The sequence below is a fragment of the Oncorhynchus mykiss genome, chromosome 16 (genome assembly GCF_057628025.1).
Source record: "Oncorhynchus mykiss isolate SJ-2025 chromosome 16, ASM5762802v1, whole genome shotgun sequence".
NCBI lineage: Eukaryota > Metazoa > Chordata > Actinopteri > Salmoniformes > Salmonidae > Oncorhynchus > Oncorhynchus mykiss.
The window spans coordinates 58,405,185-58,523,544 of NC_143037.1; the positions used below are offsets into that span (position 1 = coordinate 58,405,185).

The 118,360-nt window shown below is 42.6% G+C and overlaps 5 protein-coding genes across 7 annotated transcripts; 2 read left to right on the top strand and 3 right to left on the bottom strand.

Moving 5' to 3' along the window:
* Positions 1–8,921: 8,921 nt before the first annotated feature.
* Positions 8,922–31,318, bottom strand: LOC100170209 (G alpha s/olf-1 protein). 2 transcript variants are annotated; one of them, NM_001129988.2, is given in 12 exon segments: positions 10,243–10,838; positions 12,660–12,727; positions 13,020–13,150; positions 13,451–13,571; positions 13,853–13,911; positions 14,091–14,164; positions 14,359–14,413; positions 17,129–17,226; positions 22,285–22,404; positions 22,588–22,642; positions 29,049–29,121; positions 31,161–31,318. In NM_001129988.2, coding segments are annotated over 12 exon segments (1,140 nt in total). In that variant the 5' UTR covers positions 31,300–31,318; the 3' UTR covers positions 10,243–10,691.
* Positions 31,319–41,882: 10,564 nt separating this feature from the next.
* On the top strand, positions 41,883–78,599 carry LOC110491113 (piezo-type mechanosensitive ion channel component 2). The gene is made up of 52 exons (XM_090201617.1): positions 41,883–41,946; positions 43,220–43,315; positions 46,040–46,141; positions 46,365–46,410; positions 46,505–46,658; positions 46,911–47,142; positions 47,385–47,598; positions 47,888–48,059; positions 49,351–49,413; positions 49,543–49,587; positions 49,745–49,886; positions 50,304–50,485; positions 51,080–51,458; positions 51,661–51,842; positions 56,193–56,341; positions 56,738–56,905; positions 58,359–58,486; positions 58,663–58,835; positions 59,011–59,187; positions 59,400–59,552; positions 59,777–59,977; positions 60,121–60,325; positions 60,532–60,633; positions 63,486–63,651; positions 63,839–64,082; positions 65,345–65,441; positions 65,585–65,744; positions 65,876–65,965; positions 66,072–66,154; positions 66,461–66,526; positions 66,747–66,859; positions 66,942–67,062; positions 67,169–67,231; positions 67,336–67,502; positions 67,611–67,810; positions 68,030–68,191; positions 68,439–68,714; positions 68,868–69,126; positions 70,529–70,717; positions 70,807–71,008; positions 71,161–71,290; positions 71,484–71,631; positions 71,749–71,963; positions 72,070–72,228; positions 75,276–75,423; positions 75,692–75,880; positions 75,982–76,074; positions 76,172–76,341; positions 76,575–76,691; positions 76,915–76,994; positions 77,151–77,379; positions 77,930–78,599. The coding sequence occupies exons 1-52, from the start codon at positions 41,883–41,885 to the stop codon at positions 78,180–78,182; spliced, it is 8,118 nt and encodes a 2,705-aa protein (XP_090057743.1). The 3' UTR covers positions 78,183–78,599.
* Positions 78,600–79,908: 1,309 nt separating this feature from the next.
* Positions 79,909–82,932, bottom strand: LOC110492344 (ATP synthase F(1) complex subunit epsilon, mitochondrial). The gene is made up of 3 exons (XM_021566582.3): positions 82,801–82,932; positions 80,513–80,637; positions 79,909–80,100 (listed from the first exon to the last, which is right to left on the bottom strand). Coding segments are annotated over exons 1-3 (159 nt in total). The 5' UTR covers positions 82,833–82,932; the 3' UTR covers positions 79,909–80,098.
* A 2,622-nt stretch (positions 82,933–85,554) lies between these two features.
* On the top strand, positions 85,555–88,117 carry LOC110492345 (PRELI domain containing protein 3B). Its single transcript, XM_021566583.3, has 6 exons — positions 85,555–85,703; positions 86,635–86,803; positions 86,958–87,047; positions 87,150–87,220; positions 87,327–87,429; positions 87,525–88,117. The coding sequence occupies exons 1-6, from the start codon at positions 85,672–85,674 to the stop codon at positions 87,639–87,641; spliced, it is 582 nt and encodes a 193-aa protein (XP_021422258.1). The 5' UTR covers positions 85,555–85,671; the 3' UTR covers positions 87,642–88,117.
* A 4,404-nt stretch (positions 88,118–92,521) lies between these two features.
* LOC110492346 (bactericidal permeability-increasing protein) lies at positions 92,522–106,606 on the bottom strand. 2 transcript variants are annotated; one of them, XM_021566584.3, is made up of 17 exons: positions 106,459–106,606; positions 106,156–106,265; positions 105,951–106,062; positions 105,565–105,693; positions 104,972–105,127; positions 104,821–104,884; positions 104,642–104,702; positions 104,454–104,545; positions 104,113–104,289; positions 103,564–103,623; positions 102,258–102,425; positions 102,082–102,149; positions 101,954–101,996; positions 101,699–101,762; positions 101,407–101,483; positions 95,157–95,239; positions 92,522–93,133 (listed from the first exon to the last, which is right to left on the bottom strand). In XM_021566584.3, exons 2-17 carry the CDS (start codon positions 106,253–106,255, stop codon positions 93,091–93,093), a joined length of 1,497 nt encoding a protein of 498 aa, XP_021422259.2. In that variant the 5' UTR covers positions 106,256–106,265; positions 106,459–106,606; the 3' UTR covers positions 92,522–93,090. The 2 variants fall into 2 exon arrangements, with proteins under 2 accessions (XP_021422259.2, XP_090059625.1); XM_090203499.1 differs by lacking the exon at positions 92,522–93,133 and having other exon boundaries at positions 94,347–95,239; positions 106,459–106,602.
* Positions 106,607–118,360: the final 11,754 nt, after the last annotated feature.

Here is a 118,360-nt window from a genome sequence, read left to right on the forward strand (position 1 = left end):
TAACCTCCATACAAATCATCATACCACATTTTCAGATCAAGCATAAATTGGCTTTAATCCATACATAGATTAGGGTGACCACATGTCCCGGATTGTGCGGGACAGTCCCACATTTTATCCCTTTCTCCAACAAGGAAACAATCATGTCACGCATCATCTGGGACATGTGGTCACCCTAATCTAAACACCACTAATCTTGAAAAAAGGTTGATTTGTCCTGTATTTCAGTCAGACATTCTAACCTGTCTCTTGCAGTCACGCTGCGCTAATTAAAATATACAATATATATACAAATAATGTGGACACCCCTTCAAATTAGTCGATTAGACTATTTCAGCCATTCCCCTTGCTGATGTGCATAAAATCGATCACACAGCAATGCAATCTTTTTTTCATGGTTCGGGCTAGAACCCCTTAGCTCCAGTGAAGGGAAATCTTAAAGCTACAGCATAAAATTATATTCTAGACGATTCGATGCTTCCAACTTTGTGGCAACAGTTTGGGGAAGGCCCTTTCCTGTTTCAGCATGACAATGCCCTCTTGCACAAAGCGAGGTCCATAAAGAAATGGTTTGTCGAGATCGGTGTGTGCAGGCTCTGGCCTGCACAGAGCCTTGACCTCAACCCCATCGAACAATTTTGGGATGAGTCAGGTCTATTCCTCCAACATCAGTGCCCAACCTCACTAATTATCTTGTGGCTGAATGGAAGCAAGTCTCCGCAGCAAATGTTCCAACATCTAGTGGAAAGCCTTCCCAAAAGAGTGGAGGCTGTCATAGCACATAGAGAGGGGGGGACCAACTTCATTTTAATGGCTATGATTTTGGAATGCGATGTTTGACGAGCAGGTGTACACATACTTTTGGTAATGCAATGTATATAGCCTATTAAAAGGATGTGGTACTGGTGATGTTAAACACTTCTCCAATCGTTGTTTAGATCTAATATTATGCGCAGTGCAAGACCAGACGTTGGACAACGTCATATGCCTATCATCAACCAATCATATTTTTCCAATCCCTTTCAGGCTAAATTCCAAATAAACTCGGAGAGGACAGTTCGGACTACAAAAGTAAGTAAATAGAAGTATTAGACTGAAGGATAGTAGGTGATTTCGCCAAACTTATGAGGCTCTCCATGCACATTAGTGGCTCATGTATCATATTATTTGCTGCTACTTCATTCAATCCCGTTTTAACGGTCACTCTTCCTAACTGTTTTACATTCCTGGAGACCAGCCAGAAAGGTATCCTTTTGGGCAAGAAAAAATAATATGTTAGGTGTGCTTAAAGCCAATTTATGCTTGATCTGAAAATGTGGTCAGAGGCGCTGTATGGATGGTGTGATGCAATTTCGTGCCCTCTGGAGGCACGCAGAGGCCGAATTGAGCTCTGTACCGCATTGCGTGCCCATCTCAAATTTTGTAACATTGTGGAGGGCTCTGTATAGCTCCACATTGACATGATTGGTTGACAGTAGGTGAGGGCGGGAAGTCCTGCATAATCACAAAATCACTTCCTTGACAACTTCCTTCACAACAGCTCTAAGCTGCTTGGCAAAGCACAAAAAGTATGAATGCCCTGATGATATTTGAGTGCAGCTGCAATACAAATAAAAAACTATTTACAAATAAAATATAAGGTGACCCCCGAAAGCCAGATGGAGATGGGTAAATTAGACGTGCATTCAGTCTTTATATTACTGTAGCATGGCCTTGTGATAGATGCTGTTTTTTAGTCTCTCGGTCCCAGCTTTGATGCACCTGCACTGACCTCGCCTTCTGGATAATAGTGGGGTAAACAGGCTGTGGGTCGAGTGGTGGATGTCCTTGACTTTTTTGAGGGCCTTCCTGTGACATCAGGGCCTGTAGGTGTCCTGTAGGGCAGGCAGTGTGCCCCACGGTGATGAATTGGGCAGACCGCACCACCCTCTGGAGAGCCCAGGGGTTGCGGGCTGTGCAGTTACTGTAACAGGCAGTGATACAGCCGACAAGATGCCTTCAATTGCACATCTGTAAAAGTTTGTGAGGGTCTTAGGGACCAAGACTAAATTCTTCAGACTCCAGAGGTTGAAGAGGCGCTGTTGCACCTTCTTCAGCACACTGTCTGTGTGGGTGGACCATTTCAGATTGTTAGTGATGTGTACGCTGAGGAACTTGAAGCTGTTCACCTTCTCCACTGCGGTCCTGTCGATGTGGATAGGGGGGTACTCCCTCTGCTGTCTCCTGAAGTCCACGATCAGCTCCTTCGTTTTGTTGATGTTGAGGAAGAGGTTATTTTCCTGGCACCACTATTTTCTTGGTGCCAGGGCCCTCACCTCCTCCCTGTAGGCTGTCTCGTCATTGTTGGTAATCAGGCCTACTACTGTTGTGTTGGAGGCGTGCGTGGCCATGCAGTCATGGGTGAACAGGGAGTACAGGAGGGGGCTGAGCACGCACCCTTGTGGGGCCCCTGTGTTGAGGATTAGCGTAGTGGAGGTGTGCACTGCAGTGTGCAGTGCGATGACTTTTGCATCGTCTGTGGATCTATTGGGGCGGTATGCAAATTGAAGTGGGTCTAGGATGTCAGGTAAGGTGGAGGTGATATGATCCTTAACTAGCCTATCAAAGCACTTCATGATGACAGAAGTGAGTGCTACAGAGCGATAGTAATTTAGTTCAGTTACCTTTGCTTTCTTGGGTACAGGAACAATGGTGGACATCTTGAAACAAGTGGCGACAGCAAACTGGGATAGTGAGAGATTGAATATGTCCGTAAACACGCAGCTAGGGATGCCGTCTGGGCCGGCAGCCTTGCGAGGGTTAACTTCCTTCACAACAGCCCTGCTCTGCTCCACAAAGTGCAAGACGCATGAATGCACCTGACTTCTGCGGAGTCCCCATTGCAGTAAATGCTGTAAGGCCATTGCAGATGTTGGTTTGACCATGCAGAGCCTTTTTTGTCAACCCCATATTTTGCTCAGTCAGACATTTCCAAGTTTCCTAGTTCCTACTAGTACGTAAATGTGGCATACATTTGGAAATGAATAGCCACTTACTATAGTAATAGTAAGTAGTACTTTTTTACTTAACTTTTATTTAAGTTCAACATGGGCTCATTATGACAGAATGTTAAAAAAAATACACATCTCAAAAGGCACCGATTTGGTTGAACGACTAATGACTGAAAGGAACGACTCATTAAATGGGAGAAACAGTGATACAACATAGGCCTATAGAGCCCCACATTAGAGGTGTCATAATACCCATAACACCTAGCAGTCAAACAGGGAAATAATTCCAGTAGTTTCGCACCATTCATTTTTCGCATAGGGGTTTTTAGAAACTTTAAATAAGGGCTGTGTTTTGTGTAGGCTTACCCTGGTGTGATGTTTTGATAACCATGTAAATGTCTCTCGGACAAGGTGACTTATCAATATATTAGGCTTTATTTACACAAATTCACACAGATTCAAAAATGCTAATTGGCATCCTAGTAGACTACATATCCCTCCAAGCTCCTGCACGTCATCTCTAGCTGACACCTTTGCTAGCAGGTACATTTAAAGAAATGTATCCAATTTATGAATTACTACATTTAGCTAACATTAGATCATTAATCCAGAGACTCATACCTTTGCCTCGATTCGGGAGTCTCGTCCAGATCATCATGGCATTTGTAATTCTTGATAGCCACATTAGCAGCTAACTAACGTTTCATTTGTTGGCGTTAAATATATGCGAATATATTGATAAAAGTCAACTGGTCCGAGAGAGATTTACATGGTTATCAAAAAAGTCTACAAACCCTCATTTTAAGTGTTTCTAAAATCCCCTATAGGAAAAATGAATGCTGGAAAAACGGTTGGAACCATTCCATTTGACCGCTAGGTTTAATGGGTATTATGACTCATACTGTGGTTCTCTATCAGGATGACAGCAAATTATTTTAGCTCAAGTGAATCCTGGAAGTGATTTAAGTCATATCAGCTGATTGCAGGGGAGTTAATAGAAATATGCGATAACACTTCATTTTAAGGGGTCCTTACAAATATGCAACATACATTTTTTTATGTACAGTACACGACAATATAAGGATAGGTTTGGACTCATTACGTTGCATTGATAGTTGGCTACATTGTGTCCTAGTGCTTTGCTTTAGTTTTGAGTATCATCTGGGCATACTTGAAGTTTTGATAAGATGTATTCAAATCAAATTCTCCCATATACAGTGCATTCGGAAAGTATTCAGACCCCTTGACTTTTTCCACATGTTGTTACGTTACAGCCTTATTCTAAAATTGACTAAATTGTTTATTTCCCCTCATTAATCTAGACACAATACCCCATCACGACAAAGCAAAAACTGATTTTTCAAAATAAAAAAAATACAAAAATGAAATATTAAATTGACATACACTACCGGTCAAAGGTTTTAGAACATCTACTCATTCAAGGGTTTTCTTTATTTTTACTATTTTTACACTGTAGAATAATAGTGAAGACATCAAAACTATGAAATAACACACATGTAGTAACCAAAAAAGTGTTACACAATATGTTACACATATTTGAGATTCTTCAAATAGCCACCCTTTGCCTTGATGCACACTCTTGGCATTCTCTCAACCAGCTTCATGAGGTAGTCACCTGGAATGCATTTCAATTAACAGGTGTGCCTTGTTAAAAGTTAATTTGTGGAATTTCCTTCGTAAAGCGTTTGAGCCAATCAGTTGTGTTGTGACAAGGTTGGGGTGGTATACAGAAGATAGCCCTATTTGATAAAAGTCCATATTATGGCGAGAACAGCTCAAATAAGCAAAGAGAAACAACAGTCCATCATTACTTTAAGACATGAAGGTCAGACAATCTGGAATATTTCAAGAACTTTGAAAGTCTTCAAGTGCAGTCGCAAAAACCATCAAGCACCTTGATGAAACTGGCTCTCATTAGGACCGCCACAGGAATGGAAGACCCAGAGTTACCTCGGCTGCAGAGGATAAGTTCATTAGACTTACCAGCCTCAGAAATTGCAGCCCAAATAAATGCTTCACAGAGTTCAAGTAACAGACATTCCAACATCAACTGTTCAGAGGAGACAGTGTGAATCAGGCCTTAATGGTCAAATTGCAGCAAAGAAACCACTATTAAAGGACACCAATAATAAAAAGAGTCTTGCTTGGACCAAGAAACACGAGCAATGAACATTATTCGACCGGTGGAAATCTGTCCTTTGGTCTGATGTCCAAATTGGAGATTTTTGGTTCCAACCGTGAAACGCGGTGTGGGTGAACAGATGATCTCCGTATGTGTATTTCCCATCGTAAAGCATGGAGGAGGAGGTGTTAAGGTGTAGGGGTGCTTTGCTGGTGACACGGTCTGTGATTTATTTAGAATTCAAGACACACTTAACCAGCATGGCTACCACAGCATCCTGCAGCGATACGCCATCCCATCTGGTTTGGGGTTAGTGGGACTATCATTTGTTTTTCAACAGGACAATGACCCAACACACCTCTAGGCTGTGTAAGGGCTATTTCACCAAGAAGGAGAGTGATGGAATGCTGCATGACAAAGGCTTCCACAATCCCGCGACCTCAACCAAATTGAGATGGTTTGGGATGAGTCGGACCGCAGAGTGAAGGAAAAGCAGCCAACAAGTGCTCAGCATATTTGGGAACTCCTTCAAGACTGTTGGAAAAGCATGACGGGTGAAGCTGGTTGAGAGAATGCCAAGAGTGTGGAGGGCTGGATATTTGAAGAATCTCAATTATAAAATATATTTTTATTTGTTTAACACTTTTTTGGTTACTACATGATTCCATATGTGTTATGTCATAGTGTTGATGTCTTCACTATTATTTTACAATTTACTAGAAAATAGTACTATCTTGAAGCACCTTTGGCAGCGATTACAGTCTCGAGTCTTCTTGGATATGATGCTACAAGCTTGGCACACCTGTATTTGGGGAGTTTCTCCCATTCTTCTCTGCGGATCCTCTCAAGCTCAGTCAGGTTGGATGTGGAGCGTCGCTGGACATCTATTTTCAGGTCTCTCCAGGGATGTTTGATCGGGGTGAAGTCCCGGTTCTGGCTGGGCCACAAGGACATTCAGAGACTTGTCCCGAAGCCACACCGGTGTTGTCTTGGCTCTGTGCTTAGAGTCGTTGTCCTGTTGGAAGGTGAACCTTCGCCCCAGTCTAAGGTAAGCAGCCCCCCCCCTGCTCTAAGTACTCTGGAGCAGGTTTTCATCAAGGATCTCGCTGATCTCCGTTCATCTTTCCCTCGATCCTGACTAGTCTCCCAGTCCCTGCTGCTGAAAAACATCTCCACAGCATGATGCTGCCACCACCATGCTTCACCGTAGGGATTGTGCCAGGTTTCCTCCAGACATGACGCTTGGCATTCAGGCCAAAGAGTTCAATCTTTAAGTCATCAGAACAGCGAATCTTGTTTCTCATGGTCTGAGAGTCTTTAGGTGCCTTTTGGCAAACTCCAAGCAGGCTGCCTTTTACTGACATGTAGCTTCCCTCTGGCCACTCTACCATAAAGGTCTGATTGGTGGAGTACTGCAGAGATGGTTGTCCTTCTGGAAGGTTTTAGCATCTCCACAGAGGAACTCTGGAGCTCTGTCAGAGTGACCATCGGGTTCTTGGTCACCTCCTTGAACAAAAGCCCCCTCTCCCAATTTCTCAGTTTTGCCGGGCGGCCAGCTCTAGGAAGAGTCTTGGTGTTCCACACTTCTTCCATTTAAGAATGATGGAGGCCACTCTGTTCTTGGGAAACTTCAATGCAGCAGAAATGTTTTGGTACCCTTCCCCAGAACTGTGCCTCAACACAATCCTGTCTCGAAGCGCTACGGATAGTTCCTCAGGCAAATAAGGTATTTCTTTTTTTTCGCAAAAATGTCTAATAAACAGTTATCACTTTTTTCTTTATGGGTTATCGTGTGTGGATTGATGAGTAAAAAGTTAATTTAATCCATTTTAAAATAAGGCTGTAACCTAACATAATGTGGAAAAAGTCAAGGGGTCTGAATAATTTCCGTATGCACTGCAGTGTCTACTCTACATGGAAAAACCTGAATAGTTTTTTCCTTCCCTCCTGTGTTTTAAACGCAGCAGCAAATATTAGTCTTTTCAAAAGGGACCATCTCGGGACTAGTTGATGGAGTGTTTTCTCTCTTGACTTGGTTTCTACTGTCTGTATTTAAAATCCATGTCTTTGTGTAGCCTGATGGGCTTGGATTGTGGGCGTCTGGATGGAGAATTGAGCTGTGAACACTGCATAAAAACTGCAATGGCGCTTCAGACCATTACAACATGAAGGCTAACCACAATCATTGTATACAGTTTTAAACAAGTAAATCATTAAAATAGCAGAAAGCACAATTATTATAGATGGAAAAAGCACATATAGCATAATCATAATAATGAACTAAATGCATTTGCCTACTCTTATATTAATTGTAAGGAGAACTAAGCAAAGTACAGCCTTTGGGTGATTAGAATGGTCCCAGTCAGTGTTTTGCATTATTTCTGGGATGGAATTTGTATATGAGTGTGTGTGTGTGGGCCTGTAGCCACACAAACAGTATTTTATGGATGCTAGATTTCATTTTAATTAGTTTATCTAAAGTTTTATGGGTTTATTTCTGAAGATTGAATGTGTAATCCTTGAGCAATACCTCATAAGCCTGCTAACACAGCTGAGTTCTACAGGACCAAGGTTTTACCAAATCCCTGCATGACTAAACGTTGGACCCTCCCTCAACATATGGCCTGTTTATTTCCAGTCAGAATAACTCAGACAGAAAATATTATACTGATAATAATCCTTATTACTTAACAGATGTAATCTGGTTCAAATATGAATGTTTGCTAGAGCAACTTTAAATTATCATTCTTATGGATACAGGACTGTATTATTCTGACATAAATAGGGTTGTCAGCACCTAGTGGTGAAAAGTGGTAGAGCATTCAGCTGTATATGAGGAACAAGAACATGGGGGGAAAATGACATCATATCAATCAAACCTTAAATTGTGGAAGCCTCCATGTTCAATACCCACACAACAGTGACACATAAGCTATTCTGATGTCAAAGAGCATCACAGACTATGAACCCAGCCCTCACAGTCACCAGGAATAGCAAGCAATGACAATCATTCAGGCCGTAGATAACACAATTACAGTTCCTAGGGCAACCAACCTGTAGATCTGGCTCAATATCAATGAGAAGACTCTTTTCCATCAAGTTAAATAAGACACGTACGTTCTGCTCAGTTGTGTCATTGGCAGTTCTCTCCTCGCGTTCAGGGAGCATGGCACTGAACAGTGTAATCATATCAAGGGACATTCATGTTGGGCTGAAGAAACCCTGTTTCCAACAGCACTCCGCCCTTTTCATCACAATCCTGCCTCCCCTTTCCTCTTACTTCCTTTGACCCGTTGACTCATGCTTGAGTCTTTTGCATTCCCCTCCACATTCAAATACTGCAGTTCTTATTCTCATGTACTTCCCTAAGCTACACTCCTGACAAGAGAAAGACATTCAGCAACAACTGTCATGGTGTAGGTCAAGACCAAAATGCAAAGACAAATACCCTAAAGATCCACGCTCTAATAACACAAACCACAACTGTTTGTATGTGTACAAAAAAGCTATGTGGTGAAGTAGAATGCCAGTGTTTGGAAAACAACAGACTGAATTGAATACAGTCATGATGCATGTTATAGATTCAATCAAAAGTAGAATAGAACTGATGATAAAAGGTTAAAAGTAGTGAAGTAAGAGTATAGGGCACTGTATGAGGAGATGAAGAACTGTCTAAGGACGGTGGACATGACTCAAGACAGGGCTAAAGGCAGGTGAATGAGATGTGGTTTTATCTGGTGTATGTTTGTCCTTGCCGTTGTGATTGTGTGTAAGGACAGGCCTCTTGCTGTCTGCACCAAAACAACTTTATTTTGCAGAGCTCCTCTTCTGAAAGTAGAAACCCATGTTTGATGTACATAATACATGAAAACTAGGGCACTGAAGTGAAAATGTAATACTGTACAGTCTGCCTCTGTTGTGGAACACTAGGAAGGACCCCAAAACAATACCATTTCTTGATTGTTGTTTTCTTTAGCAAAATAAAATATTCATGTAGAAACAAGCAATGTTTTGCATTTGGATATTTTTCCATCACCCTTTACCTTAAAGCTAAAAATGGTAAATAAACACTCACCCTTCAAAATGTTGTTTGCAGAAGTCACTAATGAAACAAAACCTGAACAAAACCTAATTGAAAAGGATTTCAGTTCTAGCAATACGCACACTATATCAAGTGTACAATTTGTGTCTTTGATTCTAATAAAATACTTTTAAAAATCCATAAACATTTCATATATTTATCTTTCTTTTGGTATATGGATCCAAAAATAAGCATTTAAATCATAAAGGAGAGTTGGGGGAGAGAAATAAAAATCCAAATCTACGAATGGTTGTCCTCCTTCCCTGGAGAGATGGGGGAAACTGGCCCAGCTATACAGCGCAGTAGAACACCGACTTTAGCTCATTATACACGTACAGTCGTGATCAAGGCACAGGGATCTTCTATTTTTTCAATAAAGTTGTACAAAATAATACATTTTACAGTCTGTACAAGAATAGTAGTTCAGCAGTAAAGTAAAGACAGACATACAAATAGCCTTGGAAGGAGGGGGTGGAGGGGGGTTGACCACATGAGTAAAGAATAGAATCCCATATAATTATCTTCTTCCTCTTTTAGTTTTTTTTTAAATTTCAGGATTACTTTTTTCTTTAAAAATAAAACAAAGAGCATTGCCAGTAAAGTAACAGTGCAGGGTATGAGGTGAGGTTAAGAGAGTGGACAGGGAGGAGGGGTGATTAGAGAGAGGGGGGCACAATGGCACAAAAGTTTACACAGACAAAACAACTGGAGACAGAAACAGGGCTGATCGGACTTCTCTTCACTTATATGGTACTGTATATGTTTTTTGCACTCCGTTGAGTTCTGTGAACGTTGGCCTTTTTCCTCCCGCTGCTGTACAAACAAGGCAAAGTCATGTGACAATCCTGTGAGCGTCATGGTGTCCAAGCTCCACCAAATTTACATAGATATTCCCCTCCCCCCATGCCCTGCCCACCACGATGCTTCTCTGGTTTATTGTCAGTCATCAACGTTGCTCCTAGTAGGTATCTTGGCTGTGAAGTCATTGAAAGCACTGATCCAGTCAATCTGTGGCTGCAGACAGTAAGCAGCCAAGACTCTGAGCTCACCCAGTCCAGGACCATGTAGTCGAGTAAAAGTGTGTTATTTTTCAGAACAGCAAGCAGTTATCGGAGGGTAAATTTGAGAGCAAGTGTGTCTAAGTGTGTGTGTCTCAAAATATAAACTAATGGTGTGAAAAAGAGAGAGTTCGGTGTTATGTCAGCGTGTATACGCTTGTGTGTGTGGTGAAATGGGTTCGAGTCCTGAGCACAGTGCTAAAGTGCAGTGGAGTTCAGCTGATCTGGCTTGGATGTATTCTGTGTTTTGCAGTATTTCAATAGTCTTTCCAGGTTACTCTGTAGCTCATATCTAGTTTGACTTCAGGAGTCCCCAAGAGTACACCGAATCAGGAGCAGGTCGACAGGGGTGGGTTTCAGGGGGGGTCAGGGAGAGACCGGAGGTGGAGGTTCAGAGTCTTTGTTGCAGCCCCCTCCCATCACAAGAGCTCATACTGCCGAAGGTGCATCCTCTGAATGATGTCCCGACAGTCGTTGAAGACCCGGCGGATGTTTTCCGTGTCGACGGCGCAGGTAAAATGGGGGTAACAATAGTGCCTGCCGTCTCCGCTGGCTGTGCTGATCCTCTGAAGTCACACAGTGAAACACAAATACTACAACCATCAGGACATCATCCACTTGACTCAATAACAAATCTAACATGAAGACAATGCTAACATACAGTGCCTTGCGAAAGTATTCGGCCCCCTTGAACTTTGCGACCTTTTGCCACATTTCAGGCTTCAAACAAAAATATATAAAACTGTATTTTTTTGTGAAGAATCAACAACAAGTGGGACACAATCATGAAGTGGAACGACATTTATTGGATATTTCAAACTTTTTTAACTAATCAAAAACTGAAAAATTGGGTGTGCAAAATTATTCAGCCCCTTTACTTTCAGTGCAGCAAACTCTCTCCAGAAGTTCAGTGAGGATCTCTGAATGATCCAATGTTGACCTAAATGACCAATGATGATAAATACAATCCACCTATGTGTAATGAAGTCTCCGTATAAATGCACCTGCACTGTGATAGTCTCAGAGGTCCGTTAAAAGCGCAGAGAGCATCATGAAGAACAAGGAACACACCAGGCAGGTCCGAGATACTGTTGTGAAGAAGTTTAAAGCCGGATTTGCATACAAAAAGATTTCCCAAGCTTTAAACATCCCAAGGTGCACTGTGCAAGCGATAATATTGAAATGGAAGGAGTATCAGACCACTGCAAATCTACCAAGACCTGGCCGTCCCTCTAAACTTTCAGCTCATACAAGGAGAAGACTGATCAGAGATGCAGCCAAGAGGCCCATGATCACTCTGGATGAACTGCAGAGATCTACAGCTGAGGTGGGAGACTCTGTCCATAGGACAACAATCAGTCGTATATTGCACAAATCTGGCCTTTATGGAAGAGTGGCAAGAAGAAAGCCATTTCTTAAAGATATCCATAAAAAGTGTCGTTTAAAGTTTGCCACAAGCCACACCAAACATGTGGAAGAAGGTGAAACCAAAATGTAACTTTTTGGCAACAATGCAAGACGTTATGTTTGGCGTAAAAGCAACACAGCTCATCACCCTGAACACACCATCCCCACTGTCAAACATGGTGGTGGCAGCATCATGGTTTGGGCCTGTTTTTCTTCAGCAGGGACAGGGAAGATGGTTAAAATTGATGGGAAGATGGATGGAGCCAAATACAGGACCATTCTGGAAGAAAACCTGATGGAGTCTGCAAAAGACCTGAGACTGGGACGGAGATTTGTCTTCCAACAAGACAATGATCCAAAACATAAAGAAAAATCTACAATGGAATGGTTCAAAAATAAACATATCCAGGTGTTAGAATGGCCAAGTCAAAGTCCAGACCTGAATCCAATCGAGAATCTGTGGAAAGAACTGAAAACTGCTGTTCACAAATGCTCTCCATCCAACCTCACTGAGCTCGAGCTGTTTTGTAAGGAGGAATGGGAAAAAATTTCAGTCTCTCGATGTGCAAAACTGATAGAGACATACCCCAAGCGACTTACAGCTGTAATCGCAGCAAAAGGTGGCGCTACAAAGTATTAACTTAAGGGGGCTGAAGAATTTTGCACGCCCAATTTTTCAGTTTTTGATTTGTTAAAAAAGTTTGAAATATCCAATAAATGTCGTTCCACTTCATGATTGTGACCCACTTGTTGTTGATTCTTCACAAAAAATACAGTTTTATATCTTTATGTTTGAAGCCTGAAATGTGACAAAAGGTCGCAAAGTTCAAGGGGGCCGAATACTTTCGCAAGGCACTGTATCCAATACAAGCAAGTCATCTCATTTGGCATTTTTGGTTTTGATTGGATCCTATTTTGTAATCAATACCATAAGATTCTATATAACATTAGCAGGGGAAACATTGTATTTCTGCACTTACCAGGAACTCATCTCGTATGAAGTACTTTGCCCTCGTGACGCGTGGATCCTCCCCTGGTTCTGGTGTTGCTATAGAATAGTAAGTGACTGATGAGTGTTATGATTTGATTCTAGTACACCATCACACATTTTCACAATTTTCACAGTGTCACTAATCGCTATGATGATTACTTACCAGCCACAGGAAAGAACATTCAAGAGCCATCTACCGTGGTAAAAAGCAGAATCACTGTGTGTGCGCGTGTGTGTCGCCATGTGTGTGTGTGTATGTGTGCGCACCGTGTGTGTGTGTGTGTGTATATGTGTGTGCACCGTGTGTGTGTGTACAGTAAACATCCAGTCAAGTGTGACAACTTCTCACCATCATCCGGTGTGGTGTAGCGTGCAAACTCTGGGAAATACTCTTCAATTTTTGATTTCCCAGCCAACACCTTCTCTGCTAGCAGGTCCTGTTTATTGAGGAATAGGATGACAGAAATGGTCCGCAGCCACCTAAAAATAGAAACCCACACACAGAGAGGCTGGCTAAATACACTGGTAACAACAGGCTAAATACACTGGTAACAACAGGCTAAATACACTGGTAACAACAGGCTAAATACACTGGTAACAACAGGCTAAATACACTGGTAACAACAGGCTAAATACACTGGTAACAAGCAGTCAGTGGTCATTTACGGCTAGAAAATTGTACGATGAGAGTATTTCAATAAAACAGAAGAATATAATAAAACTCCATTGATTCCATAAATATTTGTGGGGAGGCGGTGTCATGGGTTGTGCTTGTGTCACCTGTTGTTCCAGATGTTCTTGAATAGATTCAGAGCCTCCTGCAAACGGTTGGTCTGATTGTCCTCCCGGATCACCATGTTGTAGCTGCTACTGGCCACCACGAAAATAATGGCTGTTACATCTGTGAGGAAGACAGAGGGAGGAGGGACTCAGACAACCTGGTTTTGTTAAGCGAAATCAATGACACAGTCAAAAGGCAATTAGCTTTAAGGCTAAGGCCGAAACACACAGTAAAGGCAGAAAAAGCAAAGGTGATAAAATACAGGAAACCTGTAGTGGAACAGGGCTACAGACTACGGAGGACCCGTCTAGAACCCCCCAAAAAGTATCAATGAGAATGAATTGTGTTTGTGAGTGATTCTCTATTGGGTTGGCCAGATAAAATGGCAACACAAATGTTACCGTTAAAGCACTGGATCCATTTCCGACGTTCATCCCTTTGACCACCAACGTCAAACATGCTGTGGAAGAGATGTCAGTGCGATAAATATACCACACGCTACGACCTTGTGGCGTAGTAATGAATCACATGTAAGTTGCACTGTATGGACTCATACACGTCTAAAGGGCTGAGTTGGAGGTTGATCTTCAGGTATAGTACTAATAACCAAATCGGAAGATAATCCTGGGTTATACTCACTGAAAATTGACTTTGTCCACCTGAAATCTGGTCTCAAAGATCCCAGAGGTGAGCACTCTGCATCTCAGTAGGTCCTGAGAGAAAGACGGGAGTCATTCATCTGGGTTATATTTCATCAATATTATGAAAGGAAGTTGGAGGACAGTAGGGATGTGTATCAAATGGAGGACGTTGGCCAAAAGTAGTGCACTATAGAGGGGATAGGGTGCCATTTGAGATGTATCCCTGGGCCTCTGATGATGGTGGCATTGAGACCACGGAAAGTCACCTGATCAGTGGGAGTGTAGTCACTCCGTTTCACAATGTCAATCTTGTCTAGAAAGCTGAGGAGAGAAAAAAAAAAGATTTAGAAGGATGGCCAGGACAGGACAAAATGGCTGAATTCAGTCAGTAGGGGCAGTGAAAAAGCATGATGGTGAGCTTGTCTTGGTTTGTGGACAGGTAGAGACCACTGAGCTCAATAGAATTATATACCCCTGTGTGTCGCCAACTGTTTTGTAGCAGGGAGGGACTGACCTGTGGTAAGCCATCGCTACTTCCTCTTTGGAGGACGACTTAGTTTCTTACTAAGTCAGTGTCAGCTAACTAAATGAGCAGCCAGTTAGTAACATCCCAGGGACCAGTGTCCGTCCAGGAACAAGGCGGTTGAGAGAAACATCAACATAGACATCATTGGTACAGACACTTAGAGCTGAGAGGAATAACAATCGTTCTGGAGTCATACTGACTTTGAGACTAATGTCCAATTCCATGACATACACTGAGTATACCAAACATTAGGAACACCTTTCCTAATATTGAGTTGCACCCATGCTGACTCCAATATTTCCCAAAGTTGTGGGAAGCATTTGGCTGGATATCCTTTGTGTTGTGGACCATTCTTGATACACACAGAAAACTGTTGAGTGTGGAAAAACTCAACACACATACAGAATCCAAGTCTCAATTGTCTCAAGGTTAAAACATCTTTATATAACCTGTCTCCTGCCTGCCATCTACACTGATTGAAGTGGATTTAACAAGTGACATCAATAATGGATCATAGCTTTCATGTGGATTAACCTGGTCAGTCTGTCATGGAAAGAGCAGGTGTTCCTGTCTTAGTGTAGTTTACAACTGTTTTACTTGGGTTTAAACAGTACCTACAGAGTGTCTAATACAACTGAACGCCACAAACTGTACCAACAGTGTGTGACAGCTGAATGCCGGTCTCCCAAGCATACTGAACACAGAGGAATGCCGAGCCTCTGGATAACCAGGAATGTGACACAGAGGGGTGAAATGTGACAGGTCTAAGTACAGGTAAGACATGGCAGGAATGAGTCGGCACTCACTGGGAGAGACAAAGGGACTAGGAGAAACACATAGATTATGTGAGTGTGTATGCGCTCATGTGCATGTACCACTCTTTGTTATGGCAACAAAGATGGCCAGAGATAACTATGCAGACTTCAGAAGAACACAGGTGGGGAGATGAACTCCTACTCTTTCCTTTCCTACACGTTACTGAAGAATGTTGTAAAAGTTAGAACTGTAAACTCTCCTTTCACAAGGGTTCACACTCACAAACCTGACCTAGCCCATCAGCCTGAACCCAAACAGACATATACACATCTCTAAATTAGTCTCTGGCACTGGGAGATTGAATGAGTGTATTAGAGTGAGTGGGAAGGATAGAGAGAGAGTGGGAGGGTGATAGAGATTGAGGTAGGAAAGGCGTAGAGAGAGATGGAAGAAAGAGAGGGAGGGTGATAGGTAGGAAGGAAATGGTGAGAAAGACAGAAAGTGTGTGCATGTGTGTGTGAAAGAGAGAGAGGGGGAGAGAGAAAGAGTAGTCTGACATTACAGAGCAGATTCAAAAATAGCTCCCTAGTGCCCTGGCCTCCAGCATGGTTACCATGGAGACAGAACCACAGGCTCTATAAATAGACTATCAGCTCAAAATCTTGTGTGACTGGAGTAGGGCCTGAGAGGGGAGAAAGAAAAAGAGGGAGAGAAAAAATGAGGGAGCAAGAGATTGAGAAAGATGGACTGGGAGAGAGGAAGTGGGAGGGAGAGAGCAGGAGAGAGGTATTGAGAGAGGGAGTGGGAAAGAGTGAGAGAGAGGGAGGGAACAAAAGACTGGACCATCTGAACCACCTGAAGGGGTTGTCCTAGACTGTTAAGTAACACAATCAAATAAAAACAGCCCTCTTCAAACATTAGCACAATATGAATTTTTTATACAATCAGCTCAAATCAAATACCACTATAACAGACTTAACTCTGAGGCTCCAGTCACTGTGGTTTACTTCCCGCACCTCCCCTGTTACCCTCCACCCATCCAACCACTGGTGAAATCTGTCTCTCCCTTTTTATGACTCAGGACCTACCATTTTTGGTCCCCGTTGCTGCAAATATCCTGCATCACAGATGCGGAGCCACACAACAGTTGGAAAAGAAAGCAGAGGAAGAGAAGGAGAGGAAGAGAACGTGTGTGAGAGAGTGTGGTGCGAGAGAGTACGAGGGACAGCGTGCCAGAGAGATAGAAAGAGAGCAAGAGAAAGAAAGTGAGGAGAGAGCGCGAGAGAGTGAAAGAGAGAGACACATAGCCAGAGGTGGCAGTGTTGATGCAGAAAGCTCTGGTGATGTCATACTGTTGTGTGTGTGCACAGACACGATGAGGAGCTGTGGAGGACGAGCATGAGCTCAAGATGACTTCCATGACACAGAGCTCCGCTACCACACATCATTTTCAGGCAGAATACTTGCCTGTTATCTTGCCATTGAAAATCAGAACGGGTCTCTCTAGGAAATTGCTTTTTACAATAAAGTTTTGATGAGATTAAATACATTTTAGATTTGGGGTTTACAAACTTTAGCTGGTATTTTATCCGCCTGCTAAATCTGAGCATGCCAGCCTTGAACTACAGTCCCATGTGTGCCCCTAATCGTTGGCTTAGAGTGTTTGTTTTCAACAACACAGGCCTGTACAAGGGCACTGTAGCTATTCAAGACAGTTGGTCCCCTCTCGGCGGTGCAGTGCAGTGCATACTTACTACTGCGCACAGTCGATCAGCTGGTACTCATTGGATCTCTCAAAACACGCCCTCACGCCCTCATCCTGCCAGAGAGTCTTTGCATTTTCATAAAACTCCTGAGAGAGAGAGTGATGTAAGGAGAGAGAGTGAATGAAAGAAGAGGGGCAGTGGAAGAGAGAAAGAGGACGCAATTAATTCACATGGTACAATAACAATACATCGACTAAATTAAAGCAAGTAGAAAAGGAGGACACTGTCCATCATCCATGTCATTTTTGAGGGCACTGATGTGCCACATCTTTTTTTACATTCCAATGGGGCAGCACACCTATTAGGGATCTAGCATTTATTGACAGGACAACAGGTTCTGTGGCCAGTGAGGGTAACTACCAAGGGGAGTTTCAATAAGAAAAACAAAGTGGCATGGTCAGGCTGATGAAATTAAAGAATGTGCCTTTAAATATAAAAAAAAAAACGAAAAAACAAAGCAAGTTTTTACAACCTTTTCAACATTTCCTTTAATGAGGAGAAATAAAGATTACATATGGTCGACAGGCTAGGGAGGGTCAGTTGACTCATAATCACGTCAAAATCTCATAACATTGAATGAATCATATTTCATTACATTCATTTAGCAAACAAAAGCTGTGCGGGTGTAATGATTCCAGTCAACTAGCATATCTAAAGGCCAATCTGTTACTTCCTTGTTTGATATCTGTTGCATAAAGTGGGAATGTCCACATAGCTTATTAAAGGACCAGAGTGACCACCCCATGGACAACATTCAAAGGGCTAAAAAGCACATAGAAAGGCAGATATACTCATCATCTCCCTCCATCGCCTTCCATTTGGACCATGGAACAAGAAACCCTGTCATGTATAAAACAACATATTCTGGACAACTGGACCTTTGTGGAACAATGCATCTGCACACACTTGCATTACATTTAGGTTTGCTGTCCAATATTTGTCCCACCGTTCGGCTGGCTTGGGTTACTTGAAGAGTTATAAAAATCCCTGCATCCACTCCATAAAAGAGCACTCATCATGTGTCTTAGTAACAGAGTCCTCCTTTATCATCAGTCATGCGCTTAAGAAAAAAAATAAAAACTCCTCTCTAGGAACTGCTCATTGCATTACAGCAGCCGACCCAGAATCCTTTGGGGCTACAACTCAATGCTAGATTGTTTCTCTCTGCTCACTGGCTTGTCTGATCTTAGTTTTTTCCATAATCATTTCCATTTCATCCTTTGGTATGGCCTTTTTTCAAATACACAAAGGCTTGTGTTGTTTTGCTAAGCATATCACAGGGAGTTTGATCTTGCTTTAAGTAATTTTTTGGTTTTTTAAAGCAACTGGTTGCCTTTTCCTGGTTAATAAACAACCATCTATTACGTTCTGCACATGATCATGTGCTATGTAAAATACATCTGAATGGGAATGTCCCCTCTGGCATTCTAACTATGGTCAACTCCACTACAAAAGCATCATGTAGCCAGAGACAGGATAAGGAAGTGAGGAGCCGGGTAGCTTTGAATTTGAGAAAATTTACATTTTAGTGGCGTTAAGAATAACAACCTATAAAGCAGAGGTAGGCAACGGGCCGAAACCATTCTAATCAGTCGATTAATCAGCAGCCAGAAAACAAATCCCATACCACAACAACGCATTTAAACATGAAATGAACAGCCCAGACCATAGATATCCATACAATCGTCCCCCACCTTTTCCTCACCGTCTGTTTTTTCTATCTGTACTCTGAGATTAGGTGACCAGTAGAACCGGTTCCCCCTCAGCCCTGGGGGGTGCCAGAGAGGAAGCAGGGAGAGAGAGGGAGGGAGGCTTTGCCAACAGTATTACACTGTCTGACCTTCGAGTCATTCAACTCTCCTCCATTAGGAACGAAATCGCAGACATTCAAACGCCACAGAGCAAGACAGCAGTCAATCATATCCCTTTCACATGTAGGCCTACACACCCAAACTCAGAGAGAGAGATGTTATGGCAGGTGTGCTAGGCCCAGAAAAAGGACATGGCAATCTTCAATGACAGTCAATCGCGCAATGATAGAGAAGCAACTTTTCAACTGTAATAGTTAATATTCTTTCAGCCAAAGACTCATAAGGGGATCTAAATTAAAGCATAATAACAGCTAAAAATATGTTTTAATTTTGTTGAGTGACATGTCATCTGTTCTAGAGATAAGTAAAATTATCTCTAGGACACTATGGGTCCTATTCAATAAAAAAAACGTTAACAAGGTTTTTGTGATCAATATAAAACAAAGTTATTGGATGCACTTATAAATCCATTATAGATTATGTTTATCCAGAAACTTGGTACCTGCTTAGCTTGAATAGAGTCCTATGTCCCTCCCAGCCAAGTCCTAACAGCCTGACAACTACCAGCAAGCACCCTGTTGTTCAGATGGGCATCCCAGTGTGACACAGAAACATGTGGGTACCAGAGAGAGGTATTTAGTGGTGTTACAGGCACAATCAGTGTAAACCAGTGGTACTCTGAGACCTCCAGGCCTTTCCTCAGGGCAGTCAATTAGCTAACAGGTATCGCATCGAGGCCCTACCCGCTAATTTTGCATTTTATTTACCTTTATTTAACTAGGCAAGTCAGTTAAGAACTATTTCCAATGACGGCCTAGTGGGTTAACGGCCTGGTTCAGGAGCAGAACGACAGATTTTTACCTTGTCAGCTCGGGGATTCGATCTGCAACCTTTCGGTTACTTGTCCAACGCTCTAACCACTAGGCTACCTGCCGCCCCATCAATTACTATACTGTACCACAACCCACAGAGATACCAGTACCATGAGGCTTGCACCTGCAACAGAGACTACTGGATGGACATTCCAAAGGGAACATATCAGTCAAAAGTTTGGACACACCTAATCATTCCAGGGTTTTCCTTTATTTTTTACTATTTTCTACATTGTAGAACAATAGTGAAGACATCAATACTACGAAATAACACATATGGAATCATGTAGTAACCAAAAAAGTGCTAAACAAATCAAAATATATTTTATATTTGAGATTCTTCAACGTAGCCACCCTTCGCCTTGACAGCTTTGAACACTTGGCATTCTCTCAACCAGCTTCATGAGGTAGTCACCTGGAATGCATTTCAGTTAACAGGTGTGCCTTATTAAAAGTTAATTTGTGGAATTTCTTTCCTTCTTAATGCGTTTGAGCCAATCAGTTGTGTTATGACAAGGTAGTGGTGGGTGGTATACAGAAGATAGTCCTATTTGGCAAGAACAGCTCAAATAAGCAAAGAGAAACAACAGTCCATCATTACTTAAAGACATGTAGTCAGTCAATCTGGAAAATTTAAAGAGCTTTGAAAGTTTCAAGTGCAGTCGCAAAAACCATCAAGCGCTTTGATGAAACAGGCTCTCATGAGGACTGCCACAGGAAAGGAAGACCCAGAGTTACCTCTTGCTGCAGAGGATAAGTTCATTACAGTTAACTGCACCTCAGATTGCAGCTCAAATAAATGTATCATATGGAGTTCAAGTAACAGACAAATCTCAACATCAACTGTTCAGAGGAGACTGTGTGAATCAGGCCTTCATGGTCAAATTGCTGCAAAGAAACCACTACTAAAAGGACACCAATAATAAGAAGAGACTTCATTGGGACAAGAAACACGAGAAATGGACGATTAGACCTGTGGAAATCTGTCCTTTGGTCTGAGTCCAAATTTGAGATTTTTGGTTCCAACCACTGTGTCTTTGTGAGACGCAGAGTAGTTGAACGGATGATCTCCACATATGTGGTTCCCACCGTGAAGTATGGAGGAGGAGGTGTGATGGTGCTTTGCTGGTGACACGGTCAGAGATTTATTTAGAAGTCAAGGCACACTTAACCAGCATGGCTACCACAGCATTCTGCAGCGATACACTGTTCCCATCTGGTTTGCACTTAGGGGGACTATCATTTGTTTTTCAACAGGACAATGACCAAAAACACATCTCCAGGCTGTGTAATGGCTATTTGACCAAGGAGAATGATGGAGTGCTGTATCAGTGTTACATCTATTCCTGCTCCTCCCCTCCGGCGTTCGACTTCACTGGTTTCCTAACCACCAGTGCTGGGAACCATCATCACGCGCACCTGGTATTCATCATTTCGCGCACCTGGTATTCATCATTACGCGCACCTGGACTCCATTACTTCACTCATTACCTCCCCTTTATCTGGCACTCCCTTAGGTTCTTTCCCCAGGCAGTATTGTTTTCTGTTGTTCATGTCTAGACGCTACTCCTACGTTGTATCGTTCCATGTTTCTTGTTAAATTAAATTTACCACCTGCTTCTTGACTCCCAGCATCTACGTTACAATCAGATGACCTGGCCTCCACAATCACCCGACCTCAACCAAATTGAGATGGTTTGGGATGAGTCAGACCGCAGAGTGAAGGAAAAGCAGCCAACAAGTGCTCAGCATATGTGGGAACTCCTTCAAGACTGTTGGAAATGCATTCCTCATGAAGCTGGTTGAGAGAATGCCAAGAGTTGCAAAGCTGTCATCAAGGCAAAGGGTGGCTACTTTGAAGAATCTAAAATCTAAAATGTATTTTCATTTGTTTAACACTTTTTTGGTTACTACATGATTCCATATATTTTGATGTCTTCAAAATTATTCTACAATGTAGAAAATAGTTAAAATAAAGAAAAACTCTTGAATGAGTAGGTGTCCAAACTTTTTCCTGGTACTGTACAAATGCTCACTCACACAGGTGTGTACATACATTAGAGTTCAACCGATATATTGGTTCACTAATATTATCGGCCTTTTAACGGCATATCAGTATCGGCCGATAATTCAACCGATATGAAATAAATATGATGAAAAAAGGGACTCTCATGCTTACCTGAGCACTTGCGGCCATTCTCAGTATGTATCAATAATTTTACAATGTAGGAAATGAACATTTGAAGCATATTTCCTTGACCAATTGCTGTTTTAGATTTCTGAGAATTCCGTGTGTAAAAATTTTACTTTTTAATTTCCCCGGCGTAAAACAGTATATTGGCAGATATCTAGTTATCGGTAAGTTTTGTCCCCTCAAATCATATTGATCTGGCTCTAACATACGTTAATGCAAAGACAATGTTTTGATTTGTGTGTCTGGTAGAAACATTGTCATACTCACAGATGTGAATTCAAAGTCCTTCTGATTGACTAGGTTGAGGACGTATTGGATTCGGTATTGGTTGTGTTGATTGGCGAGCTGAACGGGAGGCGTCAGTGTACTCATAGCTGCTACTATGGTCTAAAGAGTGACACAAACAAACACATTCAATACAAATCAAGTGACAACACAGGATTGTCTTGGGGTATATTATATTCTATGATAAAATATTCATGATTCATGCTTAGCTGTTTAGAATTTTTTATTCTACATAGTATCTACCTACAGAGACATGAACTACAAAGATTCAAACCGAATACTCACCTCAATAGCTTCTTTAATATTATTCTTGATATCATGAATTTTCTGCTTCTTCTCTCTGCAAAAAAACAAAAACCTCTTTATTATACATTTTTATTGTTTTTAAGTATCATTGTCATACACAACAGATATGCTGATGATACAGCAAACAAAAAACAAACATATATGTAGATAATTGTCCAACAGCTGGCATACATGCACAATTTCCCAATATCATTCCTTCTGAACCTGACAATGTTTATGACTGTGACACATACATCTTCAACTAGGTGAAACTCATATCTTTAACAGGTCCCAGTCTCCCAGTGCCTGCATTGGACTTTAATGAAAATGCTCTACCTGCCATGATAACTACAAATAATCAGACGTCAAACATCATCCCACCTTAAAGAGTGGTAACTGAGCTGCAACAACCCATCAGTAGACGACAGTATCAGCTATCAAGTAAAATGCAATGGAGTTTAATAAGCGAAGGTGGAGTGCGCCAAACTGTAGGCTACGGGAAGCAACGGTGAGTGTCCTCCAACTGTCTCCAAATGTTTTTTCTGATTCAGATGCAAAGAGAGATGTATTTTGTAGCGGGAAACATTTCACTAAGTTGAACACTGCCACGGATGTTTAGTTTATCCCAAGAACACAAACTGCATTTAAGTAGAGTAAGAGAGTCAATGTGTGTCAGAGAATGAGGTACATCAATAGAAAGAGAGAGAAATGGAAAGAAAAATAAAGACAGAATAGGAAACAGCCAGCAGGAGGGCTTGTATCCCACACAGACACAGCCTCTAGTTTATTGGCTTGAGGTAGATTGAGAAGGCCCTGTTTACATTTTCAACAAGATAGTCACTTTTTTTTTTAAATCACATGGTTCTTACAAAGTAGTGTGTGTGCGCACTTGTATGTGACTGTGTGTGTGTACATATGATGTGTGTGTGTGGAGAGAGAATACGCAATAACTATATATATACAGTGGGGAAGAAAAGTATTTAGTCAGCCACCAATTGTGCAAGTTCTCCCACTTAAAAATATGAGAGAGGCCTGTAATTTTCATCATAGGTACACTTCAACTATGACAGACAAAATGAGAAGAAAAAAAATCCAGAAAATCACATTGTAGGATTTTTAATGAATTTATTTGCAAATTATGGTGGAAAATAAGTATTTGGTCACCTACAAACAAGCAAGATTTCTGGCTCTCACAGACCTGTAACTTCTTCTTTAAGAGGCTCCTCTGTCCTCCACTCATTACCTGTATTAATGGCACCTGTTTGAACTTGTTATCAGTATGAAAGACACCTGTCCACAACCTCAAACAGTCACACTCCAAACTCCACTATGGCCAAGACCAAAGAGCTGTCAAAGGACACCAGAAACAAAATTGTAGACCTGCACCAGGCTGGGAAGACTGAATCTGCAATAGGTAAGCAGCTTGGTTTGAAATCAACTGTGGGAGCAATTATTAGGAAATGGAAGACATACAAGACCACTGATAATCTCCCTCGATCTGGGGCTCCACGCAAGATCTCACCCCGTGGGGTCAAAATGATCACAAGAACGGTGAGCAAAAATCCCAGAACCACACGGGGGGGGACCTAGTGAATGACCTGCAGAGAGCTGGGACCAAAGTAACAAAGCCTACCACCAGTAACACACTACGCCGCCAGGGACTCAAATCCTGCAGTGCCAGACGTGTCCCCCTGCTTAAGCCAGTACATGTCCAGGCCTGTCTGAAGTTTGCTAGAGAGCATTTGGATGATCCAGAAGAAGATTGGGAGAATGTCATATGGTCAGATGAAACCAAAATATAACTTTTTGGTAAAAACTCAACTCGTCGTGTTTGGAGGACAAAGAATGCTGAGTTGCATCCAAAGAACACCATACCTACTGTGAAGCATGGGGTGGAAACATCATGCTTTGGGGCTGTTTTTCTGCAAAGGGACCAGGACGACTGATCCGTGTAAAGCACATATGTCAGAGTCAAGGCCCGCGGGCCACATCCGGCCCGCAAGAAGGTTTTTTACGGCCCCTGGGATGATCTTGATTTATTATTAGAACCGGCCCGCAGCAAGCCGGCAGCCCGCAGATCTTTTACACGCACCAATACTACATTTCCCACAATGCAAAGGTGACGCACCGAGCAGTAGGCTGCTTCATTTCAATATTTATTGGCACAGCAGTCGTCAGCATCACAGTAAAATTAACTTTCAGATACCCATCAAAAATGGCAAAACGGAAGGTGGATACTGAGAACCGGGGGTTTCAAACAAGGTGGGAGTCGGAGTATATGTTCACGAAGGTAGCTGGAAAACCTGTGTGTCTTCTGTGTGGAGAAAGTGTGGCGGTACTGAAAGAGTATAATCTGAGACGACATTATGAAACGAAACACGCGGACAAAAACAAGAATATGGACATGGAACAAAGGCTACAAAAGGCAGAGGAATTAAAACGAGGCCTCAAATCTCGACAGGCTCTGTTCAAAAAAGCCAAATCACAAGGCCAGGCTGCTGTCAAGGCCAGTTTTATTTTGGCAGAAGAGATCGCTAAATCAGCCCGGCCATTTACGGAGGGGGATTTCATCAAAAACTGCATGATTAAAGTTTGTGACGAAGTTTGCCCAGAAAAAAGGCAACTCTTTTTAAATGTGAGTCTGAGCAGAAACACCATTGCCGAGAGAGTAGACCAGTTGTCCATCAATCTAAAAGAGCAGCTTGTGAAAAAGGGAAAAGATTTTATTGCATATTCCTTGGCTGTGGATGAGAGCACCGACATTTCTGACATTGCCCAGTTGTCAATTTTCATCCGCGGAGTGGACTCCAGCCTAAGCGTGACAGAGGAGTTTTTGGCTTTACGTCCTATGCATGGCACAACTACGGGGCATGATTTGTATGAAGAGGTGTCAAGATGTGTAAATGAGATGGAGCTGCCTTGGGAAAAACTCGTGGGTTTGACAACCGACGGAGCACCTGCGATGTGTGGACACAGGAGCGGACTGGTGGCGAAGATACGGGAAAAGATGCAAGAGGAAAACGCGACAGGTGAGCTGACAGCTTATCATTGTATCATACACCAGGAAGCGTTGTGCGGTAAAGCCTTGAAAATGGAGCATGTAATGAGCATCATCACGCGCACAGTTAACTTTATCAGAGCCAAAGGTTTGAATCACCGCCAGTTCAAGGCATTTCTGACGGAGTTAGAAACGGAGCATGGTGATTTGCCTTATCACACAGAGGTGCGATGGCTAAGCCAGGGAAAGGTGCTTCAAAGATGTTTCGAGCTTCGTGAGGAGATTTGTCTATTCTTGGACAGCAAAGGGAAAGACACAACACAACTCCGAGACGAAATGTTTCTGTGTGAAATGGCTTTTCTGTGTGACATTACGAGTCATCTGAATGCAATAAACTTGCAGCTGCAGGGTCGGGATCGTGTCATCTCTGATATGTACAGTACAGTGAAGGCATTTAAAACCAAACTGACTCTGTGGGAGACGCAGATGCGGAAAGAAAATTTGAGCCACTTTCCCAGCTGCCAGACCATGAAAGAGAAGCTCTCTACCAGTGCGTTCCCGAGCACACAGTTGGCTGATAAAATAGGTATGCTTACCACTGACTTTCGACGCCGATTTGCTGACTTTGAAGCACAAAAAAGCAGGTTGGAACTGCTCGGTAACCCATTTGCTGTTGACGTGGAAAGCTCACCACCAAACCTCCAAATGGAGTTGATTGACCTCCAATGCAATGATGCACTGAGGGAAAAATATGCGGCAGTGGGTGCTGCGGAGTTTGCCCGTTTCCTCCCCGGCACAATGCCCCAGCTGCGCATCCAGGCTGCTCAAACGTTGTCTATGTTTGGCAGCACATACCTGTGTGAACAACTGTTTTCTTTGATGAACCTGAACAAAACATCACACAGAAGTCGACTTACTGCTGAACACCTCCACTCAATTCTGAGGATTTCTTCAGCTCAGAGCCTTACCCCGAACATTGATGAACTTGTGGAAAAGATGGGACACCACCAAGTATCACCCTCAACCTCAAACAAGTGAACATTACTGTGCAATCACATATTTAGAGTTTTTACTCAGTTCAAGTTTAAAAGTTAAAATTTAATATTTGTTTTCACTGCATGTTACTTCTCCTTAAACAAAGTGTTGTTTTTGATTAATAGATTTTTGCACTTTATTTTTTTGTATTTCAATCCAATTATATTTTAAAAATATTTCAGTTGAGTGGATGATAGAAAATTGCTATTATTGTTTTTTCTTTGAAGTAAATTTAGCCCACTTTTGCTAAAATAGAAAATATAGTCTACTGATGGTGCCTTGAATACCGGTTTCTTTCATTTAATGTTCATGTTATGGGGATATTTATATAAAGGAAATTTGTCTTTTGTGTCTGTTGAAAATTAAAGATTACTGACAGAGCCATAAGAAAATATTGCTTTATTTATCTGATCATATTGTAATATATTTGTTAGGTTTTCAGTAGGTTCAATTAGGTTCACTAGACTATATGCGTCGTTTAAACATTTTTCAATGAACATTCGAACAGTCCGGCCCTCGTCTTGTAGCTGATTTTTTTATTTGGCCCTCCGTCCATTTGACTTTGACACCCCTGGTGTAAAGGAAAGAATGAATGGGGCCATGTATCGTGAGATTTTGAGTGAAAATCTCCTCCCATCAGCAAGGGCATTGAAGATGAAACATGGCTGGGTCTTTCAGCATGACAATGATCCCAAACACACCGCCCGGGCAACGAAGGAGTGGCTTCGTAAGAAGCATTTCAAGGTCCTGGAGTGGCCTAGCCAGTCTCCAGATCTCAACCCCATAGAAAATCTTTGGAGGGAGTTGAAAGTCCGTGTTGCCCAGCAACAGCCCCAAAACATCACTGCTCTAGAGGAGATCTGCATGGAGGAATGGGCCAAAATACCAGCAACAGTGTGTGAAAACCTTGTGAAGACTTACAGAAAACGTTTGACCTCTGTCATTGCCAACAAAGGGTATATAACAAAGTATTGAGATAAACTTTTGTTATTGACCAAATACTTATTTTCCACCTTAATATGCAAATAAATTCATTAAAAATCCTACAATGTGATTTTCTGGATTTTTTTCTCTCATTTTGTCTGTCATAGTTGAAGTGTACCTATGATGATGAAAATTATAGGCCTCTCATCTTTTTAAGTGGGAGAACTTGCACAATTGGTGGCTGACTAAATACTTTTTTGCCCCACTGTATATGAAGAAAGCATGTGTGATGATATACATCCTTTCCTAATCTAAGAAGATAAAATATACTTGGTCCAGTGTTTCACAAAGGCCTGGAACCTTATCAGTGGAAGTTACTGAATGCAAAAATGACATACTTCAGGATTTAGGGAATCTACCAAAAACCTCCAGCAATTCCTTATCTTCCTTTTCGTTGTACAGTATATGTTCCTCCAGGACTGACTAAAAAACATTGCTGAGAAGTCACAGACACACTGCCCTGCACTGTATCCATTTGCTAATGCAATCCTTAAGTTTAAGTGATACACAGTACAGTTAAGTTATCACACAGACACAACCAACTAATCAATGAATGTCTGAAATGTCTAGGATGTGACCAAGTGATGAACTGAGCATATTCATACACACAAGATAGAGCGCTGCAGTTGTAAGTGTTGTGGAGTCACGAGATGGGTCACACGCAGCTGGGGGCCTTATATGCTGATGTGCTCGTCTAACACAAGCCACTCACACCCAACCAGTGCCTGAACCTCCAAACCTAACCTCACAAACTGGAGATTAAACCATAACCCACCAATGCACAGATTCCTGGACCAACACCAGATTCAGGCCTAAACCCCCAACCAACCTACTCGCCTGAGCCTAAACCTCCAACAACCAACACACCAGGGCCTTGAAGCACCCGTCACCAACCAACGCACAAGGGCCTTGAAGCACCCGTCACTAAACAATGCACTAGGGCCTTGAAGCACCTGTCACCAAACAATGCACTAGGGCCTTAAAGCACCCGTCACCAACCAACGCACCAGGGCCTTGAAGCACCCGTCACCAACCAACGCACCAGGGCCTTGAAGCACCCTTCACCAACCAACGCACCAGGGCCTTGAACCCCACAGTATTTGTTTCTGAAGGAAGTTTAAATCCTCGTCTTTACATCTGTCCATACAATCAGACTAATAATTCTTAAATCGAAATCTAAGACTTCACAGTAAAAACTAGGCGAGACGCCTAGACAGTACATTATAGTGGCTATTGAACTGAGGGATACCATCAATTGTTACTAGCCTCTCATCATGTGCTGTGCACAGGTGAATCTAATGTGTTTTCTACAATTCAGGTATTGCAAGACCAATACATTTTGGTTCCTTTGAGATTACCCCCCATCACTCTGCTTGTAAAGTCTCAAACCTTGATCTATATTCACAGTTGTAGAGCATAGTCTGGAGAAGGAAACCATACTTACTCTGCATTGAAGCCATTCACATGGAGGATTCGCATCTGTTTCACTATGGTGCTCTTCCCTGACTCACCAGCCCCTGTGGGTGGGGGGGAAGAGATGGTTAGAATTATTTCATAGAGTATCGAGAAATGCCCTGCCCTGACAGCCAACAGAGACGGCCTTTTGGAATGTGATGCTCAGAAGTCATCTACAAAAAAAATAATTGTAAAGAGAGACACGTTCAAAGTTATAGTTCAGCACTTCAAAACTGTGAAATAAACATTAGGAATTATTCTAATTTAAATGGGTTATTATGCCACTTGACCGAGGTCTCACTCAGCACCAGTAGAGGCCAGGATTTGGAGGAAGTTGCCCTTAACCTCTGACCTAGGGTCAGATCATAGAGAATGTTAAGAGGCCTCTAGTGGCCAAAAGGCCGTTTTAGTATGGGCAGCGCCATTGAGGGCTTCCACCATTTTAATATGGTCAGAACTTCCAACTTCATTGGCTGATTCCTCCTGGTGTCCCTGTTATGTGTAACCAGGTCATCAAGAGGCATCAGTTAATAGTGAAGAAGAAATTGACAACTTCTAAATGGATATAGCTTCAATGGCACTGCCCATGCCGTCAACGACGCCATAATGGCAAGGATACAACGATGAGGCCTCTCTCTCTATGGGTCAGATATAGTTTTATCTTCCAGTTGGTTAAGGTCAGGATTTAAGTTTGATAAACTGATGTGGTAAGGGGCAACTTCTACCTTGAGCTTAAGATCACCGCTGTCCGAGTCAAACAACGTACAATAGTGGGAGGTTTGGTGAATCCACACATACAGTAAGATGTAAATGAATGGGTGCAATATCAACCTGTTGAAATCTACTAATGCAATAATATTACCAGCTTCACTTATAACCAGGGATGTAATGGTAACACAAAGTAACATGTAAAACCTATCAAGTCTGATTTATTTTCGATTGGCTAGTTTAGGTGTGTGGACATCCCCATGTAAAAATAACTAAGGAAGTTCTTCATCACAGATCCATTCGAATGCCTGATTCACACTATAGGGACAACCCAAACTGGACTGTGTTGGCTCTGATATTGTCTTTTCACACCATTCTTTCCAGCACAGTTCTCGTGGTGGATGCATAAGTAGACTAGCTCAGTACAGCTTGGTTTGAACCTATAGTGTGAATCAAGCATAAAGGTGTCAACAATACACACATGTCATTGTCAAATCAAATAGATGACTCTAATGATGAAAGTGAAAATCTTCTTTCCCATAGCAGTGATCTCAAATGTTACGAGCTTATCATGGTTGGTTCATGGTCGGATGTTTCTCCATCAACACTGTCCAACAAAATTCTTACTCACGAATAGGCCAACATCTGACAACTTGCCAGTGGCACACACAACAAAACGTGTCATATCATATAAAAGTGCAAAGAGCACAGTGCTATATCTAAAGCAGCATTGTAGTAAAGCTTTTGTTATGGTTAAATGTGAGTTATGTTCCGCTTTCTTTAGTTACCACAACTTCCTCTCCAACAGAAATACCGCTATGTCATTCAATACACTAGGCATCAGGCAAATTCTAATAAAATATTATAATTAAGAGAGGACATTTTGACTGCTTTTACATGATAACAGTACCATGAGTACAGAAGTGTCAGTGGTAGAAATGTTCACCATTCATTAATTCACACATAGGCCCACCTTGAAATATACAGGCCTATGAATTTGAAAGTTGTCAAGCAGCTAGTAGTTCTGAAAACAAACCCACAACACACATGCAGAGCCTCAACACCCATGTTTGATATAGATTAGGCACGAGCTGTTACAATCACACAGGCTCAAGACTAAATGTATCAAATGTGAAGAAACAATAACAATGTAGCAATAAGTAGACTTCAATTATGTTAGAGAATCAAGTCTAACTGATACCCAACTTAAACATCATACCAGCAACCATGTCACATATGAAAAAGTTAAATGAGACTAGAGTGTAAGAGGAAGGCCTACAGAGACAACAATATCCTATATCACAACATCAAATAGTGTGCCATATAGGAATAGAAACAATGTTGCCAATGAGGCCTTGCCTACAACACATCAGCTTTCCTTCAACAAACTTACCCAAAAGTAGTAGCCTGTGAGTTGCTCTATATATCTGTTTGTCCTTCTGAAGTTGTTTCTCTATCTTTTTGTTTGCTTCTCTTTGTGACTTCTCCTCATTTCGCTGATCTTCAGTCTTGCTGTTGCCCAAACAACCCATCTTCCCGCAAGAAATAGGGTCCAGGGGAGGGGGAATGTGGAAAAAAATAAATAAACAAACTATTCTAGATCCCTCTGTTGACCCACGGAATTGAGAATAATATTAACGACATGTATACAGTCTTGTTGTTTAGTGTTACGTCGAACTAATCAGTTTTAAAACGTTGTCCTACCGCGCTTGTAATTATGTGTACATAATGCGTATTTTCAGTAGATCTTGCTGTCAGAGGGTATGAGACTGTTGATGACGACACCCAGGCCGCCCTCTCACTTGGTCAATTCTGTTAGGGTTTTCCTTCTTCACATATAGTTTTTATATACCGATATTGATGACCATCCACAGATGTTAAGGTTGATTGAGGCTTTTACCTCTTTCACATTCAATTGAGGAGGGGAGAAATAGCTTATTTTCATCATACGAACAGCCCGGGTCTCACGTCTCACTGTTGCCTGTGACAGGGACCCAAACTCGGCATGACACAGAAACTCGGCTGTACAATGACATGGATCTTTTTGGCAAAAGTTATAATAAACATATTTTGGGGAAAGGCGTATTTTCTGTGTACTTCCTTAAAACGGCATTTCTCTACGCATAGCCTATAGATAAACTAGAGAAATAAAACTATATTATGGCTACACTTAACGAACTACATGAGTAATATTTCCATTGCTTCCGTCTTCATTCAACTCCTTTTATATCCATAAGATGATCCTCGATCTAAACTGTGAGTCCGATTTTCAGTTTAGATCCCCGAAATAATAGAATTTTCCTGATTTTTCCCCGTTTCTGTGATGGCTGTTCTTTGCTGTTTTTTTCTCAATCCAAAGGGCCTTCTCTGTCTTTTCTTTTGTTGCTGAAATGTGTACCCCTACTCACATCAGCAAGGTTCCTAATAGCGCTTTGATAGTCCCCAACACATTCTTAAATGGGTTCTGATTCTTCTAAACATGAAGAAAATACAAAAATCCTTCGAATGTTTCCAGTTTCTTGCATATTTCTTTTGAATTCGAATGGTAGGTAGAGCTTACATGTGCATATACATTCATAAATATAACGCGGATTGTAATAACACATTCCACTATGACGGCAGTTCCCTCCTGGGCTGGTCGTGGGAGATTAAACACGGGAATAACCAATTATTGAAGGTATTATTTTCCCCTTTTTCTCCGGGAATAGCACATTGAGATAGACAGAGCAGAATAGATGGGGAGGGGCAAACAGCGCACATTGAACTCTGGGAAGGACCAGAGCTTCATCACATGATTGTACAGAACGTCAGCATGGTGAAATTCTGCGGAGAAAACGGCGCCCTCTTCAATGAAAGGGTAGATTTGGACCCTCAGCACGGGCCACTCGAATAACTGGGGCCCTTTCCATTTCCCGATGTTTTGACGCGCAGTGGCACTATATTACCCAATTGATTTTAGAATAATGTTCCCAGTGTTAATTATTATTATTATTATTTGTTAAATCATCTCATGGGCCAACAGGTTCATTTATGCTCCATAGACATAGGACTTTAGCCTAGCCTAGTTGAGGTTGGTAGTAATTGTTGGTACTGAGTAGACAGGGGTGTTTTTTCAATTGTGAATTATAATTTATTATTTATTACTGGACTGGAAATGAAATAGAATGCTCTGAGTACTGATCAATCCCGTACAGTCTACATCTGTATATCCAGGGGTTACATAGGCTGAGTTCTGCCACTTCAGAATGGAACTACAGAATTATAATTCTGAATTATAATCCCAATTTTATTATAATCCCAACTGTATGCTTTGATGGAATACAGCGTAGGCTACATTTGGGATAGAACATTTGTCCAATTTGGGTGACATTCTTACCCACACGACAAAGCCTTTCACTGACACCCTCTGCCACAATGTAAGACTTTATCATGTCAGATCTCCAAATCTGAATGTGAATCATGATTTCTATTATGAATCCATTTAATGGGCTGTATTTGGATATCCAATGGGACTCTTGTGTGTGTCACTGTCATTGTTCAGATTGTTTTATTTAATATCTTACTGGAATTCCATTTGGACAGTTCTCTGTATATAGAATGTCATCAAAAATGTACCTGTTCATATTCTCAGTTTTGACTCAAAATCTCAATATATAGTTTTTCATCATCCCCAGTGGTTTGAAAGATATTTAAATGAGATCATCTAGTATGTTCTATGCTCTGGAGATGTATTGGTGTTCACATTTATCAACATCTCATGACTTCCATGCCATTGTCACCATACACTGTGATAATGTGTAGCCTAGAGATCTGTGATGGTTTTAGCCTCTGTTGCTGTCACATCTTCTGGGCACTAGAGGGCAGTAATAACTTGGCTATTAACAAGGTTTAATATACCATGCACTACTAGTTTTCACGCTTTATTGTACAAATACAGTTTCAGCATATGGTAAAACACCTCATTCTATCATTACTCCGGTCATTCATGATATAATATGCAAATTCATTTGTCAGAGAGTTTATGGAAGATTTGACTATTCTATCTTAAATATGGTTGAGAAACACTCAATTTATGTCTGAACATTGTAGACTTCAAATAGTAAATTCACCACATTTACCTGTATTTGTAAAGGAATTTTATCCCTCAAAAGCGTATGACTTGTAAGAGAGATTTTGACCTACTTATGTGGTTATTGTGTTGTGTTGTCAACAGTTTGTCTGTAAAAATTGTTAAAGTACAACTTAAGTCGTTTTATGGGGTTGTCACGTGCGCTCTCTCTCCGGCCTCTAGGTCACCAGGCTGCTCGTTATGGCGCACACCTGTCACCATCGTTACGCGCATCAGCACATAATGACACTCACCTGGACTCAATCACCTCCTTGATTACCTGTCCTATATGTCACTCCCTTTGGTTCCCCAGGTGTCGTTGTTTCTGTTTCAGTTTCATGTCTGTCATGTTTTCACTTAATAAATGATTCACTCCCTAAACTTCCTTCCCGACTCCCAGCGCACTCGTTACAGGGTTACCTTTACTTTATTTGACAACTTTTACTTCACTACATTATTAATGAAAATAACGTACTTTTTACTACAAATATTTTCCCTAACACCCAAAAGTGATCGTTACATTTGGAATTGTATTGATTTATTTTACCTTTATTTAACTCGGCAAGTCAGTTAAGAACAAATTCTTATTTTCAATGACGGCCTAGGAACAGTGGGTTAACTGCCTGTTCAGGGGAAAAATGACAAATTGGTACCTCGTCAGCTCGGGTGTTTGAACTTGCAACCTTCTGGTTGCTCTAACCACTAGGCTGCCCTGCCACCCCGACAAGAAAATTGTCCAATTCACACACTTTTCAAGCGATCATCCCGACTGCCTCTGACCTGGTGGACTCACTAAACACAAATGCTTAATTTGTAAATTATGTCTGAGTGTAGTGTGCCCTTGGCTATCTGTACATTTAAAAAAACAAGGTGCCGTCTGGCTATAAGGAATTAGAAATAATTTGTACTTTTGAGACGTAAGTATATTTTAGCAATTACATTTCATTTTGATACTTAAGTATATTTCAAACCAAATACTTTTAGACATTTTACTCAAGTATTTTACTGGGTGACTTTTTCATGAGTAATTTTCTATTTAGTTATCTTTACTTTTACTCAAGTATGACAATTGGGTACTTGTTCCACCACTGACTAGAGGTCACACTTTTGGGTCATAGGTCACTGGTCATATGTATAGGCACACAGGTGATCAGGAAGTAGCGCTACACAGCCGTTACCATGTTCACCAGTAACAATTTTGGAATGATATGCGCTTACGGTAACTACATCTGCCAGTATGGAATTATTGATGTATTTTGCTGCTAATAAATAGGTAAAAAACCCAACCAAAGATCTATGTTTGGAAAGTGGTTTCTTTTGCAAGCATTTATGAACATCTGCAACCCCACCTGTGCCAAATTGTAGAATTAGTCCTCTTGTGATACATCCATTGGCTCCCAATTGATAGCCACTACATGCCTAAGTAACCCTACAAACATGAACAAGTGTGGATGGACTTCTCTGGTGGTGAGTGCATGATAAGCTCCTGAGTGGACCTATACTTACTGAAAGGCCCTAAAAGCCCAGTAAGATATGGTAATCCTTTGGGCGTTAAGGTAGGCTCTGGGGCATGCTGATGCTGCTGATCTGTTCGACTTTGGGGCGTTGGGGTCAATTAGAGAAACTCTCCAAGGAACTGTGGTCCATCAGCAGAACAGATGGGAGTCCCTTTCCGTACCACTTTATCGAAAGCATTCATATGGCTGTTTTATGGTCCATATGGATGACATTGGATTTATGAACAGGCATAAGTAGTCTATGTAAGTAGTGGTATAAGTGAAATGATCCAGTTCATGTCATGATACATTCAACGAGCGATCCCACTGGCACAGACGCCAGTTCAACGCCTAGTTTTGATGGACATTTGGTTTAGTTGTCAACTAACATAAATTCAATGTGAACGCAACCAAAAATGCGATTGGATTTAAGTTAAAACTTGGTTGAAAAAGTAAGAAATTCCTTCACATTGATTACTTTTTGCAAATCCAATCAGTTTTCCACATTGATTAAATTTCATCACCTTGAATTTTGGGGTTGAAATGGTGTGGAAACAACGTTGATTGAACCAGTTTTTGCCCAGTGGGATTAGTGCTAACCTAAATCACACTGTGTCCTGTGAACTAACTTTGAAGTTTTACTTTCTACTACTATTTTCCCCTCAGACATGGAAACACCTTCATGTCTTCACCTGAGAGCCTTTGCAGTGGGTAGCCAATGGAGATATCAAATGGCGACCAAACCATTAACAAAGGTGCAAGTGTAATATCACTTTCTCCAGGATTGTAGTTGAAAGTCAAAGTATTCCTCCATTATAACACTTCATGACAGCCCGCTTGGAGTTTGCCAAAAGGCACCTAAAGAACTCTCAGACCATGAGAAACAAGATTCTCTGGTCTGATGAAACCAAGATTTAACACTTTGGCTTGAATGCCAAGAGTCACGTCTGGAGGAAACCAGGCACCGCTCATCACCTGGCCAATACCATCCCTACGGTGAAGCATGGTGGTGGCAGCATCATACTGTGTGGAACTGGGAGACTAGTCAGGATCAAGGGAAAGATGAACGGGGCAAAGTACAGAGAGATCCTTGATGAAAACCTGCTCCAGAGTACTCAGGACCTCAGACTGAGTGGCCGAGCCAGAGCCCGGATTTGAAGCCGATCGAACATCTCTGGAGAGACCTGAAAATAGCTGTGCAGTGACGCTCCCCATCCAACCTGACAGAGCTTGAGAGGATCTGCAGAGAAGAATAGGAGAAACTCCCCAAATACAGCTGTGCCAAGCTTGTAGCGTCATACCGAAGAAGACTCAAGGCTGTAATCACTGCCAAAGGTGCTACAAACAAAGTACTGAGTAAAGGATCTGAATACTTGTATAAATGTAATACTTCAGTTTTTAATTTGTAATATATTTTCAAAAATTTCTAAAAACCTTTTTTTTGCTTTGTCATTATGGGTTATTGTGTGTAGATTGATGAGGGGGGGGATTCTTTAATACATTTTAGAATGAGGCTGTAACGTAACAAAATGTGCAAAATGTGAAGGGGTCTGAATACTTTCCGAATGCACTGTATATAATACATTGGAAGAGGCACTGTATATAATGTGTACATTATACTTTGCTAATTTCCCTTTCCAGTTAAATAATTGTTTAATGATACAATTTTGTCTAAGAGGCAAGGCTACTTACTCTAACTTGGACAAGGCTACTTACTCTAACTTGGACAAGGCTACTTACTCTAACTTGGACAAGGCTACTTACTCTAACTTGGACAAGGCTACTTACTCTAACTTGGACAAGGCTACTTACTCTAACCTGGACAAGGCTACTTACTCTAACTTGGACAAGGCTACTTACTCTAACTTGGACAAGGCTACTTACTCTAACTTGGAGAAGGCTACTTACTCTTACTTTTGACTTATTCCTAAGAGTGACTATTGTGTCCAGGGGACAGTTCCCAACAGTTCTATAGTAACCCAGGCATCTGTAAGGCCCATTGGCCTCCTGCTTCCTTCCACATACACTAATAGTTCTTTCAGTCTACTCACAGCACTTTTAACTGCACTGTCAATTAAATATTAGTTGCATGCTCAGCACTCATTGGCATAATCAATTTAAATCTTCCTCGGAGAGTAATTGAGTGGATTTCTCCTTGGTTAAAGACTTTACCTCCGGGCCTAGTTCTGATCCGGAGCGGCCACTCAAACACAGTTGATTAGGTTATCCCGTAGTTTGGTTTATAACATGATTACTATTTCAGCATGTAGTTAAGTTCACGGTAAGTGAATAACTCTAAATCTTGATAAGGTACAGTATCTCTAGACTGAATAATTGATAAATACACTACAGTTTGCTTGCTATATAGCAAAATGCATGTAAATGATAAATGAAAACATTACTTTAAATGGGAGACAACCTAAAATAGTAGGATTCTATGGGAGATGAAAGCAAGCTATGAAACAAGAACAACTTTTCGGTGGAGATATTGGGGGGATGAACATTTTAAAACGCATTTCCTTCAATTCACAGTTTGACATGGCGTATTATGCTTCTTTTGAGAGGTATTTTTAGGGATATTTGAAGGGGTATTCTGAAAAAACAATAAGTGGAAGGAGAAGTGGAAGGCCTCCCACCCCCATTTTGCCATGGGGCAGAGAGAAAAATGGGCTGTTTTATAGCTCATCTCATGCTTTTCTTCACAGCTTGCCATGAGAATGAGAGAACATTTTGCAGTTTTAATGCTAATTTCCTGCTACTCTACACATTTTGCCATGAGGCTGAGAGAACATTTTGATGTTTTAAAGTAACTATCCAGTGAAAATCTCACATGCTGTTAACCAAATAATATTGCTGACTCATCATATATTCCTATTTGTGGACAAAGCATAAATTCAAGAAAAAACACTTCAAAAACCTGACCTCAAACTTGTATCTCAAACAGACCATTAAAAAAATGCTTGCTATGTCCATATAAAGGATGATGTCATCCTCCTGAGGAGGGTGAGCTGGCCAATCAGCGGTATACTTGTCTGAATATTTTTTATTACCGATATAAGCCCATGTTTGCAAACAAAACTATCTCACTCATATTGTAACTAATTATAGGTCATATTTCAAAGAAATCTGCAAATCAAATCAAACTTTATTTGTCATAAAACATGTGTAGACCTTACCGTGAAATGCTTACTTACAAGCCCTTAACCAACAATGCAGTTCAATAAAGAGTAAAGAAAATATTTAACAAATAAACTAAAGTAAAAAATAATAAAGTAACACAATAAAATAACAATAACGAATATACAGTGCGTACTGGTACCGAGTCAATGGCAGGGGTACAGGTTAGTCGAGGTAATTTGTACATGTAGGTAGGGATAAAGTGACTATGCATAGATAATAAACAGCGAGTAAAAACACTGTAAAAAACAAATGGGGGAGTTCAATGTAAATAGTCTGGGTGGCAAGTCTATGACTTGGGTGACTGGAGTCTTTGACAGTATTTTGGGCTTTCCTCTGACATCGCCTAGCATATAGGTCCTGGATGGCAGGGAGCCTGGCCCCAGTGATGTAATGGGCCGTACGCACTACATTCTGTAGTGCCTAACAGTCAGATGCCGAGCAGTTGCCATGCCAGGTGGTGATGTAACCGTTCAGGATGCTCTCGATGGTGCAGCTGTAGAACTTTTTGGGGTACCGAAAATATTTGCATGGGTCCCCAGATCCTGCAAAAGTTGGTGATGTGGATACGAAGGAACTTTAAACTCTCAACCCGCTCCACTCGATGTTAAAGGGAGCCTATTCGGCCTGCCTTTTCCTGTAGTCCACGATCAGCTCTTTTGTCTTGCTCACATCGAGGGAGAGGTTGTTGTCCTGGCACCACACTGCAGGTCTCTGACCTCCTCCCTATAAGATGTCTCTTCATTGTCAGTAATCAGGCCTACCACTGTTATGTTGAGAATCAGTGTGGCAGATGTGTTGTTGCCTACCCTTGCGACCTGGGGGCAGCTCGTCAGGAAGTCCAGGATCCAGTTGCAGAGGGAGGTGTTTAGTCCCAGGGTCCTTAGCTTAGTGATGAGCTTTGTGGGCATTATGGTGTTGAACACTGAGCTGTAGTCAATAAACAGCATTCTCACATAGGTGTTCATTTTGTCCAGGTGGGAAAGGGCAGTGTGGAGTGCAATTGAGATTGCGTCATCTGTGGATCTGTTGGGGCAGTATATGAATTGGAGTGGGTCAGTGTATCTGGGCTGATAATGTTGATGTGAGCCTGGACCAGCCTTTCAAAGAACTTCATGGCTACCGATGTGAGTGCTACGGGCGGTAATCATTTAGACAGGTTACCTTCGCTTCCTTGGGCACAGGGACTATGGTGGTCTGCTTGAAACATTTAGGTATTACAGACTCGGGCAGGGAGAGGTTGAAAATGTCAGTGAAGACACTTGCCAGTTGGTCAGCGCATGCTTTGAGTACACGTCCTGGTAATTTGTTTGGCCCCACGGCTTTGTGAATGTTGATCTGTTTAAAGGTCTTGCTCACATCGGCTAAGGAGAGCATGATCACACAGCCATTCGGAACAGCTGGTGCTCTCATGCATGCTTCAGTGTTGCTTGCCTCGAAGCGAGCATAAAAGGCATTTAGCTTGTCTGGTAGGCTAGCGTCACTGGGCAGCTCGCGGCTTGGTCTCCCTTTGTAGTCCGTAATAGTTCAAGCTCTGCCACATCTGACGAGTGTCAGAGCCGGTGTAGTAGTATTCAATCTTAATCCTTTATTGGCACTTTGCCTGTTTGATGGTTCGTCTGAGGGCATGGCAGGATTTCTTATGTGTACGGATTAGTGTCCCACTCCTTGAAAGTGGCAGCTCTAGCCTTTAGCTCGATGAGGATGTTGCCTGTAATCCATGGCTTCTGGGTTGGATATGTACATACGGTCACTGTGGGGATGACGTCGTCGATGCACTTTTTGATGAAGCCGATGACTGAGGTGGTATAATCCTCAATGCCACAGACTGAACATATTCCAGTCTGTGCTAGCAAAACAGTCCTGCAGCATAGCATCCGCATCATCTGACCCCTTCCGTATTGAGCGAGTCACTGGTACTTCCTGCTTCAGTTTTTGCTTGTTTTCAGGAATCAGGAGAATAGAATTATGTTCAGATTTAACAAATCGAGGGCGAGGGAGAGCTTTGTATGCGTCTGTGTGTGTCACGTGCTGGTAGAAATGAGGTAAAACAGATTTAGGTTTGCCTGCTAGCTGGTAAGTGTCTTCACTGACATTTTCAACGCCAAAGGTAACCTGTCTAAATGACTGTCACTCCGTTGCATGCACATCTGTGGCCATGAAATGCTATGAAAGGCTGGTTATAGCTCATCGTCCAAGACACCTTGGACAACCTCCAATTCACATCCCGCCCGAACAGATCCACGCAATCTCTATTGCACTCCACACTATTCCTTATTGCTCCGATCATTGACTAACAGTGAAATGTTTCCCCTCAGAGCTTCACATGTGCTTACAGTATCAACACCATGCTTGATTTACTTTGAAGGGACTCTAGACCTGCTCTATTATTGAGTCAGGGACAGACTAGGACCAGAAATCGGCCCGGGCAGGCCCACTGGGCTAAAGATGGACCTGTCCATCTGGCATTTGCCAGAATTGGCAGTCTGCCCCGTCAGTGAGATCTCTTCATATTCAAAACATATTCCATGATCTCAGTGTTGATCTAAGATTGGATTAGTTTAGAACTCCAATATTTGAAGGTGCACGTTAATTGAATTTAATGACCTGATTACTAAATGTCCCTAGTAAAAAAAAAAAAAACACGATGTGTAGCCTAGTTTCTCCACTGAGACAATTTGTTGTGTTCACCATGCGCTGCTGCCGCAGTCACTGGCTCTTAATGGCCTTACGGCCATGAATTTTAGATACACTTCCCCTCACCAGCAGAAACTTATGATGAGATGCAATAAAATACATGGGCCAGTCAAGAGCTTAAATAAAACACATCAATGTCCCATATTTTATTTGTATTGTATAGCTTGGTCTCTGTAACAGTAATTGACAATACCAACAAATGGCCACAAAGTGAAATAGTCTAGCCACATCTATGACTAAGTGTATGATTTTGCTCTGCCTAATGAATACACACAGAGAGAGAGAAAGATGGAGAAAGAGGGGGTCAAAATGAGACTGAGGAAGGGAGTCACACATCTGCATCTAAAACCAACGAAACACCATTTAGTTCTTGCTCCTTTTGTCTTGGAACTTCCTTTCATTTTGACTGAAGCTCCTCTAAATCAGGACCGCTGAGTGGGATCATTCTTCCAATGTATCACTGTGCCTGGTCTTTCCAGTCCTGTCTGTCTGTGTGCTGAGGTCTGGGATTCTACTGTTCAAGCCAGTGTGTCTGCAGTAGGGAAATGTGTCAGAGGACGGGAGTTACCTACAGCCACAGGCAGCCTAGAGAGTAGTCTGATCAGAAAGCTGGGTGTCTCTCACATGCTAAGGAGACATGGCGGGGAATATTGTGGTGGGGATACTCTATAATTTAGTGCTACCTCTTCTTCTGCTTGCAGGTAAGTTGGGTTTGGAAGAATGTAAGTTAAGAATTTAAGTGTTAGGTAATAATACAGCAGGATGGTGGACTTGTTAGTTATTTATGTCATAGCAGTGGTTTTTCCAGTTCAATTGAGAGATTTTGCTTTTATAAAGTGCTTAAAGAATACTGTTAGAAACACCGTTTTGGATACTTTACAAAAAGCACAGACAATGTATGTGAGACATGTTGTCTGGGGGAATGTGCAGATTAAGCCATTATTTCTTGTTTCCCCTGATGGTAATTATTTGAGTGGACACAGAAACGTTGTAATAATGTGAGCATGTAGTCATTGAGTAAATTGTGCCATAAAACTGTAATGGGAAATAAAATGTTTGAGTTGTTGAATAGTATGTTTATTGTATTGTTTTGTTCTCAACAGTACAATATTGAGCATGTGAGTTCAGAGATGTGTGCACTAAAATCAGATAACTTTGAACTTTTCAGATTGTGGAATTTTCACTTTGCCCTTAAATGACATACTTTCTGAGTATTCCAAAGGAGCATGTTGACAACTGGCCATGCCTCTCATAATGTTAAATCAAGGATACAAAATCAACTCTGACAAAAATATTATTGCAGATCATTTTATGATGTATTTAGCTGTTGTATAAGAAAGGAAAAATAAACAAACAGGGAAACTTTTGCCTTTCTCTTTTAAGACACATTTTCCATGTTAATTGTATTTTTTTTAAGTGTATTTTCTACCTCACCATCAAGTAAAGCAAATCAAGATTCCAAGTAATTTCAATAAGAAAGAAATATAATACTAATTCAATTATACTTTGTGTTTTGTATTATTAAAAGTTTTAAGTTCAAACTAGGATCCATGATTTTGTTGTCAGTTTCATTGGCATTGTTGGTCGAAGAAGACCAACAATAAAATAAAATGTGGTGTGACCAGTAAGCAGCATTATTTTTTAGCTAGCTACTTGTTAACTGTGTGATGGGGCTTTGTTCAGTCGAACACGTATGCATTTTGTACTAGTAGGTGCAATGGATCAGAGCATTCTATTACCAATGCCTTTTCTCTTTGATGAATGAAACAGTAGGCTAATTATTTCTAGCAGCTGTTGATTAATTATGGGTTTCTGTTTCAACTGTGCTCATTTGGATTTTCCGTAAGATGGACTCAACATAATGAACAATCACATAAAATACAGCACCCAAGACAAAAATTACAGTATATACCTAGATATTATATTGTACATACAAATAAACATCCATGTAAAATCTTTGTTATCTCTCCATAGCGTCATCCTTCCGGTACAATGGTCTGTCTGTGGTGTATTTCCTTTTCCTGCTCACCCTTCCCCTGCTGCCAAACCCCTCTCTCACCTCCATGCAAGGTAAGACCTCAGAGGAACACCACTGGGTCTGAAATGGCACCTCAAGTTCTAGACTATAAACAATAAGGCACATTTTATTCCAAGTTACACTGTCTTTTGTTCTATGCTACAGGGTCCTCTATATGTTTTAATGTTTGCTAATAAACACCATGTTTGATCAATGTGGCCCTTGGGAGACAAATCATTTTAATGTTCATGTTTATTGGGCTGCCTGTCTATTATTTCCAGAATATTGTTAAATTACACTCATAGGGTTCTTCGGTTTGTCCACATTGGGGAACCCTTTTTGGTGCTAGGTAGGACCTTTTGCAAAGGTTCCTACCTAGAACCCTCTATGTAGGGTTCTCATAGAACCCTCTGTATAAGGTTCTGCCTGGATCCCTCTATGAAAGGTTCTACCAATAACCATTTTATAATCTAAAGATTCTTACTAGAACCATCTATGAAGGGTTCTACCGATAACCGTTTTTATCTTTGGAGGGTTCTTCCTAGAACCGTCTATGAATGGTTCCACAAGCCTCATTAGCCTTTAAAATAACATTTTTTAGAACAATAATTAGATATATCAAAATGCCTTTATTTGAGGACCTGCTTATACCCTAACACATTAGGCTTGGAAGTCACATTATGCTGGCTTGCAAATAGATGTGTAATTCCTACTGGATTCTAGCCAGAGTTAGGATATCCAACAAATTGACATTTTTATCATCCGCAACCTGCATTCAGAATGACTGCTAGGGTAGGGAAGATTGAATATAGAGACTACCTCAATCCTCTAAACTAGAACTACAATCCCAGTAACGGGCATAATAAGTTGTGTGTAATAAGTACTAACAGATTGGATTAGTTTAAAAAAAGGTTATTTATCTTTGTGTATCATAAAACGTATCAACCAATCAATGTACATGCAAAAACACAGATATTAAAACGAACAATTCTGAAAATAACCCACAATAGAGCATGCTGGGAAATATGGCTCCATGTAGAACATTTCTTGCCTTCCAAAGAACCCTTCTTGCCTTCCAAAGAACCCTTCTTGCCTTTCAAAAAATCATTCTTGCCAATCATCGTAGGATGTTAAAGGTTCTAGGTAGGACCCTTTGCCTTTGAAAGAACCCTTGTCTTCCAAAAAGGGTTCTTCAGATAAAAACAGTTCTAGGTAGAACCCTATCCCTCCCCAAAGAACCCTTTTGGAACCCTTTTTTTCTAAGAGTGTTGCAGTGTGTGCGTGTGTGTGTGTGTTGTGTGTGCAAGTTTGTGTGATTCCTCAACTCATATTGACCAACATACAAACGTGTGTGCATTCTATTGTATGTTTATCAATAAAGTTGATGAATTAAAATATTGTCCGTGTACTTTGTAAAGGGATGTAGCCAGTATGGCCTGATCTATAATGTATAACCTACTAATTACATACTGTAGTGGGATGAAATGTTGTGGTGTCAGCGTTTGCGAGATGGTTGCATGCGGGACTGTTAGCCTTTTTCTCTTTAAAAGCTTTGTTGATCATTTTTCAATCTCTGTCTTGCTAATATGACACCACCCCTGGGTTGAGTGGTCAGGGGTGGGGTGCAGAGATTAAACACATCATACTGAAGCAGAATTGACCGGCCTTCACTTAGTAGAGCAGAAATGAAACAAAGCTTTTAGTAAAAACCCGGGCATCGGAAGCCCATTTGCTGGCTCAGCTAATGCTGCACCATTCCACCAGGCCTCGTTTTCACTCTTCTCTCTTAATTATAGGGGTCAGCCTCTGTAAATATGCCACTGATGTCTTACGGCTCTGTTCTGTTCGGTTGTTGCCTACAAAGGAAATAGTTTGCTTTTGTTGGTGTTGAATATTTGAACATTTCATGAACAACCCCTTAATATAAAGAAAAGACAAATTTCAAAGAGCATTATAAATCTTTGTCTTCATAGATTCTGTATCTATTCGATGTACACACACAATTAAACTGAAACCAAATGTCTTTGTTAAGTACAACTGTTATCTTTTTTTGATTGGATTTGTTCTGCTGTTCAGGGGAATCCAGAACCATGAAGCCTACTTTATTAAACTATCAATCACAGAAACTGCTCTTAAGACACAGAATGACTCTGTGGTTTAAATACTGCTGTTAGGCATCCTTTGGGAAGGCAGAATGTGACCGTCCTCGTTTAGTAAGCACAGCTCACTATGTATCTGCAAGTACAGAGACCTATAGTATCTGTAAGTACAGAGACCTATAGTATCTGTAAGTACAGAGACCTATAGTATCTGTAAGTACAGAGACCTATAGTGTCTGCATTCCCACAGTAGACTCTACCACTAGCCTCAGCCATTAAGATGGGGAAAATTGAGTAAAAAAGTCCATTAAAAGAAACAGCCTAATTACATGCAGTTTAATTTTGTCATTCATTTTTTTTTAACCAGGCAAGTTAGTTAAGAACAAATTCTTACTTTCAATGACAGTCTAGGAACAGTGGGTTAACTGCCTTGTTCAGGGGCAGAATGACAGATTTGAACCTTGTCAGCTCGGGGATTTGATCTTGCAACCTTTTGGTTGAGTCCAATGCTCTGATAACAGAATACCGACTGGCTGATCTGAATACCTTGTATGTGTCTTGGAGGGGTAGGGAATAGGAAGAAAGACATATTATTTCTCACAAAAATTGAAAGTAAAGTTTCCATTCTCTTCTATTCTCCCCCCAGTAATCTGTGTCTCTGGTCTTCTATTTCTGAAGGAAAAACAGGGACATTCCTGCTGCTCATTTGTTCTACCAGCGTGACGTTTCTGTCTCTCCAGTGTTTCATGCAGATCACTTTTGCCTACGTGCCTCAGTATGGTAAGATAACACCAGCCTCTATCGGCTCACTGAGTTACTAAACAACAAATACTCTGAGATGCTGCTGGACAGCAACCAAAAGAGAGACAGATGTTTGTTTTAGCGTTTTCATACACGGAGAGTATAATGAACTTACTCATTCAAGAAAACATTTATGAGGGTGGATGTTGCTTTGGAATTTTGCTGATAAGACGAGACTTGATTTCTATTTGTTGTTCAACAGAGAACGAATATTGGGAGAATATTCTCTACCATCTGGGCATTGTACGGTAGGGCAACATTTTCTTTACTTTTCAAAAACGGACTTTGGTGTTTTTTCTAATGTGGGTGTTGTTAATCACTTGTTGTGTGTTGTGTCCCCAGGTTCAGTTTGGTGGATGCAGGGAACATTGTGCGTCTCTTAGCCCCTGATCTGGGGCTCTTCCTGTCTGCGCTCTTCATTCTGCGCCTGATCAGGAAGCTGCTGCGCCCCACGCCCCAACTTAACCAGAACTGTATCGCACCCTCTGACCCTGAGGTATGCACATGGCCAATTTCACCTGACTCTTTTGTTCAATTCACAGTACACAGAAGTTGAACCATTATTGTTTTAAATTAGAGTGTTAGAAATGTACATCATACATTCCAATATGTTGTAAAGAATTTGAAGGTGAGGCGCATCACTTTCTAATGCAGTATTTCAGCACTTCTTCTCTAGTGGTTTGAACATGGAACTCCTTTAGAATGAATCTGTTACAAAGTAAAAATGTTGTTATGTCTGTCAAACTAGTGCTCTTTTGACAAGCAGGATGTGGAGATGTCCGACTCAGAGTCTGAGGTTGGCAGTGAAGTCACAGACGGCTCGTCTTATGACAGCTCAGATGAAAGCATAGCGGTGCCGGCAGCCCTTCCTCAGTTTGTCCAGAAGTTCATGGCATTTTCCCTTGGACTGCGCCTCTTGCTGTCCGCCATCATGAACACAGCAGGGAAAGTAGTGGTCACCATACTACTAGGGCTGGCAGGTACATCTCAAAAGCCTTTCCTTTCCTTGCTGTGGATTGTAATCTAATTCATTGCATTCAAAGAAGTCACTTTGGACTCTTATGTACTATTCTTGCGAGCCAACCTCAAAGTCTTGCATTGGCTCAGCCTTCTCCGCTGTATAGTCCAGCCAAATTAAGGAAACTCATTTACTATCTGCTCCCCTACACTACCATAATCTTCTCCTTTCTCCCCTTGACTGGTACTTATCCCCATGTACCAGGCATCGCTCTGCCCTCCCTGACCTCAGTGGTGTATTTCGGGACGTTCCTGGGCCTGGTGTGGTGGTGGGTTTTTCTCCACTCCCTCAGCTTGCTGCTCTTCGGTACCCTCTGTGTGATGATGGCTATATTCAGCGCCGGTCACCTGTTGAGCCTCTACCTGTACCAGCTGCCCCTGGCCCAACAGATCGTACCCCCACAGGACATCTACGCCAGGTAGGGCCACGGGACCAGGATGTAGCATCACAGGATACTGGCTGGACACTGACTATACAGATACACACAGTCTTTTTTACCGTATTGGTTTGCGGGCTGAAACCCAGCCACTGAAAAACGTATTGTATTTATTCATATTGTTGAAATAGAAAATAATGACACACTCTACTACACTGGACACAGACATACACAAATCCCTGTTCAATTTCATGAACTGATACATGCCATCTATCCACTGTGAATATTGTTTGTTAACCGATCTGGTGCATCTCTCTCTGATTTTGTTCAGGCTGTTTGGTATAACAGCGGTCATCCAAACCAATGAGACTGAGCCATACAGTCTGGGTCTGCAGCCAGACATCAGCTGGCCTGTCTTCACCAACCCCATGGTGCTGCTGCTCCTTTATTACACACTAGTGGCTCTGCTGCACAAGTGGGTCAACATCACTGAGGAGGAGGAGGTACTTCAACTAAGACTGAGGCACCAATGCAACTAAGAGGCCTAAGTTATTAATTGTGTCCGAAATGGCACCCTATTCCCTATGTAGAATATGTGGACAACTACAAATACCTAGGTTTCTGGTTAGACTGTAAACTCTCCTTCCAGACTCACATCAAACATCTCCAATCCAAAGTTAAATCCAGAATTGGCTTCCTATTTCGCAACAAAGCATCCTTCACTCATGCTGCCAAACATACCCTTGTAACACTGACCATCCTACCGATCCTCGACTTCAGCGATGTCATTTACAAAATAGCCTCCAATACCCTACTCAATAAATTAGATGCAGTCTATCACAGTGCCATCTGTTTTCTCACCAAAGCCCCATATACTACCCACCACTGCGACCTGTACGCTCTCGTTGGCTGGTCCTCGCTTCATACTCATCGCCAAACCCACTGGCTCCAGGTCATCTACAAGACCCTGCTAGGTAGAGTCCCCCTTATCTCAGCTCGCTGGTCACCATAGCAGCACCCACCTGTAGCACGCGCTCCAGCAGGTATATCTCTCTGGTCACCCCCAAAACCAATTCTTCCTTTGGCCGCCTCTCCTTCCAGTTCTCTGCTGCCAATGACTGGAACAAACTACAAAAATCTCTGAAACTGGAAACATTTATCCCCTCACTAGCTTTAAGCACCAACTGTCAGAGCAGCTCACAGATTACTGCACCCGTACATAGCCCATCTATACTTTAGCCCAAACAACTACCTCTCCCCCTACTGTATTTATTTATTTATTTTGCTCCTTTGCACCCCATTATTTCTATCTCTACTTTGCACATTCTTCCACTGCAAATCTACCATTCCAGTGTTTTCTTGCTATATTGTATTTACTTCGCCACCATGGCCTTTTTTTGCCTTTACCCCCCTTATCTCACCTCATTTGCTCACATTGTATATATACTTATTTTTCTACTGTATTACTGACTGAATGTTTGTTTTACTCCATGTGTAACTCTGTGTTGTATGTGTCAAACTGCTTTACTTTATCTTGGTCAGGTCGCAATTGTAAATGAGAACTTGTTCTCAACTTGCCTACCTGGTTAAATAAAGGTGAAATATATATATTTTTTTAAATAGTTCACCACTATATGGCTAGGGCTCTATATAGTGTATAGGGTGCCATTTCGTATGCAGCCAATGAGTTGTTAAATGAAAGAAAAATGGGGTTTAAGTTGCTGGTTTATGCTTTACTGGACGTGTTCATTGTGTGTCTGTCATTTCATGGTGCTGTCTGTGTATTTCTGCCAGGATACTCTGGAGAAGTCTGAGAGTCCAGTAGAATCCCTTGAGGATCCCCCCAGCTTCTCCAAGGTCTTATTCATCTCAGGAGACAGATTGGAGGTGTTAAAATCTTCTACATTTCCCAATCTATCCTCTTGTAGTGTTACCAACATGATTCTACAGATTTCTTGAACAGTTGTCTTTCTTTGTCTATCACAGCTACTGACCAGTACGGATGATGAAGCGTACATGCCAGACGAGGAGGTACATGAACTACTTTCTGCTCTCCCAATGTACTCCAAATTGTTGTTGTTATAACTACTTTAAAGAGACTTTAAATGTCTGGTTAGACACTGTAAATTTGATGTGCATCACTTATCTTCAAAGACAAAATTCATAGTAAACTGTTTTTCCTCTGCAGCCAATGGTTTTACTGATGAGCAGATCATGGCATGACCTGAGAGGACAGGAGATGGGGTCACTGATGGGAGCGCCAGCGGCAGGATATACAAACTGCTACCCTCCACCACTATATGAAGGAATAGACTTGGCACCCTCACAAGGTAGATGGTCACATTGTTTTGGTAACATTTAATTTGGATAGTCCGGAATGCTTATCTGTTGATAAGCACCTGTTTGCTAATGTTACGGTTAGGGTTACGGTTAGGTTTAGAATAAGGGTAAGGGTTAAGTTTAGGGTTAGATTAAAGGTTAAGGTTAGGGTTTGAGCTAGGGTTAGGATTAGTAAATAGTTGAAATGTTACTGATAGTCTGTAGAGAATCTACAGATGGACTATCCAAATAAAGTGTTAGCGTATTATTTATATCTATCTGAATATTTTGATCTTACCCAGTCATGAATAAATGGTAGTAAACTGATATTGAATAAATATCCCTCACTAGTGTAGAAACTGACACGGTACAGTTTTAAAATATGCCAATTATATGCAATAGAAACTCTTCTAAACTCCTTCCTCCAGCTGTTTCTCCTCTCTCAGAGTCAGAGGAGTTGAAAGAGATGAGTGAGGAAGAGAAGGAGAGGAGTGAGGTGTCTATGAGTGATACAGAGACTGGTCCCACCCCTCCTGGCCCCAGTGGACTGGTTGTGTTCGGCTTGTTCATCATGAAGCACAGCTACGTCAGCGCACTCATCATCATGATGGTAAACCACTTTAGTTACTGAACAATTAACTTTCCGAAAACAATTCCTTTAAAAGTCTAACTGAATAGAGATCAATTACCTTCACATCTCTGTAACATAAACATGGTTATTATATAACTACACTAGCAGAAAAAAAGTGCTATCTACAACCTAAAAGGGTTCTTCAGATGCCCCCATAGCAAAATCCTATGAAGAACCCTTTTTGGTTCCAGGTAGAACTGTTTCGGGTTCCATGTAGAACCCGTTCCTCAAAGGGTTCTCACATGGCACCCAAAAGGGTTCTCCTATGGGGACAGCTGAAGAACCCTTTTGGAACCCATTTTTCTAAGAATGTATTTAAGATGTGTAGAGTGTCAGCGGCAGGTAGCCGAGTGGTTAGAGCATTGGGACAGTAACCGAAAGGTTGCTGGATGGAAACCTCGAGCTGACAAGGTAAAAAATCTGTCGTTCTGCCCCTGAGCAAGGCGTGTTAAACTGTTCCCCGGGTGCTGAAGATGTGGATGTCGATTAAGGCAGCCCCCCACACCTCTCTGATTCATTCTGTTGGATAACTGACTAGGTATCCCTGTGTCCTGTGTTCCTTCAACCCCTCAGGTGTGGAGCATCACCTATAACAGCTGGCTGACGTTTGCCCTGCTGGTGTGGTCGTGTCTGATCTGGATAATGCGTGACCGTCGGCGCTACGCCATGATGAGTGCTCCCTTCCTGGCAGTGTACGGCACCATGCTGCTACTGCTTGCCTTCCTGAGCAGTCTGAGGCTGCGGAGGGACGAGCTATACCCTGACCTAGCCCACGCTGTGCTGGTAGATTTTGACATGGCCAGTTACCCAGCACCCTGCGTCCACCTGGGAGCCAAGGTGTTCTACGCCTTTAGCTTCTTGCTTCTGTTCCGTCAACAACTGAAGGAGAAACAGGAAGAGCAGGATCTGAAGGAGTCAGAAGAGTCTCTGGATGAAGTCAAAGTGCTACCACGTCTGGACTCTTCTCCTTTTATGCATACTTTATGGATTCAAACTGATAAAGTCACATTCTCTAATACAGTAACAAATGCATTAGAAATGAAAATTATATTGTACCCAGGTGTCTGTAACATTCTTCACTTAACAGTGCTCTAACCCACAGAGGTGTTTGACCCTTTGAACCAGTTCTATGTTGTGTTCATCCTCTCCCTTAGCGGATGAAGGTGATACCTCCCTCATAATGGAGATGCTAGGTTCAGCGGTCAAGGGAACCCTGGTGAAGTACTGGATCCTGTTCTGCTGCTCCATGTTCTTTGTGGTCAGCTTCTCCGGGAAGGTGATGGTCTACAAGATCCTCTACATTGTGCTGTTCCTCTTCTGTGTCGTCCTCTATCAGGTGGGCCTCATACTTACTTCTAGATAATGTTAAACCAATGTTGTTGTGTACACTACACAGGAAATACCATATGGATTGTGCTATATAAATAAAGTGTATATTATATAAGATTCTATCTACAATGTTATTAAAAAGAGAAGGGTGAAACTGAGTGAAAGATTGTGTCAAATGAAAAGGAAAACGGCTGTGAAATTGTTTGATTTAAGAGCCGTAAAATCTAGTTGACCAAAAAGTTAATTTCAGACCCTCACTCTGTAAATACAGTACCTTATCACTGACCCCACTCACCCTTACACAGTATGATTGTCTCACACGCTAGTGATGCTACTGATATGGTAATTAACTAACTAACTAACTAATAGTCATCATTAGCTGTTTACGGCACTTAAGAAGCGAAGAGGGTCAACAAAATGTTATGACACATTTACTGCCCCTTCGCATCCAATACCTCAACGACAGCTCGAGACTCTCATCAATACAGATCCGGTTATGAATATTGATCCTACTTCGTAAACACAGACACAAAACATTTATGCTGCTGTTTTCCTGGTTTCCCTCCCCATCTTGTATTTCTGCTGACCTTTTAGCTCTGAGCACTTACAGAAGCTTAATGGCTTTAACTACGACCTCACACCACACATACTGTAAGGAAGCCAAGATGACCCTTTTGTTTATCATTGCCAGCAGCATAGTTGTTTCACATACAGTCTGACTGAGGGTAAATACACTCTTAAACAACACAATGTAACTCCAAGTCAATCACACTTCTGTGAAATCAAACTGTCCAATTAGGAAGCAACACTGATTGACAATAAATTTCACATGCTGTTGTGCAAATGGAATAGACAACAGGTGGAAATTATAGGCAATTAGCAAGACACCCCCAATAAAGGAGTGGTTCTGCAGGTGGGGACCACAGACCACTTCTCAGTTCCTATGCTTCCTGGCTGATGTTTTGGTCACTTTTGAATGCTGGCGGTGCTTTCACTCTAGTGGTAGCATGAGACGGAGTCTCCAACCCACACAAGTGGCTCAGGTAGTGCAGCTCATCCAGGATGGAACATCAATGTGAGCTGTGGCAAGAAGGTTTGCTGTGTCTGTCAGCGTAGTGTCCAGAGCATGGAGGCGCTACCAGGAGACAGGCCAGTACATCAGGAGACGTGGAGGAGGCCGTAGGAGGGCAACAACCCAGCAGCAGGACCGCTACCTCCGCCTTTGTGCAAGGAGGAGCAGGAGGAGCACTGCCAGAGCCCTGCAAAATGACCTCCAGCAGGCCACAAATGTGCATGTGTCTGCTCAAACGGTCAGAAACAGACTCCATGAGGGTGGTATGAGGGCCCGACGTCCACAGGTGGGGGTTGTGCTTACAGCCCAACACCGTGCAGGACGTTTTTCATTTGCCAGAGGACACCAAGAATGGCAAATTCGCCACTGGCGCCCTGTGCTCTTCACAGATGAAAGCAGGTTCACACTGAGCACATGTGACAGACGTGACAGTCTGGAGACGCCTTGGAGAACGTTCTGCTGCCTGCAACATCCTCCAGCATGACCGGTTTGGCGGTGGGTCAGTCATGGTGTGGGGTGGCATTTCTTTGGGGGGCCGCACAGCCCTCCATGTGCTCGCCAGAGGTAGCCTGACTGCCATTAGGTACCGAGATGAGATCGTCAGACCCCTTGTGAGACCATATGCTGGTGCGGTTGGCCCTGGGTTCCTCCTAATGCAAGACAATGCTAGACCTCATGTGGCTGGAGTGTGTCAGCAGTTCCTGCAAGAGGAAGGCATTGATGCTATGGACTGGCCCGCCCATTCCCCAGACCTGAATCCAATTGAGCACATCTGGGACATCATGTCTCGCTCCATCCACCAACATTGCACCACAGACTGTCCAGGAGTTGGCGGATGCTTTAGTCCAGGTCTGGGAGGAGATCCCTCAGGAGACCATCCGCCACCTCATTAGGAGCATGCCCAGGCGTTGTAGGGAGGTCATACAGGCACATGGAGGCCACACACACTACTGAGCCTCATTTTGACTTGTTTTAAGGACATTACATCAAAGTTGGATCAGCCTGTAGTGTGGTTTTCCACTTTAATTTTGAGTGTGACTCCAAATCCAGACCTCCATGGGTTGATAAATTTGATTTCCATTGATCATTTTTGTGTGATTTTGTTGTCAGCACATTCAACTATGTAAAGAAAAAAGTATTTAATAAGAATATTTCATTCATTCAGATCTAGGATGTGTTATTTTAGTGTTCCCTTTATTTTTTTGAGCAGTGTATATATTGTGCATATTGCTGCATTACATTTAATAATTTAGTTATTATTATGTAAATAAATTGTGAATGTGTAATTAACATATGAAGACAGGGGACACATTCTTTTCACACCACTTTGATACAGCTACGACTGGAAGTGATTTTCGTAGCAGGTTAGCAGAGCATTTTCGCTAACCCTAACCCCTAGCCTTAACCTAGTTCTCCTAACCTGCTAAGTTAATTCTCCCAACCTAATGCGTAAGTTTTCCTAACCTGCTAAAAAAGTAACTTCGTACACCGATCGTACACTCTTAGAAAAAAAGGGGCTAAGTAGAACCATAAGGGGCTCTTCGGTTTGTCCCCGTAGGGGAACCTTTTTTAATGCTGTGTAGAACCCTTTGCAGAGGGTTCTATCTAGAATCCTCTATATAGGGTTCTTCAAAGAACCCCCTGTGTATGGTTCTACCTAGAACCCATTATAAAGCGGTTATCATCGAAAGGTTCTTCCTAGAACTGTCTGTGAAGGGTTCTACCGAGAACCCTTTTATCTTTGGAGGGTTCTTCTTAGAACCCGCTATGAGCGGTTCCAACAGCCTTATTAGCCTTACAATTGCATTATTTATGATAATACATTACATACATCATAAGGCCTTTATTTGAGGGGCTAATAATACACTAACATAGTGATGTTGCCATATCAGGCCTGCAAGTCACATTATGCTGGCTTGCAAAGTGATGTGTAATTCCTATTGGAATCCAGAGTTAGGAATTGTTAACCTCTACAGGATCTTTGCCCCTGTGTTAACCTCTACAGGATCTTTGTATTATCTTTCACCAGATTTAGTGTGTTATATTCTCCTACATTAACTTCACATTTCCACAAACTTCAAAGTGTTTCCATTAAAATGGTATCAATAATATTCATATCCTTGCATCAGGTCCTGAGCTACAGGCAGTCAGATTTGGGTATGTCATTTTATGCGAAGATGGATAAAAAGGGTTGGATCCTTACCTGCAACCTGCATTCAGTTCCGTGTAACACGGAACCCAAACCAACTGCGCGCGTGCGCCATCGTGCATACATTTATTTTGTCCCCCCACACCAAACGCGATCACGACACACAGGTTAAAATATCAAAACAAACTCTGAACCAATTACATTAATTTGGGGACAGGTCGAAAAGCATTAAACATGTATGGCAATTTAGCTAGCTATCTTGCACTTGCTAGCTAATTTATCCTATTTAGCTAGCTTGCTGTTGCTAGATAATTTGTTCTGGGATATAAACATTGAGTTGTTATTTTACCTGAAATGCACAAGGTCCTCCACTCCGACAATTAATCCACACATAAAACGGTCAACCGAATCGTTTCTAGTCATCTCTCCTCCTTCCAGGCTTTTTCATCTTTGAACTTATATGGTGATTGGCATCTAAACTTTCATAGTATTACCACAATGACCGGCAACAAAGTTCGTCTTTCAATCACCCACGTGGGTATAACCAATGAGGAGATGGCACGTGGGTACCTGCTTCTATAAACCAATGAGGAGATGGGAGAGGCAGGACTTGCAGTGTGATCTGTGTCAGAAATAGGAATGATTTCTATTTTAGCCCTTGGCAACGCAGACGCTCGTTGACGCGCGCAAGCAGTGTGGGCGCAATAATTGAAAAACATAGATTCCTACATTTATTTTGCAACGCTCGTGCACGCGATGCTTGCGGTGTGGTCAGCCTATTAAAGGTTTTAAGTAGAACCCTTTGCCTTACAAAGGACCCTTGTCTTCTTAAAAGGGTTCTTCAGATCAAAACAGTTCTTAGTAGAACCCTATCCCCCCGCAAATAACCCTTTATTCTAAGAGTTTAGCCGTATCGAAGTGGTGTGAAAAGAGTGTTTCTGTCGAAGACTGCGATGATAAATGGGTTTGAAAAGACAACTTATTTTGTGGACGCCTGTTGTCATGAAATGTGTGTAGTAATTGAGGGAAATCAGAGTGCTTGAATGATCTTTATAAAATAACATTGCTCCCTGTGATTAGTATTTGTAGAGTGATTTGACCTTGATCATCATGGTATCGATGTTACCGTTCCTCAGATCCGTTATGACGTGTGGAGGCGAGTGCTGAAGTACTTTTGGGCGGTGGTGGTGGGCTACTCCATGGTTGTCCTGATAGCCATCTACATGTACCAGTTTAAGACCGTGTCTGGCCTGTTCAGACAGATCATGGGCATGTCTGAGGAAGGGTGAGTGTGTATGGTGGCACTGTGGCCAACACTATACATTCACAGTGCTTCTTATGCCTCCATATTGTTGGAGTCACCCCAAGACTTTAAAGTGCTACAGTGTTAATTGATTCATTGAGTCATTCATTGGCCAGAAATTCCACATATCTTGTACCCTGTGTCTGAAAGTCTCCCTGATGATCCATGACTAATAACATACTGTAGGCATCCCAGGAGGTTGCTGGCACCTTAATTGGGGAGTACGGGCTCTTGGTAATGGCTGGAGCGGAATCAGTGGAATGGTACAAAATACATCAAACATATGGTTCCTATGTGTCTGATGTCATTTCATTAGTACCGTTAACACCACTGGTAGACGTTATGTGCTCAGTGCTGTCCCTGTCCTCTGTCCTCTAGTCTCCGTGATCTGGGGTTGGAGCAGTACGACACTGTGGAGCTGTTTGCTCGGATACTCCTCCCGGCAGCCTTCCTATTGGCCTGCATCCTGCAGCTGCACTATTTCAACCAGGACTTCCTGGAGCTCACCAAACTGGACAACATACCTGTCCGCCAGGGACAAACCAGGTTGGACAGCTAACCTGATCACAACCCCTGGGATACTCAAGCAATAAGACCCGTTGGACAGTATGGTATATGGAAAATATACCATGGTTAAGGGCTGTTCTTACGCACAACGCAATGTGGAGTGCCTGGATACAGCCCTTAGCTGTGGTATATTTGCAATATACCACAAACCCCGGAGGTGCCTTATTGCTATAATAAACTGGTTACCAACGTAATTAGAAGAGTAAAAACAAATGTTTTGTCATACAAGGTATACGGTCTGATATGCCATGGCATTCAGCCAATCAGCATTCAGGGTTTGAACCACCCAGTTTATAATGTGCTTTATATCAGGGAAGAGGGAACTGTTACTAGTCCATCAAAGTGGTCCTTTCATGTCATTTTCATGCCAATTGGTATTTTTAGAGGCATTTTCTTAAAGGTTCAATGCGGCTGTTTTCATCTCAACATCAAATAATTTGTGTGTAACAATTAAGTACCTTTTTTCAATGAAAATGGTCAACAAGAAGCAAAAAAAGCTTCTTAGCAAAGAACAATTTCTCAAGCAATAATTTTGCTATGACTGTCTGGGAGTGGTCTGAGTGGGGAGGGGAAAACAGAAAACAAGCTCTTTCTTATTGGTCTATTAACTAATTTACCGTCTAGTGATGTCTTCCCACCAAAACAGGTTAAAATTTCAGGTGGTCTTCTCAAACAGCTCTTACACTAAATGGGCATTATCATAATTTTCACAATTTCACGGTATTATTCCAACCTCATATTGTGGAAATATATTTAATAACGTTTTTGACTACGCTGGGCCTTTCATAAAAAAGGATGTACAATGGCGTTATCAGTATAAATCAAAAAATTGATAACGGAGTAAATTAATGTAATGATCTGATTGCTCCAATTATGTTTCTTTCTTTGGAAAAACATGCTGTCATTCTCCACTCATCTCTACATTCTGTGTCATCTATTCTGTCCATCTCTCTTCATCCAGAGAGGAAGAGCTGAGAAAATCAGTCAATGTGATAGCTGACATGTAAGAGCTGCATTTCTGTCTCTGTGAATGGCATGCTTCACACACCGTGGTTTGTCCAGTGTTTCAGAAATCTTAAACCCCCTTAGTTGGGCAGACGTAAAGTATAAAAAAGGAGTCAAGCTCATGCTTTGAAATGTGTTGCAAAAATATATTTGGGTGATATCATTTCATTCCATCAGTCCATTACGAATTCTTAAAAATGGTAACGTAATATTTTTCAGATCATTTAAAAGAATGTTAGCACTCTAAGTACAATGTTTAACTGATTTGTATCTTTCATCAGAATTAAAGAAAACATTGAAAAGTTACAGAAACGGTACATTTTTCCGTACATTTCCTTCCTTTGCATGTATTGTATCATTGTTATACCGTATGTACTGTATATAGTGTATTACTTATTATATGACTTGCCTACCGTCTCCCTGCTAGGATGGCGAAGGAGCAGAGAAAGCAGATGAGTGAGGAGTCAGGACGTGTGGGGAGTCAGCACACGTTGGACAGTGATGGACTGTCTGCCTCATCAGAGAAGAAATCTGAGGAGGACCGGGAGGGAACAGGTGTGTGCCACTGAGATTCAGATTCCAATGCACTGTACCAGAAGTAAGCTCATTTTAACAGCACATAGACAATACAAACAAATATGCTACATAAACAGAACAGTCTGTGAAATCGAGCACAGCATATCACATCTTTTATCTGACCCTGAGTCTGCTGTCCTTGTTGTGCCCGCTAGGCGCCCCAGAGGAGCGTCTGACCCAGTGGGGATTGATGGTGGACCGGGCTGGCCTGCTGCTGCTCCAGGCTCTGGCTGTCTTCAAGCGGGCTCAAGAGATAAGTTGGAGGCTGCTGGAGCTCCACAGCCTCAAGATCGTTTCTACCGGCATTATCTGGGTGTCCCTGCAAGAGGTCAGATGTCTTTATGTGACCCTGAAACGCCATGTTGTCATTGAACCTTGACCCCATTTAGAGTACATTTTATAGTGCATCTACTGCATTTACACTGCACTGATTTCACCACAAATGCTGTGTAGGGGGTCTGCACTAAACATGTGCTTTCATGCTTTGCGTTCCTTTGCCCAAGGTGTCTCTGATGAACTTCCTGTTTCTGGTACTGTGGGCCTTTGCCCTGCCCTTCCCCCGGCTCCGCCCCATCGCCTCCAGTGTGTCCTCAGTCTGGGCCTGTGTCATGGTGGTGTGTAAGATGCTGTACCAGCTCAAGGTCATCAAACCTCTGGAGTACTCCTCCAACTGTACCACTGTGAGTTCACTTACCGCTAGAATGCAAAACACTGACCAAATACTGAAAATGTATTATTCTGTAGCATCAATATCTACTTGGTAATGGTTGGCTTAAAAGGGAATTATGTCATGTTTTCGTGCATGTGTGTGTGTGCGTGCGTGCATGCGTGCATGTATGTGTGTGTGTGTGACTATCTACATTTACAGTAGTATGCATCTCTGTTTGTGCAGAGCCTGGTGTCAGTTAATGGGACAGGGCTGGAGCTGGAGGGGAACATGGCAGAGCTGCTGAGGAGGTCTGTGCTTTATGTGAAGCCTGTTGACCCAGCCATATGGTGTGGAGAGCTGCGCAAGTGTGAAGACAGGATCTTGCCCTGTCTCAGGGTAAGACAAGCTTTTCACTCAGTGTCTGTGGTTATTTAGTAATATTGATGCCATGAAAACCATTGAAAGAGAGATATTGAAATGTATGCATTTTAATAACAGATTAATACATCATGGTAAGTATGGTACATATAAATGAATATCCTATTATTAGTGTGGTAGCTTCATTAATCTGTGGTTCTATCGTCTGAGTGTTCTTTGGTTGTGTTTTTCTTTGATGTCAGAACCACCTGATGGTGCTGGGGCTGCTGGTGTTTGAGGTGACGGTCCATAGACACCAGCTCTACTATCGCCTCCACAATGACCTCAAGGTCCCCACCTTCAGCATCATCTTCCAAGGCATCACACGCCAGCACCTGGACCAAGGTATCCTGCCCTGCATCAAGTACTTCATCAACTACTTCTTCTACAAGTTTGGCCTGGAGGTAGAGTAGCTACAACTAATATAGCTATTTTACTGGTGCTTCCATTTGAGATTTTGTGCTATTAATCTATTTGTTTTCATTTTTAAGGATCATCATGTCACAGTGGTTGCATAGCTCTTTGAGATGGTCTTCCTGTCCCTCAGGTGTGCTTTGTGGTGGCGGTGAATGTGATTGGCCAACGGATGGATTTCTATGCGCTGCTGCACTCCTGTGCTCTGATGGCTGTTCTGTCACGACGACGCAGGAAGGCAATAGGGGAGGTGTGGCCTAAGTACTGCTGCTTCACTGCAGGACTCATGGTGCTGCAGTACCTGCTCTGTATCGGCATCCCTCCCGCTCTCTGTGTCGGTAAGGAGAGATATCTGGAGATTACAATGTACTACAGTAGTAACTACACCATAATTGATGTGTGATTAGGATTTGAGTCACACGATTGCATATGACATAGGCCTCATTCTAGAGTTACTGCCATTAAAAACATGTGCAGTTACCCTGTGATAGAATAGTAAATAGTTTCTATCACTGCTTTCTTAATTTTTTTCTCTATCTGTCAGATTATCCATGGAGGACCTCCAGTCAGGCCCTGACCTCCAACCTCATCAAGTGGCTTTATCTGCCTGACTTCGCCATGCGTCCTGCCCCTTACTTCATTTTCTGTGAGTCTCTCTGTCTTCATCCCAGCAATTTCCAATTTCAGTAATTTGGGGGAAATCTCCTATTGACAATCTTTCTTGATTTACATGAAAGTATGAATGCATATCTCAAGGATTCAGGCCATTGTCTACTATACAGTGCATTTGGAAAGTATTCAGTCCCCTTACAGCCTCATTTTAAAATGGATTAATTAAAAAAAGTCCTGATCAATCTACCACATAATAACAAAGCGAAAACAGTTTATTTTTATTTCAGCAAATGTATTACAAATAAAAAACAAAAATACCTTGTTTACATAAGTATTCAGACCCTTGCTATGAGACTCTAAATTGAGCTCAGGTGCATCCTGTTTCCATTGATCATCCTTGAGATGTTTCTACAACTTGATTGGAGTCCTCCTGTGGTAAATTCAATTGAGTGGACATGATTTGGAAAGGCACATGCCTGTCTATATACAGGTAAGGTCCCACAGTAGACAGTGCATGTCAGAGAAAAAAACAAGCCATGAGGTGGAAGGAATTGTCCGTAGAGCTCCGAGACAGGATTGTGTCGAGGAACAGATCTGGGGAAGGGTACCAAAAAATGTCTGCAGCATTGAAGGTCCCCAAGAACACAGTGGCCTCCATCATTCTTAAATGAAAGAAGATTGGAACCACCAAGACTCTTCCTAGAGCTGGCCATACTTAGCAGGGGAGAAGGGCCTTGGTCAAGGAGGTGACCAAGATCCTGATGGAGATGGGAGAACCTTCCAGATAGACAACCATCTCTGTACCACTCCACCAATCAGGCCTTTATGGTAGGGTGGCCAGACGGAAGCCACTCCTCAGTAAAAGGCACATGACAGCCCGCTTGGAGTTTGCCAAAACGCACCTAAAGGACTCTCAGACCATGAGAAACAAGATTCTCTGGTCTGATGAAACCAAGATTGAACTCTTTGTCCTGAATGCCAAGCGTCTTAACTGTTCTTAACTGACTTAAATAAAGGTTAAATAAATGGTGGTGCTGTGGGGATGTTGTTCAGCAGCAGGGACTGGGAGACTAGTCAGGATCAAGGGAAAGATGAAAGGTGCAAAGTACATAGAGATCTTTGATGAAAATCTGCTCCAGAGCACTCAGGACCTCAGACTGGGGCGAAGGTTCACCTTCCAATAGGACAACAACCCTAAGCACACTGCCAAAACAATGCAGGAGTGGCTTTGGGACAAGTCTCTGAATGTCCTTGAGTGGCCCAGCCAGAACCAGACTTACCTGAGAGACCTGAAAGACCTAAAAATAGCTGTGCAGCAGCGCTCCACCTCCAACCTGACAGAGCTTGAGAGGATCTGCAGAGAAGAATGGGATAAACTCCCCAATAACAGGTGTGCCAATCTTGTAGCATCATACTCAAGAAGACTCAAGGCTGTAATCGCTGCCAAAATGTGATTCAACAAAGTACTGAGTAAAGGGTCTGAAAACTTATGTAAATGTGATAGTACAGTTTTCATTTTTTATGAATTTGCTAAAAATTCTACAAACCTGTTTTTGCTTTGTCATTTTGGGGTATTGTGTGTAGATTGGTGAGAAAAAAACAACAATTTAGTACATTTTAGAATAAGGCTGTAAAGGTAACAAAAGAAAGTCAAGTGGTCTGAATACTTTCCGAATGCCCTGTATATAGTGTGTAATGTAAATCCATTCATACAACATCAATTTGTATCTCCTACATACACTATATATATATATATTACTGGTTTTGGCTATTTCAGCCAGACCCGTTGCTGACAGCCATGCAATGTCCATAGACAAACATTGGCAGTAGAATGGCCTTGCTGAAGAGCTCTGTGACTTTCAACTTGACACCGTCATAGGATGCCACTTTTCAACAAGTCAGTTCGTGAGTTTCTGCCCCGGTCAACTGTAAGTGCTGTTATTGTGAAGTCTAAGAACAACAAGATCACAGAATGGGACCGCCGAGTGCATAGTGCATCAAACAATTGTCTGTCCTCAGTTGCAACACTCACTACCGAGTTACAATCTGCCTCGGCCATGGAAGCAATGTCAGCACAATAACTGTTCATCGGGAGCTTCATGAAAGGGGCTTCCATGGCCGAGCAGCCGCAGACAAGCCTAAGATCACCATGAGCAATGTAATCGTCAGCTGGAGTGGTGCAAAGTTCACAGCCATTGGACTCTGGAGCAGTGGAAACAAGTTCTCCGTAGTGATGAAGCACGCTTCATCATCTGGAAGTCTGATTGACGAATCTGGATTTGGCAGATGCCAGGAAAACGCTACCTGCCCAAAGTTTGGTGGAGGAGGAATAATGGTCAGCAGCTGTTTTTCATAGTTTGGGCTAGGCCCCTTAGATCCAGTGAAGGGAAATCTTAATGCTAGAGCATACATTGTATACGATTCTGTGCTTCCAACTTTGTGGCAATAGTTTGGGGAAGGCCTTTTTCTGCTTCAGCATGACAATGCACAAAGTAAGGTCCATACAGAAATTGTTTGTCAAGATCGGTGTGGAAGAACCTGACTGGCCTACACAGAACCCTGACCTCAACCCTATCGAACACCTTTGGGATGAATTGGAACGAATTGGGATGAATTTCAACTGGCCAGGCCTAATCGCCCAACATCAGTGCCCGACCTCACTAATGCTCACGGCTGAATTGAAGCAAGTCTTCGTAGCAATGTTCCAACATCTAGTGGAAAGCCTTCCCAAAAGAGTGGAGGCTGTTATAGCAGCAAAGGAAGGACCACCTCCATATTATTGCGCATGATTTTGGAATGAGATGTTTGACGGGCAAGTTTTCCACATACTTTTGGTCATGTAGTGTAAGTGATCAAGGCAGCCATTTTGTTTTTCTGCGTGTCCAGACGACCACCTCCTGCTCATGTGCTCATCGCTGCAGTGGAAGGTGTTTGAGGAGGAGAACCGTGCCGCGGTGCGCCTTATGGGCGGGGAGAACGTGGAGATCAGCCGCAGCTTGGACCCACGCTCCTTCAACCAGTACATCCCTGTCAACAACTTCCTCCACTGCAGGTCAGTGGACTCTCTAAGCTAGCATGGCTGCAGACCTGTAAGTGCTTTAGACAACTATTTTATAGTTTTCATGAAACAACTTACAGCCTACCACTACGGCCCAGAATTTTTCCCAGCCTGGTTACATGGTATAGAAAAACTCCTGCACCTACTCAATTGGTAATATGGATGTCTCTCCTTCCCTCAGGTCCTACCTGGACATGGTCAAGGTGTTTGTGTTCAGCTACTTCTTCTGGCTGGTGCTGTGCCTCATCTTCATCACAGGCACCACCCGCATTAACATCTTCTGCCTGGGCTACCTGCTAGCCTGCTTCTACTTCATGCTGTTCGGGGGCAGCCTGCTCATGCAGCCTGTACGATACATCCTCAGGCTCTGGGACTGGCTCATCGGTTACACCTGTTTTGTCATCGGCATGAAGAACCTGCTATCTGTATGTTAGCCAGCTAATCACTCACCGTCTCAGCTAGCCTATCCTCAAACCTAGCCTCGTTGCTGAAAGGGATTTTTCATTCATATACTATGTGTACCACATTGTATTATGCTAATAACACAGTTGGTTTTAATCACTCATCAATGCTAACAGCCTGTTCTGTGTTACTGCACTGTTACGAATCCCTTTTGGCCCGACAGTCTAGGGGGGATGGTAATGAGACCCGTAACATAACTCATGTAAATTATAATAGTGACAAAGTAAGAGTGTGAACGAAATAACCACGACAACTGAAATTATACCGTCAAACTCAGGGTTTATTGTAAAACACACGGTAATGGGGGGAGCAGGAAAAGGGGCTGAGCTGGACCCAAGGAAAGAAACAATAAATATACAAAAACACCCCTAAGCTAGACTAGCCTACTTTAACAACAGCTAACTAACCAAAAATACAGTGGGTGGTCCGCCCAGTTCTAACTAGTGTATTTAACAAAGTTTACCTACGGGTAGTGTATGCCCATGGGCGACTTGTCTTGGTTTCCCCCTTTTCCCACCAGCAACAAACAAACACCATAACCAAAACAATACTCACAGCAGATGACAAAGTGATTTGGAGGTGCTCCAACAAAAGGAGAGGTTAATTAATACACAGAGAGCGAGTCAAACACAGAGGTCTACATACATGGCATTTACAGAGAGAGATTGAGCTACCGAAATCTATAAAGACCAGAGATCTACCAACATGGCATTACAAAGAGATTGAGCTACCGAAATCTATGAAGAACAGAGATCTACCCACATGGCAGTTACAAAGAGATTGAGCTACCGAAATCTATGAAGAACAGAGATCTACCCACATGGCAGTTACAAAGAGATTGAGCTACTGAAATCTATAAAGAGCAGAGATCTACCCACATGGCATTTACAAAGAGATAGAGCTCTTGAGCAAACAAATGATGGGGTTTTTAAACCATGGGGAAGGAACTGTGATAGGGTAGGAAACAGGAGGAGGTGTGTCTTCTGATTGATGGGTTGATTGTTGACTGATTGGGGAGTGATGATGTTCACCTGTGAGGGGAGACGGAGAGAAAAGAAACACACAGGATACACACACACACAGGATACCTGTATCCGTAACATGCACTAATCTAGTCTTCATTCTTTGATGCTAATGTAACAGCTTCACTTACTGACTATCAGTGTCTCATGTCCCATCTTCTGTCTCCTCTGAGCTATCTGTCTTGCTGTATGTGTGTCCACAGCTTGGCTCATGTGCTTATCTGGACAGCCTGTTGAAGAATGGTTGCTGGCTAATTCAGGCCTTCAGCATGGTCTGTACAATCAAAGGCTATGATCTCCGTAAGTGTGACTGATAATCACATTAACACACTGTGTGTGTTGTTGTGCATTTATGTAGCCTGTTCTATCTGTGTCTGTGTGTGTTTAGCTACGTGCACACCTGCGTGTGTGCTTACATATGTGTATATGTGTGTGTTCCCCAGCTGCTCCTGATGATGAGTGTGAGCTGCCGGAGGGGGAGGCGGGCATCGTGTGGGATGCGATCTGCTTCACCGTGCTCCTGGCTCAGAGGAGGGTTTTCCTCAGCTACTACTTCTTGTATGTGGTGTCTGACCTCAAGGCCTCCAAGATCCTGGCCTCCAGGTTAGAATTATCTAGTTGCTGACCTGACCACTTCCTTACCAGTAAAGTTTTGAGATGACGGTTTATTAATTTATTGAATGGAACCAGCTGAATGTATGACCACATAGGTTGTTTTTCTTTCATATTTCAAGGGGTGCTGAGCTCTTTGAAGCCAAAGTGAAGAAACTGGTTGCTGCAAGACTGGAGATGGAGAAGAAGTCTGTGGAGACGCTGAAGAAGCAGTAAGACTTATGCCACAGCAGTTTGTTTGTTCTCATCTAGTGTTCAGTCAAAGGGGTTTGCTATTGTTGCATTGTTTTAATTCACTGTGTTGAACCCTTCCTCTAGGATGGAGAAGATCAAATCCAAACAGAAGAGTAAGCCTGGCCAAGGAGACGTAGCAGCGCCCCCTACTGATATAGTGCCAAAGGGTGAGCGTCATGGAGCTAGTAGTTGTCCATAACCACTGACGAAGGGTCCGTTCTTAAACGTATACTCTGATATTTGTATTTACCCCTACTAGAATTGGGAGGTAAGATAGTTTGATCCTAGCTCTGTGGTTAGGGGCAATGTTTACCTCCAGCTTTAATATTAGATTCAATAGCACTAGACTATTAAAACTGCTCAAATCGCTTTACATTCTAAGGTGGGGGGAGACTCAACTCATTATTCTTCTCAGTCTCACTGAATGAAAGGGTACATTTATGATGGAGGGATGGGATGAATATGTTTTCCAGGTGAAATTGAGAAGGCAGAGAATGATCAGGAGAAATGGTGGAGACCATGGGTTTCACGGCCTGGTGGTATGTGTTCCATAAACCTAAGTAATAAGATTCAGATTTATTCAATTACAAACAGAACTTCAATAGGGGGATATGGTTCAATCTCATTATCAATTGTCATTTTTTTATTCAAACTCAAGGAAATGTAAGTGTTTAAAACAGTTCACATACTGCAATAGTTTAAAGTAGAATGAGCAGGAGTTCATGTCTTTGTTGTTTCACACTTCTGTCTTTCCTCCAGTTGAAAACAACTGTGGCTACCATCTATTTGAGAGTGACAGTGAAGAGGAAGAGGAGGAAGTCCAGGAAAAGAAAGAGGAAGAGACACTAACAAAGAAGAAATCTGCTTTTCAGGTGAGGGACAAAGAAGACAAACTACAAAGAGTTGTAAAATAGTGTTAGGGTACGTTGTTGAATGTGCCTCCTTTCTCCACAGTTAGCCTATGAGGCATGGGTCACAAGCTCAAAAGCAGCCCTAAATTTGCACAGAAAAGAAGAGTCGAAGATGAAAAAAGAGGAGAAGAGAAGGGCAAAGAGACAGCTGCAGAGACAGCAAGGTAAGAGGGTCTGGTTTGTATGGGACTGTTTGCATAATTCTGTCATAGAGACAGAATAACTAATGTGTTGTTTTGTGTCATCATGATTTTAATTGTCTGATCCAAGGCATTGAGAGGGACGAGTCTAGTGAGGATGAGTTGGAAGAGGAAAATGAAGTGGAGGAGAAAGGTCAACATTCCACCTCAACAGACCCTTCATGGATATACAGTAGAATAACTCTAGAAGTCTGTGTACTGCCACTAACTTGATACAATGTTTCTGTCTTCTCACAGAAAATATATTTCAGAGGATTATCGACTCACTCAAGTTTTTATGGGTGTTTATCCTGTCCCTTCTGGATGACCTCACTGAGGGCCTGAACTCCTTCTGCAAAGATGGTCTAGACATCTCCAAAGTGCTACGTTTTGAAAGGGCTCTTCTAGGCCAGCAACAGAAGAAGGTGAAGTAACATTAATCCACAGGGGATACGTCATTTCACTTGTAAAACCCTGTTTTAAGTTATGTCCTCCCTGCAGTGTTGACAAAAATAAAAGTGTTCCTTTTACAGGGGAAAGAGGTGTCACAGGAGAGCGTGAAGCGCTTCTATGATAACTGGATGTCCAGACAGAACACCCTGACCTCCCTGGAAGACCAGGAAGACATAGTTCCCCCTGTCTCCTCCCCTCCACCTGTGCCGTCATCAGCACGAGGTTACTCCATGTTGAAACACACCCACTCCAAAATCTCCTGGGGTAGCAGCTTGTCCAGGTCAGCATCACCTACAGAGTCTTGATTCATTCATTTGTGAAATTTGTTACCTATTCCATTAGCAGGCTGCATGTATTATACAGAACCGATCAGTTTTAAATGTATTATTGAGTATTTCTACTATTATGCTATTCTGCATTATAGCCTCTTTATGGAGGCTTTATGAATGGCTTCATAGGACCAGGATGGTCAACATGTTTCCCTGTCATCATGTCTTAGCTGCATGACGGATGAGACCCTGCTGGGGTCTCGTCAGCCCACTCTGGATGAGCTGGATGACCCTCCTATACTCCAGGCCGCTGCCGACCAACTCAGACGGAAACTACTGAAAACTACCAAACTGGACCTTGACTCATTTGACACTGAAGACCCTCCACTAAGGTGATGGTGACACTTATGCACTTATGGTTTCCTCTGCTCTGTATACCGTACACCATTATTCAAGATGGCGCCAATGGAGAAGGTGGCCGTTTTCCCAGCTCCTCCTCAACAAATAAACTCTTATTTTATTTGACTTGCTGTATATTTGGTTTCATATCTACTAACTTTCTATACCCCTCTATAAACTCATAGTTTGTTTGACTCCATCTTATATCCATCTTTCTTTCTGAATTACATTTTTCATCAGCCATGATGATACTGTTCCCAATAAGGAGGACAGTAAAGAAGGAGAGGATGCATATGAAGAAGAGGAGGGGGAATATAAAGTGGAGGAGGAATATAGAATGGAGAAGGAGGAATGGAGGGAGGAAGAAGAGGAGGAGAGGGAAAAAGCTGTGATGATTTCAGGATCCATCTCCCTGGACTATCTGGAGTTTGATGAGAACAGCGAAGATTTCCCAGACTCCTCCAGGCCTCTTAGTGAGACCAGGAACCTCACGGCCAGTGAGCTACTGCTCAACAAGTCAGTCATGGGAGATTGGGACTTGTTTTTTCTTGTTACAATCATGTTATAGTCCAGTGTACCCATTCAGTTGTATCACAGTACCTTATAGTAAAGTTGAGAATCAGAAAAAAATACATTTTTCTCACGTACTGTGATTCTCCTCTATTGCAGTATGTTTGGGAATGATGAAATTGAAGCGTCTGATCAGTTCTTCCAGTCTCTCCCGAGACACCTGAGACTGGTGTTTGCCCTGTACAACACCATGGTGTCTAAGTCAGAGATGCTGTGCTACTTTGTGATCATCCTGAATCACATGGTGTCGGCCTCGCTGCTCAGTCTGATCCTGCCCATCCTTATCTTCCTCTGGGCCATGCTGTCTGTGCCACGCCCAACCAAGCGCTTCTGGATGGCAGCCATCATCTACACAGAGGTACGCACAGCAGGCACCCCCAATAAAGTGATATGTTGATTGATTGGTTGGCTGGTTGATTATTTAGATTGATGGTTAATTAAAAATAATATACACTATAAATACAAAAGTTTGTGAACACCTCTCCAAATGAGTGGATTCGGCTATTTCAGCCATATCGTTGCTGACAGGTGTATAAAATCGAGGACAAAGCCATGCAATCTCCATAGACAAACATTGGCCATAGAATGGCCTTACTGAAGAACCCAGTGACTTTCAATGTGGCATCGTCAGAGGATGCCACCTTTCCAACAACTCAGTTAGTCAAATTTCTGCCCTTCTAGAGCTGCGCCGGTTAACTGCAAGTGCTGTTATTGTGAAGTGGAAACGTCTAAGTTATACAATGTCTCAGCTGCGAAGCGGTAGGCCACACAAGCTCACAGAATGGGACCGCCGAGTGCTGAAGCGCATTGTGTGTAAAAATCGTCTGTCCTCGGTTGCAACACTCACTACCAAGTTCCAAACTGCCTCTGGAAGCAATGTCAGCACTTGAACTGTTCGTTGAGAGCTTCATCATATGGGTTTCCATGGCCGAGCAGCCGCAGACAAGCCTAAGATCACCATGCGCAATGCCAAGCGTCGGCTGGAGTGGTGTAAAGCTTGCAGCGGAAACACGTTCTCTGGAGTGATGAATCAAGCTTCACCATCTGGCAGTCTGACAGACGAATCTGGGTTTGGCGGCTGCCAGGAGAACACTACATGCCCGAATGAATTGTGCCAACTGTAAAGTTTGGCGGAGGAGGAATAATGGTCTGGGGCTGTTTTACATGGTTCGGTTTAGGCCCCTTTGTTCCAGTGAAGGGAAATCTTAACACTACAACATACAATGACATTCTACGATTCTGTGCTTCCAACTTTGTGGGAACAGTTTAGGGAAGGCCATTTCCTGTTTCAGCATGACAATGCCACAGTCCAGAAAGTGAGGTTCATACAGAAATGGTTTGTCGAGATCGGTGTGGAAGAACTTGACTGGCCTGCACAGAGCGTTGACCTCAACCCCATCGAACAATTTTGGGATGAATTGGAACACCGACTGCCAGCCAAGCCTAATCACCCAACATCAATGCCTGACTTCACTAATGCTCTTGTAGCTGAATTGAAAGTCCCCGCAGCAATGTTCCAACATCCAGTGGAAAGCCTTCCCAGAAGACTGGAGGCTGTTATAGTTGCAAAGGGTTATCAACTCCATATCAATGCCCATGCTTTCGGAATGAAATGTTCGACATACTTTTGGTAATGTTGTGTGTATGTCTATATATATAACAATATATGCCATTTAGCAGACACTTTTATCCAAAGTGACTTACAGTCATGCGTGCATACATTTTATGTATGGGTGATTGATGATTCCTATCTCTTCCAGCTGATTGTGGTGGTCAAGTATTTTTTCCAGTTTGGCTTTTTCCCCTGGACCACCTCGGCCTACCGAGGCATCAATGCGGACCGGCCCTTTGCTCTGCCCAACATCATTGGGGTGGAGAAGAAAGATGGCTACGTTCTCTTTGACTTGATACAGCTCCTGGCTCTGTTCTTCCATCGCTCCATTCTAAAGGTACTGACGGGAATGCTGGTTTCTGTGGAACATCATATAAAAGATAAGATAAAAGCACAATTTTGCAAAACTTCTTCTTCTCTCCGTAGTGTCACGGTCTTTGGGATAACAAAGAGGTTGAGATGCCGGACTTCTTCAAGAAGTTAAAGAAGAAGACTGAGAAGAAGAAGATGAGTGGAGGAGACAAAGCAGGGGATCAGCCGAAGCGAAGACTGCCCTTCCTTCCTCTACAGGCCTCAACTGCATCCTTGTTTCGTAGACGGGGAAAAGCCAACTCCACTGAGACAAACGGTACATACATTCAGTAGACTAAACAGTGTTGAACTAATGAGTTAGTTTGAGAGGGTATTATAGTTGAAATGGGGTGTTGCCTGAACAGATGGGAAATGTTTCCCAACCTGAATATACTAATGTATCTTGATGTAAATGTGATATTCTTGCAGATGATATGCAGCTCAAAAAGCGCCACTCGAAGAAGAGGCACCACAATAAAGTTCCCCTGACCAGGAAGGAAAGGATCAAGAAGCTAATCAGAGAAAGGATGCTAGAAGCTAAAGCTGCTATCATAGAAGTGTAAGCATTTAGCACTCTATACTTACGGATATTCATTGTAGGTGTATTCTGTTACTTTCATTCCATATCCCCGGTGATAACTGGCAGTTTACAAACTGGAGGCAGGACTTTTGACGGGACATGAGTGCATGTTTAAGTACTGGTTTAAAAATGAATGGACATTTTCAGTCATGGACCTCTTTTGTCTTCGCAGTGCCCTACACATATACCTACCTATCAGGCAGTTCTTCTATGACATCATTCACCCAGAGTACAGCCCAGTGTGTGATGTCTACGCTCTCATGTTTCTGATCGACGTGGTCAACTTCGTTGTCATAATATTTGGATACTGGGCTTTTGGGGTGAGAAAAGAGAAAAAAGAGAATACCTGTCTTGAGTCACAATTGAATTAGGAAAGCTATTTGGCCTACTTGTTTCAAGTGGATTTCTTCCACTGTTTTCTTTTTGTGTCGGAACAGAAACACAGTGCTGCGGCTGACATCACAGATGCTCTTGGGGAGGACCAGGTCCCATCGGCCTTCCTGGTCATGCTGCTCATCCAGTTTGGGACCATGATAGTGGACCGTGCTCTCTATCTCCGCAAAACCCTTGTGGGAAAATGTGTCTTCCAAGTGGTGCTGGTGTTTGGTATCCACTTCTGGATGTTTTTCATACTCCCTGGGGTGACTGAGAGGTCAGAGTTAATGTTCATTAATTTAATTACAGTGTGAATACAAGTGTAACCATCAAAAAAGGAGCTGCTTATTGACCTTTTTCATGGTCCTTCTCTTGTGTTCTAGGAGGTTCAACATGAACCAGGTGGCACAGTTGTGGTACTTTGTGAAGTGCATCTACTTTGGCCTCTCAGCCTACCAGATCAAGTGTGGTTACCCAAATCGTGTGCTGGGAAACTTCCTGACCAAGAACTATAACTACCTCAACCTATTCCTCTTTCAAGGGTACAGTCAATGCTCTATGATAGATTAACAAATGCCAGAGCGTCCCATAATACCGGAGTTGTCCCACAGAGATAGTGAGGACTCTAGGGCCCAAAAGCCTGTTTTAACATGGGCAGCACCATTAAGGACTTCCAGTAGTCAACTGGGTGGTACTTCCTATGGGGACGGATAACATCATGATCGCACACACACACACACACACACACACACACTCACACACTCACACACTCACACACTCACACACTCACACACTCACACACTCACACACTCACACGTTCATGTTTTTAAATTAACAGTTGAAGTCGGAAGTCTACATACACCTTAGCCAGTTTTTCACAATTCCTGATAATTCGAGTACAAATTCCCTGGCTTAGGTCAGTTAGGATCACCGCTTTATTTTAAGAATGTGAAATGTCAGAATAATAGTATAGAGAATGATTTATTTCAGCTTTTATTTCTTTCATCACATACCCTGTGGGTCAGAAGTTTACATACACTCAATTAGTATTTGGTAGCATTGCCTTTAAATTGTTTAACTTGGGTCAAACGTTTCGGGTAGCCTTCCACAAGCTTCCCACAATAAGTTGGGTGAATTTTGGCCCATTCCTCCTGACAGAGCTGGTGTAACTGAGTCGGGTTTGCGGGCCTCCTTGCTCGCACACGCTTTTTCAGTTCTGCCCACAAATTGTCTATGGGATTGAGGTCAGGGCTTTGTGATGGCCACTCCAATACCTTGACTTTGTTGCCCTTAAGCCATTTTGCCACAAGTATGCTTGGGGTCAATGTCCATTTGGAAGACCCATTTGTGATCAAGCTTTAATTTCCTGACTGATGTCTTGAGATGTTGCTTCAATATATTCACATACTTTTCCTCCCTCATGCTGTCATCTATTTTGTGAAGTGCACCAGACCCTCCTGTAGCAAAGCACCCCCACAACACGATGCTGCCACCCCCGTGCTTCACGGTTGGAATGGTGTTCTTCGGCTTGCATTCCTCCCCCTTTTTCCTCCAAACATAACGATGGTCATTATGGCCAAACAGTTCTATTTTTGTTTCATCAGACCAGAGGACATTTCTCCAAAAAGTACGATCGTTGTCCCCATCTGCAGTTGCAGACCGTAGTCTGCCTTTTTTATGGTGGTTTTGGAGCAGTGGCTTCTTCCTTGCTGAGCGGCCTTTAGGGTTACGTCAATATAGGACTAGTTTTTACTGTGGATATAGATACTTTTGTACCGGTTTCCTCCAGCATCTTCACAAGGTTTTTCCTTTGCTTTTGTTCTGGGATTGATTTGCACTTTTCACACCAAAGTACGTTCATCTCTAGGAGACAGAACGCGTCTCATTCCTGAGCGGTATGACGGCTGCGTGGTCCCATGGTGTTTATACTTGCGTATTATTGTTTGTACAGATGAACGTGGTACCTTCAGGCGTTTGGAAATTGCTCCCAAGGATGAACCAGACTTGTGGAGGTCTAGAATTCTTTTCTGAGGTCTTGGCTGACATCTTTTGATTTTCCCATGATGTCAAGCAAAGAGGCACTGAGTTTGAAGGTAGGCCTTGAAATACATCCACAGGTACACCTCCAATTGACTCAAATGCATTCCGTTTTGTCACCAAAGCTCCATATACCACCCACCACTGCGACCTGTATGCTCTCGTCGGCTGGCCCTCGCTACATATTCGTCGCCAGGCCCACTGGCTCCAGGTCATCTATAAGTCTTTGCTTGGTAAAGCTCTGCCTTATCTCAGCTCACTGGTCACGATAACAACACCCACCCGTAGCATGCGCTCCAGCAGGTATATCTCACTGGTCATCCCCAAAGCCAACACCTAATTTGTCCGCCTTTCCTTACAGTTCTCTGCTGCCAATGACCTGAAAGAATTGCAAAAATCACTGAAGTTGGAGACTTATATCTCCCTCACTAACTTTAAACATCAGCTATCTCAGCAGCTAACCGATCGCTGCAGCTGTAAATAGCCCATCTGTAAATAGCCCGTCCAATCTACCTACCTCATCCCCATATTGTTTTTTAAAACTTTTTTCTCTTTTGCACGCCACTATTTCTACTTGCACATCATCATCTGCACATCTATCACTCCAGTGTTCATTTGCTAAATTGTAATTACTTCGCTACTGTGGCCTATTTATTGCCTTACCTCCTCACGCCATTTGCACACACTGTATATAGACTTTTTTTCTATTGTGTTATTGACTGTACGTTTGTTTATTCCATGTGTTGTTGTTTGTGTTGCACTGCTTTGCTTTATCTTGGCCAGGTCGCAGTTGTAAATGAGAACTTGTTCTCAACTGGCCTAGCTAGTTAAGTAAAGGTGAAATAAAAATTTAAAAAAATACAAAAATGATGTCAATTAGCCTATCAGAAGATTCTAAAGCCATGACATAATTTTGGGGAATTTTCAAAGCTGTTTAAAGGCACAGTGAACTTAGTGTAGGTGAACTTCTGACCCACTGGAAATGTGATACAGTGAATTATAAGTAAACAATTGTTGGAAAAATGACTTGTGTCATGCACAAAGTAGATGTCCTAACCGACTTGCCAAAACTATAGTTTGTTACCAAGAAATGTGTGGAGTGGTTGAAAAACAAGTTTTAATGACTCCAACCTAAGTGTATGTAAACTTCCCACTTAAACTGCATGTAAATTGTAAAGTCTTTTGTCTCTTTCTTTTTTGTTACGTGTCGGACCCCAATAAGACTAGCTGTCACCATTGGCGTAGGCTAATGGGGATCCTAAAAACAAATCCACGTCATCAGGAGGGATCAGCCAATTAATTATACCTGTGAGAAAGCATTCCATAATTGCAGTTGGTAGTAAATCACCAACCTTGGCTTTATACCTCTAGATGGCAGTAAACAACCTTCTAGTTTGTTTTCCAACTCACATTTGTAGAATAATAAAATGGACTACTTTAAAATGAGGATGGCCTCAATGGCACTGCCATGATCGCACAGACACCATAATGGGACACATACAATGTTGTGTCCTCTAACTATCTCTATGGGTTGTCCCTGTCTCCTCCTCAGGTTCCGCCTGGTTCCGTTCCTCATAGAGCTGCGTGCCGTGATGGACTGGGTCTGGACCGACACCACCCTCAGCCTGGGCAGCTGGATCTGTGTCGAGGACATTTATGCCAACATTTTCATACTCAAGTGCTGGAGGGAGTCGGAGAAGGTAACTGGGATGCCGAACTGCCACTAGACTGGCAGCAGTTGTCAATCTCAAACTCACCTCCATAGAGAGTAGATCTGACTGATAGTTTATGGTGAATCGCTGTAGAATTAAAGCTTTTTTTTCTGTCTTCATGTTTTTTTTTTATATATATCTATGAACACTAGACTAAGAATTATTGTATCAAGAACAATTGTGGGCTAATAATTACAACTTGAACTGACCGAAATTGTGTTGAACTATGAATCATTTGTCTCTTTAATTTGTACAGAAATACCCACACACCCCAGGGCAGAAGAAGAAAATGGTGGTGAAGTATGGAATGGGCGGCTTCATCATATTCTTCCTCATCAGCGTAATTTGGTTCCCCCTCCTCTTCATGTCATTGGTCAAGTCAGTGGCTGGGGTGACCAATCAGCCTCTAGATGTCTCAATTCAGCTCAGCATAGCAGGATATGAGGTATAGATGACCTCATAAACTCACAATCTTTCTATTTTGGTAAAATGTTCTCCTTCTGTGAGACTGTTAGTGCTGATGTTTTCTGTGTACATTTTATACAGCCACTGTTCACAATGAGTGCCCAGGAGCAGAACCTGATGCCATACTCAGAGGCAGGCCTCAACCGGCTCACCAACCTCTATGCCACTCACCCGGTAAGAGGATCTGGTTACAACAAGTTGCAAGTTAGAGGGACTGTGGAATTGACCCTAAGTCCTTACTCTGACATACTCCTCTTTCTAACTCTCTCAGTCAGCCATGCAGTTCCTTGTGAACTACATGGCTGAGGACATTGTCATTGCAAAGATCAAGAGTGATGCCAGTCTAATGTGGAGCATCAGCCCTGCCAGCCGTGATGCTATGATCCATGAACTCAGCAACTCCACCCACATCTACATCACCCTGCGATGGGTACTACTCAGGTACAGTGTAGCAGGGTTGGATAGGGCTCTAGGTTGGTTACATGTGAAAGGGGTATATAACGCCATTAAGGCTTGAGGTCTGACTTTTTGACCTTGTGTCAAAGCTAAGATTGTATGGTTTGTGCTATAAACATATGCCATATGATACAGCTATAATAAACAACTTAACCAGTTAGTGATAGTGGTAGTGATTTCACTCTGTATGTGTGTGTACGTGTGCCCCTCCTCCCCAGGAATGCGTCTCTGTCGATGAACGTGGAGACCGTGGGGGAACACACTGTCAAGTATGAGGACAGGGCCTTGAGGGACCAGATAGTTCAAATGCTCATAGGGACACGCAGTGACTCTGTGTGAGTCTCATCATCACAGCACTCTCACTACATCAACTGTTACTAGAATTTACAGCCACAGTCAACATGACATTACAGTCAATAAAATAACCTAAAATAACCTCTCTGAAAGCTAGTTGTAGAGGAACCTATTACATTCAAAAGAACTCCACATACAAAAGATATGATCACAATGGTAATAGAATGTTGGTGCTGATATGCTGTCATTCATTCTCTCTGCTAGGGTCATTGAGTCTCTCCTGCCCAAGTTCATCAGAGGTCCCGGAGGACTGGAGTCCAAGATGGCCACCCGTCTGGAAGTAGGTAAGTAACCCTCTATCCAACCATCATACTGTACAGAACATACATTTAACAAATGCAGATGCTTGTATAACCATGGATCTTAACCAGTCAACTGAAGTTCATAGTCTCTGCTTCTCATTTATTCAAATCTTCCCTGACCCATCTCCAACATCCCAGAACACTCAGATAGGCCTGAGGACCTGCAGATGTTGGCCTTCTACCGGCCCCTGTCCATCAAACTACAGCGGGCAGAAGACAGTGGAAGTGCAGAGGGGGGTCAGTGGTGGATGGTGGAGGAATGCACTCCTGGACAAGGGCACATCCAGAGCAGCTGTCACAGCATTGAGATAGTGGTTTTCAACGACAAAGTCAGCCCCTCCAGCCTGGGTGCTCTAGCAGGACAGGGGTAGGTAAAGAAAAAAACTCAATGCTGCCCCAGGAGCTATTTACATTTTAAGAGAACTATCCCTTCAAAGTGACAATCAGCAGTTGATACAGCCAGTTTTAGACTTATAAATTAATACTGTATGTATCCATTGACTCTTGAAGAATATAACTTATAATTATGAGCTTCGTTCAACTGTCGTTCCCCATCAGAACCCAAAATATAAGCTTGTTTTACCAAACAAAATGTAAACAAACACTATATAGCCTCAAAACATGGTTAGAACTATAATTTTGATATTGTGGATCAGTCCTTGCATCCAAAGCTTTGTCTATGAATTTCTGTGGTTACATTTCTCCAGCCTAATCACTCAGCTTTTACCGAACCCGGGGCAGGGCGATTGATTTATTGTTTCTACTGCTGATTGACGCTTTGACTTGTTGATTTGTTCTCACTGCTAAATAAACTCTTTGTCCTCTTTTCCATGAAATCCCATATACTTATGTTGCTTGTCTGTCCTGGACCTGCAACCTGATACCACCTCCTGTGCCATTCCACCTTGCTACGGTAGAATCGTGGGCCTGTACATGTCTGTGGTGCTGGTCGTTGGAAAGTTTGTCAGGGAATTCTTCAACGGGATATCCCGCTCCATCATGTTTGAGGAGCTGCCGTGTGTGGATCGGGTGTTGAAGCTCTGCACGGACATCTTTGTTGTGCGAGAGACTGGTGAGATGGAGCTGGAGGAAACACTTTTTGAGAAGCTCATTTTCCTGTATCGCTCGCCAGAAACCATGATCAAGATGACCAGAGAGAAGAGAGACTAGAGAGCACTATGACATTTTAGTTACGAAAAGGATGATTTGTTTGTTTGTATTCCTACTGTACAATGCATGCATTTTGAATCACTGACTACTTTTAAGTGATTCAAATTTTTACAAAGACCGTAGGCCGTAATCATAGAAATGTGCTCCAAGTGTGAAACTATTTAATTGAAGTTGAGATGCGACATTATGCCGTTTTAGATTCAAATGGCTTGTATAGAGCTTACAGATGCACGTCTGCTCTACAGAATGTATTTCTCTCAACATTCTGCAACTTTATACATCCCACTGAACACAACCCTGTTTCATTGCACTGAAAAGCTCATCTAGAAGTATTCACTCTCATTTCACACTGTACTCCACATCTATGTACAGTATTTAATTAAATGAATAAAATTCAGAGATTATATCCTACTTTTACATAAGACTCCTGAAGTGTTAAGTTATGAAGATCCACTCACAGTCCATGTTGCCAGGTAAAGCACAGGGCTTTGCAAAAGTATTCATCCTCCATGGCATTTTTCCTATTTTATTGCAATTAACTAATTTAAAATTATTTTTATTTGGATTACATGTAATGGACATACAAAATAGTCCAAATTGGTGAAGTGAAAAAAATAACTTGTTTCAAAAAATTAAAAAAGGTGGTGAGTACATATGTATTCACCCACTTTGCTATGAAGCCGCCAAATAAGATTTGGTGCAACCGATTACCTTCAGAAGTCACATAATTAGTTAAAGTCCACCTGTGTGCAATCTAAGTGTCACATGATCTCAGTATATATGCACACACCTGTTCTGAAAGGCCCTAGTGCGCAACACCACTAAGCAAGTGGCACCATGAAGACCAAGGAGCTCTCCAAACAGGTCAGGGAGAAAGTTGCGGATTACAGATCAGGGTTGGGTTATAAAAAAATATCAAAAACTTTGAACATCCCATGGAGCACCATCAAATAAGTTTAAAAAAAATTAATATGGAACCACAACAAAATTGCCAAGAGGGAAGGTGAACCAAAACTCGCAGACCAGGCAAGGAGGGCATTAAATCAGAGGCAACAAAGAGACCAAAGATAACCCCAAAGGAGCTGCAAAGCGGCGATTGGAGTATCCAATCTGATGGATGCTGCTAAATACAGGGAAATCCTTGAGGGAAACCTGTTTGTCTGCTAGAGATTTAAGACCGAGACAGAGGTTCACCTTCCAGCAGGACAATAACCCTAAGCATACGGCTAAAGCAACACTTGGGTGGTTTAAATGGGAAACATTTCAAATGTCTTGGAATGGCCTAGTCAAAGCCCAGACCTTAATCCAATTGAGAATGTGGTATGACTTAAATATTGCTGTATACCAGCGGAACCCAGCCAACGTGAATGAGCCAGAGCAGTTTTGCCTTGAATGGGCAAAAATCCCAGTGGCTAGATGTGCCAAGCTTATTGAGGCTGTATTTGCTGCAAAAGGTGGCTCTACAAAGTATTGACTTTGGGGGGGTGAATAGTTATGCATGCTCAAGTTCTGTTTGTTTCACAAAATATGTTGTATCTTCAAAGTGGTAGGCATGTGTAAATTAAAATGATAAACTCCATCCAAAAATCTATTTTAATTGCAGGTTGTAAGGCAACAAAATAGGGAAAATGCCACAGGTGAATACTTTCTCAAGCCACTGTGCATCTTCACAAAACAGGGGCAAACAAGAGTCATGGATGCAAGCTTAAGTAATCCAGCAGACATCTTTTAGATAGGAGTTTTAATTCATTTTCTTAATTACAAAGGAAAAACATCTCCATTCTGTTAGGTCCCCTATCTATCCACAAATCTAGATTTAACCCTTGCATTTTCATTCATTCACAAAGACAGACATGTTGGCAGGGACTTTGAAAAATCCTCTTGGCCCTGAAGAACATCCATTACATTTATTCAGATCCTGCAAGATAAAGAGAGGGAAACATGTCAAGTTACACTGATCTTAAACTTTGAACTATTGATGTTATCTAGCTACTTGTTCTAGTTGCTTGAGAACTGCAGATTACAAAAAGACAGTAATGCCCATAGACAATATATAAATTATGGTGATTACTGTCTGATAATCTGCAGTTCTGTAGTGTTCTACATCTATGGCAATGAGAAAGTTGACTTGCCTAATAAAGCAGACTGATTTAGTAGGCAAATACTTGACATGCTTACTTGGCAGCTGCAGTAAATAGAACCAATATAAAATCAGGTGTGATAGCCCAAGCAGCAAGAGTTGAGGCAATATTGTGTGATGGTTAGGAGGTGGTAGATGGATACAATTATTATTTTAAAAGATTGTAGTGATTTGTCCTTTCAATACTCACATGCTATAGCCTTTGGGACATAGACTTTGACGCTGGATTCTGCAACTTTCATTGCCTCGACTTTGAACTGTGGTTTCAGTGCCGCTCGCACTGCACTCGCGCAGATCGCAGAGAAGCGAATATAGCTGCAGTGGACACAGAAAGGAACACTTTAGCCAGGGCTGCCACCTTTTGAAGAAAGCTTGGAGTGAGATTTTCTATGAATTTCCTTTCCCCCTGGCACGCTACCAAGATGGGGGGGGGATCCTCCCCCGGAAGTACTGTTTTTCAGCTAATTTCCTGTCATTCTATATATTTTGACATGGCTTACCCCTATGACCAGGGGGGAGAGAGAAGAGGAAAAAAAGAAAAGAACAATGGTCAGGTGTATTCTGGATGCTTTGGACATTCAATTATCACGCAATTCTACAACTTTGTAACAGATTTTTGGAGGGGATGAAATTAAAGTTCTTGGGTGGTTTGACACATTCCGACAGTAATAAAATGTGATAGGGAAATGGGAGAAACAGTGGGAAGGTTGGAAGCAGGGATTGATTCCTGTTGTCAGGTGGAAAGTTGTATATGACATGTGCCCGGGGAGTATAACCACTACACCAAGGCTCTGCACAGGAAATACTCATGGTTGATGACACTGGGTAACCAAATCATAGATTGCAGTCTCCTTGTCAAGAGACTCCTTTCAAGGTAAGGACAAGCATGTTGTATCTTTCAAATAGCACTGAAAGAAAATCCTTCTTGCTCTCCAGGAAGGTTGGCCACCCCTGATCTGTTTCCCAAGCGCTGGGTGTTTGAAAGTGTTCTTGCTATAACAATTCATTTCTCAAAATCACCCAGCCTTTAAGAAAATCTAATGAATATCAACATTCAGGTAGCTGATGCCTACTAGTGGAATATCCTTGACATTATCTTACTCTACATAGGATGTGTTTATGAGTTACCCTAGCATGTACAAAATCCTAAAATGTCAAATTATATTTGATTCTTGGAGCATTTAATATGCCATGCTTATTTGTATGACTTATTCAAAACTGTCCATGAAGGGCTGCAAAAATACATAGCCTCAATTCATTTACAAAGACAAGTAGGCATATCAGATTTAAAACAGAAAAAATGGTGAAGTCCAATTTTTAAAAAGGGTGGGGAATAACAGTGTTCTTGCAGACAAAACAGTAATTACTCTGTTTTAGCCCATTGTTAAGATTGAGAATTGTTCCTCTCAGACAAAGTAAATAGATAAAATCGCTTGAAGTCAAGACGACATCAATTAGCCCCTACACCCTAACCAAAATATTTGTCGATGTATTGTTCCCCCTCTAGAATCCTAACGTACAATTCTGGTTTCACAATCTGTTTGACAAAATGATTTTCATAGTTACAAGTTACCAAATTTCCCTGCTTACATACTGCAGGTCTCTGCTGCCTTTTCGTTGTCACAACCTAAATTTCAATCGCCAAACAAGGGGACTAATGCAAGTATGGATTAAATCGACTTTAGTACATGCTGTCAAAAGGCTGATTTCTGCAATAGGGACGGGAGTAACAGCAACATCTTGCGCACCACATTGTACATAAAACAGCTCTACCATGCTGCTCTATTTACAGTTTTATAAACTCAGCAGAGAACGTTCTGGCTCTCCATTCAGCGCCACTCTAATCCTGAGGGGTGTTTCTTAAAAAAATGCATCCAATCCACTTTATCCCTTACATAACTAGACCAATCATATGCTTCAATGTGGCGCGGGTCAGTGTTGTGGCAAGCCAGGACAAGGATAGACGTTCCGCTTATGTTAAATTGCAATCGCAGATGTTCCGAGTTCAACACGATTTGGAGAACAGTTGAAAAGTTAACGCACTGACTATACAATGGACTAATTAGAAATATAATTGCAGTACTTTTCAATGCGTGAGATGTGCCGTGAGCGTTCAAATGCGTGTCACGGCCAACGCACAAGTTGGCAGTTCTGCTTTAAACAGACTGGGTATAGCATTTCGATTATACACATTTCAATGAATTTGTCCTAAAAATAATGTCGATACGTAAGACAGTGATATAATTGGTGTGACTGACCGTGATATGACCACTTTGATTATAACGCACGGGAAACACGCTATATTAGCTAACTCGTCAAATTCGTTTATAATATCGTCTAACTAGGCGCTAGCTGGATATCAATCACACCAGAGCCGTCAATCAAATATGCAACTTAGTAGCTACATCGTTTAAGTGCATGACCGTACAATCAGAATACAGTCCAAATGTGACATTGTTCAATATTGAATACATTTACCTAAGGCCCGCTTGTCTCCAGTATGCAACCATTTTGTCAGTGATATTCCGCTCAAGGACAACTCCGATATGTTATAAAAATCAGGGCGGAAGAGGCAAGAATGACGTCGCTAGGGTTGACACGCTTCCTGGGGCGGGACTTTTATTTGCGCTTTATGATCGACAGTATGTAAAATCTGATGAGTGCCGTTTTTTTACTCAAAGGGGATTTGAGTTCTTATTTATGCTACATTTGGCTTTGTTCAAAATAAGGTGCACTCTCTCCTCTGAAATACGCGTCAGGAAAATTCCAGACATTTCAATGGATGTTATGTTATTCGGTAATTTTTCACTCTGAAGGACCAGGGAGGGTGGGACGTGGTGATGGGCATTCCGGCTCTTTCCAGTGAGCAGGCTCGTTCGGCTCAGCTCACCAAAAAGAGCCGGCTCTTTTGGCTCCCAAACGGCTCTTAAAAAAAAAAAGTTGTTTTGTAATTTTTTCAAGTCAAACAGTTTGCGATAGTTTGTCTATGATTGGTGTTAAAACAATTATAATTAAATTATTAAATGAAATCATACTCTAACTTAAACACAATGTATTTAAAAAATTGATTGGTTTGTTATGAAAAAGAATGCTATATAGTATAACTTTTTAATGTTTATTAACAAAGTGCATATAAAACGAATACAATCTGAACACCATAATAAAATATTGCACCATATCAAAGAAAAATAAATAACAATTTGCAAAACTGCAGCATCCCACAAATTGAAATGAATGTAAAAAAAAGGATGCTATTACCCATGTGCATTTTTTAATGTATATAAACAAAGTGCATATAAACATAACAATTCAACACGAATACAATCTGAACAACATAATAATACAATATTGCACCATATCAAAGACAAATAAATAACAATGTGCAAAACTGCAGCATCCCACTTAAAACATTAAACTGGTCCCTCTTTCCTCTCTATTGCCATGTTATAACCAGCAGCACACATCAATGCTGACCATATTTTGCTTTTATGGGAGATTTGCATTCAGAAATGCAAGCTGCCTCACTTTTGAGGAGCTGATGCGATTTCTTCTCTCAGCAATTATTTGTCGCAGAACAGTTCAGGTTCATGTTTTGTCTACTGATATTACATTCTCATCTACTGCTCATATACATATATAATACTGGATTAAATAATGATGCAGTAATAACTGCTTACTGTACCTCTCTCCACTGATCTCCACAGTGACCTGCTCAAAGGGTTCCAGGACTCTGCACACCTCCTCCACCACCTCCCATTCCTCTTGGGTCAGAGCATCAACAGCTGCATTGACAATGGCCAGGGTAGAGATGACGGCATCCTTTGACTCAAGAAACCGCTACAACATTTAAAATGTTGAATTCCACCTTGTAGTGCAGTCTTGTTTAGGCCTCAGCTCAGGCATCCCCATCTGGCGTTGTGTAGACTTTACTTTTCCAGCACTTACTGTGCTCCTGTGGAAGTATTCCACAGCTGCTTTCACTTTGTCCACAGTGGGTTTCATCACCTTCAGAGCATCTCTTACAACCAGGTTGATTGTGTGGGCAAGACATGGATGATGAGTCCATTTAAAAATTGTTATGTTAGCTTCATTGTTGCTAACAACAGACCACTTTTCCATCTACTTGCCATTCTCTGGCCACTCGCAACAGTTCCTCTGCCAAGTTCTCTGAGGTGTGTCTGTCGCTGAACTCAAAGCAGTCCAGAAGACCGCTAGACATTGAAAAATCTTCAATGAAGTGACATGTAACCGACATGTAAGAAGTGGTTACCCTTGATGTCCTGAAGTCAGTGGTAAGGCAAACTGCAGCTTTGGACTCTTTCCCACACTGACGCCTGTGTGCTCTCGTACAGTTGTGGAATAAGTGATTTTGAAAGGGTTTTCCTGCTTGGAATTATGTACATTGGATTTAGGCTATTGCTATAATTTCTAAAACCTCTGTCCTCCAAGATCGAAAATGTCTGGAAATCAGTGGCAATCATTTTAGCCAATGCAATATCAATTTGGCCTTGTTTTGCTACAGACATAGACTTTGGCATAAATTGGTCCATAGAAGACTGCGTTGCTGTGGGTCGTGGAGTAGGCCTACTTGACTGAGTGGATACATCTCCACGTGTGGAGGTGCTGGCTCCACCACTATCACTAGCAGGCCCGCTAGTTTCTCGAAGCTCCGCTACAGCTAGCTTCACAATTGGGTGGACAGTTCGCATATGCTGGTGAAGGTTGTGCGTAGAACCGGCTTTATATGAGATTTTGTTTTGGCAAATTCTACACGGTGCTCCAACATTGTCTACATTATTAAAATGCTACTATGTTTCCGACTCATTTTCCAGCTGTTGTTTTCACAGCTGTCCTTCCTCACTGTTCTCGGCTGCTCAGTGTGTGACTGTGAGTGAGTTGGCTCAGCACTCCCTTACCCATCTTTGGTTCATTGGTTGACACTGCGTGTCTGATTGACAGGAACAACAGGTGAGGCTGTTCGTCTGAGCAGACAGTCAGAACGAATGTGTGGGCTTGAGCATTTAGACCCATATTGTTTTATATATTTTTTCGTTCTTTGAATTAGCTAATTCTATTCATTTAAATCTTTTGATTATTAATATCTTAATTTGTATATATTTTTATTAATTGATTCGGCTCTTCTGATATGCGAGCCGTCTCCCAACGTTCACCTACAAGAGCCGGCTCTTAGAGCCGACTCGTTCGCGAACGACCAATCACTAGTCGGATGACATACTTCTGGTCGCCACCAGAGGGAGCACCACTTGTTGGGCAATTTGGCAACATCTTTCCTTTATAGCTGCTGTCATAAGTCACCGGCGCCCAAGTACTGACTGAACTGTTTAAAACATGAAGATCTGGACCTCAGAACACATATTCAAGTGAGTAATTTATAAAAGTTCTAAAACGTGTTTAATTGAAATACCTTGATATTAACTTGCTTATTGAAGTTTGTAGCTAGGTTAGCAACCAGCCAGTTAGCGCGTGTTAGCTCTTTGCTTTTAATCAACTAGCTTCTGGTACAAGTCAATGGGTTTTAGGTAGCAAACAGCTGACTTTAGCCAAATATTTGGCTAGCCAACACATCAAACTTCCATTTTACCATTACTAAACTAGGAAAAATAATGATAGTTAGCTAGCTATACAACAAAGACAGTACAGTAAGTGAATGCAAGCTAGCCAGCCACATTACCATGTCTTTGACATTACATTAGTTAGCTGCATTACAAGTAGCTAACGTTAACTGTTAGCCCGAAGTTTACAGCAGAGTGTCACGGGATTCCGGTGCTTTGCTTCAGCTAACTGTTACTTGTTTAAGGTCATGTGAATTCATCTATTAATCGAATTTTAGCTCAATGTTCTTTTTGGTGATGTCCCGTGCCGCACCACTAGGCATGCGCTCTCTGAGACTGGAATAAAGGTATTTCTATTCCAACTAGCTATACCGGAGGCTCGGTCAATGGTGGAATCATGGTTGTTATGTCACTATATATATATATATATATTCAGGGCTTAATACTCTTTGGGGAATTAATTGAGTGAGGAAATGCCTCTGTTTACCTCACATCATGAATAGGGATTGTAAAAAATAAACATTGTCAAGGTCAAACCAAGTACCTTGTATTACTGAATTCATATTTCTTAACCCAATCGACATAACACAGTACAATAATGTCAGGACAGTTTTTCAAATCTATTCATGTGGGGGCACACCAGGAGGTCCACATGCACACATGGTAATATTATGATATGCACACATTATGATACTGTATTATTACAGTAATATTGATTTCCTGTGTTGTCCCCCCACAGCCACCCGTGGGAGACAGTGACCAAGGCGGCAATGCAGAAGTACCCCAACCCCATGAACCCTGGCGTGGTAGGGGTGGACGTGTTGAACAGACATGTGGACACACAAGGTCGGCTATGCAGCAACAGACTGCTCAGCACAGAGTGGGGACTGCCCTCCTTGGCCAAGACTGTAAGTCCTCAGCACAGTGGATGCCTGTCTCCAATGTTGCCACTAATACGATTCTCCTGAGAAGTGCATTCAGCAGATCTGAGGATGCATTATTTTGTTAGTGATGTCACATGTATTTCACTGACAGTGAGGATGTCATTGTCTTTTCTCACAGCTCATTGGTATAACACGAACAAACACATACATCCAGGAGCATTCGGTGGTAGACCCCAAGGAAAAGACATTTGAGCTACAATCTACAAATGTGAGTTCACAGCTGTTGTCGGATGTTCATTTGTGAATACTATAGATAACTCCACCTTTTAGCCTTGTTGGCTAACGTTGATGCACTTTCCTCTGCTTTCAGATTTCATGTACTAACATAGTATCTGTGGACGAAAAGTTAACATACAGGCCGCATCCGCAGGATCCCGAAAAGTATGTGATTTGTTGATGGTTTGAGTTTATAGACGGGAAAATTGATAAATAGCTTTGCGTTTTCACAGCTAAACTGTTTTTTTTTTCTGTTTATCCTTATGTTTAGGACCATACTGACACAAGAGGCACTGATCTCTGTGAAAGGAATTAGTCTGAGCAGTTACCTGGAGGGGCTCATGGCCAAAACCATCTCGGCGAATGCAGGCAAAGTATGACCTCTATCCTTCGCACATGCAGCCTGGATTAAATATTTATGAATGGAAATGTTCAGCCCCTAACTTTCCCCTGTGTGTTTTGTGTCCAGGGACGAGAGGCGATGGAGTGGGTCATCAGGCGGTTAAACACAGAGATCGAGGAGCTGGCAGCGACTGCACAGGCCACAATCCGTATCCCCATGGCAGCAGCAGTCACAGAGAAATGATCATCCTTCATCTCAATGTACCTCAGACATTTCCCCTGAAAGGGGAGACCAACCTTATCTGCCAGCACAGCCACCTCCTGTATTGGTCCACTCATCTTGTCACAAGAACGCACGATTCCCTCAGCGGACTGTCTTTACAAGCAGGGTACATGCTGTTGGGTACACAGAGTGAAGCTGATGACATTGAACAGGGTGGAGCCAAGTTGCATTTGAGGCTCATGGGATTTGTAGTCTAACATTTTCAATCACACCGTGCCTATAGGTCATCAAGTTTCTATTCATTCTCCTCCTGTCTTTTTTCTATTGTTATTCTATGGTCGGCTGTCTAACAGGTTTACTCTGGCACTTGACCATTCCATTTAACATCATTCTATGTTGCCTATGCAAGCCATGTACTTACCAATCTTTAAAAGGCTGTCAGTCATTTTCATGGAAATGTTCACTTACTGAGAAGATAAAATATATTTTTATGCTTGTTTGTGGGTCTGTTTTATTTGTGATGTAAAGTCACTGTGCTACATATTCAAGAATGCAAACTTGAATTTTAAAGCATCAATCAGCAGTAGAAACAATAACAAAATGATCTCCCCAACCCTGTTTTGGTAAAAAGCTAAAGGATGGTGCTGGAGAAATGTAACCACTGTCAAATTCAGACATAACAAAAGTATAGTTTTGAGGCTATATAGTGTTTGTTTACATTTTATTTTGTTGACAAATGATTGCAGATTTTTTTCTGGTTATGATGCGGTATGGCAGTTGAACTAAGCTCATGAGACATACGTTATATCCTTCAATCAATGGGTACATCATTAATTTAGAAGTACTGTTGGGGAAATTCACAACTAAGGACTCAAATTTAAAGTAAAGGAAGAAATCTTTATCATGGCTGGAGAGGTTCACAAACTCTGCCTGATGAAACTCTGAAAAGGGGCATTCCCTTTGTACTGCTACACAAACAAGTCTTGTAAGCATGGTTGGTTCCTGCATGAGACTGACTGATAGATGCCAAGCTTCTTACCTTGAAACTGAGCTACTCCTAGATCCCAGAGCAATGTTCTGGGTGTACTCTTGTGTAGTCAATATGTCACTCGCATGAACCCAACCAAGACAGATTATTAGAAAGCAGCATTATTCTAAACATGCCCCCCCCCCCCCCCAATCAAACTCAAAATGTTTGTAGCAACTGCTGATTACCCCTATGGACTTTAATTTATTGAATTTATTTTTACAAAGCAACACCCAAGTAACAAGTGTGAATACGTTTGGAAGAATTGAAAAAATGGCTTGACCATTACTACAGTATGCGATTTACACAACCGTGTTGGGTGTAGTCAGTGAACGTCAACAGTGGACACTGGGACAGGGTTATGTTCAGGATAATTGGACAGTGACAGTTGATTTTGAACATGCCGAACCAAATGCGCCTTGGTTCGGGCATGTTCAAAAACCCTTTTTCTGAGGACTTTTTTTAAATGTCAAAGGCAGAGGATGATACTGTACATTCCAGTCACACTTTTGCTAGATAGTTTAATCCCTCCAGTCGTTTCTAGATCCAAGCTCCCCATCTGTTTGCATGTTGTACAGCCCAGTTTTTAATTCTGCATGACAAGCCAGGGGTAATACGTTCTCTTGTTCTTGAACTGCAAATTGCATCTGCTCCCCGTTTCCCTCTCCTGCTCAGTCTGACTCGCTAGTGGAGGTGTGGGTGGTGATGCTGAACTGGCGGGATGAACAGCTTCTAACTAAGGCATCGCCATCAGGAACAGTTTGCCCCTCACTCCTTTCCTCCGGCCGGCACTGACAGTTCTGTCTCATTCTGGGTTCGATTCACCAGTTCGCTCTGGATTTTTGGAATCAACATTAATCAAACTCGATGACTACACAGAAGGATCACCGCGCATTAACGTAATGGTCTTTCTAGGCGCGGGAGAAATAACGAGGAAGCAACTTAATTTAACGCCCATCGCTTTTATTAGAATGTTTACAGTGCGAACATTGACACAATGAATCAATCGTGCCGCAAGAGGTACTGTATCCGGGTAAATAGGTGCTGTGCCGAAAAGCTCCCCCATGCCAGAATTCTCCCCCACCCCTCCTTAGCGTGGACGCGCACGCACTCAATTCTTCATTGCTGCGACTTGCTTGCTAGTTGAGATTTCTGATCACGTTCGGCTGCGTTTAATTTATTTTTGATGTCGGTTTGATAGCGGGGGAGGCACAAGTAATGTCTGCAGTTTTCGGTTTGGCTATTTTTTTCAAGTGTATTAGACTATAAATACATCTCTTTGCCAAAATTCGTCATCTCTTCCATGTCTTATTCGACTAGTAGTTGTTGTGAAATGTTTGCTTGCCTACATTTTACTCCCTCCTCTATGTTTAATATATCACACATACATTAATTATTCATTTCAGTTGCCTAACCTGACGTGAAGTTTGTTCTATAGAAAGTACTTGACTGATTTTCTTGTAAGGCCTGGCACACTTCATAATCATTTTTGGTAGCTTATGTTGACCAGTAGTGTGTGCTACAGAAAGTATGGCTCTAGCCACAAAATTGATATTGGAAAGCTGCACCTACCCGCCCGTCCAGCATCACTACTCTGGACGGTTCTGACTTAGAATATGTGGACAACTACAAATACCTAGGTGTCTGGTTAGACTGTAAAGTCTCCTTCCAGACTCACATTAAACATCTCCAATCCAAAATTAAATCTAGAATCGGCTTTCTATTTCACAACAAAGCATCCTTCACTCATGCTGCCAAACATACCTTTGTAAAACTGACCATCCTACCGATCCTCAGACTTCGGCGATGTCATTTACAAATTAGCCTCCAACACGCTTCTCAACAAATTGGATGGTCTATCACAGTGCCATCCGTTTTGTCACCAAAGCCCCATAAACTACCCACACCCTGCGACCTGTACACTCTCGTTGGCTGGCCCTCGCTTCATACTCGTCGCCAAACCCACTGGCTCCAGGTCATCTACAAGTCTCTGCTAGGTAAAGCACCGCCTTATCTCGGCTCACTGGTCACCATAGCAGCACCCACCTGTAGCACGCACTCCTCACAGGTCACCCCTAAAGCCATTTCTTCCTTTGGCCACCTCTCCTTCCAGTTCTCTGCTGCCAATGACTGGAACGAACAGCAAAAATCACTAAAGCTGGAGACTCTTACCTCCCTCACTAGATTTACGCACCAGCTGTCAGAGCAGCTCACTACACCTGTACATGCTCATCTGTAAATAGCCTATCCAATCTACATCACTGTATTTTTTTTATCTTGCTCCGTTGCACCCTTGTATCTCTACCACTCCAGTGTTTAATTGCTATATTGTAATTACTTCACCACCATGGCCTATTTATTGTTTTCTCTCTTATCCTACCACATGCTGTATATAGATGCTACTGTATTATTGACTGTTTTACTCCATGTGTAACTGTTGTGTCGAACTGCTTTGCTTAATCTTGGCCAAGTCGCAGTTGCAAGTGAGAACTTGTTCTCAACTGGCCTACCTGGTTAAATAAAATAAAATCCACAAAATTAAGGAAATTAGAGGGTGGGGGGGTGGGGGGACTCCTCCCCCCACTCCCCCCTTCTATTTTGGGACTGCAAGGCCTGGCACACTTCATAATCATTGTGGTAGCTCATGTTGACCAGTAGTGTGCTACAGAATGCAAAATTAGGGTATTAAGAAACTTTTCTTTTTTAAGAAACATTGTCATGTAAGAAAATACACAAATATCACACAATACAGAAAGTTAGGTTTGTAAACATTAAATACAAATTTCGATCTTGGCATAGTAAGAAATAAAATGACAATAAATAAAACAAATATTGGAAAGCGGCAACAGCTCGACTGAACATTTAGTCCACTTTTTATGGAAGTTTCAGGTGATACCGTCACCTGGAACTCAAGCCTAACCTCGTCCTGACCAGGCAACGCAGACAGTCTGAATTGTTCTTAATAATAAAGTTTATTTTTATTTTTTTTAAACCTTTATTTAACTAGGCAAGTTGCCTAGTTAAATAAAGATACATTTTTTTTTTTTAAGTCCGATGATGGTTTTCATACAGGACTGGTGGAATCATCGTGGGCAGCGGTCACAAACAATCAACTTTATGATGACAAATTAATATATTTAACATTAAATCAATTTTCTTGAATTACAATTATTTCATTATCAGACAAAGATTATACTACCTCTGGAAAATTGACTGCTTATACACATTCATACTGCTAAAAATGTGCCTTTAGAAGTGAACAAGCAATTACCCAGTTAGTGTCTTCCTCATTGTCCACCTCCCCACAGAAGTGGCACAGTTGGCTCAGGTCATCTAGCAAAACAATGTCAAGTAGTCTATATATCTTTACATGTGTTTTTCTGAGCAAATGGAACAGTATAGATTTCTTGTAACATAATTATTTAAATACATGTTTTAGTGGCCATCTAAATGTAAATTTAAAAAAAATAAATTAATCTACAATTATATTAAATTAGAAATTGAACATACCAGTGTTTGTGTGTGACTGCTATTTCTTCTCTCATGATGTTATCTTTGTCCATATTTGACTAGACAATTGACTCCAGAACACATTCAGCTAACTGGGGAAAAAAATTAAAATGGCATTTGTTTCCCCAACAAAATTGTTACACTTAAGATTCTAATTCACCAGTATACAACGACATAGCTATAATATAATTTGACAGTTCTGTTTAGCTTTTTAGTCCGTATACTTTCAGTAGGTTAATTTTACATTACTTATTCTCTCGCACTTACTTTCAAGGCAAAGACCCCACAAGAAGTAACATCTTCTTGGCATGGGTGAGGAAGGGCACCACTAACGCTCGTCTGAAGAAGAGGACCAAAGCGCAGCACGGGTTCATGATCATTTATTCAAAAGGACCAAAACGAACCAGTTCTGTCTGTTGCAGACACAAAATAGAAAACAACTACCCACAAATCCAGGTGGGGAAAAGGCTACCTAAGTATGATTCTCAATCAAAGACAACGATAGACAGCTGCCTCTGATTGAGAACCACACCTGGCCAAACACAAATAAATAGAAAACATAGAAATAAGGAAACTAGAATGCCCACCCTAGTCACGCCCTGGCCTAACCAAAATAGAGAATAAAAGTCTCTCTATGGCCAGGGCATGACAACCACACACCCATCTGGAGATATTACACCCCTTCTTTCTCAAGAATGATCTGAACATATATATTAATAAAAGTACAGCATTTTGAAACACTTTTTTTGATTACAATATAGAGATTAATAACAGAGGCGAATCTGATAATGCAGAGATTCCAACAGGGTGTGAGTTGAAGTCGTCAAATATGGAGCTGACAAGGACTGGAATGTAAACGACGTGATCATCTCAGATGATCTCATTTCTGAGAATGGGCAGGCATTCCCTCGGATGAAGAGCATCTCCGTCTTGCTAATTATGTGCTGTCATCCAGGTGGAAATGTCACCTGCATATCTGATGTAGGAAAAGAGATAAGAGATAAGTTGAGTGTCTTATGAATATGTTTATGTATATGTACTGTACATGTACATGTGTGTGTATGTGTATATATATCTTGGTATATATATTTTGTCTTTTAATTTATATTATTATTGTCATTATTGTGTTTTGTGGTTGAGGGGTGGGTAGAGGTTGATAGGGATGGTGCAGGTGCTGGGGGTGTCCTATTGAGGGCAAAGGTATAAGGGGTGGCAGAGAAGTCAGACGCAGGAGAGCAAAAACTGTGTTTCCAACGGCGCAGTTTAATAATAAAAACTCACCGGAAACCAGAACAATCATTAAATGGGTACAAAACCCGACGCACACCAGACATAACGTGCACAGGCACTTACAATAAACAATACCGGACAAGGACATGGGGGGGACAGAGGGTTAAATACACAACATGTAATTGATGGAGTTGAAACCAGGTGTGAGGAAAGACAAGACAAAACAAATGGAAAATGAAAGGTGGATGGGCGTAGGCTAGAAGACCGGTGACGTCGACCGCCGAACATCGCCCGAACAAGGAGAGGGACCGACTTCGGAGGAAGTCTTGACAAAAGGGACCTATTGGGGAGGGATTCTTCATGGAGGCACATTCAGTCATAGTTTTGTTTATTATATTATTATACATTTATTAATTTTTTTCTTAGTTTTTTCTATTATTATAACAGTTTACTGTGATTATGGATATGCACTCACGTTGACTTATATATTTGAACTTTTTTTTCGCCCAGAGTACACGTTTTATTTATTATTGTTATTATTATTTTATTATTACTACTGTACCTACATTCTTAAAAACTAAAACAGAAAAGTTGTAAAACATTTTAGGAAAAGCCATAAGAGGGAAAAGCATGATGGGATGGGGGATTGAGGGATGGGTAGAGAGAGCAGTAGAGGCCTCTGAAAACTATTATTGCTGAAATAACCACTTCCTTTTGTGACTAGAGTCACCAAAATGGATTCTGAAGTGTGCCAGGCCTTGCAGTCCCATGATAGAAGGGGGGGGGGGGGGGGGTACTTTCTGTGGCACACATCAGTCAAATACTTTCTATAGAACAACCAAAATGAATAATGAATGTATGTGTGTTATATTAAACATAAAGGAGGGAGTAAAATATAGGCAAGCAATAAACCTTTCAGAACAACTACTAGTCGAATAAGAGATGGGAGAGGTGACAAATTTTGACAAAGAGATTTATTTATAGACTAATACACTTGAAACAAATAGCCAAACCGAAAACTGCAGACATTACTTGTGCCTGCCCGCGAACAAAATTACATCAAAAATCAAATGAAACGGAGCCTAACGTGATCAGACATCTCAACTAGCATGCAAGTTGCAACAATGAAGAATTGAGTGTGTGCGCGTTCACGTGAAGGGGGGGAGGGAGGGGGGGATTCTGGCAGGGGGGATCTTTTCGACACCACACCTGAACAAAATAAATCAAATCTGAGAGGTGCCGGATCCTGTTCTGGCTCAAATTAAGCACTGCTTGGGGGACTACATGTTTACTGTAGCCTTGTAAACCTTGCCATAGCGAACACTTCAAGAAAACAGAAATGAACTTTTAGTAAAACAATAATTTTTCAGTGTATTAATGTGGTGTTTCATTGTATTGCATCACACAGCTTTATTGTCCAGAGTTGCAATCAGGTTTATTGTGAGCTGCAATCAGTTGTCTTGTTCCTCTCTTTAATCAGTGAGTTATCCAAAAGGGGGCAATGCTCAAATGTAATTTCAGGTGAAGCAGTACATTTCATGTGATACTTGTGATAATTGATTAACTGAAAACTAGGCAAAGCTGAAAATTGTCTCTTGAATAATAGGTTTTAAAATCTATAACAATCGTCTGGTGTTTTAGGTGCAAAAATGTAACCATTAATTAGTAATTAGTTACTGTGTAGCTACTTGCTGTTCTACATTAAGAAATTAGTAATGTATCATTTTTTTCTGGGATAATAATGAACGATATTAGCAGGCACCACCTACAGTCGGTAATGGTAAATCCCTTCAGAAAGGCTCTCTCCCTCGCCAGATTTAACATCAAGGTCTGATGCAATGGACACAAATCCCTGTGGGAGAAAAAAACATCTGAATGAACCCAAAATACTGTCTTTTTTATACCTTTATTTAACTAGGAAGTCAGTTAAGAACAAATTCTTAATTTCATTGATGGCCTAGGAACAGTGTTTTAACTGCCTAGTTCAGGGACAGAACAACATATTTTCACCATGTCAGCTCGGGGATTCAATCTTGTTACTAGTCCAATGCTCTAACCACTAGGCTGCCTGCTGCCCCTAGTTCTGGTGTATCTCCCAGAACTACTTTGGTGAAAGTAAAGATACACATACACACTGTTAAATAGTTAATTAATGGTACCCAAACTATCTACACTGACCCTATCTGCACTGACCCTATGCACACTCACTAGACTACACACACACACACACACACACACACTACATTGAAACTCCTACACAAAACCCACACACATTCACATACACACACACATAACACACATACATATTACACACGCACAGACATAAACACACACTTTTACACTCATCAGTTGCTGCTGATACTCTGTTCTTTATTTTACTTTTATTATTATCTATCCTGATAACTAGTCACTTTACCCTGCTTTCAGGTACATATCTACCTCAAATACCGCGCACCTCTACACATTGATCTGGTACTGGTACTCTCTTTTAAAAAAAATGTATTCCTCTTGTGTTACTATTTTATTTTTAAACTCTGCATTGTTGGGAAGGGCTCGTAAGCAAGTATTTCACAGTAAAGTCTACACCATTTGTATTCGGCGCATGTAACATAACATTTGATTTGACACACTTACATACTCAAAACATACTCAAAACTGGCAAAACATACTCAAAACATACTCAAAACTGGCAAAACATACTCAAAACATACTCAAAACTGGCAAATTAAACACATTTACAGATTTCCAACCTATACTAATTGAGGCTGGTTTAAAAGATACACTAATAGATCAAATCCAATCAAATTTTATTTGTTACTGTTACGGTGCGTGAATGAGGACCCAAAAGCGAATTAACTTAAACAGAGCTTCTTTAATTACCAAACATAGGTAGGCTCAGACGGACCGGCAGATTCCGACAGGACAAGACAAGGTTACAGCAAACATGACGACAGTCTGGTTCAGGCATGAAACACAACAAACAAGAATCCGACAAGGACAGGAGCAGAAACAGAGAGAGATATAGGGACCTAATCAGAGGGAAAAAGGGAACAGGTGGGAAAAGGGGTGACGAGGTGGTTAGGAGGAGACAAGGCACAGCTGGGGAAAAGAGGGGGAGAAAAGGTAACCTAACAACGACCAGCAGAGGGAGACAGGGTGAAGGGAAAGGACAGAGACAAGACACAACATGACAGTACATGACAGTACCCCCCCACTCACCGAGCGCCTCCTGACGCACTCGAGGAGGAAACCTGGCGGCAACGGAGGAAATCCTCGATCAGCGCACGGTCCAGCACGTCCCGAGAGGGAACCCAACTCCTCTCCTCAGGACCGTACCCCTCCCAATCTACGAGGTACTGGTGACCACGGCCCCGAGGACGCATGTCCAAAATTCTACGGACCCTGTAGATGGGTGCGCCCTCGACAAGGATGGGGGGGGGGGGGGGAAGACGAGCGGGGGCGCGAAGGACGGGCTTGATGCAGGAGACATGGAAGACCGGGTGGACGCGACGAAGGTATCGCGGAAGAAGAAGTCGAACTGCGACAGGATTAATGACCCGAGAAATACGGAACGGACCAATGAACCGCGGGGTCAACTTGCGAGAAGCCGTCTTAAGGGGAAGGTTCTGAGTGGAGAGCCAAACTCTCTGACCGCGACAATATCTAGGACTCTTAGTTCTACGCTTATTAGCAGCCCTCACAGTCTGCGTCCTATAACGGCAAAGTGCAGACCTGACCCTCTTCCAGGTGCGCTCGCAACGTTGGACAAAAGCCTGAGCGGAGGGGACGCTGGACTCGGCGAACTGAGATGAGAACAGCGGAGGCTGGTACCCGAGGCTACTCTGAAAAGGAGATAGCCCGGTCGCAGACGAAGGAAGCGAGTTGTGGGCGTATTCTGCCCAGGGGAGCTGTTCTGACCAAGACGCAGGGTTGCGAAAAGAAAGACTGCGTAAGATGCGACCAATAGTCTGATTGGCCCGTTCTGCTTGACCGTTAGACTGGGGGTGAAAGCCGGAAGAGAGACTGACGGAAGCCCCAATCAAACGGCAAAACTCCCTCCAAAATTGAGACGTGAATTGCGGACCTCTGTCCGAAACGACGTCTGACGGAAGGCCATGAATTCTGAAAACATTCTCGATGATGATTTGTGCCGTCTCTTTAGCAGAAGGAAGCTTAGCAAGGGGAATGAAATGAGCCGCCTTAGAGAACCTATCGACAACCGTAAGAATAACAGTCTTCCCCGCTGACGAAGGCAGTCCGGTGACAAAATCTAAGGCGATGTGAGACCACGGTCGAGAGGGAATAGGAAGCGGCCTGAGACGGCCGGCAGGAGGAGAGTTACCGGACTTAGTCTGCGCGCAGACCGAACAAGCAGCCACGAAACGACGCGTGTCATGCTCCCGGGTGGGCCACCAAAAACGCTGGCGAATGGAAGCAAGCGTACCCCGAACGCCAGGGTGGCCGGCTAACTTGGCAGAGTGAGCCCACTGAAGAACGGCCAGACGAGTAGGAACGGGAACGAAAAGAAGGTTCCTAGGACAAGCGCGCGGCGACGGAGTGTGAGTGAGCGCTTGCTTTACCTGCCTCTCAATTCCCCAGACAGTCAACCCGACAACACGCCCCTCAGGGAGAATCCCCTCGGGGTCAGTGGAGGCTACTGAAGAACTGAAGAGACGAGACAAAGCATCAGGCTTGGTGTTCTTAGAGCCCGGACGATAAGAAATCACGAACTCGAAACGAGCGAAAAACAGCGCCCAACGCGCCTGACGCGCATTAAGTCGTTTGGCAGAACGGATGTACTCAAGGTTCCTATGGTCAGTCCAAACGACAAAAGGAACGGTCGCCCCCTCCAACCACTGTCGCCATTCGCCTAGGGCTAACCGGATGGCGAGCAGTTCGCGGTTACCCACATCATAGTTACGTTCCGACGGCGGCAGGCGATGAGAAAAATACGCGCATGGGTGGACCTTGTCGTCAGAGAGGGAGCGCTGAGAAAGAATGGCTCCCACGCCCACCTCTGACGCGTCAACCTCGACAACGAACTGTCTAGAGACGTCAGGTGTAACAAGGATAGGAGCGGATGTAAAACGATTCTTGAGGAGATCAAAAGCTCCCTGGGCGGAAACGGACCACTTAAAGCACGTCTTGACAGAAGTAAGGGCTGTGAGAGGAGCTGCCACCTGACCGAAATTACGGATGAAACGACGATAGAAGTTCGCGAAGCCGAGAAAGCGCTGCAGCTCGACGCGTGACTTAGGGACGGGCCAATCAATGACAGCTTGGACCTTAGCGGGATCCATCTTAATGCCTTCAGCGGAAATAACAGAACCGAGAAATGTGACGGAGGAGGCATGAAAAGTGCACTTCTCAGCCTTCACAAAAAGACAATTCTCTAAAAGGCGCTGGAGGACACGTCGAACGTGCTGAACATGAATCTGGAGTGACGGTGAAAAAATCAGGATATCGTCAAGGTAAACGAAAACAAAGATGTTCAGCATGTCTCTCAGGACATCATTGACTAATGCCTGAAAGACAGCTGGAGCGTTAGCGAGGCCGAAAGGAAGAACCCGGTATTCAAAGTGCCCTAACGGAGTGTTAAACGCCGTCTTCCACTCGTCCCCCTCCCTGATGCGCACGAGATGGTAAGCGTTACGAAGGTCCAACTTAGTGAAAAACCTGGCTCCCTGCAGGATCTCGAAGGCTGAAGACATAAGAGGAAGCGGATAACGATTCTTCACTGTTATGTCATTCAGCCCTCGATAATCTATGCAGGGGCGCAGAGACCCGTCCTTCTTCTTGACAAAAAAAACCCCCGCTCCGGCGGGAGAGGAGGAGGGGACTATGGTACCAGCGTCAAGAGCTACAGACAAATAATCTTCGAGAGCCTTACGTTCGGGAGCCGACAGAGAGTATAGTCTACCCCGGGGGGGGTGGTTCCCGGAAGGAGATCAATACTACAATCATACGACCGGTGTGGAGGAAGAGAGGTGGCCCTGGACCGACTGAACACCGTGCGCAGATCGTGATATTCCTCCGGCACCCCTGTCAAATCACCAGGCTCCTCCTGTGAAGAAGAGACAGAGGAAACAGGAGGGATAGCAGACATTAAACATTTCACATGACAAGAGACGTTCCAGGAGAGGATAGAATTACTAGACCAATTAATGGAAGGATTATGACAAACTAGCCAGGGATGGCCCAAAACAACAGGTGTAAAAGGTGAACGAAAAATTAAAAAAGAAATGGTTTCACTATGATTACCAGAAACAGTGAGGGTTAAAGGTAGCGTCTCACGCTGAATCCTGGGGAGAGGACTACCATCCAGGGCGAACAAGGCCGTGGGCTCCTTTAACTGTCTGAGAGGAATGTCATGTTCCCGAGCCCAGGTCTCATCCATAAAACAGCCCTCCGCCCCAGAGTCTATTAAGGCACTGCAGGAAGCTGACGAACCGGTCCAGCGTAGATGGACCGACAAGGTAGTGCAGGATCTTGAAGGAGAGACAGGAGTAGTAGCGCTCACCAGTAGCCCTCCGCTTACTGATGAGCTCTGGCCTTTTACTGGACATGAAGTGACAAAATGACCAGCGGAACCGCAATAGAGACAGAGGCGGTTGGTGATTCTCCGTTCCCTCTCCTTAGTCGAGATGCGGATACCTCCCAGCTGCATGGGCTCAGCACCCGAGCCGGCAGAGGAAGATGGTAGTGATGCGGAGAGGGGGGCAACGGAGAACGCGAGCTCCTTTCCACGAGCTCGGTGACGAAGATCAACCCGTCGCTCAATGCGAATAGCGAGTTCAATCAAGGAATCCACGCTGGAAGGAACCTCCCGGGAGAGAATCTCATCCTTTACCTCTGCGCGGAGACCCTCCAGAAAACGAGCGAGCAAAGCCGGCTCGTTCCAGCCACTGGAGGCAGCAAGAGTGCGAAACTCAATAGAGTAGTCTGTTATGGATCGATTACCTTGACATAGGGAAGACAGGGCCCTGGAAGCCTCCTCCCCAAAAACAGATCGATCAAAAACCTGTATCATCTCCTCCTTAAAGTCCTGATACTGGTTAGTACACTCAGCCCTTGCCTCCCAGATTGCCGTGCCCCACTCACGAGCCCGTCCAATAAGGAGAGATATGACGTAGGCGACACGAGCAGTGCTCCTGGAGAAAGTGTAGGGCTGGAGAGAAAACACAATATCACACTGGGTGAGGAACGAGCGGCATTCAGTGGGCTCCCCAGAGTAACACGGCGGGTTATTGATTCTGGGCTCCGGAGATTCGAAAGCCCTGGAAGTGGCCGGTGGATCGAGACGGAGATGGTGAACCTGTTCTGTGAGGTTGGAGACTTGGGTGGCCAGGGTCTCAACGGCATGTCGAGCAGCAGACAATTCCTGCTCGTGTCTGCCTAGCATCGCTCCCTGGATCCCGACGGCTGAGTGGAGAGGATCCGAAGTCGCTGGGTCCATTCTTGGTCGGATTCTTCTGTTACGGTGCGTGAATGAGGACCCAAAAGCGAATTAACTTAAACAGAGCTTCTTTAATTACCAAACATAGGTAGGCTCAGACGGACCGGCAGATTCCGACAGGACAAGACAAGGTTACAGCAAACATGACGACAGTCTGGTTCAGGCATGAAACACAACAAACAAGAATCCGACAAGGACAGGAGCAGAAACAGAGAGAGATATAGGGACCTAATCAGAGGGAAAAAGGGAACAGGTGGGAAAAGGGGTGACGAGGTGGTTAGGAGGAGACAAGGCACAGCTGGGGAAAAGAGGGGGAGAAAAGGTAACCTAACAACGACCAGCAGAGGGAGACAGGGTGAAGGGAAAGGACAGAGACAAGACACAACATGACAGTACATGACAGTTACATGCGCCGAATACAACAGGTGTAGTAGACCTTACCGTAAAATGCTTATTTACAAACCAACAATGCGGTCTTAAGAAAAATAAGAGTTAAGATTTTTTTTTTAAGTTTCAAAAAAATTATTAAAAGTAACACAATAAAATAATACATGGTATCAGACCTGCTGGATCTTCAGCGCAGGGTTAACCAGATGGATGTGGTGCATGGTGGGTAAAACAATGCCCTCCTCCAGTTTGGCTGCAACAAACAAAAACCAGTAGTTTAGGGTAACTATTTCAGCAGTCCAGTCATTAGGTTTACACACAATGGTTTTGTATGTTAAAAGGTAAATACCATGATGAAGTGTGGTTTGACAATGTGTATATATATGGTCAATATGAACATGAATAGGCCTACTGTAGTACTACTCTAGGATTGTATGCTCTTTTTCCCGCATACATTTCAGAACTTACCGTTCAGTTTAGCTAACACTGTAATCTTCATCCCCAGCTTCATAAACTTTTCCAGGGCTGCAGTCTGGAAAATAGTGATCGTTGTCAACATTTGGTAGCTCTTTATTTATCCATACAGGGCCAGTTTCCCAGATACAGATTAAGCTTAGTCCTGGACTAACAAGCATGCCTAATGGAGAAACCGTCCCACAGCGTACTGAGGTTAAGCAGTGCACCATATCATTGTAAAGGTAATGCAGTGTCTTTGCATCCTACCTGGAATGTTCCCACTTCACTTGATGCAAGTGTCAGGGTAAAACTAGCAAATGGAGAGTTGTATTACTCAATTAATTTACAAATCAAATGTATTTATTTAATTCAAGTGGAACTGAAACTCATCTTACTTGCTTAGTTCCACCAAGCCTTTGAGTTTCTCTTCTGAAATGCGTATCATCCCACTAAAAATGGAGTCCTGGAAGAGAAGAATTTATTGGAATTAACCCTGCACAGAATGCATTCTGAAAGTACATAATAACTGAAAAGGATTTACATGAACCCTGAACCAAAAAAGCTAACTCACAACATTGAGCTTGAACAGTGGAGTCCGTGAAGCATTTGGCTGGATGGCAAAGGCCTTAACAGCACCTGGAAATTCCATTGTAACCTTATCAGCCTGGAAGGAAAATATTGGAACGTTCCTGGCATACACCTGCAGTTCCATCAGCATGTTGGGGAAGAGCTTGGGAAGCTGGGAGGAATGAATCAGTGCATTTAGAAAGATTTTGTTCAAGGGCAAAACTACACTGTCCATACACACTCATTGACAGTTTATTAAGTACACCACCCCGTTCACGAAAATGGATCGCTCCTACAGACAGTGATTCACGTGGCCTTGGCTTGCTATATAAAGCAGGCAGACAGGCATTGAGGCATTCAGTTACTGTTCGATTGAATGTTAGAATGGGCAAAACTAGTGACCTAAGCGACTTTGAGCGAGGTATGATCGTGGGTTCCAGGCACGTCGGATCCAGTATTTCAGAAACGGCTGCTCTCCTGGGCTTTTTTCATGCACGACAGTGTCTAGGGTTTACAGAGAATGGTGCGACAAACAAAAACATCCAGTCAGCAGCAGTCCTGTGGGTGAAAACAGCTCATTGATAAGAGAGGACGAAGGAAAATGGCAAGAATGTGTGCAAGCTAACAGGCGGTACACAAACAGACATATAACGGCGCAGTACAACAGTGGTGTGCAGAACGGCATCTCGGAACGCAGATCTTTGTCACGGATGGGCTATTGAATCAGACGACCACACAGGGTTCCACTCCTATCAGCTAAAAACAAGAAGAAGCAGCTCCAGTGGGCACGCGATCACCAACACTGGACAGTTAAAAAGTGGAAAAACATTGCCTGATCTGACAAATCCCGGTTCCTTTTGCATCATGCTGATAGCAGTCAGGATTTGGCATAAGTAGCATGAGTTAATTGATCCATTTTGCCTGGTGTCAACGGTACAGGCTGGTGACGGTCGTTATTGGTGTGGGGAATGTTTTCCTGGCACATGTTAGGTCCCTTCATACCAACTGAGCAACGATTGAACGCCACTGTGTATCTGAACATTGTTGCTGGCCAAACCCAATAGAGCATCTTTGGGATGAGATGGAATGGGCCGTTTGCAGTATGAATGTACCGCTGTCCAATCTGCAGCAACTGCGTGATGCCATCGCGTCAGTATGGACCAACATCCCTGTGGAATGTTTCCGACAAGAATTCAGGCTGTTCTGGAGGCAAAGGTGGGTCCGACCCGGTACTAAATTGGTGTAGCTAATAAACTGGCCACTGAATGCATTTTACCTTTGGCAACGGCCAAGGATTTTCTGGGTGTTACCTGAGGGATGAGAGGCCCGAAGGAGGTTGTGTTGAGACGGAAAGGAGAGGTCTTGGGGATCTGAGATAAATAGAGGAAGTAAAGGGAAGGGTTAAATACAAAGGTTTCTCAACAGTTTGCATACTTAGATTAAAAGGAGCGAAATGACTGTAGTTGACAGAAAAACAGACAGACAGACAGACAGACAGACAGACATGAACATTTGCACGCACACACACACACACACACACACACACACATACACACACACACACACACACACACACACACATACACACACACACACACACACACACACACACACACACACACACACACAGAAACACGTTTGTTTTACATTTGTTGTTGTGGGGACCAAACAATTGATTCCCATTAAATATTATATTTTCCCTAACCCCTAACCCTTAACTTAACCCTAACCTTTGCCATAATTCTAAACCTAACCCTAATTGTAACCCTAAACCTAACTTCTAAACCTAAAATAGCAATTTTCCTTGTTTTGCTATCCTTGTAAGGACTTCTGTTCCCCACACACACACGCACACACACCATGCTGTCGTTTATTTGGGCCTGCAGGAGTCCAGCGGAGAAGTAAGCATAGGAGGCAGAGTTGACAGTGAATTCAGACAGGCCCAGGGAGAGCATGTGGCCTTTGTCCTCTGGCAGATTAAAAGGCTCGGCCTTAAAAGGAGGATCTGTGTGACTCTGAACACTGTAGAACTCACCCTGGAACACAGAAATCAGTCAATCTGAGCAAGGATCCTGAGTTTTAAAAAATACACCATTTGTTACTGATGCAAAGTATGATAACCCCAGTCCCCACCCTATTTTCTTCATGTAACACAATCATATTGGGTTATGTTGTATCCATTCACATCAGGTAAAGCTACCTTCAAATCCAGACCAAGGCTAATAGAATCGACGAGGGGTGAGTTAGTGAGGGGGACGTCCAAAACTAGAGCAGAATTGACCTTGAAGGACACTGTAGTGAAAAAAACAACACCATGAGCACCACAATACTGGTAGAAATAATATTTGTGAAGCCTATTTTCTTTCTTTGTCCTCCCTACTGCAATACCTTGCATTTCTGATAGATGTCGCTCCAAATCGGTAACATGCTCTTCAACCAATGGGCAGATCTGGGTGCAGTGATATATATACATTATATGGTCATGCAGTCAGTTGAAAAATACCCCACATCATTTGAACATTTACTGGTATAAGGAATACAAATCATGAGTGAATCAATTTACTCACTCTTTCCTCAATTATAGCTTTAATGCGATGGTGGAAAAGGCTCACAAATGGCTGGAAGATCAAACTGTTAACAAAATGGTTACCAAATTATAATGATGATTATAAATCTCTTTCTTTCTCTCCCTCTCTCTAAATACATTTTGAAACATACCTGGCTCCTCCATGGAAATTGATTGATGCCTCACCGACACTGGCATCACAGTTTTCGCTGGAGATAGAAATGTGTCCACTCTGATCACTTCCTATCTGCACCACAGAGGTCACGTCCACATTGAACACTGCCAGGTCAAATGAGCCACCATCGGTTCTGCAAACACACAGAGAGTGGAACGAGACATAATGTTCTTAGAAATTTGATTCGTTTTGAAGTCATTACAAAAGGAACAGGCTTCAAAGCTCAAATCTTCTGATGTGAAAACAGGAAGAGCCGTTGAGAGAACTACTGTACTCATTCTTATCTGACTGGTCCCAGATATAATATGTTTGTTCTCTGTACAGATTTAGTGTATCAGTGTATCAGTTCCTGTTATACTGTCATCAGCAGTTGTGTTACCAGTAGTTGTGTTACCTTGTTTCACCAGTAGTTGTGTTACCAGTACATTTAACAAAGATTCTCCCTTTTCAGGAGACAGACATCAATAATGTACCTGACCCTCATAATCCAATAGCATGGAAAGATTAAAAGATGGAAAAATAGAAAAACAGGCACCAATCAGACAACAGAAACTGATCGCTGTCACTCACATGATGCCAAAACGTGTGTGCCAATTTCCACTCATTGAAATGCTGAGGCCACTGATCACAGCCTTGAGTCCCACGCCCTCATAGAACTCCACTGAAGGCTCTGGAACATCACACCCAGACACTGAGATTCTAGAGAGAAGGTTGGTGGAGACAGTCAATGTTGTGCACATTGTGTCAATAGCACTGTTTTAAATCATAGAACATCTTCGGAGACTATGTTATAATATTAGACCCAAACTCATTCTTGGTACTTTGCCACCAAAGGACAAAGCACAAAATGTCTGTAGCAGGTTCTTTGACTAATGATGATTAAGTTAAACGTTATTCTGAGATTCTAAACAGTAATGGTTTACTTTAATTTCATAAATAAAAGCCACAACATGTACCCGTCAAGGACGTAGTGCACCGTTCCTATACCAATGTCAACACCACCTCTGACATCTGGTATGATCACACTACCTATCTTCTCCTGCATCCAATCAGCCCCAATGTGTGACCCTGGAGGATACAAGAATAAAGTAGCTGTTGAAATGCAATTTCTCTGGTTTGGTATTTTAACTCAAGACAATTGAGGAAATAGCATTTTCTTACCATATTGAAGTCCTTTATTTGACAATATGGCCTTTATTGCAGGATTTTGTCCAAAAGCATGATTGGTAAGATTCAGCAGAAGTATTAGGAGGGATAACATGCTTAACACCCTATATGGAGAGATATACAGTGTTGTTCCTCTGAAATAGTACTGCTTTTATAAAATACCATAAACAACTTTTTTTTCAACTATATCCAGCAAATCAGCAAATAAAGATCATTTTGTTAACATGATTTGCATAAGAGATACATACATACAGAGACTATAGATTTATGCATGTACAATAAAAGGAATAATTTTACCTAGGTTGATTATTAGCTCTAGTGTAGATAGATGGCTGTAGGTCTGATTTGGGACTGTGCTCAAATCATGTGATATTTATATATAGTCTATTAACTTCCTGTTTCATTGTAAAGTGAAACTGCTGAACACCTATCCCCTTTGGTGAGTGGTGCTGAGATGTACTGTTGCTAAGTAGAGTGTGAAAAACAGGAAACATACTCTCCATGTCTGATGACTGTTAAACTTTTATTTTGGTCTGCTTTATAATCTCCACGTTTTAATAGCAGTGCTTAGTAGAATCAAGAGAAGGCTCATAGCAAATAAATGTTCTATGAAATAAGGCCTCCCTCTTTACTCGTTGTCTTCCTCCAGCTTGGAGTAAGCTAGCACACTCCAGTTGAGATACAGTAGCAGATATTTATCCAAATAACAACTGAACAGAATAATAGTGCGTCAACCCAGGGTCTAAATTGTGACATTTATTAGGCTTATTTATTAGGCTTACAAAGAATATTATTTTGTAATTATTTTCTCAACAGTCCCCGAAGTGTCCAGTTGGCTTTAACCAACATTTGGTCAAGAGGCCCATGGACCGGCTCCCAACCAACAAGACATGAAATATGAGTGATGTCTTTACAAATGAACTAAATGTTGTTTTATAGTTTTTTTAATGTATGCTGATGACTCAAATCAAATCAAATCACATTTATTTATATAGCCCTTCGTACATCAGCTGATATCTCAAAGTGCTGTACAGAAACCCAGCCTAAAACCCCAAACAGCAAGCAATGCAGGTGTAGAAGCACAGTGGCTAGGAAAAACTCCCTAGAAAGGCCAAAACCTAGGAAGAAACCTAGAGAGGAACCAGGCTATGTGGGGTGGCCAGTCCTCTTCTGGCTGTGCCGGGTGGAGATTATAACAGAACATGGCCAAGATGTTCAAATGTTCATAAATGACCGGCATGGTCAGCAGCACGGTCAGGTGGACTGGGGACAGCAAGGAGTCATCATGTCAGGTAGTCCTGGGGCATGGTCCTAGGGCTCAGGTCAGTTGAAACTGGAGCAGCAGCACGGCCAGGTGGACTGGGGACAGCAAGGAGTCATCATGTCAGGTAGTCCTGGGGCATGGTCCTAGGGCTCAGATCCACCGAGAGAGAGAAAGAAAGAGAGAAAGAGAGAATTAGAGAACGCACACTTAGATTCACACAGGACACCGAATAGGACAGGAGAAGTACTCCAGATATAACAAACTGACCCCAGCCCCCCGACAAATAAACTACTGCAGCATAAATACTGGAGGCTGAGACAGGAGGGGTCAGGAGACACTGTGGCCCCATCCGAGGACACCCCCGGACAGGGCCAAACAGGAAGGATATAACCCCATCCACTTTGCCAAAGCACAGCCCCCACACCACTAGAGGGATATCTTCAACCACCAACTTACCATCCTGAGACAAGGCTGAGTATAGCCCACAAAGATCTCCGCCATGGCACAACTCAAGGGGGGGCGCCAACCCAGACAGGATGACCACATCAGTGAATCAACCCACTCAGGTGATGCACCCCTTCCAGGGACGGCATGCGAGAGCCCCAGTAAGCCAGTGACTCAGCCCCTGTAATAGGGTTAGAGGCAGAGAATCCCAATGGAAAGAGGGGAACCGGCCAGGCAGAGACAGCAAGGGCGGTTCGTTGCTCCAGAGCCTTTCCGTTCACCTTCCCACTCCTGGGCCAGACTACACTCAATCATATGACCCACTGAAGAGATGAGTCTTCAGTAAAGACTTAAAGGTTGAGACCGAGTTTGCGTCTCTGACATGGGTAGGCAGACCGTTCCATAAAAATGGAGCTCTATAGGAGAAAGCCCTGCCTCCAGCTGTTTGCTTAGACATTCTAGGGACAATTAGGAGGCCTGCGTCTTGTGACCGTAGCGTACGTGTAGGTATGTACGGCAGGACCAAATCAGAGAGATAGGTAGGAGCAAGCCCATGTAATGCTTTGTAGGTTAGCAGTAAAACCTTGAAATCAGCCCTTGCTTTGACAGGAAGCCAGTGTAGAGAGGCTAGCACTGGAGTAATATGATCAAATTTCTTGGTTCTAGTCAGGATTCTAGCAGCCATATTTAGCACTAACTGAAGTTTATTTAGTGCTTTATCCGGGTAGCCGGAAAGTAGAGCATTGCAGTAGTCTAACCTAGAAGTGACAAAAGCATGGATTAATTTTTCTGCATCATTTTTGGACAGAAAGTTTCTGATTTTTGCAATGTTACGTAGATGGAAAAAAGCTGTCCTTGAAATGGTCGTGATATGTTCTTCAAAAGAGAGATCAGGGTCCAGAGTAACGCCGAGGTCCTTCACAGTTTTATTTGAGACGATTGTACAACCATTAAGATTAATTGTCAGATTCAACAGAAGATCTCTTTGTTTCTTGGGACCTAGAACAAGCATCTCTGTTTTGTCCGAGTTTAAAAGTAGAAAGTTTGCAGCCATCCACTTCCTTATGTCTGAAACACATGCTTCTAGCAAGGGCAATTTTGGGGCTTCACCATGTTTCATTGAAATGTACAGCTGTGTGTCATCCGCATAGCAGTGAAAGTTAACATTATGTTTTCGAATAACATCCCCAAGAGGTAAAATATATAGTGAAAACAATAGTGGTCCTAAAACGGAACCTTGAGGAACACCGACATTTACAGTTGATTTGTCAGAGGACAAACCATTCACAGACTCTGTACATTATACCTTGAAGCTATTTTATCGCCCCCAGAAACCTCATTTTACTCTCTGTTCCGGACGTTCTAAACGACCAATTCTGATAGCTTTTAGCCGTACCCTTATCCTACTCCTCCTCTGTTCCTCTAGTGATATAGAGGTGAATCCAGGTCCTGCAGTGCCTAGCTCCACTCCTATTCCCGAGCCGCTCTCTTTTGATGACTTCTGTAAACGTAATAGCCTTGGCTTCATGCATGTTAACATTAGAAGCCTCCTCTCTAAGCTTGTTTTATTCACTGCTTTAGCACACTCTGCCAACCCGGATGTTCTAGCCGTGTCTGAATCCTGGCTTAGGAAGACCACCAAAAATTCTGAAATCTCCATTCCGAACTACAACATTTTCAGACAAGATAGAACGGCCAAAGGGGGCGGTGTTGCAATCTACTGCAGAGAACAATTTGAACTTCTACTTTTAAAATCCACCTCTCTAAAAACAAGTCTCTCACTGTTGCCACCTGCTATAGACCCCCCTCTGCCCCCAGCTGTGCTCTGGACATCATATGTGAACTGATTGCCACCCATCTACCTTCAGAACGCGTGCTGCTAGGCGACCTAAACTGGGACATGCTTAACACCCCAGCCATCCTACAATCTAAGCTTGATGCCCTCAATCTCACACAAAATATCAATGAACCTACCAAGTACCACCCCAAAGCCGTAAACACGGGCACCTTCATAGATATCATCCTAACCAACTTGCCCTCTAAATACACCTCTGCTGTTTTCAACCAAGATCAGCGATCACTGCCTCATTGCCTGCATCCGTAATGGGTCAGCGGTCAAACGACCTCCACTCATCACTGTCAAACGCTCTCTAAAACACTTCAGCGAGCAGGCCTTTCTAATCGACCTGGCCAGGGTATCCTGGATGGACATTGACCTCATCCCGTCAGTAGAGGATGCCTGGTTATTATTTTTTTAATGCCTTCCTCACCATCTTAAATAAGCATGCCCCATTCAAGAAATTTAGAACCAGGAACAGGTATAGCCCTTGGTTCTCTCCAGACCTGACTACCCTTAACCAACACAAAAACATCCTATGGCGTTCTGCATTAGCATCAAACAGCCCCTGTGATATGCAACTTTTCAGGGAAGCTAGAAACCAATACACACAGGCAGTTAGAAAAGCCAAGGCTAGCTTTTTCAAGCAGAAATTTGCTTCCTGCAACACAAACTCAATAAAGTTCTGGGACACTGAAAAGTCCTTGGAGAATATGACCACCTCCTCCCAGCTGCCCACTGCACTGAGGATAGGAAACACTGTCACCACCGATAAATCCACTATAATTAAGAATTTCAATAAGCATTTTTCTATGGCTGGCCATGCTTTCCACCTGGCTACCCCTACCCCGGTCAACAGCACTGCACCCCCCACAGCAACTCGCCCAAGCCTTCCACATTTCTCCTTCTCCCAAATCCAGTCAGGTGATGTTCTGAATGAGCTGCAAAATCTGGACCCCTACAAATCAGCCGGGCTAGACAATCTGGACCCTTTCTTTCTAAAATGATCTGCAGAAATTATTGCAACCCCTATTACTAGCCTGTTCAACCTCTCTTTTGTGTCTTCTGAGATTCCCAAAGATTGGAAAGCAGCTGCGGTCATCCCCCTCTTCAAAGGGGGGAACACTCTTGACCCAAACTGCTACAGACCTATATCTATCCTACCCTGCCTTTCTAACGTCTTTGAAAGCCAAGTCAACAAACAGATTACCGACCATTTCGAATCCCACCATACCTTCTCCGCTATGCAATCTGGTTTCAGAGCTGAAACCATACTGTGCAGCCGTATTCATTGACCTGGCCAAGGCTTTCGACTGTCAATCACCACATCCTCATCGGCAGACTCGATAGCCTTGGATTCTCAAATGATTGCGTCGCCTGGTTCACCAACTCTTTCCCTGATAGAGTTCAGTGTGTCAAATCGGAGGGCCTGTTGTCCGGGCCTCTGGCAGTCTCTATGGGGGTGCCACAGGGTTCAATTCTTGGACCGACTCTCTTCTCTGTATACATCAATGATGTCTCTCTTGCTGCTGGTGAGTCTCTGATCCACCTCTACGCAGACAACACCATTCTGTATACTTCTGGCCCTTCTTTGGACTCTGTGTTAACAACCCTCCAGACGAGCTCCAATGCCATACAACTCTCCTTACGTGGCCTCCAGTTGCTCTTAAATACAAGTAAAACTAAATGCATGTCCTTCAACTGATCGTTGCCTGCACCTGCCTGCCCGTCCAACATCACTATTCTGGACGGTTCTGTCTTAGAATATGTGGACAACTACAAATACCTAGGTGTCTGGTTAGACTGTAACCTCTCCTTCAAGACTCACATCAAACATCTCCAATCCAAAGTTAAATCTAGAATTGGCTTCCTATTTCGCAACAAAGCCTTCTTCACTCATGCTGCCAAACATACCCTTTTAAAACTGACCATCCTACCGATCCTCGACTTCGGCGATGTCATTTACAAAATAGCCTCCAATACCCTACTCAATAAATTGGATGCAGTCTATCACAGTGCCATCCGTTTTGTCACCAAAGCCCCATATACTACCCACCACTGCGACCTGTACGCTCTCGTTGGCTGGCCCTCGCTTCATACTCGTCGCCGAACCCACTGGCTCCAGGTCATCTACAAGACCCTGCTAGGTAAAGTCCCCCCTTATCTCATATCGCTGGTCACCATAGCAGCACCCACCTGTAGCACGCGCTCCAGCAGGTATATCTCTCTGGTCGCCCCCAAAACCAATTCTTACTTTGGCCGCCTCGCCTTCCAGTTCTCTGCTGCCAATGACTGGAACAAACTGCAGAAATCTCTGAAACTGGAAACACTTATTCCCCTCACTAGCTTTAAGCACCAGCTGTCAGAGCAGCTCACAGATTACTGCACCTGTACATAGCCCATCTATAATTTAGCCCAAACAACTACCTCTCCCCCTACTGTATTTATTTATTTTGCTACTTTGCCCCCCATTATTTCTATCTCTACTTTGCACATTCTTCCACTGCAAATCTACCATTCCAGTGTTTATTTGTTATTTTATTTTTTACTTGCTTACTTCGCCACCTTACTTCGCCACCTTACTTCGCCACCATGGCCTTTTTTGCCTTTACCTCCCTTATCTCACCTCATTTGCTCACATTGTATATAGACTCATTTTTCTACTGTATTATTGACTGTATGTTTGTTTTACACCATGTGTGACTCTGTGTTGTTGTACGTGTCGAACTGCTTTGCTTTATCTTGGCCAGGTCGCAATTGTAAATGAGAACTTGTTCTCAACTTGCCTACCTGGTTAAATAAAGGTGAAATAAAAAACTCCTCGGGATGACTCCTTGGGATGACTCCTTGGGATGACTCCTTGGGATGACTTCTTGGGATGACTCCTTGGGATGACTCCTTGGGATGACTCCTTGGGTATCCACTGCTGGCCCCTTATGAGACCGTCAGAAGTCCACTTTAACAAGCAACATGTGGGATCCATATCAAAACATCGACATTCTGAGAAGAATTGTTATTTACTAGAACTTGAAAATCAGGAACTGAAAGAGGTGGGGCAGAATAATGCTATGGTATATTTCAAAGAATATGAATTATGTTTGTGTTGTGATATTACGTTTGTATTGTTATATACACTGAGTGTACAAAACATTAAGAACACCTGCTCTTTCCATGACATAGACTGACTAGGTGAATCCAGGTGAAAGATATGATCCCTTATTGATGTCACCTGCTAAATCCACTTCAATCAGTGTAGGTGAAGGGGAGGATTAAGCCTTGAGACAATTGAGACATGGATTGTGTATGTGTGAAATGCAGAGGGTGAATGGGCAAGACAAAATATTTAAGTGCGTTTGAACGGGATATGGTAGTAGGTGCGCCAGTTGTGAGTGTGTCAAAAACTGCAATTCTGCTTTTTTTCATGCTCAACAGTTTCCGTGTGTATCAAGAATGGTCCACCACCCAAAGGATATCCAGCCAACTTTTCACAACTGTGGGAAGCATTGGAGTCAACATGGGATAGCATCCCTGTGGAAAGATTTCCACGCCTTGTAGAGTCCATTCCCAACGAATTGAGGCTGTTCTGAGGGCAAAAGGGGGTGTAGGAAGGTGTTCCTAATGTTTTGTACACTCAGCGTGTGTTTTATATACACACACACACACACACACACACACACACACACACATATATATATATATATATATATATATATATACTGTATATATATATATGTGTGTATATACACATATATATATACACATATATATATGTATATATATATACGTATATATATATATATATATATATATATATATATATATATACATGAATGCATATACATACATATACATATATATATATATATACACATACATATACATACATACATACATCTTACATATATATATATACATATATATTTTTTTTTATTTATTTATTTATTTTTTATTTTTTATTTTACCCCTTTTTCGTAGTATCCAATTGTTGTAGTAGCTACTATCTTGTCTCATCGCTACAACTCCCGTACGGGCTCGGGAGAGACGAAGGTTGAAAGTCATGCGTCCTACGATACACAACCAACCAAGCCGCTGCTTCTTTAACACAGCGCACATCCAACCCGGAAGCCAGCCGCACCAATGCGCCGGAGGAAACACTGTGCACCTGGCCACCTTGGCTAGCGTACACTGCGCCCAGCCCGCCACAGGAGTCGCTGGTGCGCGATGAGACAAGGACACCCCTATCGACCAAGCCCTCCCTAACCCGGGTGACGCTAGGCCAATTGTGCGTCGCCCCACGGACCTCCCGGTCGCGGCCGGTTACGACAGAGCCTGGGCGCGAACCCAGGACTCTGATGGCACAGCTGGCGCTGCAGTACAGCGCCCTTAACCACTGCGCCACATATACAAATACATATACAGTGGGGCAAAAAAGTATTTAGTCAGCCACCAATTGTGCAAGTTCTCCCACTTAAAAAGATGAGAGAGGCCTGTCATTTTCATCATAGGTACACTTCAACTATGACAGACAAAATGAGAAAAAAAATCCAGAAAATCACATTGTAGGATTTGTAATGAATTTATTTGCAAATTATGGTGGAAAATACGTATTTGGTCACCTACAAACAAGCAATATTTCTGGCTCTCACAGACCTGTAACTTCTTTAAGAGGCTCCTCTGTCCTCCACTCGTTACCTGTATTAATGGCACCTGTTTGAACTTGTTATCAGTATAAAAGACACATGTCCACAACCTCAAACAGTCACACTCCAAACTCCACTATGGCCAAGACCAAAGAGCTGTCAAAGGACACCAGAAACAAAATTGTAGACCTGCACCAGGCTGGGAAGACTGAATCTGCAATAGGTAAGCAGCTTGGTTTGAATACATCAACTGTGGGAGCAATTATTAGGAAAGGGAAGACATACAAGACCACTGATAATCTCCCTCGATCTGGGGCTCCACGCAAGATCTCACCCCGTGGGGTCAAAATGATCACAAGAACGGTGAGCAAAAATCCCAGAACCACACGGGGGGACCTAGTGAATGACCTGCAGAGAGCTGGGACCAAAGTAACAAAGCCTACCACCAGTAACACACTACGCCGCCAGGGACTCAAATCCTGCAGTGCCAGACGTGTCCCCCTGCTTAAGCCAGTACATGTCCAGGCCCGTCTGAAGTTTGCTAGAGAGCATTTGGATGATCCAGAAGAAGATTGGGAGAATGTCATATGGTCAGATGAAACCAAAATATAACTTTTTGGTAAAAACTCAACTCGTCGTGTTTGGAGGACAAAGAATGCTGAGTTGCATCCAAAGAACACCATACCTACTGTAAAGCATGGGGGTGGAAACATCATGCTTTGGGGCTGTTTTTCTGCAAAGGGACCAGGACGAATGATCCATGTAAAGGAAAGAATGAATGGGGCCATGTATCGTGAGATTTTGAGTGAAAACCTCCTTCCATCAGCAAGGGCATTGAAGATGAAACGTGGCTGGGTCTTTCAGCATGACAATGGTCCCAAACACACTGCCCGGGCAACAAAGGAGTGGCTTCGTAAGAAGCATTTCAAGGTCCTGGAGTGGCCTAGCCAGTCTCCAGATCTCAACCCCATAGAAAATCTTTGGAGGGAGGTGAAAGTCTGTATTGCCCATCAACAGCCCCAAAACATCACTGCTCTAGAGGAGATCTGCATGGAGGAATGGGCCAAAATACCAGCAACAATGTGTGAAAACCTTGTGAAGACTTACAGAAAACGTTTGACCTCTGTCATTGCCAACAAAGGGTATATAACAAAGTATTGAGATAAACTTTTGTTATTGGCCAAATACTTATTTTCCACCATAATTTGCAAATAAATTCATTACAAATCCTACAATGTGATTTTCTGGATTTTTTTTCTCATTTTGTCTGTCATAGTTGAAGTGGACCTATGATGAAAATTACAGGCCTCTCTCATCTTTTTAAGTGGGAGAATTTGCACAATTGGTGGCTGACTAAATACTTTTTTGCCCTACTGTATATACACATACATATATATATACATATATATATATATATATATATATATATATATATATATATATATATATATATATATATATACTGCTCAAAAAATAAAGGGAACACTAAGATAACACATCCTAGATCTGAATGAATGAAATATTCTTATTAAATACTTTTTTCTTTACATAGTTGAATGTGCTGACAACAAAATCACACAAAAATGATCAATGGAAATCAAATTTATCAACCCATGGAGGTCTGGATTTGGAGTCACACTCAAAATTAAAGTGAAAAACCACACTACAGGCTGATCCAACTTTGATGTAATGTCCTTAAAACAAGTCAAAATGAGGCTCAGTAGTGTGTGTGGCCTCCACGTGCCTGTATGACCTCCCTACAACGCCTGGGCATGCTCATGATGAGGTGGTGGATGGTCTCCTGAGGGATCTCCTCCCAGACCTGGACTAAAGCATCAGCCAACTCCTGGACAGTCTGTGGTGCAACGTGGCGTTGGTGGATGGAGCGAGACATGATGTCCCAGATGTGCTCAATTGGATTCAGGTCTGGGGAACGGGCGGGCCAGTCCATAGCATCAATGCCTTCCTCTTGCAGGAACTGCTGACGCACTCCAGCCACATGAGGTCTAGCATTGTCTTGCATTAGGAGGAACCCAGGGCCAACCGCACCAGCATATGGTCTCACAAGGGGTCTGAGGATCTCATCTCGGTACCTAATGGCAGTCAGGCTACCTCTGGCGAGCACATGGAGGGCTATGCAGCCCCCCAAAGAAATGCCACCCCACACCATGACTGACCCACCACCAAACCTGTCATGCTGGAGGATGTTGCAGGCAGCAGAACGTTCTCCACGGCGTCTCCAGACTGTCACGTCTGTCACATGTGCTCAGTGTGAACCTGCTTTCAACTGTGAAGAGCACAGGGCGCCAGTGGCGAATTTGCCAATCTTGGTGTTCTCTGGCAAATGAAAAACGTCCTGCACGGTGTTGGGCTGTAAGCACAACCCCCACCTGTGGACGTCGGGCCCTCATACCACCCTCATGGAATCTGTTTGACGGTTTGAGCAGACACATGCACATTTGTGGCCTGCTGGAGGTCATTTTGCAGGGCTCTGGCAGTGCTCCTCCTGCTCCTCCTTGCACAAAGGCAGAAGTAGCGGTCCTGCTGCTGGGTTGTTGCCCTCCTACGGCCTCCTCCACGTCTCCTGATGTACTGGTCTGTCTCCTGGTAGCGCCTCCATGCTCTGGACACTACGCTGACAGACACAGCAAACCTTCTTGCCACAACTTGCATTGATGTTCCATCCTGGATGAGCTGCACTACCTGAGCCACTTGTGTGGGTTGTAGACTCTGTCTCATGCTACCACTAGAGTGAAAGCACCGCCAGCATTCAAAAGTGACCAAAACATCAGCCAGGAAGCATAGGAACTGAGAAGTGGTCTGTGGTCACCACCTGCAGAACCACTCCTTTATTGGGGGTGTCTTGCTAATTGCCTATAATTTCCACCTATTGTCTATTCCATTTGCACAACAGCATGTGAAATGTATTGTCAATCAGTGTTGCTTCCTAAGTGGACAGTTTGATTTCACAGAAGTGTGATTGACTTGGAGTTACATTGTGTTGTTTAAGTGTTCCCTTTATTTTTTTGAGCAGTGATATATATATATATATATATATATATATATATTTTTTTTTAATATATATATATACACACATACATACATACACATATACACATACATACACACACACAGTACCAGTCAAAAGTTTGGACACACCTACTCATTCCAGGATTTTTCTCAATTTTTACTATTTTCTACATTGTAGAATAATAGTGAAGACATCAAACTATGAAATAACACATATGGAATTATGTAGTAACCAAAATAGTGTTAAACAAATAAAAATCCTTTGCCTTGATGACAGCTTTGCACACTCTTGGCATTCTCTCAACCAGCTTCATGAAGAATGCTTTTCCAACAGACTTGCAGAAGTTCCCACATATACTGAGCACTTGTTGTCTGTTTTTCCTTCACTCTGCAGTCCAACTCATCCCAAACCATCTCATTTGGTTTGAGGACAGGTGATGGTGGAGGTCAGGTCATCTGATGCAGTACTCCGTCCCTCTCCTTGGTCAAATAGCCCTTAGAAATCAAATCAAAATGTTATTTGTAACATGCGCCGAATACAACAGGTGTAGGTTGACCTTACATTGAAATGCTTACTTACAAGCCCTTAACCAACAATGCAGTTTTAAGAAAAATACCCCAAAAATATAAGAACAAAAGCAACAAATAATTAAAGAGCAGCAGTAAAATACCAATAGAGGCTATATACAGGGCAATGCAAATAGTCTGGGTAGCCACTTGATTAGACATTCAGGAGTCTTATGGCTTTGGGGTATGACCTGTTAAGAAGCCTCTTGAACCTAGCCTTGGCGCTCTGGTACCACTTGCCATGCGGTAGCAGAGAGAACAGTCTATTACTAGGGTTGGAGTCTTTGACAATTTTTAGGGCCGTCCTCTGACACCGCCTGGTATAGAGGTCCTGGATGGCAGGAAGCTTGGCCCAGTGATGTACTGGGCAGTACGCACTACCCTCTGGAGTGCCTTGCGGTCGGAGGCCGAGCAGTT

Excerpts from the sequence above, each read along its gene's own strand:
- LOC100170209 (XM_021564388.3), bottom strand. The coding sequence starts at position 16,794 with ATGGAAGTCATCTTGAGCTCATGCTCGTCCTCCACAGCTCCTCATCGT. Across the intron at positions 14,414-16,462 it reads AGCAACGGGGACCAAAAATG|CTTTCTAGACAAGATTGACA; the intron begins GTAGGTCCTGAG and ends TTCTCTCCTCAG. Across the intron at positions 10,839-12,659 it reads TCATACGAGATGAGTTCCTG|AGGATCAGCACAGCCAGCGG; the intron begins GTAAGTGCAGAA and ends GTGTGACTTCAG.
- LOC110491113 (XM_090201617.1), top strand. The coding sequence starts at position 41,883 with ATGGCGGGGAATATTGTGGTGGGGATACTCTATAATTTAGTGCTACCT. Across the intron at positions 66,155-66,460 it reads TACTGATATAGTGCCAAAGG|GTGAAATTGAGAAGGCAGAG; the intron begins GTGAGCGTCATG and ends TATGTTTTCCAG. Across the intron at positions 68,192-68,438 it reads ACTGAAGACCCTCCACTAAG|CCATGATGATACTGTTCCCA; the intron begins GTGATGGTGACA and ends ATTTTTCATCAG.
- LOC110492344 (XM_021566582.3), bottom strand. The coding sequence starts at position 82,832 with ATGGTTGCATACTGGAGACAAGCGGGCCTTAG. Across the intron at positions 80,638-82,800 it reads TGGAGACAAGCGGGCCTTAG|CTATATTCGCTTCTCTGCGA; the intron begins GTAAATGTATTC and ends TGTCCACTGCAG.
- LOC110492345 (XM_021566583.3), top strand. The coding sequence starts at position 85,672 with ATGAAGATCTGGACCTCAGAACACATATTCAA. Across the intron at positions 87,048-87,149 it reads TTGAGCTACAATCTACAAAT|ATTTCATGTACTAACATAGT; the intron begins GTGAGTTCACAG and ends CTCTGCTTTCAG. Across the intron at positions 87,430-87,524 it reads TCTCGGCGAATGCAGGCAAA|GGACGAGAGGCGATGGAGTG; the intron begins GTATGACCTCTA and ends TTTTGTGTCCAG.
- LOC110492346 (XM_021566584.3), bottom strand. The coding sequence starts at position 106,255 with ATGTTATCCCTCCTAATACTTCTGCTGAATCTTACCAATCATGCTTTT. Across the intron at positions 104,885-104,971 it reads AATTTCCATGGAGGAGCCAG|TTTGATCTTCCAGCCATTTG; the intron begins GTATGTTTCAAA and ends TTTTGTTAACAG. Across the intron at positions 102,426-103,563 it reads TCGGGCCTCTCATCCCTCAG|CTTCCCAAGCTCTTCCCCAA; the intron begins GTAACACCCAGA and ends CATTCCTCCCAG.